At 52.6% G+C, this 116,321-nt stretch overlaps 11 protein-coding genes and 1 non-coding gene across 30 annotated transcripts; 8 read left to right on the top strand and 4 right to left on the bottom strand.

The window, feature by feature from the left end:
- Positions 1 to 11,163: 11,163 nt before the first annotated feature.
- Positions 11,164 to 17,170, top strand: YBX2 (Y-box binding protein 2). The gene is made up of 9 exons (XM_027518271.1): positions 11,164 to 11,489; positions 12,141 to 12,204; positions 13,628 to 13,661; positions 14,503 to 14,592; positions 15,171 to 15,455; positions 15,627 to 15,730; positions 15,994 to 16,171; positions 16,594 to 16,678; positions 16,775 to 17,170. The coding sequence occupies exons 1-8, from the start codon at positions 11,213 to 11,215 to the stop codon at positions 16,642 to 16,644; spliced, it is 1,083 nt and encodes a 360-aa protein (XP_027374072.1). The 5' UTR covers positions 11,164 to 11,212; the 3' UTR covers positions 16,645 to 16,678; positions 16,775 to 17,170.
- A 251-nt stretch (positions 17,171 to 17,421) lies between these two features.
- On the bottom strand, positions 17,422 to 23,432 carry SLC2A4 (solute carrier family 2 member 4). The gene is made up of 11 exons (XM_027518270.1): positions 23,145 to 23,432; positions 21,753 to 21,869; positions 21,471 to 21,643; positions 21,258 to 21,382; positions 21,019 to 21,134; positions 20,761 to 20,923; positions 20,487 to 20,674; positions 20,195 to 20,299; positions 19,943 to 20,044; positions 19,280 to 19,483; positions 17,422 to 18,732 (listed from the first exon to the last, which is right to left on the bottom strand). The coding sequence occupies exons 1-11, from the start codon at positions 23,175 to 23,177 to the stop codon at positions 18,529 to 18,531; spliced, it is 1,530 nt and encodes a 509-aa protein (XP_027374071.1). The 5' UTR covers positions 23,178 to 23,432; the 3' UTR covers positions 17,422 to 18,528.
- An 11,013-nt stretch (positions 23,433 to 34,445) lies between these two features.
- CLDN7 (claudin 7) lies at positions 34,446 to 37,384 on the top strand. The gene is made up of 5 exons (XM_027519738.1): positions 34,446 to 34,549; positions 34,803 to 35,739; positions 36,542 to 36,706; positions 36,827 to 36,911; positions 36,999 to 37,384. The coding sequence occupies exons 2-5, from the start codon at positions 35,517 to 35,519 to the stop codon at positions 37,159 to 37,161; spliced, it is 636 nt and encodes a 211-aa protein (XP_027375539.1). The 5' UTR covers positions 34,446 to 34,549; positions 34,803 to 35,516; the 3' UTR covers positions 37,162 to 37,384.
- Positions 37,385 to 37,507: 123 nt separating this feature from the next.
- Positions 37,508 to 44,887, bottom strand: ELP5 (elongator acetyltransferase complex subunit 5). Of its 2 annotated transcripts, XM_027519734.1 has the most exons (9): positions 44,850 to 44,887; positions 44,511 to 44,569; positions 42,927 to 42,987; positions 42,762 to 42,842; positions 40,553 to 40,773; positions 39,275 to 39,456; positions 38,772 to 38,867; positions 38,526 to 38,626; positions 37,508 to 37,893 (listed from the first exon to the last, which is right to left on the bottom strand). In XM_027519734.1, the coding sequence occupies exons 1-9, from the start codon at positions 44,870 to 44,872 to the stop codon at positions 37,779 to 37,781; spliced, it is 939 nt and encodes a 312-aa protein (XP_027375535.1). In that variant the 5' UTR covers positions 44,873 to 44,887; the 3' UTR covers positions 37,508 to 37,778. The 2 variants fall into 2 exon arrangements, with proteins under 2 accessions (XP_027375535.1, XP_027375536.1); XM_027519735.1 differs by lacking the exons at positions 44,511 to 44,569; positions 44,850 to 44,887 and adding an exon at positions 43,144 to 43,252.
- On the top strand, positions 44,070 to 50,236 carry CTDNEP1 (CTD nuclear envelope phosphatase 1). Its single transcript, XM_027519737.1, has 8 exons — positions 44,070 to 44,534; positions 47,368 to 47,434; positions 47,529 to 47,647; positions 47,858 to 47,929; positions 48,348 to 48,464; positions 48,688 to 48,799; positions 49,213 to 49,297; positions 49,588 to 50,236. The coding sequence occupies exons 1-8, from the start codon at positions 44,433 to 44,435 to the stop codon at positions 49,646 to 49,648; spliced, it is 735 nt and encodes a 244-aa protein (XP_027375538.1). The 5' UTR covers positions 44,070 to 44,432; the 3' UTR covers positions 49,649 to 50,236.
- A 988-nt stretch (positions 50,237 to 51,224) lies between these two features.
- On the top strand, positions 51,225 to 53,253 carry GABARAP (GABA type A receptor-associated protein). The gene is made up of 4 exons (XM_027519739.1): positions 51,225 to 51,447; positions 51,982 to 52,060; positions 52,199 to 52,317; positions 52,756 to 53,253. Exons 1-4 carry the CDS (start codon positions 51,358 to 51,360, stop codon positions 52,819 to 52,821), a joined length of 354 nt encoding a protein of 117 aa, XP_027375540.1. The 5' UTR covers positions 51,225 to 51,357; the 3' UTR covers positions 52,822 to 53,253.
- Positions 53,254 to 54,138: 885 nt separating this feature from the next.
- PHF23 (PHD finger protein 23) lies at positions 54,139 to 58,542 on the top strand. 2 transcript variants are annotated; one of them, XM_027519732.1, is made up of 5 exons: positions 54,139 to 54,370; positions 55,956 to 55,987; positions 56,190 to 56,282; positions 56,822 to 57,656; positions 57,757 to 58,538. In XM_027519732.1, exons 1-5 carry the CDS (start codon positions 54,337 to 54,339, stop codon positions 57,969 to 57,971), a joined length of 1,209 nt encoding a protein of 402 aa, XP_027375533.1. In that variant the 5' UTR covers positions 54,139 to 54,336; the 3' UTR covers positions 57,972 to 58,538. The 2 variants fall into 2 exon arrangements, with proteins under 2 accessions (XP_027375533.1, XP_027375534.1); XM_027519733.1 differs by lacking the exon at positions 54,139 to 54,370 and adding an exon at positions 55,363 to 55,385 and having other exon boundaries at positions 57,757 to 58,542.
- Positions 58,543 to 59,045: 503 nt separating this feature from the next.
- On the top strand, positions 59,046 to 67,256 carry DVL2 (dishevelled segment polarity protein 2). 7 transcript variants are annotated; one of them, XM_027519723.1, is made up of 15 exons: positions 59,046 to 59,496; positions 61,958 to 62,027; positions 62,483 to 62,628; positions 62,759 to 62,868; positions 62,996 to 63,131; positions 63,216 to 63,309; positions 63,457 to 63,526; positions 63,616 to 63,755; positions 63,841 to 63,917; positions 64,530 to 64,597; positions 64,787 to 64,915; positions 65,026 to 65,157; positions 65,274 to 65,477; positions 65,871 to 66,089; positions 66,234 to 67,256. In XM_027519723.1, the coding sequence occupies exons 1-15, from the start codon at positions 59,303 to 59,305 to the stop codon at positions 66,680 to 66,682; spliced, it is 2,238 nt and encodes a 745-aa protein (XP_027375524.1). In that variant the 5' UTR covers positions 59,046 to 59,302; the 3' UTR covers positions 66,683 to 67,256. The 7 variants fall into 7 exon arrangements, with proteins under 7 accessions (XP_027375524.1, XP_027375527.1, XP_027375526.1 ...); XM_027519726.1 differs by having other exon boundaries at positions 59,047 to 59,496; positions 62,759 to 62,856; positions 63,219 to 63,309; XM_027519725.1 differs by having other exon boundaries at positions 59,047 to 59,496; positions 62,759 to 62,856.
- Positions 67,257 to 67,328: 72 nt separating this feature from the next.
- ACADVL (acyl-CoA dehydrogenase very long chain) lies at positions 67,329 to 72,623 on the bottom strand. Its single transcript, XM_027519731.1, has 20 exons — positions 72,468 to 72,623; positions 72,318 to 72,393; positions 72,012 to 72,077; positions 71,850 to 71,922; positions 71,682 to 71,746; positions 71,442 to 71,576; positions 70,910 to 71,054; positions 70,521 to 70,650; positions 70,302 to 70,427; positions 69,774 to 69,972; positions 69,414 to 69,518; positions 68,901 to 68,987; positions 68,756 to 68,818; positions 68,565 to 68,666; positions 68,391 to 68,488; positions 68,240 to 68,312; positions 68,070 to 68,142; positions 67,904 to 67,976; positions 67,723 to 67,798; positions 67,329 to 67,638 (listed from the first exon to the last, which is right to left on the bottom strand). The coding sequence occupies exons 1-20, from the start codon at positions 72,527 to 72,529 to the stop codon at positions 67,498 to 67,500; spliced, it is 1,968 nt and encodes a 655-aa protein (XP_027375532.1). The 5' UTR covers positions 72,530 to 72,623; the 3' UTR covers positions 67,329 to 67,497.
- A 2,325-nt stretch (positions 72,624 to 74,948) lies between these two features.
- On the top strand, positions 74,949 to 98,208 carry DLG4 (discs large MAGUK scaffold protein 4). 8 transcript variants are annotated; one of them, XM_027519716.1, is made up of 20 exons: positions 74,949 to 75,439; positions 83,027 to 83,191; positions 86,509 to 86,562; positions 86,699 to 86,749; positions 86,953 to 87,077; positions 87,174 to 87,343; positions 87,432 to 87,568; positions 87,721 to 87,865; positions 91,560 to 91,855; positions 91,969 to 92,071; positions 92,398 to 92,512; positions 93,816 to 93,992; positions 94,261 to 94,297; positions 94,407 to 94,434; positions 94,566 to 94,613; positions 94,720 to 94,821; positions 95,140 to 95,312; positions 96,200 to 96,309; positions 96,978 to 97,069; positions 97,261 to 98,208. In XM_027519716.1, exons 1-20 carry the CDS (start codon positions 75,410 to 75,412, stop codon positions 97,365 to 97,367), a joined length of 2,265 nt encoding a protein of 754 aa, XP_027375517.1. In that variant the 5' UTR covers positions 74,949 to 75,409; the 3' UTR covers positions 97,368 to 98,208. The 8 variants fall into 8 exon arrangements, with proteins under 8 accessions (XP_027375517.1, XP_027375521.1, XP_027375520.1 ...); XM_027519720.1 differs by having other exon boundaries at positions 74,950 to 75,439; positions 83,027 to 83,092; XM_027519719.1 differs by having other exon boundaries at positions 74,950 to 75,439; positions 83,027 to 83,092; positions 86,690 to 86,749.
- A 3,351-nt stretch (positions 98,209 to 101,559) lies between these two features.
- LOC113878655 lies at positions 101,560 to 101,704 on the bottom strand. Its single transcript, XR_003507078.1, has one exon. It is a non-coding gene; the product is annotated as a small nucleolar RNA SNORA1 (small nucleolar RNA).
- Positions 101,705 to 108,022: 6,318 nt separating this feature from the next.
- Positions 108,023 to 111,688, top strand: ASGR1 (asialoglycoprotein receptor 1). Of its 4 annotated transcripts, none has more exons than XM_027518842.1 (9): positions 108,023 to 108,208; positions 108,487 to 108,570; positions 109,913 to 110,029; positions 110,169 to 110,264; positions 110,336 to 110,407; positions 110,626 to 110,712; positions 110,801 to 110,952; positions 111,027 to 111,133; positions 111,272 to 111,688. In XM_027518842.1, the coding sequence occupies exons 2-9, from the start codon at positions 108,504 to 108,506 to the stop codon at positions 111,432 to 111,434; spliced, it is 861 nt and encodes a 286-aa protein (XP_027374643.1). In that variant the 5' UTR covers positions 108,023 to 108,208; positions 108,487 to 108,503; the 3' UTR covers positions 111,435 to 111,688. The 4 variants fall into 4 exon arrangements, with proteins under 4 accessions (XP_027374643.1, XP_027374640.1, XP_027374641.1 ...); XM_027518839.1 differs by having other exon boundaries at positions 108,024 to 108,204; XM_027518840.1 differs by having other exon boundaries at positions 108,024 to 108,204; positions 108,357 to 108,570.
- Positions 111,689 to 116,321: the final 4,633 nt, after the last annotated feature.

The raw sequence follows: 116,321 nt of genomic DNA, 5'->3' as shown, positions 1-116,321 counted from the left end.
AGGATCCAACTGCATCTCTTATGTCTTCTACATTGGCAGGTGGATTCTTTACCACTAGTACCATCTGGAATGACAAATGAAGCTTGAGGATGAGCAAATGGGTAATGCTACTGTGAGGGTGTGTGGTGGGGGGTCCTTGGACCCACTTTTGTAGCACTCAGCTGCTGGGATCAGAGCAGAAACCTTGACTGCATTTGCTCACTCATCCATTCATTCAGTTAACATTTACTGAGTCCATTAATGAGCTTCCCTGGTGGCTCAGATGGTAAAGTGTCTGCCCACAATGCGGGAGACCCGGGTTTGATCCCTGGGTTGGGAAGATCTCCTGGAGAAGGAAATGGCAACCCACTCCAGTATTCTTGCCTGGAGAATCCCACGGACGGAGGAGCATGGTAGGCTACAGTCCATGGGGTCGCAAAGAGTCAGACATGACTGAACGACTTCACGAGTCCATTAAATGCCAGATACTCCTGATACAAGGGTAGTGAGTTTAGCAGTCTGGTCCCTGCCCCATAGTTTGGAGGAGGAGATTAACAGATACATAACCTTGGCTCAGTTCAGTATCAGTGACTGATGGGTTTATGAGTGGCAGTTGGTATGAGATAAGAAGAGCACTCTGAGAAGATGCCTAAGGGATATTTTGTGATTTTTGACCTTGCTTCTTTGGAAGCTAAGAGGGTGGAGATGGAGAAGAATGAAACTGGAGTGGTTCTGGGCCTGAAAGAAAAGCCCAGAAATTCTCCCCACCCTTCTTTCCCAGAGGTCTTGCAGAACCCAGGTGCTAGGGAGAGAAGTCAGAAAGTTTCTTAAAAACTGGACCAAGGGAGTAGGGAATCAGGCTGGAGATGGAATAGGGACCCAGTTCATAGAGGAAGGAAACTCAGTGAGATGATCACAAATGATTCTAGAGCATTAGCTGTGATCATTCATTTGCTCAGTCATTCACTCTCCAGGTGGAAACTGAGGCCCACTTTGTGGCCAGAGTGAAGCAGTAGCCAGGCAGCTGCAGAGCAGAGCAGAGCAGTGCTGCCGATGGCAGGGCACATGGGGGCTGAGAGAGTACCAAGATGGGAACAAACCTAGTCTGGAAGCCTGGCAGTTCTTTTGGTGGGGAGGCACCGGAGCTAAGGAGAAAGACTGGAGAAAGATTGATCTTCAACAGGGTGAGGGAGGGCCTGGGAGCTCAGGAGAGGGAAAAAAGCAAAATTGACTGCGTGTGAGCCCTTCTTGAAGGATTTAGACCCAAGAAAATAATACCTCAAGGTTGGGGGGGGGGGTGGGAGGAAGAGGGGTGGAATGAATCGGGAGATTGGGATTGACGTAAATACACTACTACGTATTTTATCTTCTTGGGCTCCGAAGTCACTGCAGATGGTGACCGCAGGCATGAAATTAAAAGACGCTTGCTCCCTGGAAAGAAAGTTAGAAACCTAGACAGCATATTAAAAAGCAGAAACATCACTTTGCCAACAAAGGTCAGTACAGTCAAAGCGATGGTTTTTCCAGTAGTCACATATGGTTGTGAGAGTTGGACCATAAAGAAGGCTGAGCACCAAAGAATTGATGCTAGAGAAGACTTTTGAGTTCCTTGGGCAGCAAGAAGATCAAACTAGTCAATCCTAAAGGAAATCAACCCTGAATATTCATTGGAAGGACTGATGCTGAAGCTGAAGCTCTAGTACTTTGGCCAACTGAAACAAAGAGCTAACTCACTGGAAAAGACCCTGATGCTGGGAAAGAATGAGGGCAGGAGGAAAAAGGGGTGACAGACATGAATTTGAGGAAACTCCAGGAGATACTGTAGGACAGGGAAGCCTGGTGTGCTGCAGTACATGGGGTTTCAAAGAGTCGGACACAACTTAACAACTGAACAACAACGAGAACCTACTATATAGCACAGGGAATGTTACTCAGTGCTCTGTGGTGACCTGAATGGGAAGGAAATCCAAAAGAGATGGGATATATGTGTATGTATAGCTGATTCACTTTTCTCGACAAGCAGAAACTAACATGACATTGTAAAGCAACTATACTCCAATAAAAATTAATTTAGGAACTTGCCTGGTAGTCCAGTGGTTAAGAATTTACCTTCCAATGCAGGGGACATAGGCTCTATCCCTGATCAGGAAGCTAAGATCCCACATACCTTGCAGCCAAAAAACCCAAACACATAAAACAGAAACAGTATTGTAACAAATTCAACAAACACTTTAAAAGTGGTCCACATTAAAAAAAAAAAGATTAGGAGACCAAGGACTTCCAGGTGGTCTAATGGTTAATACTCCATGTTTCCACTGCTGGGGGGTGTGGGTTCAATCCCTGGTTGGAGAACTAAGATCCCAGACCAAAAAGAAAAAAAAAGATTAAGAGACCACCTGAGAGAGGATTAAAGCAATCCAGGCGTGCACACACACCCATATCTTACCCTTGAACCACTGCCATAAAAACTCTTCATTAATTCCTCCTGGGGTCTGGATACACAATTTTGAGAGGCATGAGTCTAGTGTGCCTCTCTTTGCCTGGCAAAGCAATAAAGCAATTCTTTTCTATTTCACCCAAAACTCTTGTCTGTCTCTGAGACTCGATTCGGCGCTGGTACATAGAAGTTGTTTTCAGCACCACTTTGGTCCAGTCACTTAGCTTCTCTGAGACCAGCTCCTCACCTGTGAGTTTAGGGAGCTCAACACTTACTTCATAGGGAGCTCAGCCTGACCTGTGCCTGTAATTCCTATCCATGCGCAGGGCTCCAAATGCCTGACTTCAGCCCCAACTTTCTCCTGAGCCGCAGACCCATCCCTCTAAATGCCTGCTTGAGCTCTCTTCTTGGAAGTTTCAAAGAAGCTCCAAACCAAACTCCTGACTATGTTCCTCTTCCAGGGTTTTTCATGGAAATAAATAGCATCATCATCCACCGACATTCAAGCTAAAAACCTAGATTCCTGGATTCCTTTTCTCTCACTCCCGCGTCCAGTCCACCACCAAACCCTGCAGACACTATTTTCAAAACATACTTCAAACTGGTCACTTCTCTCCATCCTCATTCATCCACGCCATATCACCTCTGCCTCCCTCCAATTTTTTTCCCCCAAAGCAACCAGCCAAGTGGTATTTTTTAAACATAAATCAAGTAAGGGAGGTTGTATGTGCCTGGGGACAGAGGGTATATGAGAAATCTCTGTGTTGTCTCTTTAATTTTGCTGTAAACCTAACATTGTTTATATATATAGGCTTCCCTGATGTCCCAGTAGTAAAAGAATCCCCTTATGATGCAGGAGATGTGGGTTAGATCCCTGGGTCAGGAAGATCCCCCGGAGAAGGAAATGGCAACCATTCCAGTATTCTTGCCTTGAAAATCCCATGGGCAGAGGAGCCTGGCGGGCTATAGTTCAAGGGGTCGAATAGAGTCAGACATAACTGAGCTACTGAGCACACAAATATATGTATATATAATTACATATTTATTTATTTTTGGTCACACTGCTAAGCATGTGGAATTTTTAGTTCTGCATCCCCTGCATGGGAAGTCCCTAAAACTGCTTTGAAAGAAACCATTTATTGGGGATTTCCCTGGTGGTCTTCAGTAGTTAGGACTCCATGCTTTAACTGCTGAGAGTATGGGTTCAATCCTGGTCAGGTAACTAAGATCCCACAAGCCAGGAGGAGCAGCCTCCCCAAAAAATGCTTATTAAAAAAATAAAACAGACCATATCACTCACTTCCCCTTTTAAAACCCTTCAAAGACTTCCTATCATTCTTAGGATAAAATCCAGATTCCAAAGCTTTGGCTGGTCTGGCCCTGCTTATGTCATTCTTCTTGTTCGTATTTTCTTCCAGTCTTTTCTGCCTCAGGGCCTTTGCACTAATTTTTTTCATGTGCCTGGAGCTCTCTTCCCTAATCCCAACATTTGGTTGCCTTCTTCTCATCCTTCAGGTCACAGCATAAACTTCGACACACCTCCTAGCAGTGTCTTCCTGAGAGCCTAATTCTAGATTATTCCCCTAAATCCTCCTCTCCTCCATCACGTCAGTCTGTGCATTTCCTTCATGGCTTTTATTATATCTGTTATTATCATGTATCTCTGTTGACATTACCTCCTTTACTAGACTGTAAGTTGTGTGAGGGCAGGGAGGATCTTGTTGTTCAGTCGCTCAGTCATATCCAACTCTTTTTGACCCCATGGACTACAGCCTGCCAGGTTTCCCTGTCCTTCACTGTCTCCCAGGGTTTGCTCAAACTCATGTTCATCAAGTTGGTGATGCCATCCAACCATCTCATCCTCTGTCGTTCCCTTCTCCTCCTGCCCTCATTCTTTCCCAGCATCAGGGTCTTTTCCAATGAGTCAGCTCTTTGCATCAGGTGGCGAAAGTACTGGAGCTTTAGCTGCAGCATCAGTCTTTCCAATCCACCACTATTTCCTCAGCACTTTTTTTTTGCCACACCTCAAGGCACGTGAATCCTAGTTACCTGACCAGGGGTCGAGTATGAATATGCATATTTTATTGCAAACCACTGGAACTATTTTTGGTTATTTATTGGCCAATCTGTGCAGCTTGTGGGATCTTAGTTCCCCCACCAGGGATTGAACCCAGGCCCTCAGCAGTGAAAACATGGAGTCGGAACCACTGGACCACCAGAACTATTTTTAGTCCCACCTGAACTATTTATAGAAGATGCACAGGGTTGCTAAGGAGCACTGTGATGATCCCACTCTTGTCTTCCCCATCCCATGGTCAGAGGAAGGTACTCAGTAAATGTCAGTGAAGTTAATTCAAACAGGGAATCCCTGGAACTTTGAGAATAGGTTTAGTATTGTGGAAGCTGAGGAAGAGGGTGGTCTGGGTAGGAGGCATCTGTGTTTGGGTTGTCTGTTGGTTTCCTAGGGTTTCTGTAACAAAGTGTCACAGACTTGGTGCTGAAAACAACAGAAACATATTCTCAAAGTTCCATAGGACAGAAGTCTGAAGTCAAGATGCTGGCCAGGCCACGCTCTCTTCCAAGTCTTGAAAAGAGGATCCTTCCTGGCCTCTTTCAGCTTCTAGTAGCTCCAGGGGCTCCTTGACTTGCAGCTGCTGCATTTCCGCTTCTGCTCCATCATCACACGGCAATGTCCCTATGCGTCTGTCTTTACATGGTGCTTTCCTCTTAGAAGGACACCAGTCATATTGGATTAGGGCGCAGCCCAAGATCCCATCTTAATTTGGGTTCATCTGCAAAGACCTTATTTATAAATAAGGTCACATTCACAGGTACGAGAGGTTGGGCCTCCTACCTATTTTCTAGGGGAACACAGTTCTACCCATAACAGGTCATCGCTGAAGCAGTGTGAGCGGACAAGCTCTCCAAAGGTTATAGAGCCAGGACAGAAGAACTGGGGACTCTGGCCTTTAGGAAGGGGCAAATAAAAGACTGAGGAGCCCACGAAGAAGTCTGAGAAGGGGATGGTCTCCAGTCACATCTGTCACACAGACAGAGGTGAAAAAACAAAGGCAAAAAAGTACCCCTTGAACTAAGTAACTGGGCAGATGTCAGTATCTTTCCTCATGTAAACCCGCCCCTCCAAGGGAGGAAGCAGTGCCTGGGTAATACAAACAGTCTTTTAAGAAATTTAGTTTTGAAGGCTGGAATATATAGAATGGATAAACAACAAAGTCCTACTGTAAAAGCACATATTCAATATTCTGTGATAAACCATAATGGTAAAGAATATGAAAAATAATGTGTATATATGTATAACTGAGTCATTTTGCTGGGCAGTAGTAATTAACACAACATTGTAATTCAACTGTGTTGTTGCTGTTGATTAGTTGCTTCAGTCATGTCCAACGCTTTGCAACCCTATGGACCGTAGTCCACCAGGTTCCTCTGTCCATGGGATTTTCCAGGCAAGGATACTGGAGTGGGTTGCCATTTCCTTCTCCAAGGGATCTTTTCAACCCAGGGATGGAACCCTTGTCTCTTGCTTGGCAGGTGGATTCTTTACCACTGAGCTACCTGTAAAGCCCTAATTCAACTATAGTTCAATTAAAAAAAATAAATTAAAAAAATTTGTTTTGAAGGAAAAGTCTGACATATGGAAAGGACTAGAGGGAAAGTGGGGCCAAGGGATTGTTAGGGAAGATGTGAAAATGGAGTCCCAGCACAGTTTGAAGGAGGTTGACGGCTTAGAAGCTGGGCTCTAGAGGTGGGCTACTCTGCACTGGATTCTCAGCTTGGCTTGTTCCACAACTGTGTGATTTTAGGCTGACTGCTTAACTTCACCACACCTCTGTTTCCGTATCTGGAAAATGGGCATAATTATACTAGTATCCACTTTCCAGGGCTGTTGTAAGGAGTAAGTGAATGAGGACATTGAACATGCTTAACATAGCATGTGACACATACTAAATGCTCAATAGATATTAACTCTTACTGCAATTAGGTTTAAAAAAAAAAAGCAAGACAAGGAGGAGGTTTCAAGAAGGAGGCAGGAAGTAATATCAGATATAGTAGCTAGGACAGGAGGTAGAGAGAGGGTAGAGAAAAGGTCAAGGATTTGGCAAGGTGCTAGCAAAACCTGGAAAAGGAGAGGGCAGAGCTAACACTAGCTAAAGAGCAAAAGGGGGAAGAGAGAAGGAGCTGTAGGTATGAAACACTTGGTAGCGTCTGAGAAATAAGAAACCAAGTAAGTGTTAGAAGAGAGAAGCAGCAGCAGACCTTGTTTTGCGCTGCATGGAGAAAGTCAGAGGGGAAAGTTGCTGAGTGTTTGGTTCTAGGAGCCAGACAGAGGCAACGGTATCTTGTAAATCATTCAAATATTTCAATTTGGTACCATAAATCTTCACCTTTGCTGTGCTGAGCCTGGGCATCCAGGGGAAACTGTTCTACAAAGAATGAATGGCTACCAAGGAATGATTGTGGATAAACCAGTATGGGAGTGGGGAAAGAGGAACCTGGATGAGGACTTAGGTTTCAGAAGCCTGAGGTGCAATTGGCTAGAGGATGCCTGGCTCAGAGTCTGCTAAGAAGGTGGGAAAGACTCAGGGCTGGAGACACAGGGTTTAAGAACCATCAGTAGCAGAGTCATCAAAATCAGGGGAAAGGATAAAATGTCCTATAGAAGGTAGGGAGCAGAAGACAGGCCAGGAAAGATTGAGGCTGGTGGAGAACAAGGCACAGGGGGACAGGTATGAAGGCATGGGGGGAAGGTTAGGCTGTGGAAGCTTTGGCAGGAACGCTTCTGTGGTTGGAGTTGAAAGAGAACCCCAAACCAGGTCCCGAATGTCTCAGGAAGAGGTTGTGGACCATTGCCAAGCCATTTCAGTGGAGTGCTGGGGACAGAAACCAGGTTTGGGTTGGTGGGGTATGAAAGAAGGATGGGGAAGTAGAAACAGTAAAGACTTGTTTCTCAGGAAGTTTGCTGTTAAGTTGATGGAGAGATGCAGAACAAGAGTTGAGCAGGCAGGGGTTTTTATTTATTTATTAATAGTGAACAAGATTGGCCAGATTGCAGGTGGGCAGAAAATGACAGAAAGAGAGGGATAGAAAGAGGAGGAAACCTGGAGCCCTTGTTCACTACAGCAGTTAAAAATAATGAAATAACAGAAAAACTACATGCACAAACCCTTCAACTGAACAGGAATCAGATCAGATCAGATCAGTCGCTCAGTCGTGTCCGACTCTTTGCGACCCCATGAATCGCAGCATGCCAGGCCTCCCTGTCCATCACCAACTCCCGGAGTTCACTGAGACTCACGTCCATCAAGTCAGTGACGCCATCCAGCCATCTCATCCTCTGGCGTCCCCTTCTCCTCCTGCCCCCAATCCCTCCCAGCATCAGAGTCTTTTCCAATGAGTCAACTCTTCGCATGAGGTGGCCAAAGTACTGGAGTTTCAGCCTTAACATCATTCCTTCCAAAGAAATCCCAGGGCTGATCTCCTTCAGAATGGACTGGTTGGATCTCCTTGCAGTCCAAGGGACTCTCAAGAGTCTTCTCCAACACCACAGTTCAAAAGCATCAATTCTTCAGCGCTCAGCCTTCTTCACAGTCCAACTCTCACATCCATACATGACCACAGGAAAAACCATAGCCTTGACTAGACGGACCTTTGTTGGCAAAGTAATGTCTCTGCTTTTGAATATGCTATCTAGGTTGGTCATAACTTTCCTTCCAAGGAGTAAGCGTCTTTTAATTTTATGGCTGCAGTCACCATCTGCAGTGATTTTGGAGCCCAGAAAAATAAAGTCTGACACTGTTTCCACTGTTTCCCCATCTATTTGCCATGAAGTGATGGGACCGGATGCCATGATCTTCGTTTTCTGAATGTTGAGCTTTAAGCCAACTTTTTGACTCTCCACTTTCACTTTCATCAAGAGGCTTTTTAGTTCCTCTTCACTTTCTGCCATAAGGGTGGTGCCATCTGCATATCTGAGGTTATTGAGATTTCTCCCGGCAATCTTGATTCCAGCTTGTGCTTCTTCCAGTCCAGCGTTTCTCATGATGTACTCTGCATATAAGTTAAATAAACAGGGTGACAATATACAGCCTTGACGAACTCCTTTTCCTATTTGGAACCAGTCTGTTGTTCCATGAACAGGGATAGTAATTTGCAAATCTCTGTGGCACCTGCTACTTCTTATCCAAGGGGAAGGAGAGTTTATAACTGCTGCATGTCTACGTATTGTTTCATGCCTCGTCTGCCAAAAGTCTTTTTCCTGTAGCACCATCCCACCCTTGGTCTCCTGACGTTTTCAATTTTACTACCAACAGGGCTCACCCTTCCTGTGAGCTTCCTCTCTCTCACCATCTAACCTTAGTTAACCAGTCACACCTGAGCTCCCTCTGTACCTTCCCCACGTTTCTGTGGTTTTTCTTTTGTTGCCTGGGTCACACTGTGAGTTACCTTGCTTGCCTCCCCTAGGCTTGCTCTTCTGCTTCTCCTGTTTCTGGAGCTCGGGGAGTGCATTCTAAGTTGCTTCAGTCTTTGAGACTGAAGTGGACTGTAGTCCACCAGGCTCCTCTGTCCATGGAATTCTCTAGGCAAGAATACTGGAATGGGTTGACATTCCCTTCTTCAGGAGATCTTCCCAACTCAGGTATTGAACCCTCGTCTCTTGCTTCTCTTGCATTGGCAGGCAGGTTCTTTACCACTACCTCCACCAGGGAAGCCAGGGAGGACACAGGTAAGTCGGTCCTTAATAATCTAAAAGAGGGTGGTCATTTCTGTATCCTTTACATCCTGGACTTGATTTAGTTGTTTTCGCATCTTGTCTGTTTTTCGGGACCCGACGCCCTGGCAAATAGCATCTTCAACTACGAGAGGTCTGGAGCGGTGGGGCGGGCTAGGTAGCAGTTGGAAGGACAGAGAGGAAGCCAGGGCACGCTGCCTACCGAAGCGACAGGCAGAGGGCGCGCCGGTACCGGGATTAGCAGCGGCCGCAGCTGGAAAGCGGACGCCTGCCTGGCGGGGGCGGGGTGGGGTGGTATTCCGGGACTGAGGAAGCACACGTGGGGCCGGGCAGCGCATGGCTGCACGTGTGGTGCCCCAGGGCTTGCTGTCCCGGCTAAAAATACGCGTCCTGCTGGGGTCGGGAGACTGCCCTCGGCGGGAGAGACCTCTGGAGCCGCATCTTTCTGGGTGGGAGATTGTGGCTCCGAGGCCTGACACCAGGGCTCCCAAGAAACCCGGGGCAAACCTCGCACCGGGCCTTTTCTCATCTGTGGAATGAAAGTGAAAGTCTCTCAGTTGTGTCCGACTCTTTGTGACCCCCATGGACTATACAGTCCAAGGAATTCTCCAGGCTAGAATACCGGAGTGGGGAGCCTTTCCCTTCAGGGGATCTTCCAGACCTAGGAATCGAAAAGGAGTCTCCTGCATTGCAGGCGGATTCTTTACCAACTGAGCTATGAGGGAAGCCCCACCTGTGGAATGGGGACTATTTATCTGCTCAAGAAATATTGAGCGCCTATGTTGTGCCAGACTCTGTTCCAGGCGTCAAACATAACTACACAGTTCTTGCCAAGGAGTTCACTGGTCTAGAGTTTCGGAGGAGGCAGGAATAATGTAAATAAGCAATTTCTATTTCCAAAAATGTCATGAGAAAAGTAAAGGATGAAGTGATAGTGAGGAGTGATATATAAGATGGTACTTGAAGAAGTCACCTATAGAGACATCTATGTCACTTCGGCTTGAGTCTGAAGAGTCTGGCTAGTTGGATAAAAGAAAGAAGGTAAAGGGAGCTGCCAGGGAAAGGGCAGGGAGATGGAGAGCGAGGCCCAGCCGGAGACCAAAGCACCCAGTACTGCGGATCTTGAAACTGATCTCCGGTGGAAAAGATGGTTTGTGAGGAGTCTAGGCCTGCCCGGAAAGGGTTCAAGAGCAAGGGAAAAACATCTTGATGAGGGTGTTGATTGCATAGATGAACGCGTTTATCAAAACTCAGAGAATTGTGCATTTTGCTGTATGTAAATCATACGTCAAAAACAACCCAACAAGTGTGAGAGTGCTCGGCTTGAGAGCAACCGTCACCTGGGAAAGTCTGGTTGGCCCCGCGGGCTGATCCCACAGACCAGGGTACAGGGCATCCTCTAGGGAGACGGTCGGGCAGGCTGGGAGAAAGCAACCACACCCGGCAGTGTGCGGGCAAAGGTGGTCTCTAGCGTGGAAGTGAGCCGTGCCGCCCGCAGCCAGGACCAAGGTTACGGGCTCAGGCCCCCGCCCGGGTTGTCAGGGGCAACCTTGGAGCTGCGCCCTCGCCCCGCCCTTCGCGTAGAGGCCAGGTGGCGGTTGGGGCGCGACCAGCCCGTTTGATTTCCCGCGGCCGGTGGAAAGGGGCGGAGGGGGGGAGGGGAAAGCGGCCGTCGGCCAATGGGTTGGGTTGGGGCTGTCACGTGATGGCCTCGGGGCGGGGCCCAGGTGTACTTACTAAGCTGCGGGCGGGGGCCTCAGCCTCCGCGCGAAGTCTGGGAGGCGGGGCTGGCGTGCGGGCCCTGGGGTTGCTCCGCTAGGATTGGCCTGTGGCCGGGAGGCGGGGCCTGCACGCGCCGCGGCTGCGGGCTACGATTGGCCTCGGTTCAGGGCCGGCTGCCGGCGTGCAGGCTAGGCTCGGGGCGCGAGGACCGAGCGGGGCGGTGGGTTCGCGAGCCAGGGGGAGGGGCCGGGGCGGTGGCGGCGGCGGCGGCGGAGGAGGAGGTGGTGGTGGTGGCGGCGGGGGCCGGTACTGGACCCGGCGGGATGAGCGAGGCGGAGGCGGCAGTGGTGGCGACAGCTGCCCCCGCGGCGACGGTGCCCGCGACGGCGGCAGGGGTGGTAGCGGTGGTGGTCCCGGTGCCCGCAGGGGAGCCACAGAAAGCAGGCGGCGGGGCGGGCAGCGGCGGGGTCGGAACGGCCTCGGGCCCAGCTGTTGGGACCCCCTCGGCGCCAGGCCCCCGCACCCCTGGCAACCCGGCGACGGCGGCCTCGGGAACCCCCGCGCCCCTGGCCCGGAGTCAGGCGGACAAGCCGGTGCTGGGTGAGGGGCGGGGCGCGTGCCAGGGCGGCTCTAAGGGGGAGGCGGGGGGGTCGACGGGCTGGGGGAGGGGCATCGTGGAGCCCGGCGGGGTCCGGAAAGCCGAAGGCCGGTACGGCTCGAGGCTCAAAGGACCAGCGGACCGTAGTGAGTTTCCCTGGTGGGAAATTCTGCAGTGTCTTCCTGGGTGAGAAGGAGTGGCTGGCCGGTCCAGCTAGGGTCTGACCACGCCCCCGGGGCGGGAGACTTGATCTTGTTGATTTGGGCTAGTATTAGGTAAATATCTGAGCCCGGGACGCAAGTGCACTAGTGACCCTTACAATAGGAGGGCTAGAGAGACCCCAGTTATGACCTGAGGGCTGAACTTCGTGGACCAAGTAAGTACCCGCTTCTAGGTTAAGGGCCTAAATTTGTAGGATGTGAGAAGCATGCCTTAGAATTGGAAGAGGTTTGAAACCCTGAGCCCCGCTGTAGGGGCGGTTGCATTTAGTGTAATTGGGTAAGAATGCCTTGGAGCTACTGGGTAAAACCTGGTTGGCATGAAGTTTAGCTTAATAGATAATAGGTTGGTTAGATTTTGGAGTGTCCCAAAACTGAGTCCAACTCCATCTCTTCCCCCTATCTTACTGCCCCCACTGCATCTCTGCCTGGCAGCAATCCAAGTCCTGGGCACTGTCAAATGGTTCAACGTGCGGAATGGTTACGGATTCATCAACAGGTATCTGAGGAACCCAGGGAGGGGGTGGAATGGGTGTCTTCCAAACTGATCTATGGGACTGGACACCTTCCCAGCCTCATCTCTACCCCTACCAAGGCACATGGTTGCAATGTCCAGCTGATGCTGATTGAAAGTCTTTAACCACAGCACAGATGTGGGCATGAAGAAGCCTTCTCCACATCTTCAAGGGCAGCAGAGGGTTAATGATCTAGGAAGTTGGCAAATCTGGCTCTGATCCTCGCAGCTGGTGTGTGTCACCTTCTGGTTTAGTTTGCGGCCGCCTTTGGGGCAGAATGTACCTGCTCTCTGTGCCTCCGGCGAATCCTCACTCTCCTCACTCATTTCCTGTTTCGAGCAGCACACATAGCACTCTCATAACTCATCTCCCTTAGAGAGCTGTTAGCTCATTGAATGCCCCATCTGACGGGACTGAGTCTGGTGGGGGTTGGGGAAAGAAGGCACCAGCCCAGCCTGAAGCTGCTGCTTTCCTTCTACAGCACCCCCGCACCCCCAAACTGGGAGGGCCCACAGTGTCAGATTCTGAGCGGAGTCAGGTCTTCCCCAGTGGGCCCTTCCCCAGTCCAGGCACCCTGCCCGGCTCAGCCCTCCTGGGAGGCCTCAGTTCCCTCTTAGCAGGCTGACCTTTGTGCAGATCCAAGTGCTTTAAAGCCAGAACACTTGTTCTAGGGAAGGGTCCTTCTCTAATTCTGGAAACTGAGGACTCCTGGGAGGTTCTGAGGGAATACCTCTTCACACCCACCCCCCTACTGGGGTGCTAGGGTAAACTAGGGTGATGGGCAAGGTAGTGACAGAGAATGATCTAATATCTTTTCTCACCCTTGATCTCTTGGTGTGCTGAGAGGGGGCCTGACCCTGGGGTTCACCTCCAGGCTGAGAATAAAGTTTTGTGGGCTGTTTGGAGCCAGTTCTTGACACATTTTCCCCTCCTCAAAGGTGTTCTGCACCTCTGCTCCTGTCCCTACTCACTCCCTCCTTGACTGCAGAAGGAAGGAGACTGAGAGGAATTCTCCACCCGTGGATTGGGGAGCAGGGGTTGTTGGCTGGGGACAGTGACACCCAGCACTACCAGGTTCTAAGGTGCCCTGGGGTAGAGGGTGGAGAGGGTGGAGAGCTCCACAGGTAAAGGCTGAACCAGCTCCTTCAAGGTGCCTTTGCTGACCCTGCAGCCCTTTCCTCATGAAGCCCAGGTTTTTCATGGAGGTTTTAGGGATCTGCTCTTCATACCCGCTTCAGGGGGCCCTATTGGCTCTTGTCTCACTCTCTGGGCCCTGTTTAACCCCAAGCAGCAATGGAAGGTAGAGAGGATGGGGCCACAGGTCTTGGGAATTGGCAGCTAGGGAGGCCTCAGCAGAGGTGAGTGCCTTACCAAAATCATCACCTAACACCCCATCCTGTCCTGCAGGAATGACACCAAGGAGGATGTTTTTGTTCACCAGGTAAGAGCTGGGATGGCTTTGTGAGGGGAGGAACCCGCCCTCCCTGATGGTCTTTGCCACTGTCCTCTTAGCAGCACAAGTCCTGGCTCTCCAGCTTTCACCTCCCACCAGGAAATAGTTTCCTATCCATCCCACAGGTGCTGTACTAACTACATTGGCCCCACTTGTGTTGGGTTGTCTCTGTAAGAAATGTGCTTGTTGCCCTCTGGGCACGGCACGGCTCACTCCCTTCTGGGACCTGTGAACATCCCAGGAACGAATCACAGGCGGTGTCCGAGGGAAAGGACACAGGCTAGCGCTACTTGGGCGCAGTGGTTCTCAAAGTGTGGTCCCCGCACCAGCAGCATCTCCTGACATCTGGATTCTCAGGCCCACCCCAGACCTAGCCAATCAGTCAGGCTTGGGGGCGGGGCCAGCTGCCTGTTTTAACTAGCTCTCCAGGTGATTGTGATGCCGGCACAGTTTGAGAACCACTGCTTTGGTGGAATGCGCGCTCAGTGGGACTGAGGTAAGAAACATAGTACGTGTTACCCACTTTGCAACTTAAGACTATCGGCTTTTTGTTTGGCTTTTGAGTTCATGTTTCTTGCTTCCCTTCTGGAAATCCCTGAGGGGTCAGGGGAAGAGGGAGTGAGTCCTGGGGACCGTGGTAACTACACAGTTGTTCCAAGGCCCCTAGTCTGTGGCTTTTCCCCTGCTGAACTTTGCCTTCTCCTTGCTTCACACTCCAGCCCCAGCTCACAAGTAAAATTTTGAAAACAATGGAAGTGGGTGGTGGGCCCCACAGGGGTGCGAGAGATCCCGGCCATTCTCACCTTTCTCCTGGCCTTTCCTTAACCAGACAGCTATTAAGAGAAACAACCCCAGGAAGTTTCTGCGCAGCGTTGGGGATGGGGAGACCGTGGAGTTCGATGTCGTGGAAGGAGAGAAGGTTCGGGGGCTGTGGTTGGAGAGCCCGCCAAACCAGGGGAGGGTGCCCTAGAGGTTCCCCCCACAGGCTCTGCCCGGGCAGCACAGGCTGTGGGACTAGGACCGTGTTCTCAAGCAGAACTGTCGTCCTTAAGGCCCTGGCTGCTTCAAGGGGTGTCCTAAAGAAGGTGCCCCTGTCACAGGGCTCTCTCTGCAGTTCAACAGGCCCATGTCTGTTCTCCATGGGGCACCTGTGCCCATGTTCTCCTCTCAGAATCAGCCCTCCAGGAGATGCTCCCCTGCTGCCAGCCCTCTTTCTCCATCCCCACCACACCTCCAGGCTAAGCCTCATGAGGGTCCAGTGGCAGTTATTTCAAAAGGACCAGTTGCAGATGAGGCCCCTTCCAGAAGGGTCCAAACACCACTGGCCCCTGCTCCTCTGGGGAGGTGGAAAGAACCAGAAGTTAGAGGAGCTGGAGAAGGGGCAGTTACCTGGAAGGATGGAAGACAGTGATTCAAGCCAGACTGGGAGGTTGTGCATCTGTTGTGGGAGCTGGTTCTCACCAGTTCCTCCCCACCTCCTCCCCACCTCCTCCCCAGGGCGCAGAAGCTGCTAACGTAACTGGGCCTGGGGGAGTGCCAGTGAAGGGCAGCCGCTATGCCCCCAACCGACGCAGGTTCCGCCGATTCATCCCCCGGCCCCGCCCAGCTGCCCCGCCACCCATGGTGGCAGAGGCTCCATCGGGTGGAACAGAGCCAGGCAGCGAAGGGGAGCGTGCCGAAGACTCCGGGCAGCGGCCCAGACGACGGCGCCCACCACCCTTCTTCTACCGACGGCGCTTCGTGCGAGGCCCTCGGCCCCCCAACCAGCAGCAGCCTATAGAGGTGAGGGGGACTGACAACATGGGAACCAGATGCCCACATCCTGGAAAAGGAGCGGGAGTTAATGAGGCTGGATCCCAGAGGAAGTGGGGTGGAAGGTGGGCTGGGAAGAGCTGTGGACACCAAAGCAGCTGGTGCCACCCGGCTCCCCCCCCGGCCTTTGCATGTCCCCAGGGCACAGACGGGGTAGAACCCAAAGAGACAGCCCCGTTGGAGGGAGACCAGCAGCAGGGGGATGAGCGGATACCCCCACCCAGATTCCGGCCCAGGTACCGAAGGTAAGACTCCCATTCCTGGGCCCTGGCTTCCCCTTCACCAGCCAGTGTGGGGACCCAGGGATGGGAAGGGAAGGGGCCTGAAGCCAGAGGTCAGGAGGGCCGGGCCACTGAGCCATTACTGCCCAGGTGCCCAGGGTTAGCAGGCACCCCTGGGATGGGAAAGGAAGGCAGGCTAGTCTGCCCCTGCTTGGGGGATCCTAGGAGGGAGGGACGTGGTCTGCACTGGGCTCCTGTCCCTTCAGGGTCCTCGCTTCTTGCCCCAGGCCTTTCCGCCCCAGGCCACCCCAACAACCCACCACAGAAGGTGGGGATGGCGAGACCAAGCCCAGCCAAGGCCCCACTGATGGCTCCCGACCTGAGCCCCAGCGTCCACGAAACCGCCCCTACTTCCAGCGGAGACGGCAGCAGCCCCCGGGACCCAGGCAGTCCACAGCCCCAGAGGTGAGGACCTGGGACTGTCCGTGTGGGGGTCCAGAGAAGGAAAGAAAAGCCTGGAGCCAACTTTCCCCTGTCCCTTCTTTCCCCACTCCTGTCTTCCTTTCCCTTTCCTTCCCACTCTCTTTGTCCCCACTTCTCCTGGCCCTGTCCCCACTCATCCTGGCTTCAAGGCAGCCTGACACCCAAGAGCCAGGACTGCCAGGTCCATCCCTGGCAGCCACCCCCCAACCCACCCACCAGGAAAGCCCAGCAGAGGCGTTGGAGCCCACATCGCCCCCTGTAGACTCCCTTGGCTCTGCTGGAGCCCCAGCACCAGCCTGTGGATGGGAATTGAGGGAGGAACGGGAAGAGAAAAGGTGCAAGAGGTTGAAGCTGGGGGCCCTGAAGAACAAGAGGGTCTCAGCCGACCACCTTGTTCTCTCTAGACCTCAGCCCCCATCAACAGTGGGGACCCCCCAACCACCATACTGGAGTGATTCCAACTCAAAGGACACCCAGAGCCACCGTCTGGTGAGTGGCAGGCCCCGGGCTGGGTACTCAGAGGTGGGGGTGGGGCTGGGTGGTGGTAAGTTGCTGGTGTGACTTTTCCATCTCTCTCCTTCTCAGGTATCTGCCAGTTTTTCCAACTGACCTGTATTCTACCCAACACCTCCCTCCCCTCTTTCCCATAATTTGTGACATCAAAACACCGGCTTTTCCCCCCATTCCTTGAGACTCAGGAGGGCCAAAGCAACAGCCTTTTGCTTTTTTTTTTTTTTTTTTTCCTTTCTCCCTTACCAAGGGTTGAAGGAAGGGATCCATCCTTATTGTTCAGAGGCATCAACTCCCTCCCCTAAATCAGGCTGAGAAGGAACCAGCCAGCTCTTCCCTCCTCCTGGTTGTTTTTCTTTCCCACCCCAGTTTATTTTTTGTTTCCCTGCTCCCCCTACCTCTGAAGCCATTTTATGAACTGTCATGTGCCACCTGAGCCTCCAGTAAAAACAAAAACGGGCTTTCCTGTTGTCTTGGTCTCTGCCTCTTTTCTGTTCAGAGCCTTGTTGGTAATGCACTGTTGAGGGTGGCAGGAGGGAGAGGGGTTCGTAGGCAGGGCCTACTCTCGGATCCTTGTTCCCACGGTTCTAGCTGTGCAGCTCTGCAGAAGTGCCTTCATCCCTGGGACACTGACTTTTCCCATCTGTGAAATGGGACTGTTGCCTCCCTGGTAGAATGAGTGATTCCTGAACTGCCAAGAGCAGGGTCTAGCACCTGCAGCGTCAACTTACTGAGGCTTTACTACTGTTAACAAAGGCAGTGATTCCAGATCTTAAGTGGAGGCATGAGTGACAGCATCCAGTCCAGAGGATTCTGTGGCCTGGAACTGAGGCAGGATGGAGAAGAGGCGGGGGTGGGGAGGCTGTGGTCTGGGTCTCAGCCCGTCTTGGAGTGCCTCCACACAACAGCATGCATATCTCATACAGTAACTTTATATACGGATCTCTCTATATATACATTTAGTACAACAGACCTTCAGTTTCTTCTCCCTGCCCCTGCTTTTTCAAACATATACAAAAATATCTGAAGGCTCCTCCCAGCCCAGTGTTTACAGGCAGCCTTTCAAATCCCTCTTGCCCTTAGTTGGTCAAAAGCCTGTGGGTATAATACCCTCCCAGGATGGGAGAGGAGGGAAGAGCTGGGGCCCCCACCTGGCAGCCTTGGGGAGCAGCGGGGGTGGAGCTCAGAACCCTGAGTCTAGAGGAGAGCCCACTGTCCCTTCCTCTCGCCATGGATGGACGCGTGTTCCTCTCGCCCTGGAAGGCTGAGCAAGAGGACTGAGCCTGCCCTGTGAGAAGTGAGATTAGATCTTGGGAAGGGGGTGTGTCCTTTGCCCTGGAGGGGACAGACGGACCCCCTCCCCTTTCACCCAGAGTCTGGGCAAGAATTCCGAGGAAGTGCCAGAGGGGGAGGAGTCCAAGGTGGCAGGAACTGGATCTGTCTTCTGTCCTGCTCTCGGCTTTGGTTCACCCCCACTGGAAAGTCAGTCCTAGAGTCTCTCCTCCCTGTAAACCCCCTTCACTAGCCAGGGCACAAGTATTCTGGAGCTGAGGTGGGGTGGGGATGGCTACTGAAGAAGGAGGGGATGGAGGGGAGACCCACCCCCACAGCCACTGCCTAACCACAACACAAATAATCCAAGAGGTCACACGAGGGGAATGAGGGGGTGCTCAGACCACCGTTCCCTCCAGCTTCCCAATCCCACCAGGCTGCAGGGGTTTTCTCTGCCCTGGAAGTAATGGGGAAGAGAGGGTTAAAGTGCTGCAGAGAAAAGGAGGGGGGTCTCTGGGCAAGTGGAGAGAACTGGCTCTCCCACCCCTCTGTGGCCCTCAGTCATGCTCATCTGGCCCTAAGTACTCCAGTTCTGTGCTGGGTTTCACTTCCTGCTCCAGAAGAGAAGGTGTCCGGTGGAAAACGGCTGAGATCTGGTCAAACGTCCTGCCACGGGTTTCAGGCACTTTTAAGAAGGTGAAGATGAAGAAGCCAAGCAGGAGGACCGCGAATAGAAGAAAGACGTAGGGACCCATAGCATCCTGGGACAAGTGGAGAAAGAGGTGTTGACAGAGGGGAGGGAACGGGTGGCCTTGGGCAAGCCAGGACTAAAGGACTGGCTTGGGGCCAAAGATCCTCACAGGGAACTGGGACACTGCACGAAGCAGGTGGCTCCTTGGTGGGCAATGGAAATTGCCAGGAGAATTTAGTGAAAAGAGAATTTTATGAACCCCATCTCTCCTGGTTTTTCCCTCTCTTTCCATCCTGAGTTACTGCACTCAGTGGATTCCTAGCCATTTGCACTATTAATACGAAGTTTGTAATTTTACTCCTAAGTAAGTTATGCCAGTAGTTGGCTTTGAAGACAGCTCTGTTGTTTTCCATCTAGCTCAGTTCCCTTCTTTGCTTTGATTCTGGTGGAGCAGGCGGTCTTCAGGACCCATGTGGTCCACTAAAGTGAGCCCCCAACCAGCAGTCTATGGGCGAGGCGGGGTGGGGGGATGCTGAGTGGAAAGCATCTGGGCCAGTGATGCGTTGCCCTCCTCTGGCTGATGGTGTGGGAGATGGGGGCGGGGGCAGGGGACCTACCGCCACATACTGGAAACCCATGCCGATGATGAAGTTGCATGTCCAGTTGGAGAACCCAGCCACTGCCATGGCCGCTGGGCGGGGTCCCTGGCTGAAGAGCTCGGCCACGATGAACCAGGGGATGGGGCCAGGGCCAATTTCAAAGAAGGCCACGAAGCCAAAGATGGCCACAATGGAGACATAGCTCATGGCTGGAACCCGCTCCTGGGGGCCGGGTAGGGAGGGTGGACAACTCAGGTCAGGTCTTTCAGGATCTTCCTTTGCCCTCCACCCAGGAAACTGGCATTGACCCTACCAGCCATTCACAGGCAGGGGACTGCCACCTAGGTTAGAACATGCCTTCAAGCATTTGACATTCAGCTGGCTACCCTGTGCTGATTCAGGATCTTATGTCGATTCCCCCATGATTCTAGAGCTGGGTTCTTAGGAATTACTGTTCTTGAGGTTTGACAGGGGCTCTCCCCACTGGCTGTCAGGTTAATGCTACAGTGTCCTTCTAGAGCAGGAGGAAGTGCATGCAGCCTGGGTCCCTCAGGGGCATGGTCTTGGCACACGGCCTGGGCCCAAAGTCAAAGGCATGTATGTTGAGGAATGACCCTGGCTGTCCTGGGGCAGTTCCCCAGGATTGGGAGGCTGGTCCCCTTCCCTCTTCTCAGGCCTCACCAGCAGAAGCAGAGCCACAGTCATCAAGATGGCGCAGCCACACATGCCTGCCAGGCCCAGGAGATGGAGGGTCCGGCGCCCAGCCCGTTCCACCAAGAACACCTGCAGAGAGAGTCAGGGCTTGCCAGGGGCCTTCAGGGCTTGGGACGTGGGAGGGATTGGGTGGTTGGGGTCAACCAAGGGTTGGACCTTTAGGACACCCAGTTATGTCCAGAAGCCAACGGTGGGACCCTTCCAGAGGCCAGCAGTTACCGAGACTAAGGTGAAGACTGTGTTGACCACGCCGGCTCCAATGGTGGCATAGGCTGGTTTCTCTACCCCCGCTGACTCAAAGATGCTGGTGGAATAATAGAAAACCTAGAGGTGGGCCAGAAGAAAAGGTGATGACAAGGATGTTCCTTCCTCCCTTGAAGCCACACCAAGCTGGACTGACTCTGAATTTTAACGAAGCAGGGGCTTGCTCCCTTCTTCATTCCTCTGGGGCTATTCCCTAACCCTGCCCCTCTTGGAGGTGGCTGCGTCCACACCACATTGATGCCCGTACCGCATTGATGCCTGAGAGCTGCTGGCTCAGCTGCAGCACAATGGCGATGACGAGGGGCTGCCGATGGGTGTGGCTGCCCAGGAGCTGGAGCAAGGACAGGGGCCGCTCACGCTCCAGCTTCCGCTTCTCCTCCTTCAGCTCAGCCAACACCTCAGACACGTCGGCCCAGCCCGTCAGGCGCTTCAGACCTGGAGGTGAGGGGGGTCAAGCCTGAGAGGGCAGGCAGAGGGCCTGGGAGAGGCACAGGTTCCCGCAGGATGGCACGGGAGCTCACTCTTTCTGGCGGGCCCCTCCAGGTTCCGGATGATGTAGAGGTAGCGGGGGCTTTCCGGGCAGAGGGGCAGCAGGACCATCTGCAGGAGGGCAGGCAGCACGGTGATGCCCAGGAGGAGTGGCCATAAGGTGGCTGTGCCCAGCATGGACTCCAAACCTAGCACCTGTGGGAGAAGGCAGGGAAGGAGGGCAGGATGTTCAGCCTGTACCCAGAGCCCCAACCCCCTGCCCAACCTCCCAGGAGGCCAGGCCCAGTCACCTGGGCGATTAGGATGCCAGTGACGATGGCTAGTTGATTGAGTGTCCCCAGGGCGCCCCGCAGGTGAGTAGGGGCAATCTCCCCCACGTACATGGGTACCAGCCCCGACGTCAGCCCTGAGCAGAGGGAAGAAGAGAGCTTCTCAGGGCAGCTGCCCACCGGCCCCCGCCCCCATCCCCAAGGCCAGGGTTAGTGAAGGACAGCAAGGCCCTGCACAGGGCCACAGTGCCCGTGGGTACCTGAGTAGGCGCCAATGAAGAACCGTCCAAGAATGAGCATCTCATAGGAGGCAGCTGCCTTGGCCAGGCCCATGAGGGTGCCCCCCAGCACTGCCAGGGCGTTGTTGAACAGCATGGCCCTCTTCCTGGCAGACAGAGTGGGGCTGTGAGAGTCCAGGAACCCATGCTCTGGCTCCCTTCCTGTCCCTCCACCCTCACCCTCCAGCCCCATACCTTCCCAGCCACTGAGAGATGATGCCAATCAGGAAGGATGAGATCATGCCACCCACAGAGAAGATGGCCACGGAGAGAGCCCAGAGTGTGGTGAGTGTGCCTGGTGGGATGGAGCCGGGTCCCTCAGGCCCCTGCCTCCCCAGCCAGGTCTCATTGTAGCTCTGTTCAATCACCTAGGGGCACAGCAAAGGAGTGATTAGCTGCTAGACTCTTCCCTCTCTGCTCACTACCCACCCCCCCACCTTGTCTGGGCACCCCACTCTGCCAACTGTAGCCCCTCACCTTCTGGGGGGCATTGATGACCCCAATGTTGTAGCCAAACTGCAGGGAGCCAAGAACAGCGGAGAATACGGCAAGGACCAAGGTCCCAGTGACTCGCTGCCGAGGGGGCTCCCCATCCTGGGCAGGCAGAAGCAGAGAGGAGACATGTCACATGGAACTGTGCCATCTTTCCTTCCTCCAGGGGTCCAGGCCCAGTAGGAGTCTAAAGATGCTGGGTTTCATCCAACGTGTGGGATGAGGGAAAGTGGACCCATATTAGGAATCAATCGAAGATCTCAGTGTAAACAAGAGCAGGAAGAACCCAAGAGTACCAGGGCATGAAGGAGAAACTGATGTTTGAGTCCAGCAAGCAGAGAAACATTTGAGAACCTGGGTCTCACAATTCCTCTCTAACCTTGGGACAGGCTTGGCATTAAGAGACCCCCATTCAGATTTGTGCAACCTTAGGTAAGTCACTTCCTCACTTTGAACTGAAGAGATAGGGGTGATGTTCCTTGTCAGGTTAAAGTGTGAAAATCAAAACTGAATGTTGAGTGGCCCCAACAGTGCTGCTTTTATAAAGTAACAAGTGTGCTAGCATCATCAGTCTCTGTCCTCTTCTCTTCCATCTGCGGGTTCTCTCCGCGGGCTCCTGGAAGCCTCCAATAGGCTCAAGAAGGACAATTCCAAAAAGGACATCGCGGTCATTCCTCCTGGCTTATGGCCTTCTCTGTCTCCGCCCCGGCCTCCTCCCTTCCCCCTCCAAGCTGCGACAAAGGGCAGGGGGCCATGCTGGCTTTTGCCTGAGCGAGCCTCGCGCAGGGGATGGGGGCGGGAAGGTGGTGTGAGGGGCGGTAGCCTTGGTGGCTGACCGCTGGCGGCACAGACTGTCTCCAAAAGGAAACCTGAGCTGGGGGAGGGAGGGCTGACACTCCCCTCTACCCCTCCACCAACCGTAGGGCCGAGGGAAAGTTCAGCGTCCTGGAGGACTGCCAAGAGTGGGGGTTGGGGTGGACCTACGGAGCATCTCCGGTCTTCGAAAAACTGCGGGCGGGAGAGCCGGGACAGACGGACAGCTCCTGGAGGGCAAGACTAGCCTGAATCTGCTTTCTTGAGGGCAGGAAGTCCTCGATCCCGGCGCAAAGCGCCGCGAACTATAGAAAAGGGCGAACCCAGGACGCGCAGAATCCAGCTGTGGTTCTTGCCCACAATGATCCCCCAGACTCATTCTTCCTCTTGGAGTGACTGGAATCTGACAGTCACGGGTTGTCCCGCTCGGGTATAAATAGCCAGTCCCCCACCCCACCCCCTGCGCCTGCGCAAGGACCGCCCCCTAGCTGACCCCAATCGCGACCCCAGCCCGAGAAAAGCGAGACCCTTGTCCCCGTCCCGCCGCCTCATGCTAAACCCTACTTCAGAGCCGATCTGTTGGAAGCCCGACGGCATCTTGTCTTAGGAACTGGAGACGCAGGAGCTGCAGTAGACGAGGGGGAGGCGACTGGGGGGTCTGCGACCCCAGCCTGGTGGGCGGAGGACGCGGGGGTGATGGGGGTCCCGGAGCTTCGTGAGGAGTGCGAGTCTGGCGAGATCCGCAGCCACAAGCCCAGGAGCCAGACAGCAGCTCCCGGGAATCTGGCGAAGCTTGGCTGGGGGGAAAAGACCCGAAGAGCAGCCCCCGCAGCCCCTAGGGCCACGCCTTTCACGGCACCCATTGGCCAGGAGCCCGCACACCCCAGCAGGCCACGCCCCTCCCTGAGCCTGGGGCTGAGAGTTTGGCACCGGCTGTGGGGTAGGCCAGCGAGGCCACGCCCCTCAGCGTGCCCGGTGAGACACGCCCCTCGGGTTTCCGCCAGCCTGCTGCCGCGAAGTTTTGAGAACAGGGTCCTGGGAAACCTGGAGGCCCTGTTCCCCTTCATGTGAAGTCTCCGCCCACCAGCCGAGGTTCGGGGCTAAAGAAGCGACTTCCACAGGATGGGAGGGGACGGGCCAGGTACACTTGCCCGGGAGAGAACTCGGGCGGCCCGCGACCGAGCGCTAGCCGGCGCGCGGGGTGGGTGCAGAGCAATGGCCTGGAGTAACCCACAGTGGTTATTTTTAGCTCCCACGTTGGGAGACGCCAAATGTCAGGTCCCGGGTGTCCCAGCCTGTCCTGGGCGGGGGAGGACAGGGAGATGGAGCCTTAAAGGATCCGCGACAGGCTTCCCACGCGGAGATGACCCGGGGCACAGGAAATTCCGTTCCTAGCGGCTCAGGTGTCTGGCCTCGGGGGTCGTCTTTCTATGCATCCGTGCTCGGAGCACTGCCTCTCTGGCCCTTCCCCTACACTCATTCCCCACGTTGGTTCCTGGAGGTGGCCGGAGGGACAGGTGGTCACACGAACCACGTCACCAGCCCTGAGGTGCCTGAGCCGCCAAGAATGTGCTGGCCGCGTGGACGAGTTGGACACGCTCTCTGGAGGTCGCTCCAGGTTTGAATGCCCAGCGAGGAGGGCGTGACCTAGAGTTGGCAAGTCCCCGGAGCAGCCTCGGAACGCTCTGAGCACCGACAGCGCGCGCTGTGAAGAATCGGACTCAGAAGCACGGGGCTCTAGTGCCACCTGGAGGGAGAGCGCGGATCCGCAGCGGATCTGGCCGGGGTGGTCTGCGGCCCACTGTCCCCGCTCGTTCCACATCTTTAAGGCTTTCATTGCTTCCAGCCCGGGCCTCTCTCTGGAGCTTCAGATCCGAGTGTTCAGCTGCCGCCTGGGTGGGCAGTTCACATAATCAGCATGTTCAAACCTGCTTCTGCTAACTTCCTCATCCCAGTGAACGGTCCTGTTAGCCAGCCTGTCACTCCTATCAGAAAGAGGAAGTCATGCTTGATTCCTCCTCTCCTGCACCCCCCACTTTTATCCAGTTTCCAGCATTGGTGTTTTAACTCCTAAATCCTCATATTCATCTGATTTTTTCCACCTGTACTGTGGCCAGTTTGGTTCAGACAGCCATCACCCTGCCTGGTCTTCCTGCTCCTCTTCCTAAAGGAGGGGCTGAGTACAATTCAAAAAGAGTTCAACCTCCTCACTCTCCCCTCTGAAGTCTCTGTTGCCAATTGTCAAGTTCTAACCCCCTTTCAGAGTGAACAAAACCTTTTGCCTTTCCTCCTATCTCTGCCTCACATTCTATCCCCTCCCCTCAAGTTTTAGTCAATTCCTAACTATTTCTTGTATCCAGAACACACTGTGCTGTTTTACTCCTTGGTGGCTACTAATAATCCCTTAGTCTGGAATACCAGAGGACTCCCATTCATCCTCTGAAAAACTACCCCCGCCCCCACCCCCGCCCCTGTCCCTGTGATACCTTCCTTGGCTTTGCTCCAGAAAACCATGTGTCCCCATGTAGTACATTGTCATGATTTCTTCTCTGCACATTAACCCCGAGGACAGATAATCATCTTGTTTACCTCTGTATCCTCAACACCCAGCTCACCCAGGATGAGCACTCAGTATTTATTTGTTGAATGAATGAAATGAGGGTCTGCTCCTGATGGTCAGGAATATGGACTGGGGAACGGTCATGAATGGGGGAACGCTTTGGTAAATGGTTCCACATACCTGACCAAGGGGAACTAAAGTAGAAGAACTAAAGTCTGTTAGTTGAGGGGAACAAATTGTTTATGAATAAAAAGGAGCAGAAGTGATTGTTGGAAGCAGAGAAGGAAGGTAATTGGGAAGGTAGAAGGAAAACCAGGGATGCTGGAATGCCATGAAAGGAAGAGGGCAGGGAGAGAGGGAAAGCTGAGAAAGGTGCCAAGAGGTAAAAAGGGAGCTGGAGGGAGGCACAGGTTGGAGGCAGATGATAAGTCAGGGTAGCAGATAGAGTGCAGGCCTTGGAGTGTCTCCTGGCACTCGGGTCAAGGAACTTTCCCAGTCTCATTCAGATGCTTTGCTCAGATGCTTCTAGGAGTTTAAGCCCCAGGGAAAGTAGAATCAAGGAAAGCAAGTCAGATCTAGATAAAGAAGATAAAAAGAAAGGAGAAGGTGGTGGGGAGTAGAAGAGACAATGGGAATAAGGAGAGTCAGGAGGGAGGGAGAAAAATGTCTGGGAAGGTGGGAGAAAGAGACTAATTGCGAGAGGATGGGAAGGGAAGAAATGAGACACAGGACACAGTGGGCATTTAGCATTGGAGCGTGTGTGCGTTCATCTTGCTTAGAAATTAATCCTTGGCTCATTTGATCTCAGAACCAGTTGTAGCCCTTTCTAAGCTCTGCCCTAGGACATGGGGAGCTGATCCTTCCAGGCTTTTGTTTTCAAAGTCCCATATTCACTGTCTTCTGACTGGATATAGCCCATAGGAGGTGAGAGATTGGAGGGCAGGAGAAAGCCAGGATGTTTCTTCACTCTCTCTGCCTCCAGCTCCTACTCTTTAGGCCCACTTCACTTTCAGCTTCTAGAGGGAAACACTGGACCCCTGAGCTCCAGCAATGCCATCTCCTCCCTTTGTCCCATCATTGTTTTTGTCAATATATGAGGATCTCAGGTACAGAGGATTGAATTAATGGCACAGTTCTTGGTACATGATACTCACTGATCAATGTCTTATATTTATTAAAAAAATTATCCTTTATTTCCATATCCATTTCTCATTTGTCTTCTCTCAAAAACCCACCATCCCAATGCATTTAAGGCTCCCTTTTGTTGTACTCTTGCAAAACATGAATTGTTTTATGTGCAGGTGGCTCAGTGGTAAAGAATCTGCCTACCACTATAGGAGATGCAAGAGATGCGAGTTGGATCCCAGGGTCGGGAAGATCCCCTGGAGAAGGTAATGGCAACCCACTCCAGTATTCTTGCCTGGGAAATCCCAGGAACAGAGGAGCCTGGAGGGCTACAGTCCATGGGGTTATAAAGAGTTGGACACAACTGAGCACAACCCAGTACACAGCATCTGTTTATATCTTTCAATCTAATCTTACTTATTTTCAGTGAGCACTATGTTTTGAGAACCCATTCATGTTCTGTGATTATCCAAGTGATGGTTTCATAATTATTTCATTGCATAATTTATTGATTCATTGCATAATGTACCATTGCCTAATGCTCCACAATGTCAGTCATCCCACTGATAGGCACCCATATCACCTCCACTTCCCAACCACAACAAATAATGTGGCAGTGAACATGGAGCTATGTCTCTGCCTCTGCCTATGTCTTTGTCTTTATTTATATCTATCTCCATGAGCAGAATTGCTGAGTCATAGGGTATACTTCTACCTAATTTGACTAAAAACTACCGGCTTGCTTTTGAGAATGACTATCACAGTCTCCACTTCTATCAGGAGTTCCGGAGAGTTCTGCTACTACCGCACCACCCTCTCAGGCAGCATCCACCCAGAAGCAGCCGAGTGAAGAGTATGGACTCTGGGCCTGAATTGCCCGAGTTTGAGTCCCAGCTCTGATACTTAATAACTTTGCGCCCTTGGGAAAGTTACCTAAGCTCTTTGTGCCTTATTTACCTCATCTGTAAAATGAGAAGGGAGATAATAATAGTATCCACATCTTAGGGTTTTAATGAAGGTGAATACTGTAATACTCATATAGTGCTTAGAAAAGACAGAAATAGATACAGTTTATTGTTTTTGTTTGGTTTTTGAAAAGCTCTATTGAGACAGAATCGACAAACAATAAACTGTACATACTTAAAATGTACAGTTTGATAAAGCAAAAGATTTTTTCTTGGGACTCCCTTGGTGGTCCAGTGGCTAAGACTCCCTGCTCCCAATGCAGGGGGCCCAGGTTCCATCCCTGGTTGGGGAACTAGATCCACATGCTGCAACTGAGACCTGATGCAGCCAAATAAATAAATGAAGATTTTATCTTGAGGTGTTATTGACATGTAACTTTAATTTCAGGTGTACAACACAGTGATATATGTATATATTACAAAATGATTACCACAATACATCTAGTTAACAGCTAATTTGATGTTTTGACATATGTATACACCTCTGAAACTGTCCCCAGAATCAAGATAATGAACACACCCATCACCCTCTGTGTTTCCTTGTACCTCTTTGTAATTCCTCCTGTCAGCCCCTAGGCAACCACTGATCTGATTTCAGTCACGAGGGACTAGTTTGCATTTTTTAGAATTTTATGCAAATAGAATCACACAGATTCTACTCCTTTTGTTTGGACTTCTTTACTTCCCATAACTATTTTGAGATTCATGTATGTTGTTGCGCGTATTGTGAGTTTATTTTTTTATTGTGAAATATTATTGATTTGATTAGCAATAGTAATCAGTTAGATTGTCCATCACCTGTTGATGGATATTTGCATTATTTCCAGTTTGTGGCTGTTACAAATAAAGCTGCCATGAACATTTAAGTACAGGTCTTCATATGGGCATGTACTTTCATTTCTCTTGGAAAATACCTAAGAGTAGGATGAGTGGATTATATGATAGGTATGTGTGTGCAACTTCTTTTTTTTTTCCCAATAAATCAGGTTTTACTGCTCACAGGGTCATTTCTGAGTTGCAAAAAATCTGTCCCTGTATTCCCCTATTGAATCTGGGCTGCCACCATCAGACAGACAAAATGTGCCAGGACACTGTTTTTCTTGCATCTTTGGGAAACTTTAGCAACAGACAGTAGTGTGTGACTTTTTATGAATTGGCTAAATTGTTTTCTAAAGTGGTTGTCCCACTTTACTTGCCCACCCACAATATCTAAAAGTTCCAGTTCCTCCACACACCAGCACTTCAGATGATCAGTCTTTTAAAATCCAGAATTGGACTATGAAGTGAGTGAAAGTTGCTCAGTCGTGTCCAACTCTTTGCGACCCCATGGACTATACAGTCCATGGAATTCTCCAGGCCAGAATACTGGAGTGGGTAGCCATTCCCTTCTCCAGGGGATCCATCAGAATGGACTATATGAGATTTTAAATAAATGAGAATTTGTCAATTTTTGTCAGTTCAGTAGGTGAAAGGTGATATTGTATTTCAGTTTTCTCTGATTACTTATGGCTTGGAGCATCCCTTTAAACTCTTGTTAGCATTTTGGCTTTCTATTTTTTGGCAAATCCCTTCCACGTATTCTTCGCCCATTTTTCTCTTGGAATATTTTTACTGTTGATTGGCAAGAGACTTAAACAAATAATATTAGTTTGTTATCATATTTAGATATTGTACATATTTTCTCTTCTTCTATCGTCTGCCTGTTAATTTTTCTTTGGTGAACTTCATTTAGCAGAAATTTTAAATTTAGTATCATCAAAATGACCAATTTTCCCCTTAGGATTTGTGATTTTGAAATTTTGCATGTATTCTTTTCCATTTTTGCATCAAAATTTACCTTTTCTTCTAAGAACTATAGTTTTTAGATTTACATTTTTGTTTGTTTGGTTGTACCATGGCAGCTGGGATCTTAGCTACCTGACCAGGGATCAAACCTGCCCCTCCTGCACTGGGATCACAGAGTCTTAACCAGTGGACCACCAGGAAGTCCCCACATTTAGGTCTTTTTTTTTTTTTTTAGTTCTACCAGTTTATTGCTACCAATCCATCTCCTTCTACCCTCCTCACACATGTGTGCTCAGTCATGTAACCCAGTGGACTGCAGCCTGCCAGGCTCCTCTGTCCATGGACTTTTCCAGGCAAGAATATTGGAGTGGGTTGGCGTTTTCTTCTCCATGTTTAGGTCTTTTTAATCCATCTAGAGTTCATCCACTTCTGATATGGGCTTCCCAGGTGGCATTAATGGTAAAGAACCCATCTGCCAATGCAGGAGACATAAGAGATGCGGGTTCGATCCCTGGGTTGGGAAGATCCCCTGGAGAAGGAAATGGCAGAGAGAATTGCCTGGACAATTCCCTGCAATTCTTGCCTGGAGAATTCCATGGACAGAGGAGCCTGGTAGGCTGCAGTCCACAGGGTCAAAATGAGTCAGACACCACTTAAGTGACTCACCATACAGCACGCGCTTTTGATACATATGTAAGTACCTATGGATGTGAGCGTTGGACTGTGAAGAAGGCTGAGCGCCAAAGAATTGATGCTTTTAAACTGTGGTGTTGAAGAAGACTCTTGAAAGTCCTTTGGACTGCAAGGAGATCCAACCAGTCCATTCTGAAGGAGATCAGCCCTGGGATTTCTTTGGAAGGAATGATGCTAAAGCTGAAACTCCAGTACTTTGGCCACCTCATGCAAAGAGTTGACTCATTGGAAAAGACTCTGATGCTGGGAGGGATTGGGGGCAGGAGGAGAAGGGGACAACAGAGGATGAGATGGCTGGATGGCATCACTGACCCGATGGACGTGAGTCTGAGTGAACTCTGGGAGTTGGTGATGGACAGGGAAGCCTGGCGTGCTGCAATTCATGGGGTCGCAAAGAGTCGACACGACTGAGTGACTGAACTGAACTGAACTGACCTCTGTCTCTAGTATTCTGTTCCGTTGGTGTATCTCTCTGTTCTTGCACTAATACTATATGGTTACTGTTGCTGAATGCTTTGTAGCAAATTTAAATTTCTGGAAGAGCAAGACCCCTCTTGTCACTCTTCTCAGTGAAGACCTAACTATTTGTGTGTGTGTGTTTTAATTACTTCAAAAAATCTGAAGGTAAACATTAATATCTTTAAAAAAAAGCACCAATTGAATTTTTTTTGGTAATATATCAAATTGTATGTTATTCTGGGGACAACTGATATCTTTATAATGTTAAGTCATCCCATTTAAGAGCATGGACTATTTTTGTATTCATTCATCTTCTATATTCTTTCAGTTCAATGCAGTCGTTTAGTCATGTCCAACTCTTTGTGACCTTATGGACTGCAGCACGTCAGGCTTCCTCGTCCATCACCAACTCCTGGAGCTTACTCAAACTCATGTCCATCGTGTTGGTGACACCATCCAACCATCTCATCCTCTGTCTTCCCCTTATCCTGCCTTCAATCTTTCCCATCATCAGAGTCTTTTCCAATGAGTCAGTTCTTCACATCAGGTGGCCAAAGTATTGGAGTTTCAGCTTCAGCATCAGTCCTTCCAATGAATATTTAGGACTGATTTCCTTTAGAATGGACTGGTTTTATCTCCTTGCAGCCCAAGGGACTCTCAAGAGTCTTCTCCAACACCACAGTTCAAAAGCATCAGCTCTTTGGCGCTCAGCTTTCTTTATAGTCCAACTGTCACATCCGTACATGACTACTGGAAAAACCATAACTTTGACTAGACAGATCTAGTAGAATTAAAATTTTTCTTCCATTGAGGTCTTATGAATACTTGGTTAGTTCCAAGATGCTCTATAATTTTTGCCGTGATGGAAATTGAGTGTTATTTTTAAAATTATATTTTCTAATTAGTTTTTGCTGGTGTAGTAAAATACTAGTGACTCTCTTTGTGGGTGGATCTCGTGTACAGCAAACTTGCTGAACAACATGGATAGTTCTGACAGATTCTCTGTTGCTTTTATCTGATTTTCTAGTAGGTGATTATATCGTTTGCAAATCAATTTTATTTTGACCCTTTCAATCTTTGCACAATCTATTTATTTCTCTTCCTTGTGGTATTGATCAAGCTCATTGTCGTCTTCTTTATACCTATGTTCTCATCATCATTGTTGTTGACTTCAGAACCCACCAGGACACTCCATTTACTCATGGCCTCTCAGCCCTCAGTCTCATCTCCAACCATGTTTTCAATCCATCTTCAGGCCCCTACCCAAGGCTTTATCTCTAAAAACACCCTTCTCCAGTTTAGTGAATTCAAGCCTGCCACCTCTGATGATCACCTCCTAGGCTTCTAGATCGTCCATTCATGTATCCCCAGTTCTCTCACTTTACAGAGACTTCAAAACCATTAACTGGATGAGTTTTTCACTATCCACTGACTCCTTTTTATGTTTGCTCTCCTTAATACCCAATTTATAGCAACAATCTAGCACATAATCACTGTCTTGCAAATTAGAATTCCTTCTCTATTCTCTGTCTCTTTCTTTCTTTCTTTTGGCAACACTGCTTGGCTTTTAGGATTTTCAGTTCCTTGACCAGGGGTTGCACCCAGGCCACAGTAGTGAAAGCCTGGAGTCCAAATCACTAGGCTACCAGGGAACTCCCCCTTTTCTCTCTTTTTAGCAAAATCCCAACCCTGGCTAATTCCAACCATCCATCTACTTTCTCCTCACACCCAGCTCTTTACTTAAAGGTTTCTAGAGCAAGAAATTCACAGTGATGCTGACTGGTGATACTTTAAATCAGTGGTTCTAGGCTGGGACCAGTTATGTTCATCTCATCACTGGGACATCTGGCAATCTCTGGAGACAATGATTTTTTTAAAATTTATTTTATTGAAGCATAGTTGATTTACAATGTTGTGTTAATTTCTGCTGTACAGCAGTGACTATATATATATATATATATATATTCTTTTCCATTATGGTTTATGACAGGATATTGAATATGGTTTCCTGTGCTATACAATAGGACCTTGTTTATTCTGGAGACATTTTTGATTGTCACACTAGGGTGTGGGAGAGGATACTGGCATCAAATCAGTGGGGAAGTTCAGGGTGCTTTTAAATATCCTATAATGCACAGAACCATCCCATAACAAAGACTTATCTGGCCCCAAACACAATAGTGCTGAGGTGGAGCAATTCTACTTTAAGTTAATACAAATCTCAAAGGGACAATAGAAACAGGGTCATAGCACTTTTTGTTCCCTATGCCTATAATATGCCTTTCTGGGTGGCTCATTATTTAAGTCCCTTCCTAGGTAGGTCTCCCTGACCTTACTCTGGAATGGACCCAACCTCATCACATTACCCTATTTTATTGCCTTGAAAACATGGTCCATTTTATGTCTTTATTGCCTGCTTCCTCCCTCTAGAATCTAAGTTACCTGAATGAAGCGTCCTCTTTTTCTTTTTCGACGGCACAGAATGCCATGCAGAACTTCCTCAACCAGAGATTGAACCTGTGCCCCCTGCACTGGAAGCACTGAATCTTAACCACTGGCCCACCAGAAATTCTGCAGTGTCCTCTAGTTTACAGCTGTAGCCCCAGTGTCAAGCATGGTGCTTGGTACATTGTACAGGGTCTCAGAAAATATTTGTCAAATCAGTAGATGAAAATCATGTTAATTTGCAATTTAGTCATTTATTCATCAACTATTTATTAGGGATAAAATCCAGACACATCTCTTGGAACTTATAGTATAGTGGGGAGACTGACATTGACTAAATAATCACACAAAGTGAGTAGCTTTCAGTCATGATAAGAACCTTGAAAGTACAGTACAGGTAGCAGTGAGAATATTCAGCAAGGTGCTCTGACTCAGTCCGGGGTGGGGTGCTCAGGCCAGGCCTCCCAGAAGTCATATTTGAGCTGATAGTTAAGGATGAGTCGGTTAGCTGGGTAGAAGGAAGGTTGAGTGGGGGTAGATGAGAAGAGCACCCAGGCATAGAGAACAGAGAGCAGAGGCCCTTTGGTGGGAAGGAACACAGTATAGTTCAGGAAGTGTGGCTGAAGCATGGAGTCTCATAAACCATAGTGTAACATTTATTTGCAAATCCACTGGAGCAATAGGAGCCAAAGAATGCCATTGGAAGTTTTAAGGATTTTAAACAGGAAGCGATAAAAGTTTATTAATGAAACAAATTTGTTTCTAGAAAACAGATTTTAGAAGGACAAGCAAGGAAGCAAAGAGATTGGTTTGGAGGAGGTTGCAGTGTCCAGGCAAGAGGTGATGGTGGCTTGGCCTGAGATGGTCTCACTGAGCTTGGAGAGGAGCTGGATATATTTAACTAACAAGAAATGTGGATTATTAGAGCTGGAAATCACCTTACCAAAATACAAAACTCATCATTAATCAAAGGTAGAAAAATAAAATGCATAATAAAGACTTCCTTAAAGTCTGCATTTTACAGAAAATGCAGAAAAACAGGTTAATTAGGACTATGAAGGGCCCATTAATATTTTTATTGAATAAAAGAAAGACCGAGAAATATTTGAGAAGGAGGAGCAAAGATGGGAAATATGAGAGACATGAGGTTAAAAAATTAAATGAAAGAGACAGAGTAAGAAAGGTGTGTGAGCCTGAGAGTTGTCAGGTTGGAGAGGGAAAGATTGGAAGGAAACCGGACCATGAGGGAGCAGGGATGTGCTCTCGGGTAGATGCAAAGAAAGGCTACTGGGTGATGCTGGGCTCCAAGGGGGCTGGAGATGGGGTACAAAGGTAGACTAAAAGATGAGGAGTAAAATAGGAAGCGGAAAGGACAGGAAAGGGAGATGATAACAGAGGAGGGAGGGAGGAATGGGTAAGTGGGGGATGCTTGGTGGGATGGGGCAGAACTCAGGGAGAGTGACAGAAGAAACCTGAGGGTGAGGTGGAGGTCTGAGGACTGAATCAAAGGCCACATTAGAGCCAGATGTTCCGGAGGACTGCACGGTGAGAAGGCGGGAGAGGGCACACAGACAGGCAGGTCCAGGCTCCGGATGAGGGTGAGAAACTAGTGCAGGGCTGGGGGAGGAGGAAGAGGGAAAGGTGGAGGGCCGGCTGGAAAAACTCCAAGGGAAGAGAATGGTGGGTGTGGCCAAGACTCTGACCCAGGCCTTACCCTGCTCCCTCCCTTCGCTCGTTTCTGGCCTCAGTGGTTTCTTCTTTCTGCAGCAAGGACACTTGAGGCGGGATGGGACAGTGACAGCGGGGCGGGGGCGGGGCGGGGGGTGCCAAGGGCCCCGCCATTAAGTCACGTCCAGCGGAGATCGGAATAGGGGGCGGAGAAGATGGGTGCTGGGGTACCGCTCCTGGAAGCCAGGTGTCTGGTGAAGGCGACAGCGGTGAGGCGGGGTTGGGCCCTAGGCGGTGGCTCTGGCGGTGGAGACTCTAATTAGGCGGCTGAAGTGGGCAGTTCTGAGGGGTCCCCGGAAGGTGGGGTCAGCGACGAAAGGAAACTGAAGAGAAAAAGAGTAGAACATAGGGTGGGGGCGAAAGTAGGGCGGGATAAAGAGCGAGCGCACAGAGTAGAAGCCGAGAGTCTCTGCGGGAGGGAAGGCGAAGCCAGGGCTAGCCTGGGGCATCTCTCCCGCTCAGCCTCCGCCGCGTTCCTGGCGCACCTATCTGGGAGCGGGGAAGGGACGTCCTTGCGCCCGAGGGACCTTCAGTCCTAGGGGCTTCCGCAGAACTCGGGACTCCGGAGAAGACTCCACCTCCCCCCTCCAGCGGTCCAAGCCCAGCAAGTGAAGAGGCGTGACATGGGGCTCAGGTTTCTTCCTCCTCACCTGAGCCAGGAGGGGTGGGGGCAAGGACTTCCGGCTCAGGTGAGTGTCCCTTCGGTGACGTCAGGTCACCCTCGGCCGCCCCTCGGTCCCTCCCCGCCTCGCGCTCCCGGTGCCCGCGGGGGCGCGCCCCCCGACGCCCTACTTATACTCAGGTGCGCAGCACCTGTCCGCCCGCACCTGCCCGATCACCGCTGAGCGACCTCTAGTTCGCACAGCAGCCTCGGGCCGACAGCCCAGGATACTCTGGGGACTTCCAGCACCCGGAGGCCGCGCCCGTACGGCCCCTCCACCTTTTGTTTGGGAACAGTCGCCGAGCGCCCGAGGGAACCGCCAGGCCTTCGCGGATCGCTTTTGTCGGTCACCAGTCCTGTTCCCTCTGCGGTGAGACTCTCGCCTCGCCGGAGGGGTCGGTTTGTGTTTACTCCGGGGACCAGATTTGCAAGCAGTCGACCAACTTCTTTTTCGCCTCTTTGGGTAACTTAAAAACTCGCCCTCCCGGCGCCCCCCGTCTATTCTGAAGGCGGAAATGGCCAATTCGGGCCTGCAGCTGCTGGGCTTTTCCATGGCTCTGCTGGGCTGGGTGGGCCTGGTGGCATGCACCGCCATCCCGCAGTGGCAGATGAGCTCGTACGCTGGCGACAATATCATCACCGCCCAGGCCATGTACAAGGGGCTGTGGATGGACTGCGTCACGCAGAGCACCGGCATGATGAGCTGCAAAATGTACGACTCGGTGCTCTCCCTGCCGGGTAAGACCGCGGGACCGACGGGGCGGACGCTCCAGAGCCGGGGTCGCGGCGGGGGCTGGGGGCGCGCCTCGAGGCCCCAGGGCCCGACGCGCTGGGTTGCCGGGTAGCGCGGCTGGAGAGGAGTAAGCGGTAGGGCCGAGGTCCTGGGACTGCACGTGAGCGGGTCCGGCTGAGCCCCTTTTCGCCCGCGGACGGGCCTAGTCTCCTGGCCGAGCGGCCAGCGGCCCAAGCCGCTCCCGGTAAGCTGAATCCTGGGGCGCGGCCTTCCCCTACCCCTACCCCGTGGAGGCCAAGGTCTTCGCCATCTCCCGCCCTTTTTTCGGACAAAAGGCGGCGCGGGCTGGAGGCCGCGGGGTTGGGTTAGGGGCCGCTGGGTCGAACCAAGGGCCGAGGAGCCGCGTCTCCTGGGCCGCCGCCTGCGGCTTCTAATCTTATCGGCGATTAGCCGAAGCCACAAACCGTGGCCTCGATAGTGGGGTCAGAGCTGAGAAGAGAGCCGGGGCTGCGGGCGGCGCCGGGGCCGCAGCCACCGCTACCGGGGCTCAGGTCACCACCTCTGTTTTCCTTCGACGTCCCCTTTCACCCTTCCCCCTCCGCGGGGGCAGTTTCATCGAAACCCTGGCGCCCCGGGCGGGCGGATCCTAGAGCCGAGAGGGCGGGGCAGAGCGGGAAGGCCGCGGAGTCGGGAGGGGGCGGGATCCACCAGCTCCAGCCCGGGACTCGGGGACTCGGGGTCTGAAGCGGTCCGAGGGCCGCCCCCGTCATTTCCAACAAGGACGGCATCCTTACCCCTTTTTCGCAGCGGCCTTGCAGGCCACTCGAGCCCTAATGGTGGTCTCCCTGGTGCTGGGCTTCCTGGCCACATTCGTGGCCACAATGGGAATGAAGTGTACAAACTGTGGAGGAGACGACAAAGTGAAGAAGGCCCGGATAGCCATGACGGGAGGCATCATTTTCATCTTGGCAGGTGAGCCACAGGTCCAAGGTGGGGACAAGGGCTCTCTTAACCATCCTGAAGGGGTAAGTGTGGACACAGTGCGGGTTTGGGGGGTGGCTCACAGTACCTGAATCCTCACATTTTCTCCAGGTCTTGCTGCCTTGATAGCTTGCTCCTGGTACGGCCATCAGATTGTCTCAGATTTCTATAACCCATTGGTCCCCATGAATGTTAAGTAAGTATGAGAGCCCTATCTCCTTAAGGGGTCTGGGGTTGGGAGAGGCAGGCCAGGGTTCGTGACTGCAATTCCTTCTCTCCACAGGTATGAATTTGGTCCTGCCATCTTCATTGGCTGGGCAGGGTCTGCTCTGGTCCTCCTGGGAGGTGCGCTGCTCTCTTGCTCCTGTCCTGGGAGTGAGAGCAAAGCTGGATACCGTGCGCCTCGCTCCTACCCTAAGCCCAACTCTGCCAAAGAGTATGTGTGAGTTGGGACGCCCCTGCCCCAACCTGGCAGCCTACAGGCGCCTCCTCATCAAAGGACCTGGGGCAGAGAGCTCAGCTTGTGGGCAGGGTGCCAAGCAAAAGCCTTCGGTCACTCTAGCCCAGCACACCGTGTACAGTCTCCTGGGGGGTTGGGCGGGGGGGGGGGGGGGGGACAAAAAGGGGAGGGTGTGCTTTTTGTACAGTAATAAAAATATGTTTTGGAAAGTAGGCTTTTTTTCCATCTCCTTCAGGGCATCTGCAACGACTCAGGTGCTTGGCTTCCCTCATCCACTCCCAACCTCCAGTCCTGTCCACTTGCGACTCTTGCTTAAATAGCAACCAAAGAACTTTTGCTTTTAATAAAATATAAAAGATTTTATTAGGCTTGGGGGGAGGTGGTGTTCCTATCCTGTCACTTTCTCTTATGCCTCCAGCTCACTTTCTTCTCACTGGAAGATGCTCCCTGGCTCATGGGTCACAGGGCAGGGCCTCCATAGAAACAGGGAACAAAGATGGAGCAGAGACAGGCTAATGCCAACACACACAATTGAAGGACGGTTACGGGCCCATAGTCTTCCTCTTCCCCTCCTACTGCAGTCTAGTCAAATCTCCTAGACAGTCAAACATCTAGGTCATCGTCTGGGTCTTCTTGATCCAGGTCATCATAAGCATCTGGCTCATAGAAGATGTGGCTGGTAGCCTGGCCCAGCCCAGGGCGCAGTAGAGCCTGCTGTCTGAGGAGAGATAAGGGGAGAATTGGTGCTGGGGAGGGTGGGTAATGGGTCATGTCTGGACACCCTCTTTCTGAGTGACAGTCACTCCCTCTCTGGCTTCCATGTCTTCTTGGTCTAAATCCCTTTGTCTGACCTTGTGTAGCACCAACTGGTATAGGGATGGATACTCTTAGACAGCTCTTGCAACACCCTAAGTTCTTAGCAGCTTTAGGGCAAGGATACTGTGTAGTCTTGCTTCACCCACCCACATGCTGGGCACAGAACAAGTGTCTACTAAGCCCTTATTAACCTGCCTCTGGCATACCATCTAGCTTCCTGCCCTCCCACTGCTGCTACCTGGAGATAGGGCCACTTCCCTGGGGTCTGGTCTGGCTCAGCCCAGGTCCAGATTACTTTGGGGACATCAGTGGAGCTGGGACCCAAGGCTCCAATGGAGAGAAAAGAGACATCAAGGCCCTTTGACACTGCTAGGGTTTGGGTGGGTAAAGAGCCACTCCCCAGACCTGACTCTGGAGGTGGACTTCACCCCCTATAAAGTTGAAAAAGTTAATCAACAACCTGCTGTTGCCCAACCTCTTAGGCCCAATGCTGGGCTCAACGCAGGGACCTGGGCACTGAGGCCCCAACCTTACTTTTCTGAGCTGAACTGGAAGGGCAGAGTCAGGCTGTCTTTGGCTTCTCTCTCCTTCTTGGACAGATGAAGGTTAAAAGTCAAATGAGTAGTGGGGTCCACCTGTAGGTACAGAAGAAGCTGCTGCTCTGTGCCATCCCTGGAATCCCTGACCCCACGCCCCCAATGTCTGCAGTTTTTATCCCCTTCTCCTTTATCCAGACCCCAAATTCCATCCCCTTGTTCCCGCCCTGCCTCTCTTAGGTACCGAGGGAGTATGAAGATCTGAGGGGGGCTGGGATTCCAGCAGTGGCTCCACTTGGAGCTCCAAGCTGAAGTCAGGAAGGATGGAGAACCACTGAGTCTGGGGAGAAATAAGAAGAGGGTTAACGAAGTTTTTTCTATCTTACTGAGCAAACCAGAGAACCAGGAGCTGCCACTCCAGCTCCTAGCCACCTATCTGGCTTCTTCCAGCTCGTGCGTTCCACCTCTCAGCCCCTCAAACCTCTCCACAGGGACCACTTTTTGCTTTTTCTCCTCTTCCATTTCCTGGAAGGCAGTGTCTTTTGTTGGTTAAACTTACAGGATGTGAGCTTTCCAGGCTACAAAATAGGGATAATAAAACAATCTACCTCACAAGGCCTCTCACAAAGAAGATAAAATGGGGGAAATGCTACGATGAGGGCCCAGGGAAGTGCTCCAACACATCATCTGTTTTACTGCTCTCCCTCTCTGTCTGACCCCAACCTCCAGTCCCCTGCTTCTCCTAACCTGGAGGGTGGGGCGCTGTCTCGGCCTCCGATAGAGGATGTGAGCCGATGCCTGGCCCATTGTACCGCTCAGGGTCACCTCTGTCTGAGCAAGGCTGCTCAACGCTCCCAAGGGGCCTGGGCCGTGAAGCTCTTCATGCAGCAGGCCCAGCACACGCACCTGCTCACCTGGGAGGGTATCACCTGTAGAGGGACAAGAAATGTGGTGTACTAAGGGCAGTAGGGAGCATTCCAGGGATGCTTGGGATCAAACAGTGAAGAGGAAAAAAAAGGCCCACATCAGAGGCCCACATCTTCTCAGAACTCTGCCCAGATCCTGACTGACCTCAGTCAGTTTCACCACCCTGCTCTGACTTCTGTCAGGCCTCACCTTAATACACATTCTTATTCCAGCATATATCGAACCAAGGCACTGCTCTGACCTCAATCCTCAGGAGCGCCCCAAGGCCTCCAGGAAGGAACTCAACACTTTCAATGTTTGTTCTCCACTTGCTTTCAGCCTCATCTCTTGTACACTGAACTACCTGCAGTGTCTGGAACTTGCCAAAAATCCCAGTCGGTGCCTTAGATCCCCTCCCATCTTCCCTCTCTTTTTAGCTGCGTTTAGTGTAACGCTCTACACTAGAGACTTGCATTTTTAGGTTGAACTGTATGAAATTCCTAACATCTGATCATATCTGACCTATAAAAACAACAGTAAGTGGTTTATCCTAATACTATAAACTCCATCCTCCCTTGACTTTTACAGAGGAAACTGAAGCACTGTCAGACCAAACACCTGTGTACTGAGCTGGGTATCTGACTCTAAAGCCCATCCTAGGACCCATTGTACTTTAGGGCTACTCCCAGAGCTATCAGCTGGACAAATTGGCCTGGCTGACCCTTTGCTCTTCAAGACATTCCTTCCTTAAGGTACTCTGTACACGTTCCTTTATCATCACAGTCCTTATCAGACTATTCAGTAAATTGCTTGTTTACTAGTCTGTACCCTTTATGGGACTTTGAGCTCCTGGAAGGCAAGGACCCAACACAGTGTATGTATATATTTAACATTTGTTGAATGAATGAATGAGAGGAAAAAAAAAAAAAAACCCACAAACTTGGAAAAGAAAAAAAGAGTGATTGATAGCATTATGAAACAATCAAGAAATAGAATAAAGATGAAGTGATGGAAGAAGTCCCAACTGGAGATCCCTGATATGTTTCTTGTTAGGGTGGAAAGGGGCACATGGTTGGCAGGGTGAATATATGAGGGGAAGAAACAAATGAGGAGCCTCACCAGGGCAGGAGTCCTGACGGCTCAGAGCATGCAGGGTCTGGCAGAGTATGGGGCAGGGAAGGTGATGCAGCAACCAGCTGAGGGAATCAAGAGCAATGGTGGCAGGGCCAGAACCTGTCCTCTTGTCCAGGGCCCTTAAGGCTTCCAGGGGCCCGCCAGGAAGGGCTTTCCCAGGTTTTGACCAGCTGAGAGGGTCTCTGAAGAGATCATGGTAAACCAGCCTATAAACAGAAAATAAAAGGCATGATTATACTGCTCCCCTGCTCCCGCCATCTCCAACTTTGGCTTCTGATCTTTGTGGTTCTGTTTCCTTGATTTTCACTAATATTTTAAACATCAGTGAAAAGGTGTTTTTTTAAAAACTGAAAAGTAGAATATAGTGATTGACAGCACAGACTTTGGTGTCAAACAGTCCTGAGCTCCAAGCTTGGTTCTACTTGCCCAAAGTCACCTAATACATTACTTCATCTAAGACTCAGTTTCTTCACTTATAAAACAGGAATACCAACCTTCTGACATTTAGCACAGTGCTTGACAAGTAGTAAACACTTGATAAATGTTAACTATCATCATTATCAAATATTTCCTGAGTGGTGCCTAAAATTTATCATTCTCTGAATGGATCAAGAGGAAGGCGAGGACCTGAGACATGGTTCCTGTCTGTGGAACAGCTTAGAGAAGATCAAGAACCAAGTCTTGTCATACTAACTACAGACAGAATAACAATTCAGGAAAAGAAACTGGCATGGACTAGAAATCCTGGGAAAGCTTCACAGTGGCAGAACTTGTTCCCAGACACCTCCTTTGTATCTTCTGCCTCTCTTAAGAATGTCATCTTTACAGCATCATGTCTACTCTAACATTTGATACAAAACTTGGGCAGGTGTAAACTACCATTATCCAGCTAACTATGCAGACCAGGAAATAATTTTTCTTAACCAGCCAACATAGGTTCAGGGACCTCCTGATCTGGATACTTTCCTCTGCCCCACATCAGTCTGTAAGTCCTGGAAGGTGTACCTGCTGACATCCTTTTACATTTGTCCCAAACTCTCCACCCTGCCTTAAGCCAGGACTGTCTCCTTCTACCATTCTCTGAGATTTCATTGGAATACAAATCCTGTCTACTTCAATCACTGCGCTAATCTAGCACAGTTCCTGGTTCACAACTAGCTCTTAACCAGCACTTCTACATCTGAGAGAACCTGCATTTTTGCAAAACCCTTCCCACTTGGGTCTCCCTAAGTCCAGGCCCGGCCCCCCCCACCCCCCGCCTCCAGCCCAACCCATTCTCCACAGTGTGGTCTTTCTAACAGGTGTGATGTTATCACTCTCGCATCTCCCATGAACAGGTATGGCTTCCATGTTGTTGTTTAGTCACTAAGTGGTGTCCGACTCCTTTGTGACTCCATGGACTGTAGCCCACCATGCTCCTCTGTCCACGGGATTTCCAGGCAGGAGTACTAGAGTGGGCTGCCATTTCCTTCTCCAGGGGATCTTCCCGACCGAGGGATTGGACCACGGCTTCTGCCACATCTCCTGGACAGTAGGCAGAGTCGTTACCTCTGAGCCACCAGGGAAGCCGAATGCCTTCCATATCTCCCCAATTATGCATAAATTGTTCCTTCTGCTCTTGGGGAAAATCCCTATGTAGCCTGCAGTTAGTGCTGACGTACGTTGATCACTAGACTCTGATTAACTCAAAAGGCAAAACGTGTTTATTCTTATTCTCCAGGGCAGTCTCTAATGCTAGCCTGTACTGTCGGCCTTTTATTACTCTATTCCTTTCATCTTCTGTAGTCCCTGTTTTGGATTCTCCAGATACTACTCTTCATCATTCCACGTACTAATTCCTACCTTCTTTGAAAGACCCATTTCCATTCAATGAATTGTCGACTAGGCTTTAAGCTTCTCTGGTGGCTCAGATGGTAAAGAACTGACCTGAAAGCAGGAGACCTGGGTTCGATCCCTGGGTGGGGAAGATCCTCTGGAGAAGTGAATGGCAACCCACTCCAGTATTCTTGTCTGGGAAAATCCCATGGACAGAGGAGCTTGGGCTACAGTCCACGGGGTCGCAAAGGGTCGGACACGACTGGGCAACTGACACTTTCACACTACTACATATCAGGTTTTTTCCCTGTTGCTGGAACGGAAATTCCTCAGCAACATTAGTCGCAATCCAATTAAATTTTTTCCAATTTGTACTTACCGGTTGTTGATACTGGAGTCAAAACCTTCACGAAACTCTTCTTCGCTCACTTCACAGCCCAGGACGTGGACTTGCTCCCCACTGAGGCAGAGATGAGGGGGACTGTCAGAGTGGGACCCAGGCTCCCTTATCGGATGGAACGGCGAGACGCTGCGGGATACTCACCACAACGCAGATTTCTTGACAAGCGCCTTCAGGAGACTACGCCCCTCCCACTCCACGGAGTCTGGAAAGAGCGAATAACAAACAGCCTGAGAATACTGAGGTTTTCGCATTCACGAAGTAGTCGAGACCTCCATCCCTGGCTTGTGACCTATGGCCCTTCCTCTCCACTTCCGCCCTTTGAACCCTGTTCCGAAGCGCCTGTGCCTTCGACCCTCACCCCGAAGCAGCACCAGGCCACCAAGAGCCAACAGCGACTCCAACATTCCCAAAATGCGTCCCGTCCCTCTTCGGACGCCCTCTGATGGCGTCACTGCCTATTGCCCCGCCCCCTCCACATGAACGGGGCGGGGCATCCACGATCCCTCCCACCACTAAGACCTGGTATAGTCTGGAGTGAGAGATGATTAGGTTCACTACCCCAGGAAGGCTCACGGGGAATAGTGCCTCTTGAGTGCTGGTACACACACGTAGGGACGACGCCCCTCTCTACAATTTTACCGTGACTGGGGCGGAAAGAGCCGTTGGGGCAGTTGTCCGTGGGAGGGGGAGGTGGCCGCGCGAGCCCTTCCGACGGTGTGAGCCTCGGGGACAAGTGACGTCACTCCGCTCAGCCCGTGCAATTCCAGGCGGGCCTGCTTTGCTCCAGGCCCCGCCCCCGCGCACGCGCAATATTGGGGCCTGGTTCGGAACACGCCCCACCTTCCTTATCCCCACCCCCATAGACTGAGTAGGGGGAACTTTAGTCCAGGTGAAGCGAATACACGTCACCACCGGAAGTAGTGTCAGAGGGGAAGAGGAGGGGGGAAGAAAGGAGGAGGGAGCCCTTTGGGCGGTAAAATGGCGCCTGTCAGAGTGGGAAATCCAGCTGCAGAGGCTGCAGCCCCGCTCCCCAGCGGTTGAGGCGCCCCTGACCTCGGGGAGGGGGAGGCCACTCTGGTCCAGCCATCTGCGTCCTTCGGCTCCCCCTCCCCTTCTTCCTGGGTCCTCGGCTCACCCGGCCCGTTCGCCACCGCCTCCGCGGCCCTTCGCGCGCCGCTGCCCCCGCCCGCCCCTTTCCCGCGGGCAGCCCCCTAGCGCGCCTGCGCAGCGGGCCACCCTCCGCTTCCCTCCTTCCCCTCCCCCTCCCTTCTCCCTCCCTCCCTTCTCCCTAGCCCCCTCCCCCACAGCCCCCTCCCCCAATTCTCCATCCCCTTCCCTCCTGGTCTCGGAGGACCCCACTGTAGCCCGACCTGCCTCGGCCCGCAACCTCGGCGAAGCCGTCAGTGCCACTCCCCGCCCATGTGGGCCCCCGCGGGCTGCCCACGCCTGTCCCCCAGCTCCCCGTTCCGCTGGGCTTTCCCCTCGTCGTGGGTGGCTTTGTGAGCCGCCCGCTCCGTGCCCCTCTCTGCAGCCTCTTCTGCCACTCGGGGCCCCCGTTCCCCCTCCCGGTGGCGGGGGGCTGCCCCCGGGGGGCTGGCGGAGCTGGGCCGCGGGGGCCCCGGGGCCGGCGGTGCCGGGGTCATCGGGATGATGAGGACGCAGTGTCTGCTGGGGCTGCGCACGTTCGTGGCCTTCGCCGCCAAGCTCTGGAGCTTCTTCATTTACCTTTTGAGGAGGCAGATCCGCACGGTGAGCCTTGGGTGGGCGCTGGTGGTGGTGGGGACCTGTGTCAGCGGTGATCAAGGGTTTTCGGTAAGTGTCGGGCCTCGGTTTGGGCCTAGGAACCGAGTCTTGGCGGCAGCTTCTACCGCTAGAGAATTAGAGCACCAGTAGCTGGGCATGAGGTGGGATGGGAAAAAGGAAGACCCTTGCGGTAGAACCGAGATGGTGGAGGGGGGCTAGACGGTAAAAGGATTTGGCAGTTCTTGGGGGCCAGGGTGGTGGGTGGGGCGCTCTTTAAGAAAGCTGAAGTTGTTGCTAAAGAAACCAAGAGGCGGGGAACACCTGTTTGATGGCAGCAGATCCATCGATGTGGGTTAGTCAAAGACCCTCCTATTATTTGGAATCCCCGTGTGTATTTGGTCTTAAGACAAGGAATATACCGGCTCCTGTGCCAAGGGTGGGGGTGGATGGGAGGGCGTATGTGACAAACAAGAATGGGAACTTAGGAAAAGCCCTGGGTGTGCAGGAGAAGCCCCTGCGGTTCATATTAAGGGAACTCTTCCCAAAAGGTCCTGAAAACCTAGTTCATAGTGTGAGTGAATATTTAGGCTTATCAAGACTCTGGGATTGAAAAACGCATAAAAATGCGTTTATGATGGTCATCTTTAGTTGCAGAAGGGAGCACATTAAAGTTTGAGTGTCCTCATCAGAAGACGGTGCTTGTCAGTTGTAAAGACTTCAATCTGAGGGCATGCTTGTTTTTTCCAGGAGACCCCAGCGTTGTGAGGGATATTGTGGGGAGTGTATCTCTGGGTTCCCTCGCCCATAGCTTTTCTCCAAGGTCAAAGCTCCTTAGGCTAACATAATTTAATAAATGTGCTGTGTATTCTCATCCCCATGGGGGAGAATTCACTGAAGGAGGCTGGGGAGGACTCAGGGAGTTGGGGTGTCGAGACTCTCCAGTCTGTACTCTGGAATAACTCAGTAAAACTGGAAGAAATAAAATCTGGTAGGGGCTGCCTAGGTCAAATTTCCAGACAGCCCTGAGTGGTAGTGTGGAATGGGCCTGGCCTTGGCTTCAGTGTCTCCTTTATCAGTCTACTTTCACTTTTTGATTTAGGTTGAGGATTGTTTCTGGGTGGTCATGGTTGTAGGCAGGGCTATTTCCCTAAGACAAGGGTTAGGAACTACGAAGAATCTGAGGTCAGAGATGCTGAGATGTGTGTGTGGCTAGCTCCTGGGGTTTTCCTTCCTTGTTAGGTGCTGTTTTCTCTTCCTGGCCTTGCAGAGAGCATCCCCCTTGCTTCCCCTTCTTTTAGGGGAGAAAATAGCAGTTTTACGGGTGCAGACATGTGCACCAGCCCACCTAGAGACAGGTTCCTTGACCCCACAGCCTTTTGTGTTCCTTTCCTTCCTTCCATTCTGGTTTCTGCCCCCGCCCCCTTTCTGGCAGATGCTTAGAGCATTCCCTACATGCCCAGCATGTGCAACCCGAGATAGCAGGACAGGACACCCGAGCTGTTGTGGCCCTCATCGGCAGCCCTTCGAGAAAAGAAGGGCAGATGCCTTGGGATTAGGGGGAGAGGGCCCTTTGGTCTGCAAGTGGGGAGCCTGGTTCTGGTGAGGTTTGGAGCCTAGGGATGGACTGTGCTTAGAAGAAAAGGGCAGAGGAGGGAATCACCAAGCTCTGCATGCGAGAGACCTGAGTGTTGGAAACAGCAGCCTCTAGAGAGACGGAGAAGCTGGAAGGCCAGGCTGGTGACATCCTTGTCCCTTCCTCACCTCCCACTCACAGCCCTTCACTCTGGCCTTCTCGATGCTCTATCAGTCTGCGTGGTGAGTGGGGCTTTCCAGTATTCTCTGCCTTGCCCTGGGTACCAGGATAAGGAGGCTGTTCAGAGGGCTGAGGTTCTCTGCAGCTTGTGACTTGGCTAGTAGAGACAGAAATGGACAGGTGGCTGGTTAAAATAGGCCTGGTGGCCCCCAGCCAGAGGAACTTAGCTGACCTGACAACCCCTGGATTCCCTCATCCTCTCTTCCCCTTAGTGACCCAAGAACCTCCCCTCCTGATACCTACCCTCTGTCCACTAAGGATTCTGAGGCGCTCAGCTCCCAACATGAGGTGATGGGAGTTGTGACAAAGAATTTTTGAGGTGGAGGTAGGCAGGGCCATGCCTTTCCACGTAGCAGGATAATATCGTGGATAACAGGACAGATTCTTGGGTCAGACTGCAAGGGTACAATCGTGGCTCCACCATTTCATTGATTCTAGTGTTGAGTGACCACCCTTGCAATAGTGTTCTAGGAATACAGCCATTATCAAGACAAAAATCCATGCTTTCATGGTCTTCATTCTTACTGGAGGGGCAAACCACTAATTCCTAGCTGTGTGGTCTTAGGTTATTTAACTTCTCTCAGCCTTGGTTTCTGCATCCTTAAAACATGGGTGATATTGTTATAATTATTATTAGGGTTGTTTTGAGGATTTCATCAGTCAGTTCAGTTCAGTTGCTCAGTCGTGTCCGACTCTTTGTGACCCAAATAACCCTAAATTATACCATGCCCAATTTATAGGGGCTTTCCTTGTGGCTCAGCTGGTAAAGAATCCGCCTGCAACACTGGAGACCTGGGTTCAATCCCTGGGTTGGGAAGATCCCCTGGAGAAATGAAAGGCTATCCACTCCAGTATTCTGGCCTAGAGAATTTCATGGACTATACCCATGGGGTCGCAAAGAGTTGGATATAATTGAGTGACTTTCACTTCACTTCAATTTTTAATAAATGTTTAGCATGTGCTTCCTATGGTTAGTGGGGAAGATTTCCTTGTCTAGGGTTTAACCCTCTCTCTTACTCTTCCCAGGTAATTCAGTACCAAACTGTTCGATATGACATCCTTCCCTTATCTCCTGTGTCCCGGAATCGGCTAAGTGAGTATGCTGGCTGGGAGGAACCCTAGGTGAGGTTGGGTTCAAGGTCTTGGCTGGAGGTAGGTTGATGTTACCCCTTCCCCTTGTGGTTCAGGCCAGGTGAAGAGGAAGATCCTGGTGCTGGATCTGGATGAGACACTTATTCACTCCCATCATGATGGGGTCCTGAGGCCCACAGTCCGGCCTGGAACGCCTCCTGACTTCATTCTCAAGGTATGTGGGAGTGGGAAGTGATGGAATAACTTGTGTCTGTAATTCTGCTCAGATTCTTTCCCAATCCCAGAATATCTCGTCCCTGGCCTCGTCCTTGGGCCCTGGGGCAGCCTGCAAAAGGGGAGCAAGCAGTGGGAGGATAGGGGGTGTCCTTGAGGCCTGGGTGGAGGTGCTTAGGATTTCTCCCAGCCCTGCTATGTTCCTCCACAGGTGGTAATAGACAAACATCCCGTCCGGTTTTTTGTACATAAGAGGCCCCATGTGGATTTCTTCTTGGAAGTGGTGAGTGCAGAAGCTGAAGGCAGTTCTGGGAGAAAGGAATGGTTTTAGGGCTCTGGGAATGTAGAGGATTTGGAGGAATTAAGGAATCAGGAGAAATGGGCAGGGGCAGTTTTGGAGAGGGGAGGTTGTTGGATGGTCGGAGAATGGCTTTCCATAGTTAGGGTTCATTTATTGTGCTGATGCAATTCTATTTTTTCATGGCCTTCCTGCTCTCTTGTTCTTGCATCTCTGAATCTTAAGTGGGTATGATGCCTAAAACTTGGAGTCTGAGGACAGTTTCAAAATTTTGTGTCCTCAGAGACATTCAGTGTAGCTGAAAAGCCTGAAGGTCTACACTGGAATCTTAGTAAAAGGGAACTATATGTCCAAATGAACAATCACCTCTTCTGACAGCTTCCTCTTCTCCAATCTATTTCAGGTGAGCCAGTGGTACGAGTTGGTGGTGTTCACAGCAAGCATGGAGATTTATGGCTCTGCTGTGGCAGATAAACTGGATAATAGCAGAAGCATTCTCAAGAGGAGATACTACAGACAAGTAAGGGACTAGAATCTAAGCCTAAGAATGAGGCTGGGGAGGCAGGCCATCAAGGAGGGACTTCAGTTTGAGGCAACTGCCCAGGAATGGGACCTTAAGGGTGTGTGTGGGGGTACTACATAATCCCCTTTTGTGGGAACTGGCTGCCTGTGGGCATTGTTGGGATTGGGGGAGCAATCACAGAGGGCGAGTCTTTTGATGCCCAGACCACCCTGCCTTCCAGCACTGCACTTTGGAATTGGGCAGCTACATCAAGGACCTCTCTGTGGTCCACAGTGACCTCTCCAGCATTGTGATCCTGGATAACTCCCCAGGGGCTTACAGGAGCCATCCAGGTAAGGGAGAAGGCAGTGAGTCTGGCAGGACTAGAAAGTGGTTCTAAGGAGGTATTTTGAATGCATGGGGCTGGGATTCCCTGGTTTACAGTAGGTCAGGATGCAAGCTGTTTTTCTTTCATATGAGAGTGTTCCCTGCCTCCCCCCCAATATCTGTTTCATAAATCAGATTTTTCACATCAAATTTGATTTAGGTAAGACACAAGGCGGAAATTTGACTAGAAGCCTTACCCTAGTATGAGAAATGGGGATTAAAATTTAATTTTGTTTTGGAAGATAAATACAGATTTTACTTGGCTCATTGAGTTTGGGAGGGAGGTTATGTATTTTAAAGTAACCACCCCCAAATAAAAGGGAATACACCCTTTCTCTCTTGAACCCTTTATTCTCATGTGCCTTTTCACCCACCCTAGACAATGCCATCCCCATCAAATCCTGGTTCAGTGATCCCAGTGATACCGCCCTTCTCAACCTGCTTCCAATGCTGGATGCCCTCAGGTAAGGGAAGCTAGACACTTAGATTTCTGAGAAGAGTGGTAGGGGATCCCAAGAAGGAATAAAAGTTTGTCCTGTTTTACTTCCTTATCTCTTTTCCCTAAGAATATAATTTTTGAACCTAGGTCTTAAGAAAACTCACCTTTAGCATTGGGTTTTGGGCAAACTGAACCTCAGTCTCATGAGAAAATGGTGGTTCTTTCTGTCCCACGTCTTCGGTGAGGCTGCTTTACACTAGTGTGAGGAGGCTGTCCCCATGAGGACTCTACCAATGCAAGTTATTGTCGTCCCAGGTTCACCGCTGATGTTCGTTCTGTGCTGAGCCGAAACCTTCACCAACATAGGCTCTGGTGACAGCTGCTCCCCCTCCACCTGAGTTGGGGTGGGGGGGAAGGGGAGGGTGAGCCCTCGGGATGCCGTCTGATGCCCTGTCCAACGGTGAGGACTGCCTGGGCAGGGTCTGCCCCTCCCACCCCTCTGCCCTGGGAGCCTTGCACTCCCTACGGAGTCTGGATGGACACAAGGGCCAGATTCTGAAGCAGCCTCACTCTAACTTCGTGTTCGCACTCCTGGAAACCCCAGACTGGGACATAAGCGGAGACCTAGGAGAGCCGCAACAGTGTCTGGTGGAGAGATATGACTGGCCAGAGTGAGAGAGACATTCGGTAATCCGGGAGGCTCAAAAGAGAAGCCAAGCCAGCTTTGTTGTGATTTGATTTTTTAAAAACTCTTGTACAAAACTGATCTAATTCTTCACTCCAAGGGCTGGGCTGTGGGTGGGAAACTGGGATTTTGGGCCACTGGACTTCCCCAGACTTGTCCCCTCCCTTACTTTCCCTCTATTTGCCCTTCCTCCTAGATTCCCTCAGATCTGTAACCAGCTTTCTCTCTCTTTTTTCCTTTCCTCTCTTTTAAACCATGCATTATAACTTTGAAACCAAAGCTGCCCTAGGTCCTTCTCTGGGGTTTGGGAAAATGAGGGAGGGGTTTTTGTTCACATCCACCCTGTCCACTAGGCAGAGAGAGAAGAGCCTGCTGTAGACCCTAAGGGTAGGGGGAAGGGTCTTAGCGACAGGATGGGCACCCTGTGTCCCGAGAGAACCTGAGCGTCAGTGCAGTAGGACGAAATATTAAAGGAGTAGAAACCTCGACGACAAGAAAGGCTGGGCTTCGTCTGGAAGACTGGCATGTACTAGCTAAGCAGGCGCTTCCTTCGAGCGGCGGACTCCCCAGCCCCTGGCTGGCCCGGCCCCACGTCCCCACCTCCCCGCGGCCCTCCTCCCCAAGCCCAAGCCGGCTCTACTTCCTCGCGCCCGCCACGTGACGCTCCGCCCTTTGAGATCACATGATTTTCACGGACACACAGCAGCAGTGTTCTTCCGCGCTGACGTAGTCCTTACCTTTCAGACCTCCTCTCCAGTCCCTTTGGTCCACTCATTACTGGAAGTTAAGCGCCCAGTGCGTCTCTCTAAACACAGGTTTTGTTTTTGCCCTCCTTTATTTCCGGAGACCTCTTCCTCCACTTGGGTACTACTTTGTTTTGGTGTCAACGGCCGCCTTCAGCGTACCAACAGATTTCGTGAATAGCTATCCATGTAATTATCTGCTTTTCCTCTGCATTACTTCCGAAAAGAGCTTTCGGAGAGCCAAGTCTCAAACTACGATTACCATCTTTTAAGCCCTTTTCATCGTTACCTCCCTGAGGGGAAAGTCGGGAAATGGATTTTCAGTTATTTCCGACGATAGCAAAAGGCAACCATCTTTCCTACGCCGCCTGCGTAATTTACAAATTGATTCCAAAGCGATTACGCTGACGGCGTGAGAGAGGAGGTCAGTAGGTGGTGCTACGCTACTGGCGTTAGGGCAGTTACGCCAGTGGCGTAACATAGCAGCCTGGGAGGCCCCTGTTGGCCGGGGGCGGGGTTGGTGAATAGGGAAGTGGCGCAAGTCCGGGGATCGCTCCGCTGAATCCGCCCGCGCGTTGCTGCCGTCGCCGCCGCCCCCTGTCCCGGCCCCCCCCGGGTTCCCTCAGCCCAGCCCGGTCCAGCCCGGTTCCCGGGAGGATGAAGTTCGTGTATAAAGAGGAGCATCCGTTCGAGAAGCGTCGCTCTGAGGGCGAAAAGATCCGAAAGAAATACCCGGACCGGGTCCCGGTGAGGACAGTAGCCAGGGCCGAGGGCGCGGGGCGCTGGCGCTGACGCCACAGCTTGGGCTTGAGTCCGGGACCTACAGCGCAGGCATCAGTCTGCCGGTTGTGGCGGCGTTGGGAACGAGCCCCAAGCCGCTGTTTCTGGGACCGGAGGTGAAAGGAATGGGGTACCAACAGAGCTGAAAGTGAGGAGATGTAGACTCGAGAGACCTTGGGGTTCGTGTGGGAGGCTGTGGGGCGTTTGACAGTTTGAGCTTCACAGAGGGTTTTTGAAACTGAAGCTCTGGTTGGCCCGAATAAGTCATTCTCGTCTGATTAACATAATTGTTTTTATGACTCCGTATTCAGGGATCCTGGATGTTTAGGTGAATTAGAGTCAGTGGGGTCAGAATTCTTATTCAGGGCTGCGCCGCATGTTAAGAGACAAAGAGAAATGAGTCTGGGGTACGTGTGGGTGCTAGGAATGTTGAGTTGTTGACAGGTGGAGCTGTGTGTCTGTGTACCTAGTGTCTGCTAATTTTTATCTTCTCTTTAACAGGTAATAGTAGAAAAGGCTCCTAAAGCTCGGATAGGAGACCTGGACAAAAAGAAATACCTGGTGCCTTCTGATCTTACAGGTGGGAACCGGACACAGTACCCAGATTTGTTTCCTGGGGGCGGGAGTGCAGTCTCTGATGGAGGAGACTCCCCATAGCAGGTGTTCTTTTGAGGGTATTTGTTATCTCTGACTTTATCAGGCCTTGTATCTTTGGCAGTTGGTCAGTTCTACTTCTTAATCCGGAAGCGAATTCATCTCCGAGCAGAGGATGCCTTGTTTTTCTTCGTCAACAACGTCATTCCGCCCACCAGTGCCACGATGGGTCAGCTGTACCAGGTATGGTGCCTGGGAAGTAGAGGAGGCTTTGGGGAGGAGTTGGAAGAGCTTGAGAGGCAGAAAGTTTGAAGTCAGCAGTTCTTGGACCAGCTGGCTTACTTAGCTCTCAATTTTATATTTACCCTTAAGATTTCTGCATCGTTCTGGGTTAGGGATTTGGACAGGGCAGTGAGCCAGAGTAACTGCTGTGGTCCAGACTCCCCTCCAGCCACTCCGTGTTCCAAGGCAGTAGAGAACAGTTTGAGATCTTATTGTCCAAGACTGTGGATAGGATAATACTGCCCAGCACTTATGGTCTGGAGCAAGTGAGAGAGTCAAAGTACTGGTATTTGGGGTCTTCAAAAAGAATGGTTGTGGAAGAAAATGTCCCAGTGGTGGGTGGTTCAAGTAACTAAAGCTCAGATGCCTGAATGCTGTTATTTTCTATCTTTATCCCAGGAACACCATGAAGAAGACTTCTTTCTATACATTGCCTACAGTGATGAAAGTGTCTACGGTCTGTGAAGCTGCTGCCCCTAAAGTGGGGGGTTCCCATTCTACAAAGAGAGAGGTGGCCCCCCTTCCTTGACCTACTCCTCCTTGAGGTTCAAACACCACCTCCCTTCTTCAGGACCTGCACTTCCTAATGTTTGAGACTCTCCTATAGACCCTCTTAACACAAGGGTTAATGGGGGAGATGGCCTCTAATACCTCCCCTTTCTTTCTTCCCCTTTCTTTATCACCTTTCCCATTCTGCTTTAGACTTCTTGATTGTCAATCTCTGTCACATCTGGTAATTGTTTTGGTTTCTGTTCCCTTTCTAACTGCCCAAGGGGCTCAGAGCCCCAACAATCCTTTCTTTTCACTACCTTCTTTTTGGGGGTAGATGGAAGGGACTGAAATTGTGGGGGAAGGTAGGAGGCACATCAATAAAGAGGAAACCACCACCAAGCTGAACTGGATTTTTTCTTTGTGTTGTTCCCCTCCCCCTTTTGTTCTCCTCTTCAAGTGGTGGGGAAAGAGTAGGTTAGAGGTAATAGTATATTTTGGTTTGTTCTGCGTATGTTGGGCTTTTCCTTGTGTATATAAAGAGAGTGCTTTTGTTGTGATGGATGGAATACTGAATATCATTTCATGAAAGTTCAGTTGTATATACGTGTATATGGATTGGGTCCTGAGGTTATTAAAGTTTTTTACAGTGGGTTCCTGTGGATAAAGTTTGAAAGCACCTGCTTCAGATAAAATATCCAACTGTGTCATAAGTTTTTGGATTAAGGAAGAGATTTTCGAGTATGGGAGCTAGTGAAAGGACTCCGTCCTCAGATGTATGTCGCTTTGCCAGGCTTTGTGCCGGCGTGAGGGATCCAGTGGAGTAGAATCCAAGGGAGGGAGACAACTGGGAGGAGGGAGCCATTATCACCAGGAGAACTTCATCTCCCAGCAGCCTTCCTCTGTCTGGCCGGAAGTGGGGTGGTCCCCGCGGGGATATAAAGCCGCAGAATTGAGGCAGTATGGTGGCCGAGAGTTCTAATCCCTTCTTCCCGTTCTTTCTTAGCTCCGCCTAGCCTACATTTCCCAGGAGCCTGCGCGCACTCTTCCTCCCTCCCCTCTGCTCCCAATCTCCCCGCCACTCCCCGGGGGAGGAGAGCAGTTTAGTGCGCCTGCGCTAGTCCGTGGTTTGCTGGGAAATGAAGTTCCGGATGCTTATACAGACCCCGTCACGCTCACCGCGGACTGACTACAATCCCCTTGATGCATTGCGCGTTAGCGCCCGCGAAGGGAGGGGGAGAGAGGAGGAGGGAGGGTGGAGAGGAGGAGGGAGCAGGCGGCCGGCGGCGCGGGGGGAGGGGGCCCGGTCCGGGAGTGCGGGAGGCTGTGGTAGAGGGAGGTGGCGGCAGCGGCTAGCGGACTCGAGTCACAACCGAGCCGAAACAGACACCTCTGTGGAGCGAGGCAGTAGGAGCACCGAGCACCGGAGGCGGCACCGGGATCCCCGGCTCAGGGGAGGGGGGCGCCGAACCGGGAGGAGGGTAGGGGGCGATGCTGGAAGCCATGGCGGAGCCCAGTCCCGAAGGTGAGCTCTCGACCGGCACAGGGCGCTGAGCCGGCGGGGGGCGGGTGAGGAATCTATTGGCAAACTTGGAGGTCGAGCCCCGGAGCCCAGCAGGGGAGCGCGGGGAGGGGGTCGGGGGCCTGCCCCTGAAGGTGGGAGAGTGACGAGTTGAGAGACCTTGGAGGAAAGAGGAGTGCGAGACTGGGCCGGGGATAGTTGGAGATTAGACGCTGTGTGTGTGTAGAGGGGGTGGGGTGGGATGGGGAGTGGGAGCTGGAAACCAGAGCTTCGAGGGTTAGGGGCCGAAAGGGCCTCCGGCAGGTTGGGGCCCTAGAACCGAGAGGTTAGGGGAATCTGGGAGCCGGAGAGTTGTTGAGGAGGGAGGATGTAGGAGAGGATTGAGTGAGGAGCTCGGTAGTTCGCCGAGGTGGGGGAGTTTGTGGCGGTGGTGCCGGAGCTCCCGGTAGTTGCCGCCGGAGGTAGCCCGGTGATTGTTGGAGGGGTGGGCAGATAGTTGTGGGGAGACGAGGGGGCCTGGGCATTGTCTGCGGTAGAGGGACTTATGCCGGTGGTAGCTGTGGGGAGAGGGAGCCGGGGAGCGACGAGAACAGGGTAGTTTTGGGGGCGGTGGGGCGGGGTGGGGGTTTAAGGCCGGCGAGTTGCGCCGGAGGGGGGGTTTGGTCGGCGAGGGTTAGAGCCTGGGAGTTGCGATGGGTGAGGGGGGCAACGGCGGCGGCAGCTGGGGTTGCTGGGCAGGCAGAGTAGCTGGGGTGGGGGCTAGAGTTTAGGGGTCCGTAGTCTAGTGACTTGGTGGCGAGTCCGGGGGCGGAGGGGGGGCGGCGGCCGAAGAGAGCTCGGAACTGGGCCTGGGGGCCCGGCGGGGAGCCCGAGGAGCTTGAGACGGGGAGGGGCCAAAGCCCCGGATGGGGGCGGAGGGACGCCGAAATTGTGGGGAGCGCGGCATGGGGGGGCAGGTGGGGCCGCGTCCGGGTGAGAGCTCTCTGGTCTGTCCCGGCCGCGAAGTGGCGTTGGATGTGTGAGCCCGTGTGTGTTTGGGGGTGGGGGGGGGTGAGGGGCGCGCCGGGCCTCGTGCTCGAGTAGAAGGGGCCGGAGGGCGGGGAGCGGTTCGGCGTGGTCATCCTGGACCCTGGGGGCCGGCGGGCGGCGTGTGCGGGCGCGGAGGGCCTGGGGCGGTAGAGCGCGGCGGGGTGGGAACTCGGGGCACTGAGCGCGTGTGAAGGACAGGGGCAGGCGGCAGCCCGGGCTCGGTCCAGGGAGCGGTATGGCGGGGTGGGGCGCGGAGAGAGCCGAGGAGCTCGGAGTCTAGAGAAACCGTGAGTTGGGGGGGGGGGGGGGGGCGGGGCGCTAGGCCTCCGGTGTGGGGGGGGGGAGGGGAGCGCTATAGCGAGGCCTGAGAGGGCGCCGCGCCCAGGCTCCGCCCCTCGTGGGGCGGAAGGGGGAGCAGGGGCGGGCCCAGCGCCGCTGGGGGCTTGCTCGCCTGGCTGAAGGACCTGGGAGTGGAGGGGGTTCACTTGGGACCGCGAAGGTTGAGAGGTGAGGTTTCACACCGACTCTTGCCTTGACTCAGCTTTTATTGCTTTTACAGATCCACCTCCGACCCTTAAACCAGAGACTCAGGTGAGGGTTTCCCATTCCTTTGCAGCCCAATATTACTGCAGCAACCCCCCCCCCCACCACACCGCCCTCCGCCCTCCCCCCTTCCCCCCCCCCCCCGCCCCGGCCTCTCCTCTCTCCCTCCACCTTTTCCTGATTCCTCACTACTCTGGGGACTGTGCCTTTGGAGATGTCCCTCTTAAACTCTGTGATTTTCTTTTTTCAGCCACCGGAGAAACGTCGGAGAACAATTGAGGATTTCAACAAATTTTGCAGTTTTGTTTTGGCCTATGCAGGTTACATCCCCCCTAGCAAGGAGGTAGGGACAGAAGGACAACTGACTGGAGGGTGGTGTCCTAGGACTGTAGAGGAGCTCTTGAGCTTATGAGACTTTGTTACTTTATATACAAAGCCTCGAAATTACATGTGAAAGACTTAAGGAAATGGAAATTCTGGTGGGAGAACTAGTATCTGGGGTGGGAGTGGGATTAATAGATAGGTGGCTTGAGTGCAGTGAATGGTTTTGGGGTGTTCTTAATGGAAGGTTCTCTGGGATAAGTGTTAGGAAGCTGGAGATAGTAACAAGTGAAGCACAGAAACAGCTGAAGAAATACTGCTCTGGTCTAAGGGACGCAGTGTTGTGAAGGCAGTGGGTGTTGGGGAGATGGTGAGAATTTGAGGGCAGAGGTAACATGGATGTGTTCAAGAGGAGATGCTGCGGAGAATTGGGATGGTGATAAGTTTTCTGAATACAGTGAGATTTGGTGGTTTTGGAAGGATATTTTCGTCTGTTTGGTATGTTGAGGGGCCAAAATAAGGCTGGGCCCCCTCTGACCCTGGTCTTTTCTGTCCTTTAAGGAAAGTGACTGGCCAGCCTCTGGCTCCAGCTCTCCATTGCGAGGTGAGAGTGCGGCAGATAGCGATGGCTGGGACTCAGCCCCCTCAGATCTCAGAACCATCCAGACCTTTGTTAAGAAAGCAAAGTCATCCAAGAGAAGGGCGGCTCAAGCAGGTCCCACCCAGCCAGGACCCCCAAGGTCCACTTTCCCGCGTCTGCAGGCCCCTGACAGTGCTACTCTGCTGGAGAAGATGAAACTCAAGGACTCTCTCTTTGATATAGATGGGCCCAAAATGGCATCTCCACTGTCCCCCACGTCCCTGACACATGCCTCCCGGCCCCCTGCTGCTCTCACCCCAGTGCCCCTTTCCCAGGGGGACCTCTCCCAGCCTCCTCGAAAGAAGGACCGAAAGAACCGAAAGTTGGGGCCAGGAGGGGCGACAGGCTTTGGGGTACTCCGGAGGCCCCGCCCAGCCCCTGGGGATGGGGAAAAGAGGTCTCGAATCAAGAAGAGCAAGAAGCGGAAGTTGAAAAAAGCAGAGCGAGGGGATAGGCTCCCACCTCCTGGGCCTCCCCGGGCACCCCCCAGCGATACAGACTCTGAAGAGGAGGAGGAGGAAGAGGAGGAGGAGGAGGAGGAAGAGATGGCAGCGATGGTAGGAGGGGAAGCCCCAGCCCCTGTGCTACCAACACCTGAGGCTCCTAGACCCCCTGCCACAGTGCACCCCGAAGGAGCCCCTCCCACTGACGGTGAAAGCAAGGAGGTGGGCAGCACTGAAACAAGCCAAGATGGAGATGCCAGCTCCAGTGAAGGCGAGATGCGGGTCATGGATGAGGACATCATGGTAGAATCAGGTGAGAAATTTGGGGCTGCCCAGGGGCAGCTGGGTTGATGGGTCTTGGGGTAGTGTGGATCCAAGAACTCAGAACACCAAACATACCTTCTTTTTCCCAGGTGATGATTCATGGGATCTGATCACGTGTTACTGCCGAAAGCCCTTTGCAGGCCGGCCCATGATTGAGTGCAGCCTGTGTGGGACGTGGATCCACCTCTCCTGTGCTAAGATTAAGAAGACCAATGTCCCTGATTTCTTTTACTGCCAGAAATGCAAGGAACTGCGGCCAGAGGCCCGGCGATTAGGGGGGCCTCCGAAATCTGGAGAGCCCTGACACATGCCATCTCCAGGCTGGAACTTCAAATGGAAATGTGACTTGGGAACTGAGCCTCAGGGTCATCATGTCCCCTGAAGCTGGGATGTTGTCCCATTTCGAGGCAGAAATTCCCAAGGGAAACTGGTTTGGAAATGAGTGGTTTTCCTACCCAACCTTTCCTTCCCACCTTGTGGACTTGAACTTGGACCCATTGCAGTTGCGGGTGGGAGGCTCTCTGGGTCCCTAGACACTTAAACTGTCCCTGCCACTGCTCAGTTTCTGGGCCAGGGTTAGAACTGGGATGGAGTGGGACAGTTGTCTATAAAACTCTAGTGTAAATATAGCAGTCCCCTCCCTCATCTTTTCTTCTATCTCACTCCCCATTTATTCTACACCGGTTGTATTTTTAATTTAGGACTTCCCCTTTTGAGCGTGGCAGCTCAGAGGTGGAGTGCCAACCAGAGCTTGGCCAAGGGAGGAAGGAAAACAGAAAGGTGACGATTCCTCACCTCTTTTGTTTTTAATACTGGCCAGCTGTTTGTACAGACAGCCTGCGTGTTGTAAATAAAGCAGAGTGGGCTCTTCTGTGTTTATAGCCCTCACTGACTGCCGTGCTGGGGAGGGAGGTTTTGGAAAAGCTGGCTGGAGGTGGAGCTGAAACCCACCTCTCTACTAAAAATGACCTGACTGCGCCTTTCCCACCAACACTATGACCTCAATTCAGTTGGCTTTGCCCCGCCTCATCCCCAGTCCAGGACCACCCCCCTCCCCCAATTCCCACCCAAACCTCCCACACGCGCGCTCCAACGCATGAAAGTTGCTTGGAGCTCCCTGCCGCAGCAGATAAAGTGGGCAGGCATTGCTTGCTTGCCCCCTGAGGGCAGAGCCCAGGCTGGTCAGAGTAGTCGGAGGACGCGGGTGGGGACACACATGGAGGAGGAGCCGCAGAAGGTTGGAAGACCGTTGCTGAACGCAGCAATCATGTGGCGGGGGTACTAGGCGGAGCCGAGGGGTCACGTGACCACGAGAGGGTCACGTGGTGGAGGCGTTTCGAAGGGGTGGGGTCGGTTCTGATCACGTGATGTGAGGAGAGGTGGGCGGGGCGCTGGAGGGCACTCACGAAGGCGGTGGCGGCGGCGGCGGAGCCCTCGGCTTTGGGTAGCACCCCACGGCCCGCCCCCCTCTCGCCGCCGCCACCCCGCTGACCCCCGCCTTCCTCCCTTTCGCACCTCTCTGGCGCTGTGTCGGTCCTGGTGCTGGTGCGTCGGTTCGCGGGAGTGCGCAGGCGCGGCGGGGGCGAACAGCCCCTTTGGGTGGGCGGCGGAGCCCGGGAGCGCGCGGGCGAGACCATGGCGGGCAGCGGCGCGGGGGGCGGTGGTGTTGGGGAGACGAAGGTAATTTACCACCTGGATGAAGAAGAGACTCCCTATCTGGTGAAGATCCCCGTCCCCGCCGAGCGCATCACCCTTGGCGATTTCAAGAGCGTCTTGCAGCGGCCCGCGGGCGCCAAGTACTTTTTCAAGTCTATGGATCAGGATTTCGGGTGAGCGCGAGGCCTAGACCGGGATGGATGGGGGCTGTGCTTTTGTGGAGTGGGTGATATTGAGGGGCACCGGGCTACTATGGGATATGCTGGGATTTTCTGGGCACTAGTGGAGCGGATTTTACTGTGCTGGTGTAGATTGGTTATCACAGGACGGACAACGTTATGCTTGGATAGATTGAGGCGCACGGAGCTGTAGGAGGACAGACTGGGCAATGCTAAACCAGATTAGAGAAGATTAGGCTATACTGGAGTAGATTGGGATACACTGGTTTATTTTCGGGTGTTCTGGACAGCGATGAGGTAGGTTGATGTATCCTCTGGTAGCTGCATCGTGAGCAGTCCTGTGCCACACAGGTTGTGGAGGGATATTGGGAAACCTGCTGATGTCAATTGATGGGCCAATTTGGGATGTTCTCTCTGATACTGAGGCAGACAGGATTGTTTGGGGGATATTCTAGTCTGTACTAAGGCAGTGTGCTGTATTGGGCTGCAGAACCCAGGTCTGCACTGGGTTCTGTTGATCTTTGTTGATCTTTGTTTCTTTGGGGGCCTAGTTTTTTGGGGGGATACTCAATCTAGGGGTACACAGGGCTGACCATGTCTATGTTAGTACAGACAGCTCTATTGGGATATTCTAGTCTATGTTGGTGTAGACAGCTGCGTGTGGGGACATTCTAGCCTATACTAGAATAGTTTTGGGCTATCCTGGATAATTTGGGATAGTCTGGAACCTTAAATAATTCAGTCTAGGCCTTTTTGTGTTTTATACCTTTAGGACTGTACTCTCTGTCCTCAATCTCAGCTCTTGAAGGGAGGCTGGCTTAGGCTGGGATAGCCTGGATTCTAGGAAAGCTGAACAGACTGGACTTTACCTAGAAAGACTGGATGTTGGGATGGTACCTTGTATTGAAATTCAAAGTTCGGTTTGTCAGCACTATATAACCTGGGGCATTTAACTTTGTTCATTGATTTCATCTGTGAAACAGTTAACCAGAGTAAAATGCTTAGCACAAATGCATGGTATGTATGTTCTTGGTGAATGGTCATTGTCTTTATTAGCATGGAGTCCACTTCAACTAGGCTACAATGATACAGGATAAAATCACTTGGCAGGCTGGACTATGTTGAGATTGGATTATGTTGTGAAGAATACAACTGTTATGCTGAGACAGATTGGTATGACACGCTGGGCTGTGTCATCACATTAATAATAGATGGGATTGAGTTGACATATATCCAGGGTCCTAGAATCATATTAGGCTAAAGGGTTAATTAGACAGGAGGTCCTAATTTGGGGGGTGAATGTCTCGTGATCAGTATGTTTATTAGTTTAGCCAACAGGTGTTTGTTAGCGCTTAGGCAGCATCAGGTACTTTGCTGTGTGGTCAGGGACTTGGGGTTGAACTTGGTGTTGAACAAAATCAGCGCTGATGATTTCATGTGGTGGTTGAAAAGAAGGAGCAAGTTCGGTCCATTGAAGGAACCCATGGGTGAGATCGCCCTCAGGGCTGGGCTTTGGGGTCTGTCTGCTGCAGCTGCTGCTAAGTCACTTCAGTTGTGTCCGACTCTGTGCAACCCCATAGACGGCAGCCCACCAGGCTCCCCCGTCCCTGAGATTCTCCAGGCAAGAATACTGGAGTCGGTTGCCATTTCCTTCTCCCATGCATGAAAGTGAAAAGTGAAAGTGAAGTTGCTCCCTCGTGTCCGAGTCCTAGGGACCCCATGGACTGCAGCCCACCAGGCTCCTCCATCCATGGGATCCTCCAGGCAAGAGTACTGGAGTGGGGTCTGTCAGGAGGAGCAAATTGCTTAATGCAGAGTTTGTGCCAGGTGAGGCACAGAGGAACGGGGATCTGGGCTTCACCACTCCTTAGGAGCTCAGTCTACTAAGTACTGTTCTTTGATCTAATGAGTGTTTTTACTAGATGACAGTGCATTTGAACATCCATCTGGAAGTGAGTTAGAGAAAACTAAGGAAAACATAAGATTAGAGACACAGACAAGGACCACAAAGCCTTTGTGGGGCAATTGTGTGTGGAATGGGGTGGCTGCCCGTGAGGCATTTAAGGTTAGATATTTGGGGCAGCTAGGGCAGCCGTCTATGGGGTTGCACAGAATCGGACATGACTGAAGTGACTTAGCAGCAGTAGCAGGGCAGCCTTAGGGGAAGGCCTTTGACATTGGGCTGAGAGGTTTGAATTAGACTCTTGGAAAGCTCTGGAACAATGCTGAGCCCAAGGATGAACTGGGGATAGAAAGAGAAATAAGGAAAGGGAATTCGGTTTGGTGATTTCTTGGGTGTAAGAGTGAAGTGTCTCAATGTCAGAGAAGAGGATTTGCTGTGGTGGGAGGAAATCAACATCCTTGAGCTGGATGAAGATTGGGAGAAACTTCGAATGCAGGTGGGAGTGGGGAAAGCCGCTCCAGTTTCACTGACCTTTATCTTATCTCTCGGCAGGGTGGTGAAGGAAGAGATTTCAGATGACAATGCCCGCCTTCCCTGCTTCAATGGAAGGGTAGTATCCTGGGTAAGCGGCCTGGCTTTGAGGACCAGTCCCTCTGGCACTTCCCAGCTCCTCCAAGCCTCAGCCTGTGCCCACCCCATCTCAGCTGCTGGAATCTCTGACTGTTTGCTTCCTTACCTGTTTGTTTCTTTGTGTTTGGCCATGCACCATGTGGCTCTCCCAACTGGGGATTGAACCCGGCTTTGAGAGTGAAAGCGCCAAGTCCTAACCACTGGACAGCTGGGAAGTTTCCATCCTCCTTAGCTGTTTGGAGAGCCAGCCAGTTGGAGCCTCTCAGCCTTCTCTTTCTGGAGCCTTTAACACTTGCTGCTGCCTTTTTTCTGTGTGCTTTTCTCCAGGTTCTCTCAGGCCCTGTTGCCTTTTCTAGTTCTTTCTCTTACTCCTACCTCATAGGCCTTCACTTCCCTGTTGAGCTGTGTTGGCTTTTTTTTTTTTTTTAATCACTTGTACCCTTCTAGCTAGTGTCATCAGATAACCCCCAACCTGAGATGGCGCCCCCAGCCCACGAGCCTCGGACAGACCTGGCGCCTCCACCCCCACCTCTGCCCCCTCTGCCCCCAGAGAGGACCAGTGGCATTGGGGACTCCAGGCCTCCATCTTTCCAGTGAGTCCTTGAGATTCTTGCGTCTGGGGGAGGGAGATGAGGAGGGAATCCAAGTCCCATGGGAGGGGAAGCCGAGGGTTTGGGGCCCTGTCCCACTGATGGAGGTCGGGAACCCTCTCTGCCCATCTAGCCCTAACGTGTCCAGCAGCCGGGAAAACCTGGAGCCCGAGACAGAAACAGAGTCAGTGGTGTCTCTGAGGCGGGAGCGGCCTCGCAGGCGAGACAGCAGTGAGCATGGCGGTGAGGGGGACCGGGCCTGGAGGCCGGCTAGAGCAGGAGCTGGGGAGGGGTTGGCTCCCACTGAACAGAAGCATCTGGGTCAGATGCCGTGAGGAGCCTGATTCCTGAGGTGCCTCTTCCTCCTCAGCGGGAGGCCACAGGCCCAGCGGCCCCTCCAGGCTGGAGCGCCACCTGGCGGGGTACGAGAGCTCCTCCACCCTCATGACCAGTGAGCTGGAGAGCACCAGCCTGGGGGACTCGGACGAGGACGACACCATGAGCAGGTGAGGCTCCTCGGACCTCCCCAGGGCACTAGCCCCCCTTCCCGTCCTTTCCTTTGGCCCCATGACCACTGCCCAACCTCCCAGCAGGTTCAGCAGCTCCACAGAGCAGAGCAGCGCCTCCCGCCTCCTCAAGCGCCACCGGCGGCGAAGGAAACAGCGGCCACCCCGCCTGGAGAGGGTGAGGGGCTTCTTGTGGGTCAGCTGGACCTCCCTTGGGGAAGTTGGGGGTTCAGGCCTTGACCTAGACAGTCCGAGGCCCGGGAATCCCTTGGCTTGTCCCGGGGTGTTAGAGGCAGTCCTGCTCCTTCCCCTTTGCCCACCACAGGCCTCATCCTTCAGCAGTGTCACAGATTCCACCATGTCTCTCAACATCATCACAGTCACGCTCAACATGGGTATGGAGGGGCCGGGAGGATCTGGTCTCCAGGGTTCCTGGGGGGCATGCAGCTAGCGCTTCCCCTCATCACCTGGCTTCCCTCCACAGAAAAGTACAATTTCCTGGGCATCTCTATTGTGGGCCAGAGCAATGAGAGGGGAGACGGTGGCATCTACATTGGCTCCATCATGAAAGGTGGGGCTGTGGCGGCTGATGGGCGCATCGAACCTGGGGACATGCTTTTGCAGGTGAGCTGGAGCAGGCCCATGCACTGACTTGGCCAGCGCTCTCAGCCCCTCCCTCTCGCCTTTGACCCATTGTCCCTCCTGCCAGGTGAACGACATGAACTTTGAGAATATGAGCAATGATGATGCGGTGCGGGTGCTGAGGGACATCGTGCACAAGCCAGGGTGAGCCTGTGAGCTGGTCCAAGTCCTCAGTCCTCTTTCTTTGCCTTTTCACTTTTTTTTTTTTTTTGGTTTTGTCATAATACAGAGTGGGGAAACATAGAGCTGGTCAAAAATGTCATAAAACAAAAATGTGTAATGAGTCTGGGGTGAACAGGTGGCCATTATCCCCACTACTTATGTCATGACCTAGAAGTTTGCTGACCCACAAAGGGTCCCTCCAATGTCCCTTCCTGGTCCCTCCCATCTCATTCTCCCAGAGGTAACCAGTCTCTTGATTCTTTGTTCATCACCACAATAGTTTGCTTGGCTCTCATTTGAGTGGCCATGTACATGTCTTTGAACAACGCACTTTAGTTTTACCTGTTTTTAGACTTTCTGAGTGGGATCGTGCAGTGTCTTCTCTCTTAAATTACTCAGCAGTATGTTTTTAAGAGTGGCCTGTGTTAGTCACCCTTATTGTGGAGCCTTTCACCATCACTTTCTCAGCCCCAGTTGTGCCTGTGGTCTCTCCTCTTTCCCTCTTTCTGTCTTTCACTCATTCTCATTCCAGGCCTCCCCTCTCCTCAGACCTCTGCCCTTACCCCCACTTGACTGACCTTCTCTTCCCCACAGCCCCATTGTGCTGACGGTGGCCAAGTGCTGGGATCCCTCTCCCCAGGCCTACTTCACTCTCCCCCGAAGTGAGTGATGCTCAGGGGTCCTACAGCTAGGAGGACAGGGCAGGAGTGGGTACTCTTGGCCTCCATGCTACAGGGAATGGAGCGATAGGGGGGTATGGCGAAGCTGGAACAGGAGTCTGAGTCGGGGAGGGATGGGGGTGGCTCTCTGTGGTTGAGAGGTGACCATCCTGGTGGCCTTCGCTGTTGCAGATGAGCCCATCCAGCCGATCGACCCTGCTGCCTGGGTCTCACACTCTGCTGCCCTGACTGGCACCTTCCCAGCTTATCCAGGCTCCTCATCCATGAGTACCATCACCTCTGGATCCTCTCTTCCTGATGGTGAGCCCGCCGGCCCATCCTCGCTCCCTGGAAAGCCACCTGCTGTGGTGTGACTCCACTGCTCCATGGGCCTTGGTCCTAACTCTGACTCCCTGATTGTCCTCCATCAGGCTGTGAGGGCCGGGGTCTCTCTATCCACACAGACATGGCGTCTGTGACCAAGGCCATGGCTGCTCCAGAATCGGGACTGGAAGTTCGGGACCGCATGTGGCTCAAGATCACCATCCCTAACGCCTTCCTGGGTGTGGCTGGGCTCTGGGCAGGTGGTGGGGGAGGAAGAGGAGGAGGCCAAAACTGGGAAGGGGGGTGGAAGCTAGAGAGAAGAACTTGAGGCCTTTCTCTGTCTTCCGCAATCCAGGCTCGGATGTGGTGGACTGGCTGTACCATCACGTGGAGGGCTTTCCGGAGCGGCGGGAGGCCCGGAAGTACGCCAGTGGGCTACTCAAGGCGGGCCTCATCCGGCACACTGTGAACAAGATCACCTTCTCTGAGCAGTGCTATTACGTCTTCGGAGACCTCAGTGGTGGCTGTGAGAGCTGTGAGTGCCCCTGTCCCGGCCCAGGTAGAGCGGCCCTGGCAGTCTTGTCCTGCGTCTCCAGCCCCAGCCCAGAAACCAACCGGGGCTGCTGTGGACGCTGAGCAGCATGCGTCCTTCAGTGGTCCCTGCATTGGCTGATGACGGGCGTGGGGGTTGACATACACCCCTGTTGTGCTGGATGAGCTGTGCGCAGGTTCAGGGTTGTGTCTGCTGGGGAGGGGAGACATGGGACTAAGGGTGGCTCTGGCCGTGTTCCTGCCCTGACGGCTGTGGCAGGTGGGACATTCCCTATCAGCGGCCCTCTTGTTAACCCCTGCCACGGATGGTTGTGGGGAAACCGTTCCCAGTTCCTCATTCGATGTCTTGGCATCCTGGCTTCTCAACGCAGTGATCCTTGATCTCTTCTTTGCCTTCCAGACTTAGTCAACTTATCTCTTAATGACAATGATGGCTCCAGTGGTGCTTCGGACCAGGATACTTTGGCTCCTCTGCCTGGGGCCACCCCCTGGCCCCTATTGCCCACTTTCTCATACCAGTACCCAGCCCCACACCCATACAGTCCTCAGCCCCCACCCTACCACGAGCTCTCGTCCTACACCTATGGCGGAGGCAGTGCCAGCAGCCAGCACAGCGAGGGTAAGTTGCCGACAGATCCCCACATAGTTGGGTCTGGATGTGGGGGCCAAGGCGAAGCCAAGGAGCAGAGGCTGGAGCAGGGACTGGGGAGGCCGAAGGACCTGGGCTGTGGCTCAGTTGCTCCTATCCTCTCTCTCCCCACAGGGAGCCGGAGCAGTGGGTCGACGCGGAGCGATGGGGGGGCGGGGCGCACGGGGAGGCCTGAGGATCGGGCCCCTGAGTCCAAGTCCGGCAGTGGCAGTGAGTCTGAGCCTTCCAGCCGGGGCGGCAGCCTTCGACGGGGTGGGGAACCTGGTGGGACTGGTGATGGGGGCCCTCCCCCATCCAGGGGCTCATCAGGGGGTGCTCCCAATCTCCGAGCCCACCCGGGGCTGCATCCCTATGGCCCACCTCCTGGTATGGCCCTCCCTTATAACCCCATGATGGTGGTCATGATGCCGCCGCCCCCACCCCCTGTCCCTCCAGCAGTGCAGCCTCCAGGGGCCCCTCCAGTCCGAGACCTGGGCTCTGTGCCCCCAGAGTTGACCGCCAGCCGCCAAAGTTTCCACATGGCCATGGGCAACCCCAGTGAGTTCTTTGTGGATGTCATGTAGAGCCCATGGTGGGGCCACGTTGGATCGGCTGTCAGTGTTTGGTGCTCCTGTCCTATGATTGGATGTCTTGTCAATCATGTGCTCATCACTCCTCTGGTGCTTGGACTCAGCCTGTCCTGTGGGCTGCTGTCTGCTGTGAGGTTGTTGCCACTGTGACTTTCCAGCAGTGCCTGGTTCCTCCCTTTTTCTTTGGGGTTCAACAAGGGACCTTTGGTTATTTTTAGCTTTATTTTTTTTATAAGCCTTTTGGGGGGTTAAAATAGATGTTCTTACATTTTGGGGACTATTTTTTTAGTAGATAATTTTTCTTTTATATGAAGAATGCTTGTCTCCTGGGCCCCTCCTTCTAACCCCTCAATGTGACCTCCTTATCCATTCGCCCAGTCAGCTCCGTCCTGAGCAGGGTGGGAGGGTGGTCAGTGGTACCCTGGGATGTGGAAGGGGGTTGGTTCCCCTAGACAGCCGTCAAAGGAAGCTGGGGTAGTTGGTACTGGGGGCCATGTAGCTGCTTTTGTTACTCTATTTATTTTAGTCATCTGTATAAAACACTAAATAAAGCAATAGGGGCAAACTCCCTGCGCCTCTGGCTCCTTTCTTTGGGAGGGAGGCAGGCAGCAAGGGAAAGAACAGAGATACAGTCGCAGAGTGTGACTTGTTAGAAACTTTATTTGTGAGGCAGTTAAGTGCTTCCTCTGAGAGCAGGCACAGTCATGGGCCGGGGCCCCCTTCAAGGTAGAACCAGGATGGGCAGGAAAGGGGTCTGGGCTTTGGCTTGAGAAAAGGCACATTTTGGGCCAGGCTGTAATTGAGAGTACTCAGAAACCAAGGGGATTGCTGGTGACCACGCCGCCCCGCTCCACCAGCGCCTTGGAGATGCTTTTGAAGTTACGAAAGAGCTCCTGCTGCTGGGGGTCAGACTGCAGAGCAGTCATGTTCTCCCGGATCCGGGCTGCAGCCTGGGGAGGGAGGGGGAAGGAGGGGGTTCAGACCTGTCCCTTGATTCCCTCCAGCCCCCTGTACTTAGTAACTCTGGATCTCACCTCGATACACCAGCTGTCACAGAGCATTTTCTCATGCTGGGCTGTGGGGTGGCCTTCACTCAGGGATCTTGAGGCCCTAGTGGGAAGCAGGAGAAAAACACATCTGGGCTGTGACCCTAGCCCAGGGACCCCCCCCCCCCCCGCCCCACTGAGACTCAGGTCTCCCCCACTGCCTCCTCACCTGGACAGAACCACCACCATGGCATAGAGGTCAATGGCACTGTCCGCCAGACGCTGCAGCAGAAACTGTTCATCTGCCAGGTAGATGGGTTGGCAGGGGGGGCGGTGAGTGGGTTAGAGGGAGGGAGAGGGAAAGTGGGGGTGGGAACGAGGTTGTGCTCACTCACTGATGATATCCTTCTTGTGCTTTATCAGCTTGGCCTCCACCACGGTGGCAAACTGCTCCAGAGCCTGCACCGCCTGAGGAGATGGGATGGTGCCTGGGGTGAGATGAGGCCCGGTCTTGGCCCCTCAGCTTCTGATGCAGGCTACCCCTCCACCTTGACTGCTTACGTACCAGCTCACCACTCCGACTCAGTTCCTGGTGGACGATGCCACTGAGACTCAGGCCACTGCCCAGCCCTGCCCGCCTTAAGAGGAAGCCAGAGGGTGACTGGTTAGTTGCCATGCACCGCCCCTCCCCACCACGCCCTGGTCTCTAAGCTTACCGCCTCAGCTGTTTGCCTGCCTCTCCTAGCAGGAGGCCAGCATTCCCAAAAGGGTTCTTTAGAGCATTGCCAAGCCCAGAGAGTTCCTTTCCTTTGTCCTGTGGGGGAGGAGAGCCCCATAGTCAGGAGTCACTGTCCTCCCTACCAACTCCCCCTGATTCTCCTGCCTCTTACCATGCAGCCCTGCAGAGCCACAAACAGCCGGAGAATGTCATTTGTCCCCTCGAAGATCCGGAAGATGCGAAGATCTCGGAGCACACGCTCTACCCCAGGCTCCTACCGCAGGGGAAGACAGATCACACGTCCCCGCTGGGATGCGCCTGCCTCCTGGCCCTGCAGCCACCCCGGCAGAGAAGCGTCTGTACCTTCATGAAGCCCATGCCCCCCATGATTTGGATGCACTCATCTGTCACTTTCCAGGCTGCCTCCTAGGAACAGAAACACCCCAGATTGCTTTTGGAGCCAAGCTCCCAAACCTGGCTCTCCCTCCCAACAGGCCTGGGACCTCACCGAGCCAAAGATTTTGCTGATGGCGGCCTCTATCTGGAAGTCCGTGGATCCCTGGTCCATGTTGGCACTCACCATGTACGCCATGGACTGAGGTTGGGACATAGGAAGGGAAATGGAAAAAGGCTGCATCAGACTTGATCTGGTCACCCAGATCTCACAAGACCAGGTCTGCCTTGGCCTTTGGCCCTTCCCTTCACCTTCCAGTGCCATGAGTTAGGCACGTCCGAGTATTTGGTCCCCTGGTCAGTTCATCAGGGGCTTGCAGGCATTTGACTTCTTGGAAGGGGTGAGGAGGTGAGGGTGGGGTGAGAGACTACACTTCAGGGACCTCTGGAAGCACCTCGGTGGAACAGCATGGCTCTCCCCATCCTGCAGAAGCTGAACTGGCTATGCCTCCCCGCATCCCCTAGGGCATTGGTGTAAAGCTGGAGACCCACTGCCCCAGGTGCTGCTGGGGGTTGTAGTCTGACCCATCTGGGAAGAAGGGCTCTGGGGACAGGGGATGGCCCTCACCTCAGTCACATACTGCAGCATAGCCATCCGGGCCAGCTTCTCCTGGATCAGCCCAAAGTTGTGAATTTTCTCCCCAAACTGGGTACGGTTAGCAGCATGATCCACCTGGAAGAGGACACATGTGTCCCGCTGTGGTTCTCTAGTCTCCTCTTTCTGGGAGGGGAGCTGGGCTGCACTGGGAGGGATGGGCTTTGGCCACAGTCAAGAGCCAGTCCAGGATGGATGGAGACCTAAGCAATCTGCTGGTGGGGAGGGGTCTCTTGTGGAGGGAGGGCCTGCAGGGGACAGGGGCACATGGAAAGGGAGACAATATGACTTAGACTTAGATTCAGGCTGGCCTGGGACAGGCAGGGTACTCACCGCCTTAGCAATGATGCCTTTCATGGTGCCTGCCAGAGCTGCAGCCATGCCAAACCTTCCATTGTTGAGAATATGCATGGCGACCTTGAAGCCGCCCCCTACCTCCCCCAGTACGTTCTCTGCTGGCACCCGTACTCCGTCAAAGTACACCTCTGCTGTGTTTGAGGCTTTGATGCCCATCTTCTTCTCAGGGGGCCCACTGTGACAGGATGGAGAAATTGCCATTGGGGTGGGGGGAATTAGTCCCTCATTCCTTATGAGCCAGCCCGAAAGAGGTGCAGGCAGCATTCCCCAGCATATCCAGAGGGCTGAGGAGGCCTGGCTTTATCCTGCTGCTGTGCTCTGAGCTCAATGGTTGGTGGAGCCAAACTTGAGGTCGGTTTCCTACATACTAGGCCCAGAGGGAACATGCTGTCCAGATCCTCTGGGTTTTGCACACATCCCCAGGGTGACCCATGGCAGCCATCTGCCCTGGAACTCAGTACCACCGGCTCCCTGGCTCCCCCTCTTCCACCCCAGCCCACTCACTGGGTGACGCCGCCAAAGCTCCTCTCCACCACAAAAGCTGTGATCTTCTCCTTCACAGCGCCCGTAGCTGTGTCTGTAACCGGTGTCTTGGCAAAGACCGTGAAGATGTCTGCCAGGCCCCCGTTACTGTGGAAAAAAGAGGCGGTCAGGGCACAGAGGATGGAGCAGTGGGGCCTGGATTGGGCAGAGGGTGGAGAGGAGGGAAAAATGGAAGAGTGCCTGATCCAAATCTTGCTTCCGTTGAGGGTATAGTATTTTCCACAGGGGCTGGGCACAGCTGAGGATCGGATGGACGCTGCATCTGATCCACTGGAGGGCTCCGTTAGACAGAAAGCAGCTATAGTCTCCCCTGTTGGAGAGAGCGCTCCTTTACTCTGGGTTCTGATGGGCACAGAAGGCACTTTGGTGCCACCACCCATCCCTGGAGCACCCATCCCCCTTTAAGGCCTCTGGCGATATTCAGTGACTTCTGAATGTCTTTCCCAGAATCCTTCTGACCACCCCCCCCCCCCCCGGCCCCAGCCAACACACCTAGCTATGCAGTGATCTAAGTTCGGCCAGCCTAATCTGCCAAGCCCCGATCTCTGGCTCTACTAGGGCTGCCTCACCAGATGCCAGTTTGGGGAGATATTTTTCTTTCTGGGCCTTTGTGCCGAAGAGCAGGATGCCTTTGAAACCGATGCTCTGATGGGCCCCCAGGACGATGCCCACGCCAAGGTCATACATGCCCACGATCTCCACCAATCGGGCATACTGGAGGGGAAAGAGGCATTGGGGGCTGTAATTGGCTAAATGGGGACCCGCCCTTAACAGGGAAGCATGGGCAGCAGGAAAGAACCGAACTTGGGTGTCCCTGCAAAGTGAGTAGACAGAGCATGTGGGCCAATGGCAGAGGACACTGGCGGGTCTATTCTAGGTCTTGGTGGGAGGCAAGTACCCTACCATATCCTCAGACAATCCCCACATTCGAGATCCGTTAGGACTTGGGAACCTGGGTGAGGTCCACGACCTTTGGGAACTGCAAGTTTCGTATTAAGAAACATCCCACAGGCGCCCAGGGCAGTTCATGGCAGAGACCTTTGCCCCAGAGGTAAGAAAGTAGAAGACGGAGGCAGGAGGTGACTGGGGGGATTCCCTCACCTGGGTGTTGCAGAGGCCCACGCCACCCAGTTCATTGGGTACTTGCAGACCAAAGGCCCCCAACTCCTTGAGACCTTGCATGGTGGTCTCCTCCACTCTTTCCAGCATGTCATTCTTGGCAGCATCGTTCACCTCCTGGGGAAGGCACAGGATCTCACCTCTAGGCTCCTTTTAATAAGGCTCCTTAACCTCTCTCCATCAGGAACCACGCCCTCTATTACTCAGGCTGGCATTGCTTACCTCAAAGAATCGGGTCACGGGCCCCACCAGCTCTTTGAGAAACTGTGTTTGGTCCTCGTTGAGCACTGCGGTGGTTGGAGTGGTGAGAAGGCAGGACAGGTCAGGCCAGGCCAGGCGGTCAGGGGAAGCTGCCCACCCCCGCCCGGCTCTGCCTACTCATTTCCTTACCAGACGGGTATGGAAACACCTGATCGGTGGTGAGCTGGCCCTTGAACGTGCCCACAGCAAAGGACTTAGATACCTGCGTAGGGAGAAGGGAGGGGGTATCAGGGAACAGTGTGAGGTGGGTCTGCCCCTGGTTTAAACCCTCCACAGCTCGGAGCCACGTACCGAGTTGGCCCGTTTTTCCCTGGTCGAAGCCTCAGAAGGCTGGGAATCAGACTGGTCCACAGCCGCCTGGGGAAAGGGGTTTCGAAGTGCCAAAAACAGCAAAGCGGAAGACGGGAGGGCGCATCCGACACCTTTCCCCTAGTTTCATCCTCAGGGCACCCCGGTTTGCCCTTTCCCCTACTTTGGGCGCCAGGCGACTGGCAGGTGACTAGGAGGGACCAAGAGGGAGACCCCTGCCGGCGGCGGGGAGGTGGGAGCCGAAGCGGACTCCGGCTCTCACACCCCTTAAAGTTCGCTGTCACTTACCTGGGCGACCCCACTGGCATAGGGTCGCCGGGCAGGGCCGGGCCGGGGCTGCCCCAAGAGCTCACCGGGCCACGAGCTGTGGGGAATAAGTGTTCAGTCCTGGCTCAGTGCCCCGGCTTCCTGACCCCCTCCCCTCTGTCACACACACACCTTACGCCCCGCAGCCTCAGCAGCTGCCGCCCCGTACTCTGAGCCATTCTCGCTGCCCGCATCTCTGAACCGCTTCGGTCGCCGGTGCCCTAAACGCTGACCTAGAGCTGTCGAGGGTCTGCCAAAGTCTAGTTCCCCGTCCCTGACTCATCCTCCACAATGCACCGGGTCACGGCGGGCGGGGCTTTCCGGCCACCGGAGCATGCTGGGAGTTGTAGTTCCGGAGCGCCACATAGCCCCTGCAATCTGGTTGACCTAGGGGTCATCTCCAAACGAATGTTGTCTTCTCCCAAAACAGCTTCATCCGAACTAGATGAACTAATTTGTACGAACCAGAGCGTAGCCAGCAGAAGGGGTGATGAGATAGGCTGAGACGGAAGAGGGAGGAACTTAGGCATCTGCCCCCAGAGGGGTGGAGGGTAGACTGAAGAGAGGACTTCCCAGCTGGAGTTAGAAGGGAGAGATGGAAAGAGAAAAGTGTAAGAAAGATACCAGAGGCAGGGGAATGGAAAGAGGACTCTGAGATACCGCTGAAATCCGTCTCCGCCAACACAAAAGGGAGGGAATAAAGGAGTGGGTGACTCCAGGTGGGTGTGAATTGCCCAGGCATATTATATTGAGACCTAGGAGTTGTCACTAAATCTGGAAACATCTAAATTTTCACAGTAGAGAGGACCCCCCAGGTTTGCTGCCTTTCCCTTAGGGTCTCTGACACCTTCCTGAACATCTCTGTGCCCTCTTGTTCTTCCCTGAGACCATGTGCTAGGCCAGACCTCTGGACCTCTGGGCAGATGGATTCTTCCCAAGCCTGAGAGGAACTGTAGGAGTTCTCATGTCCTGTCCCCTACACACACGCACACACACTCATACACACACACACACACACAAACATGTCTAGCTTTGGGTCAGGAAATTCTAGGTAATGTATGACCATCTTGTTACCATTCTGACTGAGGACAAACCCAGGAGACAGTGACAATTTCCTTTCTTTTAGGGCTTCCAAAGCAGAGCACTTTGGGGCTAATCCTCTTTCCTGGCCCTCAGGAAAATGTAGTGGTCATGCCTGGCTTTGGGGAGAGGGGCCAAGGGTATAAGGAGGAAGGTGGTGGTGGTGATAGTAACTGGGGACCCCGGAAGAATGGGACGGTGGGTGGGTCAGAGACTGCCTACTTTACCTGACAGCTCACACTGGGTGGGGAGAAGACAGCTCAACTCTAACCCTGGTGGATTAGAGAGATTAAAGTGAGAAGAGAGAGAGATGTCTGAGGGACCAGGACCAAGAGGTGAAAAACAGGCGTCCTTGTGAAGGGGAGGCCTGGGGGTGGGTGGGGCCTGGGACCCAGGGATCCCTCTCCCTGGACCTTTCTAGAGAGTTTGGGGTGAGAAGGCAAAGGCTGGGAAAGAGGAGGTGAGTGTGTGTGAGTGTGTTGGTCCCTCTGTCTCTTCCTTGGCCCAACCCCTCCCCCTCACTTGCATTTCACCAGCTCCCAAGTCGGCCCTCTGGCTCCTAGCACCCCCACTATTGCGATGGGCACCCCCTCTCCTTACGGTGCTGCACAGTGACCTCTTCCAAGCCTTGCTGGGTAAGTAGCTCCAGTTTTCTGAGGGGCAGCAGTGACAAGGGCTGGCCTGTGCTTGCGAGGGCGATTACTGAACTTGGGGGCTGGTTGGGAACCTGGAAATCAGGGGTCAGTGTCCACCAGTGTTGACTGGAGGAGTTCCTCTTTTACCTGATGGGGATGGAGGTGAGGTGATGGCAGGGGTGGCCAGGGAGGCCTGGGGTGGGAGGGGTAACTCAAGCTCTGTTCCTGTGACAGACATCCTGGACTATTATGAGGCTTCCATCTCAGAGAGTCAGGTAAGGGAGTTGGGGGGTGGGCTCTGAATTCCTGAGGGTGCAGCAGGGCTGGAGGGGTGAGCAAACTACTGCTAATAAGAACCTGAGACTTGAGGGTCCCCGGGGACGGCCTCCTGAGTCAGAGGCAAGGGGAGTGCTCTCTTTCCAGTCCTGTAGTCCATTTGCTCTCCTGCTTCCCCCTCTTCTTTACCTGCCCCAGTTTCAGGCACTTAAGAGTCGAGGACACAATCAATTTTCAGGTTTCTTCCTATAAATCCTGAGGGAGCCCTAGGCCCCCAGGGATTCCATCCTGCCAGCCCCTCCCTCACTCCCTACCCCCTACCATGGCCTCTTTCCAGTATCTCAACCACCCTGGGTGCTCCCAGTCTTTGAGAGGCTGGGTGGGTGCTTCCTTCTCTGAGAAATAAACTCCCTCCTCGCTGCCTCTCTGCTGTCCTCGCTGGTGGCTGGCCGGGACTCCATGTTTGCCTCAGGGCCTCTGGGCTCCTGTCTCCATCTCCTTTCCCATTATCCGGGTTCCTGCCAGCGCGGAAGGAGTTAACTCTACCGAGGCACCCCCCCATTCTCGCTCTTCGCTACCTCCCTCCCTCCCCCTGCTTCCTCTCTCCTCCTCTCTCCCCTTCCCTCCTCGGCTCCACGGCTCCCTCGGCCGCTGCCGCCTCCGACCCCCCCACCCTACTCCCCCGCCACGGCCCCTAGCCCCTGGCCGTTAGGCAAGACCTTCCCCTACCCCGGGGCTCCCCGACATCCAGTTCCCCTCCCCCACCTTAGCTCATGCCCCAGCCCCCGAACTCCGGGGCTGCCAGCCCCCGGTGCCCCCGCCCCTCCTGAGAATCGGGGTGTACTCCCTAAGCCCCCTCCCCTCCACTGGGGACCCCTTTTAGGGCCCCCTTCCCCTCCCTCCCACGCTCCCCTACCCTTCCCTTCTCCAACCCCCTCTTTCCCCTCTCACCCCTCCCCCATCCTGGCCCCCCCTGCAAAAGTGGGGTGCGGAGGGGGGAGGGGTGAGAACCCACGGAGGGGAGGAACGAAATTCCGATGAAGTCAGAGCCCCTTACCCGCCGCCGCGGCCAGGCCCCCCAACATGGACTGTCTCTGTATAGTGACAACCAAGGTAAGCATGATAGGGGAGCCTGTAAACTGGGGGGAGGGTATGAGTTCGTGGGGAGGGGTTAGTCAGGCCTAATCTGCGGCTGGGGGCCCTGGAATGAGAGCATCAGCAGATGGGAGGGGGGGGTCATAATTTAGTTTGGGGTTCACATCTGAGATAATGCTGGGTTTGGCCACAGGTGCCCCCTGGAGTGATCCCTTTGTACCTGTAGAGAAATGGAAAATTGGGGGGTATTCTGTGACTTGGGGATCTGGTGGATTTTGAGGTTCATCAATGATGTTGAGGGAGACTTATTTAAGGAGAAGCCTGGCTCACATGGGAGCCCTGCTTGGTGTATGTTAGAAGGTGGACTATGTGAGGGGGGGTTCCTCTTCCCTCCTGGGGGACAAGCTGGCTTCCAGTTGCCTTGTCCAATTTCAGGGGGCTCCTGGGTTGAAGGTAGAAGGTTACTGGTTGTGAGTACCTGACTGGTCTGGGGGTGTCAGCTGGCAGGGAAGGAGTGGGCCTTCAGATTATAAAAGAAGCATCTTATATGCATTTGGGGGTGCTCTTAATTTGAGGGGACTGTTAATTTCAGGGTCAGTCGTATGGAATAGGGATAGTTGGGAGTTGTCAGGGAACTGGAACCTGAGAGAATCACCTGAGGGATTGGACCAGGTGAGGTTAGGGTTGGGGTACTCCCTGGGGAGATAGGAGGCTGCAGCAGCTGAGGTTGCCAGCTTCTTTGGAAGAGGATGAGAGGCTTGGGGAGAGGGGATTTGAGGAGGGGTACCAGGTGCGTGGTGAAAATTTTTGGGGTGGCCCAGGCAGGTGTCCAGCATCCTCACTTCCTCCCACACTGTATCTACCCTGGTTGGGAAACAGGGAGACGAGCAGATGGAAGGGAATGTTCCTGTTACCCCTGACCCTTGGGATCAAGGTGGGGGAGGACACCTGGATTTAAAATTACTGGGGTGAAAAGGTGTAGGAGGAGGGCCAGGCAGGCAGCAGTGAAGATCTGTACAAGGGTGTCCCTGTGAGCCTGCCAAGTGCAGGAACTCCGGGATGGGGAACACTGGCAAGCTTCTGGTGGGCTGCAGAATACCTGGGTCTTGGCTCTAAGACTCTGGGACTGGAAAGCTGGAAGCCTGGAGGCTTGGGCGAGTGGCAGGCAGCTGGGGGTTGGGGGGTGGGACAGGAAGTGGGGGCCGGGGAGGCGGGGTCTGGGTGAGTCACAGGCTGGGGAGGGGGTTATATTTAGTGGGAACTGCAGATTCTCAGGGCAGGGAGCTGAGGACACACATGTTCCCTGCCACAAACTCACATACATGTATACACATGCATCTACACATGTGTTGTGCATGTGTGAGCATGGTTGGAGGAGACTGAAGGCTGAGGACCTCTAGGTCCAAGTCCCTACCCTCTCTTGAGGGCTACTTGCTTATCCTCCATTCTGTGGGCTTGGGCTTTCTCCCATATTCCTTCTTCTTCCCATGCAGTGGATTTTTGTGCCTCAGTTTCTCTGGCCTTCTCTCCTTTAAGGTCTGTCTGAGCCTCAGTTCCTCTTGACTCCTGCCCTTAGTCTGCCCCTTAGCCTTAGGCTTCCTGGCTATGGTCCCTTATGTGCAGGTGTACACAGAAAGCCAGTTGGAATGTGTGGGCTCTGCTTCCAACACGTGAACGCACATATGAGAGGGGGGGTGAGGGCCTTGTCTGCATTGGTAGCTATTCTGGGAGGGTGGGTTTATTCATCTCCCTTCAAGAATCCTGCTTCTTCGATGGAGCTCAGGGTTGAGCATCCCCGAAGGAAAGAGTCTTGCGCAGAGAGGATCATGCATTTTGGGGTTTTACAGAGGCGTGGAGACCCAGGCTTGCCACATTCCTTGGCCGGAAAACTTGTCAGTCTCGGATGGCGGGGACTCCAAGTCCCATAAGGCTTTGAGGCAGGAGAACCGTCAATGTTAGAGGGTTGCTGCCCCTCGGGCTGTTGGGAGTTGTGGTTCATCTCTATCCAGGGCAGCGGAGGGTTAGCTTTGGAAGAGCCAGCAGGGGGGGCACATGGCACTTGTTCCCCCAGAATGCTGGGTGGGGTAGAGGGTGCTCATGCTTTGCGGTCGTTGAGCTTCCCAGCTACATCTGATTCCTCCATCTTTCATCGCTTATATTTAGATTTCTGCCGCAGTAATTTAAGGAATATTTATTTAATGCCCACTATGTGCCAGGCCCTGTGCCTTGCGCTAACTCTGCCTTATAGCTATCACTTAATCTTACTCTGTGCCTCGCTTTCTGCCGGTGTTTCTGAGCATCTCTTTCTCCCACTCCGCCCCCGTCCCTCCCCCTACTCCCCGCGCTGCTGCCGCCGTTGCCATGGTAACCGGCGACGACTGAAGTTGCGTGGCGGACTTGAGGGCCGGGCGAGGGTGGCGGAGGGCGGAGCAGAACAAGTGGGGGAGGGAGGAAAGTGGGGAAAGACTGGGGGTATTTGGCTAGAGTCCCGGAGGCGAAGCGGTTAAACCCTCCGGGTGGTCCTTATTGGGCAAAGCTAAGGTGTCGGGGGCGGGGCAGTGTGGCCTACGGCCTCATTCATTGGTCGACTGGGGCGTGGCGGAGGGGCAGTGTGGGCGAGGCTGGGGGAGCGAATGGGCGGGAAGTGGACGCAGGCGTGGTCTCCTGTAGGCAGGTGGGCGGGGTCTGGCTTACTCTACCAAGGGAGGCGGGCAAACAACCTCAGAAAGGGGTGGGGCCTTAGGACTGGGTAAATGAGGGCGGGGCTGACCCGGCAGGGGCGTGGCGTGGTCCCATGTGCAAAGAGGAGACAGGGTTTGAGGGGCCTGTTGTCTAAGAAACTGCGGGGAGCAGGGGTCTTTGGAAAGGAGAATCCGGGGGTTGGGAGATCTGACGTCTCAGTTTTCCTAAGATGGAGGACTGTTAAGATTTCATCAGAGCACAACCTCCTACCTCAACGCTATGGTCCAGGGAGACGGTTGCTAGGCGACGGCAAAGTCCTTGATTGCTGTGTTGCCAGGCAACGGGGAAACGGAAAATGGAGGGAAAAAGGAAATGGGGGATGGGGGAGGGTCTTAATGGCCATAGCGCCCACTGGTGGAGAACTAGGGCCTGTGCATTTTCTTTTCTGTAAGGAATTTCCAGTTCAACCCCTTCTGCACTGGCTCCCTCTGAGGATACAAGCATTCTATCCAGATATGAAACTAGGACCTTGGGGGTCATCGTGGGGGCGTATCTAACAGATTTCAGTCAACGGGAAGAGAGGGGGCATGTGTCAGGTTCTAGGGAAATCCCTCCTCTCTACCATTTGTAGGCATTTTAGAAAAGTCAGAGAAGCAGATTTTAGGAGATTGCTCGCTGGGCTTTAAGAGTTGAAAAGGTGGGAGTTCAATGTGAGAATATTTAGAAGAGATGCTTTCGGGTTCAGTTTGGGACAAAATGGAAGAAATCAGAGGCAGTCATTTTGGGGTGTTACGGGAGATTTGTGGGCCACTGGAAATTGCAGGTCAGATCTTATTTTGGTAAATATTTTTTTGAGACGTAGGTGTGGGGGAGATAGATATATTTGGGAGTAATCTTCCAACAAAGTTGAAATTCAGAATCATGGCGGGTGGGGGGGTAGAAATGTTGAGATGTAGGGGAGGGCAGCCAGAAAAGGGAATAATGTACACATTTAAAGAGTACAGAAAAGGAATAGAGAAATATCTCTTAATCTAGAAGTCTGGTAATAAACTGAAGAGGTTGCAACTGAATTCAGAAGGTCAACTTTAAGGTCCCTTAAGTATTCCCTGAAATGGGATCTGGTGGTACTGGGGCATGGTATGTTAGAAAAGTCATGAGTATCTCATTAGTTTCAAGGATTTGGAGAGGGGACCCCAAATGAATTTGAGGACTGGTTATTTGGATGTTTACATTAGAACAAGGGTAATAGCTGCACTAATTTCAAGGTCTCTGTTAGCAGACTGGGGGAACAGATATAATTTTAAAAGGGATGATTTAAAGGGTAGATTAATTTGAGGGCACAACAGGATCTGTGGTCCTTCAACTCTTGGAAAACGTTGTCTGGCTATCCTGTGGGGCTATACCGATGGTTAAAATAGGAGGCGTCTTGACATCTGTGGGGATGTTGTCTACATTAACAGTCATTGGGGAGGTTGGGTGCAGGGGATTGTGGGAGGCAGTTTAGACCCCTTGGGGGTCCTTCAGCGGGAGAAGTGCTGCTTGCTTCCCTGCCCCCTGAGAGTCCAGGGAGCTTTCGTAATAGGGGCTTGGTGATTTTAGGGGTGGGAGATTAGCTAGCATAAGGGATCCCAGAGAACCAGAGCGTTAAATTGGTAATTTTAGGAATGTCTGTATTTGTGAATGAATAGGAGTATACTGTGCACGGTGGAGTTCACAGAGAAACAGCTGGAACCGGGGAAGTTGATGGCTAAGAGGGTCTCCCCGCACCCCTTCTCTCTCATCGTGACGCTCTCCCGCACTGCGCAGGCGCCGTCACCCCCCCACCTCCGGCCGCAGCCTCCAGTTGCCGCGGCCGCCGCAGCCCCCGCCCCTCTGCCCCTCCCCCTCCCCAACCCCGGGACCCTTGCTCTCCCACCCATCCCCTCCCCTCAGTCCCCCTCCCCTTCTCCATGTCGACTCGGAACAGATTCGCCTCCATGTGTCTCTGCGTGGTACGTGCCGCGGTACGGGCTCCGGCCCCGCTCCCCTCTTTCCGGACCCCCCAAATCTCGGGGTGCAACCTTCAAGTGCTGTCGCTCTTCCTTCTGCTTGGCGGGGTCTTTGGGTGGCAGTGTCTCGCGGACAGGCGCAGTGGGTCGCCCCTCCTATGATCATTCACTTTCACTCACAACCCTCTATTCTGGGGGTGCAAGCCTCCGTTCCAGGTCATTCTCGCAACTGGGGCAATGAAGAGAGGGCCAAAGGGAAAAGCAACAGCGACCCCAGGCCTTTGGCTTATCCTATGCCTGTACCTTAATAATATTACCTGTGCCTTAATATATTGGGGGTTCAGACTTGGTCCCAATTGCACTGGAGCTGTCGCTGGTCACGGCCCTGAGCCCCAGTAGCGTAAAAGAGGGGACCCTCCTTCCTAGCCTGCCTTGCGTTAGTAGTCCTTTAGTCTGGGATGAGAGGTGCTGACCTCAACCCCCACCTCCCAGTTTGTAGTTTCCTAATGACTCTCCCACCCCCACCTCTCCAGAGGTTTTTCCTTACTACATTTACTTTAAAAATTTCCAGGGACTGAACATAGGCCCTAACCTCTTTCAGCCACATTCTGGGAACTCTGGTATCCTTTCCTTGTTCCCCATCTCCCTGACTTTGTCACTAGATCAGGAGGAGCCTTTTTCTCAGTCCCAGACACCCCACTCCCCACGGGGGTAGGGAAGGGAGAGGTGTCTGCAGTCTCAGTGTGCTACAAATTTTCTTTCATCTCCTCTCTAGAATAAACAATGAAATGTCCTTTTCCACGCTTCCATTTTCATTGTGTGCATCCTGACATTTCTTCATCGGGATTCAGGAATTTTCTCTGTGAGGTGGGGCGAAGATGGAGGGGCTTTGGGCTCAAACCCTCCCTGCTGCGTCCCAAACTCCAAAAACTTGAAGCTGCAACCCTTGGTCCTGCCTCAGTTGTCACGCAGGGAATTGGAGGCTTTGTGAAGAGAGAAGAGAGCAATCTCCTTGTCTCCTTCTTCCCTCCCTGGTCCCTCCAGTTTTGGGGCTCTGTCCCTCAGCTCTTGCACTATCCAGGCTGAAGACCACCTTTTCAGAATGTGGCACAACAACCTCTTTCAGTTCATCAAATTCTGTTACCCAAGAGGGCCCAGCTTGGAGGAGGATTATTTAATTTCTACTTCCCCTAACTTCCCTTTTCCACTTTTTGTGTTCTTCGTATGGAAACCTGGAGGGAGCTAGGAGTTTTTCCTCCAAGTCTGTCTCCAAGGCCAGAAAACAAAGTGTACCTTGATGAGCCCCTTTTCTTTCTTTAAGACTTCAAACATATCAAGGTGGGACTTCCCTGGTAGGGTCCAGTGGTTATGACTCCACACTTCCACTGCAGGGGGCGTGGATTTGATTCCTGGTCAGGGAACTAAGATCCTGCATGCTTAATGGTGCAGCCTTAAAACAAAGTGTATCAAGGTGCTCCTTGATCTCAGCTGTCTCTGTGTTCTGGATTGGAGACTCTTAATGGACCATTTTCCTCTTCCTATCCTCTTACTTTGTCCTTAACCATGGCCAAAGTGGACTACATCCTCAGCCTTGGTTCCTCATCCTCAGAATTTTCAGAATCATACTCTGTGTCAGGCATTGACCTTGATAAGCTTCCTCCAGTTTGATTTTGTAACTGTTGTCCTCCGAATGTTGGGGTCCTCTCAGCTTTTCAGATACTTTTTTTGAGAGGGAAATCTTGCCTTCTCTTTTTACCCATGTGTACTGGGGAGCGTATTCTGTCTTCTGCAGTCTCTGAGAGAGCCCTACACATGGTAACCTCCCCTTCCTCCACAGAACCTGGCCTTGGGGAGGGTTTGCTTCTGTGAGGGGCAGAGGCGCTACCCTTCATTACTGTTTCCAGCTGCCCTCCTCTCTGGTCCCTCCGTTAATCTCATTTACTGGAGTCTGTATTAAGCTAGTAAGGGAGGCCCTTGAGATGGTATGCAGTGAGTTAGGAAGGGGAATCAGGGGTCAGGTTGGGTCTTTCACTCGTAAAGGCCAAAGGGAGACCAGGAATTTACTCTGAGGTTCTACCCACTTCCGCAGTCACTGAACCTGGAAGCTGGCATCCATTCTTGCCCCCTTTCTGAGCCCTACCATCTCTGTTCCTCCCCCACCCTCCCCCTTCTTCTAGTATATCCGATTAGCTGGCTGGCCTCTGGGCATTTGTAGAGGTGGGGGAGTCCTGGGGCCCCCTTGCCGAAGACTTGGGAACCAGCAAGGCCAGCTGGACCGGTTTAACTTTGTCCTGCCAGGGGGGCTGGTGCCAAGTACCTGCTAGTTGAAGGGCTTGACTGCGGTCCCTGCCCGGGGCATGCAAAGTGTTGGGGAGTGATTTCTTCCTGGGGCAGAGGCTGCAGTAGGGAGACTGAGGCAAGGAGGCTGGAGTGGGGTGGGGTGGAGTACCGAATGGGAGAAGCAACTCGAAGGAGGGAGGTTACAACACGGGGAATGGGCTTAAGGTATAGAGGAAGCTGGGGGTGGGGGGGAGCTGATGAGGTAAGCAAAGATGCTGGGGATGGAGGTAGAGAAGGGGAGGGGTGCACGTGGCCGAGGGGCTGGAGCTCTGGGGAAGGGATGAAGAAACGGACTTCAGAAGAGGGGTGTGCTGGGGAGAAGGCGGGGGTCCTAGGCTGGGAGTTGGAAGAGTTGCGGGGAGGGTGCGGATTTGGGAAGAGAGGAGAGGTGCCAAGGACCTGGCGGGAGAGGGGGCTGTGGGGAGGGTGGAGAGAGGGGAGCCAATGGGCTGGAGGACAGGGAGGGGGAGGAGCTGGTCAGGCCCCAGGGCCTTCCGCACTGCACAGGCTGGGGAGCGGAGGCGCGGCCGGGGCGGGCCGCCTGGAGCCCGAGGCGCTGGGCCGGCCCCCGTGACGCCTCCGTCCCCGTCCCCAGAAATACCGCTACCAAGATGAAGACACGCCCCCTCTGGAGCACAGCCCGGCCCACCTCCCCAACCAGGTAAACGCCCCCGAGCTGGTGCACGTGGCGGAGAGGAACTTGTCCCACCTCGAGGCCGTCCAAGGGGTCGTGGGCCACGCCCACTTCTCCCCCATCAAGGTAGGAGACTCAGGCGGCCCCCTCCCCAGTGCAGCCCTCGGAGCCTCGGAGCTACAACTATCCCCAAGGCCCGGTAGGGCGAGAGCCAGAGGTGGGAGGTGGCTGGGACTGGAGGGCTGGGCTTGGGCTCCTGGGGCCAGGGGAGGGGGCATTGGGGGCGTTGGAAACACCTGGTTCCCAAAGAGGAGAAACAGAGGCTAGGCAAGTGGCAGAGGGTGTAGAGTTTACAGCCGTTGTGTGTGTGCGTGTGTGTCTGCGTGTGTGCGCGCGCACGTGCGTTGAGATGTGTGCGTTCCCCAGGATGCTCCCCGCGCCTGGGCCCTCTTCATTCCTTCACACACCCCGACCTCCGTTTCCATTTTCTGTGTCCTGAGCTCTGTTCAGAACTCCTGCTGCCCTCATTTGCTCTTGGCCCTTCGCTGCCTCCTCCCCCCGCTTCCGGCCTCTGGGCCTGGCTCTCCAGCCTTTTCCATCTGCCTGGCCTGAGATTTCTGGTTGCCCGGCGTTTCTGCCTCTGTCCCCTGCCTCGGCCTTTGCACCCTCCTGTGCCCTCCCTCCTCGCTGCCTTTTCCTCTCTGCTGGCTGGTGCTGGATGCTGTCTCTCTCTTCCTCCCACGCACTCTCCTTCTTCCTCTCCCCGATCCCCAGCTCAGGCTCTGGCCAGGATGAGTCCTCTGCCTGGGTCAGCCGGCTCCCTTTCTCCCTACTCATCACTTCTGTCCTTTCCTCCTATGCCTCCTCTCTCTCCTCCTCTTGGATTCTACCTCCATGCAGATTTCTTTCTGTGCTCCTCCCCCATTATTATTCACCACCACCTGTTTCCCCTTCTTTTCTGTGCCTACAGTATGTTTTCCCTTCTCCAGTCCTAGGGAGGCCCTGTTTTTGAGATTTTCCATTCTCCAGGCCACTTCCCATCTTCTTCCCCCTCAGTCTCCTCTTCTGGGGGTGTAGGCTGGGAGGAATGAAGTGTACCAGGCTGGCTGTGAGATTCAGAGGAACACTGGGGTCAGGGGTGAGATTCTAGGATCTTGTGGGATGTCCCGGCAAGGGGGAAGTTGTCGACGTTTCACCAAGAAGATGGAGAGGAGGTTCCTGAGTTCCTGAGCCTGGGAATAAGGAGGCAGAGGCTGGGCTGCAGTAGGTTCTGGGGTGAGAAGGAGGTGGTAGGAGAGTAGTTGGAGAGGGAAATACAATTTTCCTGCAGGTAGAAAAGTGGAGAGACGAGAGGAAGCCTAGAGGTCCTAGGACAGGAGACAGGCAAGGATGAGATGTGGTATCAGGGAGGAGGTTGAGCTGATCGAGAGCAAGGAGAGGAAGAGATGAGTGCAGAGGATTCCTGTGGATGGCTGAGGGCTTCAAGGACTAAGGAAAGAAGACTAGAGATGCTTTTTTTTCCTCAAGATGGGGCCATTCAGTCCCCAGGGGAGGAGAAGAGGAGCGAAAGTGGTCGTACAGAGGTAGGGAGACTTGGAATCTGCATCCAGGAAGCAGAGGGAAGTGAGTGCTGGAGGCCCTGGGTGTAGGAGGGAGGACCCACAACAAGGCCTGAGCCGGGGGACAGGAGAAGCCTCAGTTTTCAGAGGGTTGAGAATGAAGGATTGTGATTTGGGTATAGAATCTTGAGGGTCAGAGAATGAAGTAAGGGAGAGTGGTGGTGATCTCTCTGAGGAATCATAAGTTAGGATGGAGGATAAGAGCAGGAGACTGATGCCGAATGGGCCTGGACAGGGGCACAGGGCGGGGAAGAGGATGGAGAATGGAGGCTGGGGTTGGAAGATATATCGTGTCGGGTGGAGAGAGGGGTGTTTTATCTACAGCTACGCAGATGAGATGAGATGAAGGTAGTTGGGGATAAAAGATGGAGCCTGGGGCAGGAACGTCTAGGGTAAGGATGGGGATGGCAATTGAGGACAGGCTGTGGGACAGAGGAGGGACACGCGGATGGGATGTTGGCAGTCAGTGGCTATTGGCTGGACAGTAGCATTTGCTGAGATTTGAAGGGTCAGAGAATGGATTTAATATATTTATGGGTATGAAATCTATTACGGAGCTTGAAAATATGTAGTACTGAGATATCGCAGTAGGAGAGAAGAAAGACCCCTTGGGAAGGAGAGAGCGAGGAGTCTGGGGAATCCTTGATGAGTGCCTTGCGCTTGGTAGGCTCCAAATAAATATTTGTTTAAGGAGGAGACAGGTTGGGGACCCCGGAAGGAGGCTTTTGGCTGCCTTCCCCCATTGCTATGGAAACATGGCTTCGGTTGCCCTGGCAACTGGGGAAGCCCCTAGGACCGGCCTAAAGCGGCCCTGCCCTAGAATCTAGAGACCCTGCTGTGTCGAGGCGACTGACGTCAGGGAACTGGGCACACCCCACTTTAACCCTTTCCCGGATGAAATAGGCCAGGGGTGGGGGTAAGAGTAATGAGAGACTAGGACCCGGATGTCTTTCACCACTCCCCTTTCCTGACGTTCTTTCCACTGCGTAGGGTGAGGGGCTTAAGGGAGGGTGGAAGGAAGGTTATTCAGGAGGCGCTGCGCCCTCAAACCTCTTCAGCCAGGACTTCTTTCGGCCGGGCTACCTGGGGCGGGAGGGGGGGCGGGGCCTTTGGGAATCTGGTCGCTCTTAGGCCACGCCCCATCTCCTCCTCCCGTTGTCCTGGCGACAGGCCTCCAGGAGGTGGGTCTCCCCAGGCCCTGGCTGGGCTTAGATACCGTTGCTTGGCAACAGAATCCCAAGAGGAAGGAGTAGATTGAATGGTGGGTGAGCGAGAAGGAGGGTGGGGCCTGCATCTTGGGGAACCCCGGATTCCAGGGGCCCAGGGTTTAGGGCACATGTGTGTGAAAATGAGGGGCAAGTCTGAGGGAGGGTTATGAAAAGATCTGGGTGTTGATGGGTAGATAGGGACAGGGATGGGGTAGGACCTAATGGACAGGAGCCCTGTGGTATGTGTGTGTAGTACATAAGGCATGTAGCACTCTGTGGTGTTACATCCGGTGAGAAGCTCCCCCCCCCCAGCCGGCCCCCCCCACTCCCGGCTCTATACCATCTGCTGCTCCCCCATCTGGCTGTCTCTCTCTTCCTGCTTCTCAGACACCTCCTTCCACATGCAGGGGGCCTGGGCTGGGCAGAGTTGGGGCCAGCACGTGTACCTGTGTGTTTGTAACGTGGATCAAGGCTGGGTCCTTCAGAGAGTTGAGGGGAACAGAGCGGGCCAGGTTAAGAGGCTGAGAGGGTAGCCATGGTGGGGGGGTCTCTTGGTTACGGGCTCCCTCTTGAGCCAAGGCTCAGGCAGCTTTTCATCTCCTTTTTTCCCTCACAGGCCAATTCTCCCCCTGTGATTGTCAACACAGATACCCTAGAAGCCCCAGGATATGTGAGTTGTTTAGATTTGGGGGCTTTTACAGAAGGGAGGAGGGAAGGCCAAGTCCCAGCAGCAGGGTAGGGTCAGGTGCTCAGGCAGGAAGTCTGTCTCATGGCTTTTGTGTTTCTGGCCCGTGCTGGAGTTGCAGGTGAACGGGACAGAGGGGGAAATGGAATACGAGGAGATCACATTGGAAAGGGTGAGCAGGCTCATGCAGCCCAGGTCCTCCCCCCTTGCCCCCTGTCTGTGCTTCTCTCTGTGCCTGTGTTTTCTCAGTGGCCAGCCTCTTAACCCTGTCCCTTCCTGCTCCGGTCACAGCTCCCCAACCCTCTCCCCTCCCCTCTCACCCAGTCTAGAGTAGGCGGTGAGGGGAGCTGACCCTCTTCCCCTCCTTCTGCCCAGGGTAACTCAGGTCTGGGCTTCAGCATCGCAGGTGGCACTGATAACCCCCACATCGGCGATGACCCTTCCATCTTCATCACCAAGATCATTCCCGGTGGGGCTGCAGCCCAGGACGGCCGTCTCAGGTGGGGAGAGGAGACGGGTTAGGATGCTGGCTCCCTTGAAAGGGAGGACCAGGGCGGCAGGAAGCTCCTGGCTCAGGCCCACCTTGCTGCCCTCAGGGTCAACGATAGCATCTTGTTTGTCAATGAAGTGGACGTGCGGGAGGTGACCCACTCAGCGGCGGTGGAGGCCCTCAAAGAGGCAGGCTCTATTGTCCGCCTCTACGTCATGCGCCGGAAGCCTCCGGCTGAGAAGCTCATGGAGATCAAGCTCATCAAGGGGCCTAAAGGTAGCGACCCAATTAGGTTGCCACCCCCCTCCTGCTATCCTCTGCCCCAGGGGACCTGGGGACCCACCTCTGCCCTCCTTCCACCCAGGTCTTGGCTTCAGCATCGCTGGAGGTGTCGGGAACCAACATATCCCTGGAGATAACAGCATCTATGTGACCAAGATTATCGAAGGGGGTGCTGCCCACAAGGACGGGAGGTTACAGATCGGAGACAAGATCCTAGCGGTGAGTGGGGGCCCCCATCACTCTTCTAGCCCACACCTGGGTCTTGCCTGCTGGCCTGGTGCCTGCTCAACCTTCCTGATGGGCTCGCCCTCAGCACGTCCATCTTGAGGTTGTTTCCGGTTCTGTCTGAGCTCTGCTTCCCTTGGCCCCAGGTCAACAGCGTGGGGCTGGAGGACGTCATGCATGAGGATGCCGTGGCAGCCCTGAAGAACACGTACGATGTGGTCTACCTAAAGGTGGCCAAGCCCAGCAATGCCTACCTGAGTGACAGCTATGCTCCCCCAGACATCACGACCTGTGAGAGCCCTCCAAACCCTGGAGCTCCCCATGCCCCCCACCAGTCACCCCATGACATCCCCATTGACCCTGCCTCTTCAGATCCTTCCCCTGAACTGGCCAGAACCTCTATCACTTCCTTTAGTTGGAGAATAGATGGAAAATTGGTCACCGTCAAAGAACTAGAAAAGATTGTCAATAGTCCCTCCCCCCGAAGGCACTAGATGGTTTTATGGCTAATTTTATCAAATCCTCATGGACTAGGTAATTCTTATGCTTTTTCTGAGCATAGGGAAAGATAAAACGTTTCATATTTCATTTTATAAGGGCATCTGAAAATGGTCACAAGGATAATGTAAGAAAGTAGGGAGCTCCCTGGTGACCTAGTGGTTAGGATTCAGGGCTTTCATTGCTGTGGCCTGAATTCAGTCCCTGGTCAGGGAACTAAGATCTGCAACCCCATGGTTCAGCCAAAAAAAAAAGAGGAAAGTATAGGTTAATTTTGCTTCTGAACAGAGATGTAAAAGTTTCTAATGACATAGTTGCAAAACAAACACAGGGGCATATTAAGGGAGTAACGTTGTCACAAAGTTGGGTTCATTTCAGGGAATTAAAGGTGTTTCCATATTATGAAACCTCTAAGTATGAGTCATTGTATTTAAAAAGTTAAGGAAGGGAAGGACTTCTTTGGCAGTCCAGCAGTTAAGACTCCATGCTTCCACTCCAGGGGCCACCAGTTCGATCCCTGATCCCTGGTCTTTGGGGAGCTAAGATCCCATCTGCCACGTGGCTTGGCAAAAAAAAAAAGGTAGAAAAAACAGTAAGTTCATTTCACACAGATGTGGGAAAGGCATTTGATGAAATTCAACGTCATATTCTGAAAGGGAAACTTAGTATACTAGGAACAGAGGAGTTTTCCTTAACATGATTGAAAAGTGTTATCAGAAATCAACAGTGAACACATTGTAATGATAAAATCCTATCTGTGTGTCCATTAAGTTAGGAACTAGGCAAGGAAGCCTCTTCCTGCTACTGTTAGTCCACATTGCTTTAGAGCAGGATTTCTCAACGTTGGGGCTATTCACATTTTTGTACTTGGCAATTCTTTGTTGTGGGGGGCGTTGTTCTGTGCACTATAGCATGTTTAACAGCAGCCCTGGCCTCTACCAGATGACAGTGATACCCTTCCCCTCCAGTCAGAACAACCAAAAATGTCTTTCAGTTCAGTTCAGTTCAGTCGCTCAGTCGTATCCGACTCTTTGCAACCCCATGAATCACAGCACGCCAGGCCTCCCTGTCCATCACCAACTCCGGGAGTTCACTCAAACTCAAGTCCATTGAGTCGGTGATGCCATCCAGCCATCTCATCCTCTGTCCCCTTTTCCAAATGTCCCCTGGGGGTGAGGGGGGCTGCAAAATTACCCTGCTGCGAATCACTGCTGTAAAGATTTCAGGCAGGGTAGCAAGAGAAAAAAGAATAAATGTTACATTTCAGTGGGGAGAATCAAACTTATCCTTATTTGTAAGTTATACTTATGTCCATCTAGATTAAAATTTAAGTAAATTAAATGAAAACCTTAAAAATAATAGGTAGGGTTAAGAATGTGGCTATATGTAAGATAAAAAGCATGAACTAGTGACTTCCTAGCAATAAGAAAATATAATGGGTAAAAAGATCCTTTTTGCTATAGGAAAAAAGCTATAAAATTTTTAGAGGACTTCCCTGGTGGCTCAGTGGTTAAGACTTCACCTTCCAATGCAGAGGGTATGAGTTCAATCCCTGGTCAGGGATCTATGATTCCATATGCTTCTCAGCCAAAAAACCAAAACATGAAGCAGAAGCAATATTGTAACAAATTCAATAAAGACTTTAAAAATGGTTCACATTAAAAACATCTCTAAAAAAATTCTTAGAAAGATAAGCTTGATCAGAGGGCAGATTTATATCAGTAAATGACCTGTGTCAGATTTATATCAGGTAAATGATGAAACTTTACTGAAGGGCATAAAAGAACACTAAAGAACTGGAAAGTCACAGCATGTTTCCTGATGCAAAAAACATAATATGCTAAAGATCTCAACCCTCTCCAAGTTTTTCTCTAATTTTATGCAATCCTCATCAGAATGTTAATGTTCACCACCCGCCACCCCCAACTGGAAAATTACATTTGGGAGAAGAGCTAAGAAATTTTTGGAAAAGAATGAGATGTGACTACTTCATCCAAATCTGAAATCATACTGTAAGACCATATTAAAATCACATGGCTTTGTTTCTAGACACTATAACCTATCAGAGGGAACCTTGGCTCCTTGGAGAAAGGGCCAGATCTAAGACTTGAGCAAGGAATGTGTAAGATGAACTTGTAACATCTTTCATATTAGCAAAACTCTTTGTGACCCCATGGACTGTGGCCCATTGGGCTCCTCTGTCCGTGGAAGTCTCCAGGCTAAACTGGAGTGGGTTGCCATGCCCTACTCGGGGGGATCTTCCTGACCCAGGGATCGGACCCAGGTCTCCTGTATTGCAGGTGCATTCTTTACCATCTGAACCACCAAGTTTTCACTTGAGAACTTTCCCATTTTCTAGCAAAAGCATTAAAAGAACAAGTTATCTTTTAAACCTTTAAAAAAAGAAGAAAGCAAGGAAGATATTCAAGGGTTGTGTCAAAGGCAGGAGCCAAGTTGAAACTGGCCATTCAACCAAAACTCAGTAAATATTTAAAAATCTACAGGATTATAAGGATACTTCAAAACAACTAGGTACCTTTGGAAGATGCTAGGGAACTTGTACATTCTGAATACTGGCAAGCAAAGGGTAAGAGTCAAGCATTTATTCTCTTTTCCTATGCATATTGCACCGTAGAGTGACCAGTGGTTGACCGGGGAACATTCTTTTTTACAGACAAATTCTGACTAATAAATGTTCCTTCCTCAAAAAAAAAAAAAAAAAAGAAATATACATGGGCACTATTTGCCATCCTCAGTGAACTGTCAAGTCCAGGCAGTGATGGTCAGTGGCTGCTAAAACTCTTAGGTGAGAGGCTAATGGCGAGCTTTATAATGAATGGATCAGGCTGACAACACCCCAGCCTATGGATTTGTATCTCAAAAAACGCAACCTGACATCGCATCATGTCGTGATGCAGAAAGTATGCAGCAGCATCTAGGAAATAATTCTGTCAAAAATTGAACTTGAGTCTCTACACAGGTGACCACTTGACAGGAGATGCAGGGCAGGGATGTAAGCAGTGATCTACTTGTTAGGGTTTCCCACTATTTCCTAAAAGAAGGTGGGAAATTCTGCTAGACAAATGACCTAGTTTTCTCACCAAGTGAATGACCAGGAAGTGGGGGAAACAGGGAGAGGAATTTTATAGATGATATGAGAAATGGTTCAACTGAACTAAAAGCCCCAAAGCCTGGTATTAATATTCCCCTTGGCTCCATACCCCTGGCATACCTAGGTCATGTACCCTTCAGATCCACTCGCCCCTAGGAGAACCCACCCCTACCATGCCCTTTGAATTCCTGCTCCCTGACATTGCTGTGACCATCATGTTCCCTTACACCCCAGCCTTGTTTCTCTGGCATAGTGACGTGCCCTTCCCCTGAGCCTGGTTCTGCTGCTTTCCTCGGGAGGAGGTGGAGTGGTGGGCGTTGTCTCCCTCCGTGCATTTTCCATTGCATCCGTCCTTCCGCCCATGTCTTCCCTCAGCTTATTCCCAGCACCTGGACAATGAGATCAGTCACAGCAGCTACCTGGGCACTGACTACCCCACCGCCATGACCCCCACCTCCCCTCGGCGCTACTCCCCCGTGGCCAAGGACCTGCTGGGGGAGGAAGACGTCCCCCGAGAACCGAGGCGGATTGTGATCCACCGGGGCTCCACGGGCCTGGGCTTCAACATCGTGGGTGGCGAGGACGGTGAAGGCATCTTCATCTCCTTCATCCTGGCCGGCGGCCCCGCAGACCTCAGTGGGGAGCTGCGGAAGGGGGACCAGATCCTCTCGGTAAGGGAAGACCAGCCCCTGCCCGGACCACCCCCTCCCCTCCAGCCAGGGCTCATGTAGGCTGGAGCCCGGCCCCCATCTCCAGTGACTCAAGCTCTCCCCGCTCTCTCTAGGTCAATGGCGTTGACCTCCGCAATGCCAGCCACGAGCAGGCTGCCATTGCCCTGAAGAACGCGGGTCAGACAGTCACGATCATCGCTCAGTATAAACCCGAAGGTACTGGGCCCGAGACATGGGTTCAATCCCTGGGTCAGGAAGATTCCCCTGGAGAAGGAAATGGCTACCCATTCCAGGATTCTTGCCTGGGAAATCCCATGGACAGAGGAGCCTGGCGGGCTACAGTTCATGAGTTTGCAAAGAGTTAGACACAGCTGAGTAACTAAACAGGAATAACCAAGCCTGAAGCTCCGCCTCTCAGATGGTGCTCAGAACTCTGTCTCCTGGCTTCTGCAGAGTTCGGGGGAGGGGGAGGGGAGAGGCTGACAGTAGGGAGGGAGACAGTAGGGAGGCCAGAGCTCAGGAACCTTCTTGTCCTTCCTCAGAGTACAGCCGGTTCGAGGCCAAGATCCATGACCTTCGGGAACAGCTCATGAACAGCAGCCTGGGTTCAGGGACTGCCTCCTTGCGGAGCAACCCCAAAAGGGGTTTCTATATCAGGTCAGATGCTTCCTGGCTGGGCCCCTCTTCATTTCATGGCCCCTCATCCCCCAGCCAGCTCTCCCTCCTCAGTCTTGCCTGGCTCTTGTCCTACCTCCCACTCCAGGGCTGGAGACGCATAGGTTAGCATTGAGAAACACTCCCTAGCGACTAGAAAACAGCCTCAGCCTCAGTGATCCCTACTGCTTCCTAGCCCCTAGTCACCCTGGCAACTCCCCCAGGACCCCCAGCTGCCACACAGTCTGGTAACTCAAAGGTTAATGCCTGGCAGAGCAGGGGGCCTCTCAACTTTTGGAATATTGCCCAGCCCCATGGGATAACACATTCCAGGGGAAGTGGACCACCACTCTCTCCAAGCTGACCCTGTCTCCCAGGTGGCATTTTGCTACCTTCTTAGGGCTCCTCCCACTGGCTCCTCTTTCTTGTCTGCCCAGGTGTAGGCGATTTGTCTGAGCTTCTTCCCCTCCCTCCCTCTGGGCTCCCGGTCTGCTCATATGGCCTCCCCTTCTGCTCGCTCTGCCAGTGTCTCTCAGAGCATTCAGCCCAGGCCTGACCTCTTCCCCATGGTCCAGACCTGCAGCTCCAGCCATCTGCTTTCTGGACACATCCCTGGGTTGTCCCACAGGTGTTCATACTCAGCATGCCCCAGAGCTAGCTCACCTCTTCTCCCGTGCGCTCGTGCTCTCTGTCCTGCCCGGTCGGTGTCTCTTTTCCTGAATGGCACCACTGTCTGCCGAGACACCTGGCTCAAACCGGAGCCTCGCTCGGCCCTTCTCTCTTTGTCGGGTCCAGTTAGCTCCCGGGGCTGGTCAGTTCTGACTCCCAGATGATGCTGATGATCCTGGAGTCCCTTCCCATCTTTCTAGCCCTGGTGCTTTGCTTGGCATCTCTGGTGTCTCTGCAGTCATTCCTTCCCTTGTCCTGACCCTGGAGTTGTCACTTACAGGTTGTCACTTAAGGCTACTCTACTGCTGAGGGTAGCCGGACTTGGGTCCGTGTTACCCCTGTGACTGGCATGCATGCATGTGGCAGCTGCTTTCTTAGGAGGGTGCTGTTCTCAATCTTACTCTCAAAATTGCCCCCGATCCGTAGGCTGTCTGATCCCTGACACAGCGAGGATTGAATGGCTGTTCATAGTTGTAGAGCTTTAGGTTCCCACACAGTTCTGGGGTTCATCAGAATCCACAGTATCTCTGGGAAAGCCACCAGTGGCCATGCGGGTCTGTAGACCCCTAGGCAGAACCTCTGGGCTCTCAGGGGCCTTGGCCCTCACCAGACTGACTGGAGGCTACCTGCCCTCCAGGGCCCTGTTTGACTATGACAAGACCAAGGACTGCGGCTTCCTGAGCCAGGCCCTGAGCTTCCGCTTCGGGGACGTGCTTCATGTCATTGATGCCAGCGATGAGGAGTGGTGGCAGGCACGGCGGGTCCACTCCGACAGCGAGACTGATGACATCGGCTTTATCCCCAGCAAGCGGCGGTGAGCCTTCTTGCCCCTGAAGCTCCCAAGGGCCCCAGGGTGGGCAGCCAGCAGGGAGGGTGTGGGTCCACCCCCAACTTCTTGGGGATCTGTCTGCTGACCCTTTGTGGGCACCACGACTCACATGAGCCCTTGGGACAAACACCGCATTTAGGAGCATGGGGCCAGGGGCTGCTGGGAGACGGAGTTCTCGGCTGCCCTGGGGGTAGGGGCAAGAGGGCCCTTCACTGGGCATTTCTCTACCCCCATCCCTCCATGTATTCCTCAGGGTTGAGCGACGGGAGTGGTCACGGTTAAAGGCCAAGGTAAGTGGAGAAGGCCGGGAGCTCTGGTGCAAGAGCGGAGGTGGGCAGGGCGGTGGAGCTCGTGGGTCTGGACTCCTGACCAACTGCATGGCCTGCTCTGTCTCCCTAGGATTGGGGCTCCAGCTCTGGATCACAGGGTAGGTTGGGTCAGTTTGGGAAGACCTGCGGGGAGAGGGGCCCTGGGCTTCTCTTGAGTCCTCGGGAAGGCCGGTGGGGGCCCTGTATCCCCTGCCTCCAAGGCACTTGTAGATGCCCTGCCTCCTGTTAGGTCGAGAAGACTCGGTTCTGAGCTACGAGACGGTGACACAGATGGAAGGTGAGCCCTGGCAGCGCGCCCTGGCCCAGCCCCCTCCCCCGGCTCTGCCCCTCCCCCCTGCCTGACCCTGATCTCTGCCACTGCCTGACCACCACGCTCTCCTCAGTGCACTATGCTCGCCCCATCATTATCCTCGGGCCCACCAAGGACCGCGCCAACGATGATCTCCTCTCCGAGTTCCCCGACAAGTTCGGATCCTGTGTTCCCCGTAAGTGCAGGGCCTTGGGGGGCGGTGGGGGGTGGGGCCCAAGGGGTCACAGGCAGAGTCACTTCCGAACACAGGGGTTCTCAGACAAGGGTGCTGCTCAGCCACCCTCATGTCCACCGGGACCGTCCCAGGCCGGAGACTCGGACGACCCAGAGGTGCTGGGGGAGGCAGCTCCACCCCTCTCTCCTGGCCTCGGTCTCCCCAGCAGCCCCCTTCCCTGGAGGACCAGCTGGGCTCTCCTAGGGGGTCGCTGTAGGCAAGGTTGAAGCTGGAGGGATGGTGGTTAGATCTTTGGTGGGTGGGGTGACTTCCTGGCAGATACGACGCGGCCCAAGCGGGAATACGAGATAGATGGCCGGGATTACCACTTTGTGTCGTCCCGGGAGAAAATGGAGAAGGACATTCAGGCCCACAAGTTCATCGAGGCCGGCCAGTACAATAGCCACCTGTATGGAACCAGCGTCCAGTCCGTGCGAGAGGTGGCAGAGCAGGTAGGAGCCACGGCCCGTCCTCCTCCTCCTTCCCCCCATGGCCTTCCTCAGCTCTCTAACTCTCTTTCTCTCTCTGTCTCTCTCCCTGCTGGGTCTCCACTCCACCTCCTCCTCCTCTTGGGCAACTCTGTCTGACTGCCTGCTCTCTGGTGCCCTGCTCCCCCACCCCTCCTCCCTTGGTCCCTGACCCCAAACTCCATGCTGCCATCTGTCCCCTCTTCCCTCTCCTTGCCCCGTTTCACCTCTCTTCCTGTGGCCTTGTCCTTGGTGGCTTGGCCCCCCACAACTCGGGCCCTCCCTCCTGCTGGCTTCCCTTTGGCCCTCTCCCCTCTCCCCTCACCTTTCCTGGGGTCTCCACTTGCCTCTCCCACTCCTCTGCCCTCACCTTCTCCCTGCTGCCGCCACCCTGCCCTCTTCCCTCCACGGCCCCTTTCTCCATCTGCCTCTCCTCCCTCCCATCTGTCTCTCCTTGTTCCTTCCATCTGTCTGTCCTCTGTCCGTCCTCCCTGCCCTCCCCTCTATCCTACTTCCTTTCTCCTTCCTTTTCTTGCCCCACCTGCCTGGCTCCGCCCCCTTGGCCTTGCTCTGCGCCATCTTTTGGGTCCCCTCCCTGCCTGTCCTCCCTGTTCCCTCCATCCCCTCCCTCCTGTGCGGGCCCCTCCCTTGCTCTCCGTCTGTCCCTCTCCTTTTTTCACTCTGTCTGTCTATACCCTTCCTGCCTCCACTCTCTTTGCCCACGCGTCTTTTGATATCCATCTCATTTCCCTTTTGGCCAATCTCATGTCTTCCACTTTTCCACGTCCTGTGTGTGGGTCCTGTCCTGCCACCTCTGTCTGTCCTTCCCCACCACCTGCTGGTCCCCCTCCACCCACCCTGCCTGCCCCCAGGGGAAGCACTGCATCCTCGATGTCTCGGCCAATGCCGTGCGGCGGCTGCAGGCGGCCCACCTGCACCCTATCGCCATCTTCATCCGCCCCCGCTCCCTGGAGAATGTTCTGTGAGTATGGTCTCAGGGGGTTTCCCCTCGGCTCTCCCACACCAAGCCCCGAGCCTTAGATGGCCTCTGTGTTGAGCTCTTCCATCAGAACTCTGGACAGCAGCTCCAGCAGCCTTTGAAGGGAATTGGAGTTAGAACCCAGAGGGCCCAGGGAAGCCCAGGCCTCTTCCCTCCTCTTCTGCCCTGGGCTAGGCGGGACTACAACTCCCAGCAACCCCTGGGGCACACACCTGCTAGGCATTGGGGCTCTTGGGAGTTAGAGTCAATCCCTTCACTGGGCTTCTGGCTGGAAGGATGAGGTTCTGGAGAGGTCCCTGAAGTGGCCACACCTGGCTGGGGTGGGTCGTGGGGAGGGGGCCCATCTGTGGCCCCAGAGGGTATTGGGAATTGTATTTTTTGCTTCATGCTCTAAATAAGAAAATAGTGGGGACATCCTTGGTGGTCAAGTGACTAAGATTCTGTACTTTCAATGCATGGGGCCCAGGTTCATTCCCTGGTCAGGAAACTAGATCCCACATGCCCCATCTAAGACCTGGTGCAGTCAAATAAATATTTTTAAAAAAAATTAAAAAAAGAAAATAGTGGTTGCAACTTAACATCCCTGGACAGAGGAGATCAAGGCAGGGCAGGACCCACCCTCAGGTCTGTGTCTCTCTCACTCTCCACAGAGAGATTAATAAGCGGATCACAGAGGAGCAAGCCCGCAAAGCCTTCGACAGAGCCACCAAGCTGGAGCAGGAATTCACAGAGTGCTTCTCAGGTGAGGCTGTGGCTAGCCCGTGGCCAGCACAGGAGGTGCCTTTGGCACAGATTCAAAAGCGGGGCCCCCACAGGGTGGGTGGTTTAGAAGGAGGTATCCCCTTTGGGTGGGTGCATCCCATGGCTCATGGACTGGAGAATTAGGAGAAGGTGCCCTTTGCCCTGGGCCTGACTCCCTGCCCCCGCCCCCAGCCATCGTGGAGGGCGACAGCTTTGAGGAGATCTACCACAAGGTGAAGCGAGTCATCGAGGACCTCTCAGGCCCCTACATCTGGGTCCCTGCCCGAGAGAGACTCTGATTCCTGCCCTGGCTTGGCCTGGACTCGCCCTGCCTCTACCGCCTGGGCCCTTGGTCTGGACTGAATTGCCCAAGCCCTTCCAACCCCCAGCCTCCCTCCCACCCCTTCTTATTTATTTCCTTTCTAACTGGATCCAGCCCATTGGAGGGGGGACACTCCTCTGCATGTATCCCTGCACCCCAGAACTGGGCTGCGGAACCCCAGGAACCCGGGGTCTGAGGGGGAGCCCCGGGCTCCTGATCCCGAGCCCTGGTTCCTTAGGACCCCTTGCTCCTGCCCCTGCCCGCCCCCAACGCACACACAGACCCACTGGGGGGCCACCTGCTCTCCCCCATCTCCTCCCACACACTTTCCGAAAGTCAGGGCCCCCCTCCAGGAGCACCCATTGCAGGGCTGCAGGCCTCCGCGCTCCCCCCGAGGCAGGGTCTGGGGTCACTCCTGACCCCATCATAACTCCCCAGGTCCCTTGATTTCTCATTTTTTTTTCCATTTTTTTCTTCTCAAAGGTGGTTTTGGGGGGATTAGTGGGGGGATTCCACCATGGGCCCCCTGCCTTCCACATGCCCCCTACCTTTTTTCTTTGCCGGTTTGCATGAGTGGAAGGTCTAACTGTGGCTTTTTTTTTTTTTTTCCTGGGATTTTTTTCTTTTTTTTTTTTTCCTTTTTTCTTTTGGGAACGGGGAGGGATGGGTCTAGGGAGTGGGAATGTTGGGGGGGAGGGTAGGGGGGGCAGGGTTGGGGGTCGGGTGTCTGGGAGCCAGGGGAAGACTGGAAATGCTGCCGCCTTCTGCAATTTATTTATTTTTTCTTTTGAGAGAGTGAAAGGAAGAGACGGATACTTGAAACCCAGTGTGTGGCCTGGTTATTTGGGACCCGGGTGAGGAGGGAGACCCGGGTGGGAGTATAGGGATGGGTCTGGTAAAGTCAGATCCTTCTCCCCCCACACCCATCACCTCCCCCGAGACACAACAGAATGGCCTGAAGGGGGCCTTGGAGGAACCTGCAGATCAAGGCTCCAGCAAAGAATGGGCCTGGGGTGGGGGCGGGGCTGGAGTTCCATCCTAGGTCCCTGATAGAGCCAGGAAGAGGAGCTGCAAACGTAGCCCAGCCCTGACCCCTCTTCTGAGCCGTCTCAGCCTTGTCAGGCAGCCTAGAGTCTGCTGTCAGTCTCTAAAGAAAAACAGAAGACAGTTCATTCATGTTCATGGAGCTCTGTGGACAGAGCTGGGCTCTGGCAATGACCTTCACAGAAGTGTGCCCATAAGAAATGCTGCATAATTATTCATTGGATTTCTTTTTTTTTTTTAATTTGATTTCTCTATGTCTGCCCCCTCTCTGTAGGAGATATTTGAGGCAATTTTGCAGATAATAAGGGTGGGGAAATAGAATGCGATACCAAAGATAAAAATAGAAACAGATGTGTTAGCTATGAGGATGAATATGATTTCTGAACTTCCTGGTACACAAGGCAAAAAGGGAAATGCTGCTGCTGCTAAGTCGCTTCAGTCGTGTCCTACTCTGTGCGACCCCATAGACGGCGGCCCACCAGGCTCCCCCGTCCCTGGGATTCTCCAGGCAAGAACACTGGAGTGGGTTGCCATTTCCTTCTCCAAAAGGGAAAAGTGAAAGTGAAGTCGCTCAGTCATGTCCGACTCTTCTCGACCCCATGGTCTGCAGCCTACCAGGCTCCTCCGTCCATGGGATTTTCCAGGCAAGAGTACTGGAGTGGGGTGCCATTGCCTTCTCCAAAAGGGGGAAATGGTCCATTATATATATGTATATGTGCATATGTGTATGTATGTGCGCTTCCCTCTTGGTGCAGATGGTAAAGACTGCCTGCAATGCAGGAGACCCTGGTTTGATCCCTGGGTCAGGGAAGATCCTCTGGAAAAGGTAATGGCAACCCACTCCAATATTCTTGCCTGGAGAATCCCATGGACTGAGGAGCTGGCAGGCTACAGTCCATGGGGTCCCAAAGAGTCCAACATGACTAAGCGACTAAGAATGCATACGTGCATATATGTATATGCATACATATAAAATATATTACGAAGGAGAAAATGTGGTTCTTTCAGGGAGTCACATGTTCCTGGCTTTTGGTCCTAACTGAAGCTTCTCAGGTGCTCTGTTGGATACTGTTCCCAGCTTCCCTTCTGCCACAGTTCATATGCTTGACAGGCTCCTCTTACTCCAGCCTCAACTACAGCATAAATGAGCCATTGCTGGCACCTCTGGGGGGATCCCACCTACCCATTTCTCTCTCATTCAGGGACCCCAGAAAGGAAGGCTGAGGTGGGGTGGTTAAGTCCTGAACTGTGCAGAAGGGCAGTTTTTGTAGCCATTCCTGACAAAGTTAAGAGTTGGATGGAAAAGACTAACCCTCAGGGGCAGTGTGCAGGTGATGGGGGTGAGGAGGTAGGTATGGAAGGGGGTTGGGAGGGTGGGGGGCTGCCCTAGCTTGACTGGATCCAAGGCTAGAGGCACAGGTCCCCAGAGGTGTGACCCTTAAACCAAGGGTCCTCTCTGGACTGCCCCATGGTTTTCTGAGCAGCACTGGATCCAGTAGAGGCCAGTCCTGGGGGCCGGGCCCAGCCGTTTGCCTTTCAAGAAACTTCCTAGGTGATTCTGAGGTCTTGCTTGGATGGAAAGCACCACTTTCCCAATAACGCTTCTTTTAGCATGGTTCTGTGTAGGAACAAATGGTTTGAGGCTGTGCTTACATTCTCTACCATTGGGCCCGAAGGGAGAAAGCTGTGAGCCGAGGAAGGTGTATGCAGGTAATGCATCTGTATCTAAGGGGTTAAGGAGAATTCACCAAGAAGGGGTAAAACCCCCTACTTGTGCATGTGTTGTGTTCTAGATTACAGAACTGATACATGTACCTTATAAAACTGCAAATAAATATAGAAATACATATGGTTAAAAAATTCCTTCCCCGTCTCATTCCACATACCCCTTAGAAGCGTGTTAGCAGTTTGGGATGAATTCTTCCAAATCTATCAAGAGCTCTCTACAGTGGGTTCCCACACAGTTGTCGCTCAGTCGTATCCGACTTTGTGACCCCATGGGCTGCAGCACACCAGGTCTGCCTGTCCCTCACCATCTCCCGAAATTTGCCCAAGTTCATGTCCATCGTATCAGTGATGCTGTCCAGCCATCTCATCTTCTGACGCCCTCTTCTCCTGCCCTCAATCTTTCCCAGCATTAGGGACTTTTCCAATGAGTTCAAAAGCTGACTCCTTCCCCCCTTACCACTTTTATTTATTTTTCAATTTATTATTTTTAAAAAGCCTGTGTCCTCTTCACCCCCGTCTACTTCCTTCAACAAATACTTATTTTGAATCTCCCCTGGTGCCAGGCAGTGTTGAAATGCTGGGGACACAGTATCCCTGCCTTCAGGGCACTTGGGTCTCCTCAGTGGGGACAGACAGTGGGAAGTAAGGGTGTTCAGGGAATTTAAGGTAATGATTCTGTTGAAGAAAGAAAGTGACTGCTGGGGGTGTGTCTTTGCTGGTTAACACAGGTTGGTCAGGGAGGTCTCTTCTTGGAGCAGCCTTTGAGTTGAGAGGAGACAAAGTCTGGGGTCGGGGAGTGTGCCAGGTAGAGGAAGTAAAGTAGGAAAAAGTTTGTAGTGTTGAGCAGGAGGAGGTCAGGGAGTGGAGCAGGGCTGGGGGAGAGAGAGAAGTAGAAAGTGGGTCAGAGGAGTCAGCCAGGCCTGAGGCCTTTAGGTGGGTTTTTGGTTTGTTTGTTTGTTTTTTTAAGTGTAAAGAGTTTTTTTTTTCTTTTTTTTGAATTGTGTATAACATAGGCAAAATTTATCTAAGTCAATAAAATTTTAATGAATTTTGCATTCCTTAAAATTCCACTGATTCTTTCCACTGCTAATCACCTTGGTTCCTCCACAGTCATAATCTTCAAAATAAGATAGCTCAAAAAGTTTTGCTCAATCCACAGCTGTTATTTAAGTCAGCCCATAATTCTTTTAGTTGAGCCTCTTTGAGCACCAGTGGAATATGGACACACTTAAAAATTCCCCACCTGTAATCTTTGGGATCCAATTTCCTCAAGCAATTTACTTTAAGACTCTAGAAGTTAAATGTAGCAAGTAGGTTGCTATTTATTCCTTCATCTTTCCTAATATTGAAAAGCCTTGTTATATCCAATTTTTACTCATGAGCCTAGCAAAAAAAAAAAAGTTAACAGGTCTCACTGTCACCACTGCAATAAAATTACAGTGATGGAGGCAAAACCTGTGTTCTCCATGTAGTCACATTAACATCACGTGGATGTTATAAACGCTGCGAAAAGTCCCCTTGGAGGGCGGTTAAGATGGGAGTGGCCAGGTTGCCCAGGGTCCTGGTGGAGAAGGTACGATAGGGGGCAGTAGAGAGCCAGGGAGGAGGTGGTCATGAGTTTCAGATGAGAGATGCGGTGTCACTCACTGGCCAAAGAGCTTCACTTCTCTGGGTCTTGGTTTCCCTAGCTGTTAAATGGCAACAGTAACCACCTGGTTGGATTCTTGCGAGGAATAAAGGGAAAAAACACATAAAACCGTTGGCACACTGCCTGGTCAAAGGATGGTTGCTCTTGGCCTCTTGATCTATTCTCTGTTACTGAGTAAAATGGAAAGTTAAATAAACTTGGAAGCATTTGGAGTTTTAAAATTTCCTAAAAATTTCACCCTCTAAATCGAAGTAGGAAGGAGGAGTCCCAGAGAAGTCCTGGGTCACAGGGTCCTGGCTGTCCCAGCACAAAAGACAGTGGAGCCAGGGCCAGGACCACCCATGGGAGGGGGAGGGCGTGGGGCAGGTGCGCTCTCACTCTGTCCCAGGGAGGGGATGCTGTAGCCCTTGGGTGGGCTTATCAGGTCACATTTTAAACTCCTGGCACTGAGCTCTTCCAGCCCAAGTGCATCTCCCCAGCCTCTCCTGTCCGCTCCACTCAAGGCCAAGTCAGCCTTGGCTAGACCCGGGGAACCACAGGTCACCCTCTTTGGAAGGTCGGCACTGAGCCTCCTCTGTGCCCCTCTGGCTGTTTGTCATCACCTCTTCTATTGGGGTGCTGGGTATGTGACTCTGCAGCCTGCAGGGTGATGAGAGGCGGCTGCAGTTCCAACCTTCTGTGTCCGGGGTCCACTCCAAATGCCAGGTTGAAAGCACTGAGAGTGCTGAGACACCTGGGTGTCAGAGAGACACCCCAGGACCCCAGCTCTGTCCCAGGGAAGTTGCTCACACCCTCTGGGATTTGGGGAAAGACACGCCGTGCTCTGCTGACCAGCCTTCCCCTCTGAGGCTCTGAGATAATGCAACTCTTGGCTGTCCTGCTAATAACAGTGATAAAAATTGTGTGCACAGAGCACATGGTATGTGCCACTGTGCTAAGGGCTTTCCACTCATGAGCGTATTTAACCTTGACCTGACTCTCAGGTGGGCATTAAAGCACTTTCCACATAAAATGAACTCAGATCCATCTTGACAGTGGCCTCCATGTTCTTTCTGCTGCATTAGTTTTCCATCCCCTTTACATCCTTCCTAGGGACCTCTGGCCATCATAGCCTTCCTTCCCAGTGTCCACACACACCCTGTCCCCGCCAACCCTTTCTTCGTCCTCCGGCTGCCCAGGGTTCTGCCTCCAGCTGCCAGAAAAGCACTTCCCTCTTCCTGACTCACCCTGATAGGAGGCCCAGTCCCCTTTCTCCTTGACCATCTTTAATCTGGCACTTGGGTTCCCCAGATCTGGCCCTGAAGGTCATCCGCACTTCCTGGGGCTCTTTCTTCTGCTTCTCCCCACAGGAGGAAACTCCATCCTGGGCTGCTTTCTTTACTCTGTGCCCTCATCACAGGGCAGTACCCAGGACTCTGGCTTTATCATCACTAGAAATCTCTGGTCTCCACAGGTCCACTCAGTCCTCTGCAAACTTTTGTCCGGGTTACTTTCCCTCTCTGGCCTCAATCCTCACACTTTCTCACTGGGACCAGATCAGCGGCCTCCTGGCTGAGCTCTTTGCCTCTCGGGGGGGCATCTCTGACCCGTTGGCCACCCCAAAGCCAGGGCCATTGCTCAGTTTACAGCTCTGACCTCACCACTACCCTACCTGCAGCTCCTCATGGGCTCCTGTGCGTGCGTGTGTACATGCTAACTCACTTGAGTCATGTCTGACTCTTTGTGACCCCAGGGACTGTAGCCTGCCAGGCTCCTCCTCCCATGGGGATTTCCCAGGCAAGAATACTAGAGTGGGTTGACATGTCACGGGCCGCTGTAGTCAGTCTTTAACTTTGTTGTTCAGGCGCCAACATGGGTAAAATGCTTTCAGGTGAATGTCCCCCAGTGTATATTCACTCATCTGATAATTCTGGCCATTCTGTGGCAGCCAGCCTTCAAGATGGCCCCCGAGTATTCTCACCCCCCTGGCATTCACACTCTTGTGTGGTTCCCCTCTGCACTGAGGAACCATCAGGACATTGTGGAGATGATGGAGCATTACTTCTGAGGCTGGGTCATAGAAGAAATTTCAGCCTCCACTTTGTGCTCTCGGATCATTTGCTCTGGGGGGAGCCAGCTGCCATGTTGTGAGGGCGCTCAAGCACTCCTGTGGAGGGACCTCCTGCCAACAGTCAGCACTCACCTGCCAGTCCTGTGGGTCTCCTTGGAAGCTGGTCCTGCAGTCTCGATCAAGTCTTCAAACAAATGAAGCACTGAATGACATCCGACTGCAACCTCATAAGAGACTCTGAGCTAGAACCAACTGGTTAAGCTGCACCTAGGTTCCTGACCCCAGAAACTGAGATGATAAATATTCCTTGTTTTAAATTGCTCAGGTTTTGAGGGATCATTTTACAGCAATAGATCACTAATACACATATACTACTGTACAAGTCTATTATGTACATTATAATGCATATCCCCAAGTAGACATCTAAAGAAAAGAGATAAAAACATATATAAAGTTTTTTTTTTTTTTTGGCAGGACCATACAACTTTTGAGACTTTAGTCCTCCAACCAGGGATTGAGTCCAGGCCCTCAGCAGTGAAAGCATGGGGTCCTAACCCTTGGGCTGGCAGGAAATTCCCTAAATGTTCTTGCCAGCCTCTTAGTGGATGATCTTGTGACCCCCTTGGGGCGCATGTCCTCCCAGTCAGGAGACCTCTGTGCTCCTGAATGACATTCAAGCTGCTTTCCCCTGAGATTCAAGGCTCTCCTCAGGGCGGCCCAAGCCACCCCTCTGGCCGTTTATCCCACTGAAGAGAAACTTGCTTATTACAACTGATAAAATCCTTCCTGTTCTTTCAGGCCAGCTTCACAGACCTCCTCTAGGGAGCCTTTCTCGACCACCCTGGAGGTGGGATTCCCTGTTTTGGAGCCCAGGCTCTCTGAATTGCTCTCTGCAGGTGCTCGGAATCCTGAGGGGAAGAGTACTCAGAGAGAACAGGGTTGCTCTGCATAATGAGGCGGAGTCCTAAAAGTGGCTCGGACATTCCATGCTGTCCTCCCCAGCACCTGTGAGCATGCTGCCGGCGCTCTCTCAATCATTATGTTGTAGGTAGTGAAACTTACAGATGGCCATACATATTGTACAGGGGGCTGACCTCTAATTCAGCATCCAGTGTATTGTGTCCTTCATCTGGCTTTCTTCAAAGTGTTTTATCACCTCTGACTCCCTTTTATTTTTTTCAATTAAAAAAAATTTTTTTTAATTCAAAAGATCTTTTTTTGGCTGTACCTCACAGGATCTTAGTTCCCTGGCCAGGGATTGAACCTGCACCCCCTGCATTGGAAGCATGGAGTCTTAATGACTGGACCACCGGGGAAGTCCCTTGGACTCCCATTCTTAAGTTTTTGTGTATGTTGTATACACGGCTGACCTTAGGACAGGAAGATTCTCCAGGTGGGCCTAATCTAATCCCACGAGCACAGGGGGAATCAGAGAAATCTGGAGTTCCAAGAGGATACCAGGCACTGTTGCTGACTTTGCAGATGGAGGGGTCATGTGATGAGGAAGGCAGGTGGCCTTGAGGAACAGAGGGTGGCCCCTGGCTGCCAGTCAGCAAGGAGACGGGGTCCTCAGTTCTATAGCTGTGAGGAACTGGATTCTGTCAACAACTGGAATGTATTTGAGAGTAGATTCTTCTTCTCCTTTGCCTCCAGAAATGAATACGGTCCTGCCAGTACCTCTATCTCAGCTTCATGAGACCCTGAGCTGGGAACTCAGCTGGGGTTCCTCTTGGACTTCTGCCCTACAGAGCTGTGAGCTAATAAATGGGTGTCATTTCAAGCCACTACGTTTGGGGTGCGATAGAAAATGAACACATGAAGCTCTGTCTCTGAAGACCTTGCAAAGTATATATTTTCTCTCTCTTTTTTTTGACTGTGCTACACAGCTTACGGGATCTTAGTTCCCCAATCAGGGATCAAACCCTTGCCGCGGCAATGAAAGCACAGAGTCCTAACCGCTGGACCACCAGAGAATTCCCAAGGTATATATTCTTAACGGGACAGAGGTAAAGCGCTCTCAGGGTGCATGTGTCTGCCGCCATGTGGCATTGTTTTGTTTTTAGCTACTTCTTGGTTTCTCAGGGTTATCTCTGGTCTCAGAGAGCTGGCTTGTAAGTCAGCCACTGGTGTTTCATGTTGTTTATCTGGCTTTCCTCATGGTGTTTCATCACCTCTGGCTCTCACCCTAAAGTTGTTTGACTTTGGGGTGTTTTTCGTTACTGGTTCACAGACTGCTCCCTAAGCAATGGCTTTGGGAACATGGTTATAGGGTAGAACCAGCTTGTAAGAACATCTTATTCCAGTATAATATGCAAATAGAAGAATGCACAGATCTTCCGTGTATGGGTTTCAGCAGTTTTACAAACTTGCAGCCTTGCAGCCCGCATGCAGATCAAGCAGTGGGACATTTCCATCCCCCAGAAACTCCTTCCAATCCTCACTCCTATAAGGGTGACTGCTATTCTGACCAAAACAGCGTAGGTTTGTTTGCCTGAATAAACCAGATTGTAACTGATAATACCAGAGCAAGCCAAATCAATAGCCCAGTAGTCACCAAAATTACTGGCCACAGTCCCAGTGCATGCAAACAATGTGAGGCTTTTCAAGACACAAACGAGGGTGCAGCCAGGACTTATTTTATGCGAGGCGCGTGTTCCTGAATATCTCACATAATGTAAACTCTTCTAACTCGGGGGGTCTAGTTTTCTCACTGAAGTATCCATAACATAGGATTCCCATGATGTCATATTTGGGGTCTAAAGCAAGATTTACTAACGTCATTAACATCGTCCAAATTCTTAAAATTTTTTTTATTGATTATTTTATTTTTGGCTCTGCTGGGTCTTAGTTGCTGTGTGGGCTTTTCTCTAGTTGCAGCGAGTCGGGGCTCCACTCTAGTGGTGCCTGGGCTTCCCATTACAGTGGCTTCTCTTGTGGAGCACAGGCTCTAGGGCTTGTGGGCTCTAGAGCACAAGCTCAGTAGTTGCAGTGCCAGGGCTTAGTTGGCATGTGGGATGTTCCTGGATGAGGGATCAAACCTGTGACTCCTGCATTGGTTGGAGGATTCTTTACCACTGAGCCACCAGGGAAGCCCAGTTTCTAATTTAGCATAATTCCAATTCACACACTCCCAGAATTTAGCCCTCCGTGAACTCTCCATGGGGTTGTGAGGGACCACTTGTAGTATCTCTGGGACCCCTGGGCCCAGCTGTGGTGACAGGATGGGACCCTGGTTCTGGGAGCAGCACACAGGTCCCGGGAGTCCGGCTGTCCACATTCCAGGCTTGCTTCTGCTGTTTGGACTCTGGGTAAGCTCATACCATTCAGGGCCTCAGTTTCCTCATTTCTGAATCAAATAGGGGTGTGCTCTGGGGCTAATGAGAGGAGGTAATGAGGGAAAGGGCTTCCCAGGTGGCTCAGTGGATAAAGAATCCACCTGCAATGCAGGAGATGCAGGTTTGATTCCTGGGTCGGGAAGATCCCCTGGAGGCGGGTATGGCAACTCACTCCAGTATTCTGGCCTGGAGAATCCCATGGACAGAGGAGCCTGGCAGGTTACGGTCCATAAGGTCACAAAGAGTCTGACACGACTGAAGTGACACACACAACAAGGGAGCGCAGAGGAGTCACTGGAGGTTTGCTGGCACTAATCCAGCTGAGTGGGGAAAAGCCTGCCTTCCTGCTGCCCCCACCCCCTGACCCCCAGGCAGCTTGGAGGACTTTACTCCCCAGGAGAGCCATTCAGCCCCAGGCTGGGGTGTCTGGTAGCTGAGCCCCAGGAAGCCAGGCCCAGGCTCAGATGCCAGGGTCATAGGTCTGGATTGGGCAAGAGCAGAGCTCGGCCCCTCTGATCCTGGTAAGAGTTATTTGGAGAGATCAACAGTTCTGGGAAATTCAGAGACAGGAAGTAAAAGGGGAGTGGGGCAGAGGGGAACCAGCCAGCTGCACCCCGGCCCCTCCTGGTCTGGACCTCTCCCAAACAGTTCCTTGAGTGGGGTGGCTACACGCAAGGATGGGGGACAGAACAAGGAGGCTCTCCATCCCTGGGAAGGAAAGAGGCAAGCCACCCCCGCTCCCACCCCACAGCCTCCCTGAGTTCCAAATCCATTTCTACCTCTGTTTACGTCCAAAGTCCCGGGCACTGCAGATGCCAGGTTTGGTGTGTTTGGACACACAGTCACACAGACAGGCAGACGCACAGGGCTCAGGGCCCTTGAATGGACCCTGCCCCCTCCCCTCCCACCACCCAGGGCTGTCTGTGCTAATTCTCCAGGCCTCAGCCTGTTTCTTAGCCTGGGATCTGCGCAGGATTGAGGGACCCACAAGTCAACCTTGAGACCTTTGGCAAGTAAAAGGGGAAGAAAGGGGGGTGGGGGGAAGAAAGGAGGTGGTGGAATTAACTGTGGAGTGGGGTGGGGGAGGGGATGAATGAAATCCACGTCTGGAGGGGTGGAGATGGAGTGGAAAAACTTCAGAAGATAGATTTTGGATGTCAGGCCTGGAGGGAACGGGAGCAAGAAGAAAGATCTCCACGCAGTCGCTGATCACCTGGAAAGGGACCGAACCCCACACCCCAGCTCTTCAGCCCCTGCCTCAGCCCTAACACCAGCCTTGACCTGGTCCCAGGCCCAGCCGGCCCTACCATGACAAAGGAGTATCAAGATCTTCAGCATCTGGACAACGAGGAGAATGACCATCAGCACAGAAAAAGTGAGGGGACACCTCCCCCCATTTCTGAAAGGGGAGCATTAGGTGGCTCTTGCCCCGTCCCCTGACCCCGCCTCTCCCTGGGTCTGACCGGCTCACGAGGTTGGTGGTGTCTCAGCCACCCCTCTTAGGGGAGGTGCAGGGTGTAGGATTGGAGACCCTTTCTTGGTGGCAGTTGTCCCCAGGCTCCTTCATGACCCTCCTGCCCTTCGCCTTGTCACCGACTTCTCAGGACCCTGGGGAGGGGGTTGCCCAGGGGATGTGGGGGTTAACTGCAAGAAGTTAGACCCTCTTCTTCGTTCCTCTCCCAACACCCGTGAGCCTTGGCCAAGTGTATGTGTGTGAGTGTGTGTGTGAGTGTGAGTATGTATGAGTGCACAGGTGTCAGGGATCCTTTGGGTCAAGGAGAAAATTTTTGTGGCAGGCCTCAGGGTGTTCTGACTGCAGGAGGATGAGTCAAGCCCTCTTTCTTTCTCCTGCGAGCAGAGATGTTTCTGTTGGGGCTGAGCCAGGATGGAATGCTTGGCAGAAGGGAGTGGGCAGTGCCCTTCAATGGGGGGGGGAAGGGACTACCAGCAAAAACGGAGGGGAAGCCCCCGCATTTCAGCTCACTGAGACAGTGCTCCCGGGTGGGCACAACTTGGTCGACCTGAAGTCTGGTTACTCTGACTCCCTGTGCCCAGACAAAGAGGAGTGGGATTCACGGGGAGAGCAAGAAACCCGTTTCTCTTGCCTCACCTGCTAGACTCCCTCGCCCCCAGTCTCCAGCGTGCAAACTCCATTCTCCAGGCTCTGCGTTCTGATGCGGCAGTGACTCGATCTGGCCACTAGGTGCCAGCAAAGGCCTAGAGCCTGGGTTGCTGGGGCTGCTGCTAAGTCGCTTCAGTCCTGTCCGACTCTGTGCGACCCCATAGATGGCAGCCCACCAGGCTCCCCCGCCCCTGGGATTCTCCAGGCAAGAACACTGGAGTGGGTTGCCATTTCCTTCTCCAGTGCATGAAAGTGGGAAGTGAAAGTGAAGTCGCTCAGTTGTGTCCGACTCTTCGTGACCCCATGGACTGCAGCCTACCAGGCTCCTCCGCCCATGGGGTTTTCCAGGCAAAAGTACTGGAGTGGGGTGCCATCGCCTTCTCCTAGAGCCTGGGTAGGGCTCCCGCAGAAAGATTCGCACCCCTTCTCACCTCTCGATGCATCCAGCTCCTCCCGGTCACCTACAGCCCAGATTTCTTCATCTATAAAGTCCCTCCTAGTCTCCTAGAGGAGGCTCAGGCTGCCCTCCTCCTAGGACCCCAGAGCTGCCCCAGGCTCCCATCTGTCCCTGAGCCCCTGACCTCCTCTCTTGTAGGGCCACTGCCTCCTCATTCATTCAGTCGGCGTCTCTGCACCGGACCCAGCCTCCTCCTGGTCTCCATGGGCCTTAGCCTCCTGCTGCTAGTCGTTCTCTGTGTGATCGGATCCCAGAGTGGGTTCCCCAGGGGGTAGGGGGTGTTTGGGAAGGGAGCAAGGTGATATGGTGAGGGGGCGGGGGGCAGAAGAGCTGGCTGCTGTGATGTGGGAAGCAGCCCCCTCATTTTGTCCTGTCCGCACCCTCTTCTGCCCAGACTCCAAGCTGCAGGAGGAGCTCAGCGCCCTGAGAGAGACCTTCAGCAACCTCACAGTGAGCACAGAGGCCAAGGTCAAGGCCCTGAGCGTTCAGGGTGAGGAGGGCTGGGGCTGGGGGGTTGGGAACAGTAGGGCCATTGAGACACTGAGCAAGTCTCTTCCCTAGGAGGAAATGTGGGCAGAAAGGTGAAGTCCCTGGAGTCCCAACTGGAGAAACAGCAGCAGGAACTGAATGCAGGTCAGCAAGGGGTGCGTGTATGTGTGAGTGCGCATGCGCTTGCAGGATACGGCGGTCTCTCAGACCAAACCAAGGGGCATTGTGGCAGAAGTATCTGCGATCTATCTTCACGCCCCAGTAGGTAGCTGACAGAACCTTCCCAGCCCCCAGTGTTCATCGTGGCTTTCTTGCTTTCCCCTACCCTCATCCCCCTCCACCTCTGCCCTCTGTCTCCCCAGATCACTCCAGCTTGCTGCTCCACGTGAAGCAGTTTGTGTCTGACCTACGAAGCCTGAGCTGTCAGATGGCTGTCCTCCAGGGCAATGGTGAGGGGGTGGGGGTTGCCCAGTCCTGCTTGCCTGCCCAACCCACTTCCTCTCAGCCCCTCACCACCCCCTCTGACTCCCGCCCCAGGCTCTGAAAAAGCCTGCTGCCCAGTGAACTGGATCGATTATGAAGGCAGCTGTTACTGGTTCTCTCGCTCCGGGAAGCCCTGGCCAGAGGCTGAGAAGTACTGCCAGTTGGAGAATGCCCACCTGGTGGTGGTGGGCTCCTGGGAGGAGCAGGTAAGGTTCCGGTAGGGCCCGGCTGGGAGGTTGGCAGATCTAAGGAGAGGTCACCACCCCTCCTCTCTCCCCAGAAATTTATCCAGCACCACATGGGCCCTGTAAATACCTGGATAGGCCTCATGGATCAAAATGGGCCCTGGAAATGGGTGGACGGGACGGACTACGAGACGGGCTTCAAGTGAGTGTGTGTGCCCCCGAGGCTCTGCCCCTCCATCTTCGGCCCATCATCCCAGCCTGGCAGGTCCCGGGGGCCGGGGGTCCACGGCTGGGCTTGGGGTCTCAGGCTCTGGGGTCCACGTCTCTCTGGTTTCTTTAGGAACTGGGCACCAGAGCAGCCAGATGACTGGTATGGGCACGGGCTCGGAGGGGGTGAAGACTGTGCCCACATCACGGTGGACGGCCGCTGGAATGATGATGTCTGCCTGAGGCCCTACCGCTGGGTCTGTGAGGCCCAGCGGGACGGAGGCAATGACAGCTAAGAGCCTCCTCTCCCCTAATTTATTTCCTCAATGCCTTTACCTGCCGTAGGGGCCCTGGTTTGGGGCCCTTCTATCTAGGGGCTTCTGAATTTTCATCTAAGATTTTAGAGGGAAGGGGAAAGGATGGTGTCTGAGGAATGTAGAATGATGTTTAGAGGGGCGAGGAGATTAAAACCCATGCTGCTTTCTATGGTTTGCAGGTTATTATTGTCAACTGGATTTTTTTAGAGTAAAAAGAAAAGAAATATACAAAACATTGAGTTGTCTGCTTGCTGGGGATTAGGAATCGGGAGTGGGCTGGTCAGCACTAGGAAGTCTTGGGCAGGCAATGGGTCATCCTGAGAACTGTCCGTGCTTTGGGCCAAGAGGCCTGGATTTGTTATTTACAGGTATACAAGTTAGGGCAAGCTAGTCTGCTTTCTGTGTTTCAGCTGTAAAATAGCGTTATTACTGATTTGTTACTGAACTCAGGTTCAGTTGCTCATCTCTCAAGAATGCAATATTGAGAGATGAGTAAAAGGAACTATGACTTTATTGAGGAAGTTGGCAATCTAGGAAAGAAGGTGACTCATATCCCAAAAAATCAACTCCTCCTTGCCGATCAGGGGGCAAGAGATTTTAAAGGGGAGTTTCATGGGTACATAGGTGGGGCAGGTTTTACGTGCATAACAACAGAGTTAGCTCTGACAATCGTCTTGAAATTGGTCATGCAATGGTCTTCTGGTCAGTGTCATCTTTTTCATATATTTTAAACTTTTTTTTCTTATTTTATTTTTAATATAAACTTTTTATTTTGTATCGGGGTATAGCCAATTAACACTCAACATTAACACTCAACATAACATAAACTCAACATGCAAAAAATGAAGATCATGGCATCCGGTCCCATCACTTCATGGCAAATAGATGTAGAAACAGAGAGACTTTCTTTTCTTGGGCCCCAAAATCACTGCAGATGGTGACTGCAGCAATGAAATTAAAAGATGCTTGCTCCTTGGAAGAAAAGCTGTGACAAACCTAGATAGCATATTAAAAACCAGAGACATTACTTTGCTGACAAAGGTCCGTCTAGTCAAAGCTATGGATTTTCTTGTATGGATGTAAGAGTTGGACCATAAAGAAAGCTGAGTGCCGAAGAATTGATGCTTTTGAACTGTGGTATTGGAGAAGACTCTTGAGAGTCCCTTGGACTGCAAGGAGATCAAACCAGTCAATCCTAAAAGAAATCAGTCCTGAATACTCTTTGGAAGGGCTGATGCTGAAGCTGAAGCTCCAATACTTTGACCACCTGATGCAAAGAGCCGACTCATTGGAAAAGACCCTGATGCTGGGAAAGATTGAAGGCAGGAGGAGAAGGGGACGACAGAGGATGAGATGGTTGGATGGCCTCACCGACTCAATGGACATGAGTTTGAGCAAGCTCTGGGAGTTGGAGTGCTGGTGTGCTGAAATCCATGGAGTTGTAAAGAGTCGGACATGACTGAGTGACTGAACTGAACTGATAGCCGATTAACAATGTTGTGATAGTTTTGGGTGAACAGTGAAGGGATTCAGCCATACATATACACTTATCCATTCTCCCCCAAACTCCCCTCCCATCCAGGCTGCCACATAACATTGAGCAGAGTTCCCTGTGCTGTTCAGTAGGTCCTTGTTGGTTATCCATTTAAATTATAGCAGTGTGTACACGTCCATCCCAAACTCTGTAATGTCTTAAGTATAGTTAATCTTCAGTTCTAGAGCTGATTTGTTCCTACAGTTCTTGAACTGTGCAAGATGGAGCAGCTATGTCATGGTTACAGTCAGGTCATCATGCAGTTAACTTTTTCATTTGGTGGCAATTTTAGTATCTGCAAAACAACTCAGGAATGTGCATCAGAAACTGTTATCTATGTCCTTCAGGGAGGAACTAAAGATTCTGTGACTGTTGTTCTAATTGTTAACTTCTTGAGCTTTCTCTTTTGTGACTCAGGGGAGGCATGGGAGTCTACAGCTTTTTTTTTTTTTTTTTTAATAAACAAGAGACTGGGGATACAGAGGAGCTTTTGTATCTGGAGGTCCCTGCAGGGTCCTGCTCAGTTTCACTGGGACTATCCTACCTCCAGCAATACCCACAGGAACAGAACCACCCCAGTGTGAACAAAAGCAGCATCCACAGATAGGTAACAAATGCAAAGATGAACCCACAACCCAGAATCACCAACATGGCAGGAAAATCAATAATACCATGGAAGAGAAAGCCCAACAAATAGAACCCACAACCCAGATGGGAGTTAACAGGACAAACAGTTGAAGACTTTATGGACACTTGTGGGTTTATCAATGGACAGCAAGCTCCAGGATATGGTTAAAGGACAGGGAAGCCTGGCGTGCTGCAGTTCATGGGGTCGCAAAGAGTCAGACATGATCGAGCAACTGAACAACAGCAACATGGGTTTATCAACCAATATAGACAAAGTGTTAGCCTACCAAGACCTCCACTAATTCTAAAAAGGAGCAATGCTCCGACCACAAAATAAATAAATAAATGAAGTTAGATTTAAATATGAAAGTATAGCCAAAAAGATCTATCAACATATACATTTCTCACCATCTTTCTAGATAACTTTGAATTTAAGAAAAAATAAAAATGAAAGTCAAGCAGTTTAGAAGTGAACAAGGAGAACTCTGCATACTGAGATTGTGGTACAGTATAAGTACCCAAAGGAAAAGTATATAGACTTAAGTGCATTTATTTTGAAAAAATAGGAAATGTTGAATGGAAAGAAGCTTAATTTTTAACTCAAGATACTTGAAAAAGAATAACAAAATAGGTCTTCATTGGTGGTTTGATGGTAAAGAATCTTTCTGCCAATGCCCGGCAAGATCCCACATGCTGCAGAGCAACTACAGTTGCTCTGCCTGTGCACCACAGTTATTGAGTCTGTGCTCTAAAGTCTGGGAACCACAACTACTACTGAAGCCTGTGCGTGACCTAGAGCCCAACAACAAGAGAAGCCACTGCAATGAGAAGCCTGCCTGCTACAACCAGAGAAAAAGCCTGCACAGCAATGAAGGCCCAGCACAGTCCAAAATTAATAATTTTAAAAAGAACTTTAGAAAACGAATGACACAATAAATCCCCCCAAGTAGAAAGAGCTTTTTTTTTTTTTTTTTATTAGCAGGGGCGGGGGAGAAACTTGTTTGTTTTTTTAAAGCAAGACTTAAAACACTAGAAAATAAAAATGTAGATATCATCAATAAAAGAAAATCTGATACTTGGCAAAGGTAGAAAACAAATATGAAGGAGAATAAAGGAAACACAGATGCATAGTTTTACTTTTTAGTTTTTTTGGTTGGAGTATAATTGCTTTACAATGTTGTGTTAGTTACTGCTGTACAACGAAGTGAATCAGCTATATATCCCACATGCTGCACCACAGGGCATGTAGGATCTTAGTTCCCCAACCAGGGATCAAACTTGCACTCCCTGCATTGAAGCGCAGTCTTAACCACTGGACCACCAGGGAAGTACTATAAGACTATATTGCAAAGCCATATTCATAAAGACAGTGTGGTAATGATACAGAACAAATAGACCAATGGCATGGAATAGGGATCTAATGTATGGCATGGTGACCACAATTAACAATACCATACTGTATACTTGAAATTTGCTAAGAGAGTAAATCTTAAGTTTCCTCACCACACACACACACACACACACACACACACACACACACACACAATTGGTAGTGTGAAGTGATGGATGTGTTAGTTTGCGGGAATCATTTTCCAGTGTAGATGCATATTAAATCACCCTGTTTTACACCTTTAAAAATCGCATTGTACAACTTAAATATACACAATTTTTATTTGTCAGTCATACTTCAATAAACCTGGAAAAAAAACTTCTAAAGCATCTCACACAGAAAAAAAAATCCGCAGTGACTACATGTCCACACATGTAGTGTGGATGCAGAGATGCCTAAAATCAGCATTAAATGAAAAAACTAAAAAACAGAATGCTGCCTAGAACACAAGAACACTGATAAAAATCAATAGTCTACACACACAGTAGCACTACATACATTTCAAGAATCTGTACATTTTCAAGGACATGTCAACCCCATTGAAGTGGTTGCTTAAGGAAGGGAGGAGACTAGGACGGGACCAGGATAAGAGGAGGCATCACTGAGAGAAGGACCTTGAATAGACCGGAGCTGAGCGCTGAGAGTGGGCACACTTCACCTCTAGTCCATCTCCAGGAAAAATGTTCATGCACATCTCAGCCTCCACCCTGGTGGGGTCCTTAAAGGGGAGAGATAAGAAACAGGGGCTTCTTATCAGGGCTTCCCTGATAGCTCAGTTGGTAAAGAATCTGCCTGCAATGAAGGAGACCTCGATTTGATTCCTGGGCCGGGAAGATCCACTGGAGAAGGGATAGGCTACCCACTCCAGTGTTCTTGGGTTTCCTTTGTGGCTCAGCTGGTAAAGAATCCACCTGCAATGCAGGAGACCTGGGTTTGATCCCTGGCTTGGGAAGATCCCTTGGAGAAGGGAAAGGTTACCCACTCCAGTATTCTGGGCTGGAGAATTCCATGGACTGTATAGTCCATGGGGTTGCAAAGAGTCGGACATGACTAAACAACTTTCACTTTCAAGAAACAGAACCCAGAAAAAGAGGGGAATCATCACCTGGACTTCGTTGATCCAGAGCGAGAAATAAGAATAAAATGATTAGAAAGAAGGAGGTCAATTTAAAAAATTGCAGACATTATGTATCTCCCATTTTGATGCAATGGGGGCTAAACAACATCACCTGGGAAAGCGTTTTCTAAGAGAACCTTGAACATGAATCTAATTAAGCTTCTAGTGCTATCTACTCACTTACAGGAAATTTAATGG

Source organism: Bos indicus x Bos taurus, chromosome 19 (assembly GCF_003369695.1).
Source record: "Bos indicus x Bos taurus breed Angus x Brahman F1 hybrid chromosome 19, Bos_hybrid_MaternalHap_v2.0, whole genome shotgun sequence".
Classification (NCBI taxonomy): domain Eukaryota; kingdom Metazoa; phylum Chordata; class Mammalia; order Artiodactyla; family Bovidae; genus Bos; species Bos indicus x Bos taurus.
The sequence above is the reverse complement of the archived record's forward strand: the minus strand, read 5'-3'. Positions and strand labels throughout refer to the sequence as shown.

Bases quoted from the DNA above. Each gene is read 5' to 3' on its own strand.
- PHF23 (XM_027519732.1), top strand. From the start codon at position 54,337: ATGCTGGAAGCCATGGCGGAGCCCAGTCCCGAAG. The intron at 54,371-55,955 runs GTGAGCTCTCGA...TTGCTTTTACAG, and splicing joins GGCGGAGCCCAGTCCCGAAG to ATCCACCTCCGACCCTTAAA. The intron at 56,283-56,821 runs GTAGGGACAGAA...CTGTCCTTTAAG, and splicing joins ACATCCCCCCTAGCAAGGAG to GAAAGTGACTGGCCAGCCTC.
- CLDN7 (XM_027519738.1), top strand. From the start codon at position 35,517: ATGGCCAATTCGGGCCTGCAGCTGCTGGGCTTTTCCATGGCTCTGCTG. The intron at 35,740-36,541 runs GTAAGACCGCGG...CCTTTTTCGCAG, and splicing joins CTCGGTGCTCTCCCTGCCGG to CGGCCTTGCAGGCCACTCGA. The intron at 36,912-36,998 runs GTAAGTATGAGA...TTCTCTCCACAG, and splicing joins TTGGTCCCCATGAATGTTAA to GTATGAATTTGGTCCTGCCA.
- ELP5 (XM_027519734.1), bottom strand. From the start codon at position 44,872: ATGGATCTGCTGCCATCAAACAG. The intron at 42,988-44,510 runs GTAAATGAAGAA...CGCTCTTTCCAG, and splicing joins CGGATCTGCCTCCTCAAAAG to ACTCCGTGGAGTGGGAGGGG. The intron at 39,457-40,552 runs GTGAGGCTCCTC...GTCCCTCTACAG, and splicing joins CCGTCAGGACTCCTGCCCTG to GTGATACCCTCCCAGGTGAG.
- GABARAP (XM_027519739.1), top strand. From the start codon at position 51,358: ATGAAGTTCGTGTATAAAGAGGAGCATCCGTTCGAGAAGCGTCGCTCT. The intron at 51,448-51,981 runs GTGAGGACAGTA...TCTCTTTAACAG, and splicing joins AATACCCGGACCGGGTCCCG to GTAATAGTAGAAAAGGCTCC. The intron at 52,318-52,755 runs GTATGGTGCCTG...TCTTTATCCCAG, and splicing joins CGATGGGTCAGCTGTACCAG to GAACACCATGAAGAAGACTT.
- DLG4 (XM_027519716.1), top strand. From the start codon at position 75,410: ATGGACTGTCTCTGTATAGTGACAACCAAG. The intron at 83,192-86,508 runs GTAGGAGACTCA...TTTCCCTCACAG, and splicing joins CCCACTTCTCCCCCATCAAG to GCCAATTCTCCCCCTGTGAT. The intron at 87,344-87,431 runs GTAGCGACCCAA...CCTTCCACCCAG, and splicing joins GCTCATCAAGGGGCCTAAAG to GTCTTGGCTTCAGCATCGCT.
- CTDNEP1 (XM_027519737.1), top strand. From the start codon at position 44,433: ATGATGAGGACGCAGTGTCTGCTGGGGCTGCGCACGTTCGTGGCCTTC. The intron at 47,435-47,528 runs GTGAGTATGCTG...CTTGTGGTTCAG, and splicing joins TGTGTCCCGGAATCGGCTAA to GCCAGGTGAAGAGGAAGATC. The intron at 48,465-48,687 runs GTAAGGGACTAG...CCTGCCTTCCAG, and splicing joins AGAGGAGATACTACAGACAA to CACTGCACTTTGGAATTGGG.
- YBX2 (XM_027518271.1), top strand. From the start codon at position 11,213: ATGAGCGAGGCGGAGGCGGCAGTGGTGGCGACAGCTGCCCCCGCGGCG. The intron at 11,490-12,140 runs GTGAGGGGCGGG...TCTGCCTGGCAG, and splicing joins GGCGGACAAGCCGGTGCTGG to CAATCCAAGTCCTGGGCACT. The intron at 16,172-16,593 runs GTGAGGACCTGG...TGTTCTCTCTAG, and splicing joins GGCAGTCCACAGCCCCAGAG to ACCTCAGCCCCCATCAACAG.
- ASGR1 (XM_027518842.1), top strand. From the start codon at position 108,504: ATGACAAAGGAGTATCAAGATCTTCAGCATCTGGACAACGAGGAGAAT. The intron at 110,265-110,335 runs GTGAGGAGGGCT...TCTCTTCCCTAG, and splicing joins CAAGGCCCTGAGCGTTCAGG to GAGGAAATGTGGGCAGAAAG. The intron at 111,134-111,271 runs GTGAGTGTGTGT...TGGTTTCTTTAG, and splicing joins GACTACGAGACGGGCTTCAA to GAACTGGGCACCAGAGCAGC.
- ACADVL (XM_027519731.1), bottom strand. From the start codon at position 72,529: ATGCGGGCAGCGAGAATGGCTCAGAGTACGGGGCGGCAGCTGCTGAGG. The intron at 71,577-71,681 runs GTAAGCAATGCC...TGCCTTCCCCAG, and splicing joins CCGTGACCCGATTCTTTGAG to GAGGTGAACGATGCTGCCAA. The intron at 68,489-68,564 runs GTAAGAGGCAGG...CCTCCCCCACAG, and splicing joins TGGCTCTGCAGGGCTGCATG to GACAAAGGAAAGGAACTCTC.
- DVL2 (XM_027519723.1), top strand. From the start codon at position 59,303: ATGGCGGGCAGCGGCGCGGGGGGCGGTGGTGTTGGGGAGACGAAGGTA. The intron at 62,629-62,758 runs GTGAGTCCTTGA...CTGCCCATCTAG, and splicing joins TCCAGGCCTCCATCTTTCCA to CCCTAACGTGTCCAGCAGCC. The intron at 65,478-65,870 runs GTAGAGCGGCCC...TTTGCCTTCCAG, and splicing joins GTGCCCCTGTCCCGGCCCAG to ACTTAGTCAACTTATCTCTT.
- SLC2A4 (XM_027518270.1), bottom strand. From the start codon at position 23,177: ATGCCGTCGGGCTTCCAACAGATCGGCTCTGAA. The intron at 21,135-21,257 runs GTACCCACGGGC...CCCTCTGCTCAG, and splicing joins CTTCATTGGCGCCTACTCAG to GGCTGACGTCGGGGCTGGTA. The intron at 19,484-19,942 runs GTGAGGCCTGAG...CCCGGCCCCCAG, and splicing joins CTGTGGCTCTGCTTCTGCTG to GAGCGGGTTCCAGCCATGAG.